Source organism: Acomys russatus, chromosome 5 (assembly GCF_903995435.1).
Source record: "Acomys russatus chromosome 5, mAcoRus1.1, whole genome shotgun sequence".
In the NCBI taxonomy this organism is placed as follows: Eukaryota; Metazoa; Chordata; class Mammalia; order Rodentia; family Muridae; genus Acomys; species Acomys russatus.
The window spans coordinates 42952619-43074514 of record NC_067141.1 but is presented as its reverse complement, the minus strand read 5'-3'; the positions used below and the strand labels follow the sequence as shown (position 1 = coordinate 43074514).

The window sequence follows — 121896 nt, the reverse complement described above, 5'->3', positions numbered from 1 at the left end:
GGGAGGGACAGTCGCAAACTCGCTAGCGACCCAAGCACGGGAAGCGCCGGGGCAGGTTTCAGAACAGTAAGTGCAAGTCACATATTGCTCTAAAGTTAACATTCTCCCAGACGAAAATCACGAGACATATGGAAATCGCCCCTTACGGTCGTCAGTCAATCCTCAGTTCAGCATCTTGGGCCTCCCAGGCCAAGGTGAGCGGCGGGCGGGGTGGGGGCGTGGCCTCGGTTTTGCCGGGCAGAACTGCGCAGGCGCTGCGCGGCCGCGGGGCGGGGTCAGGTGGGGGTCAGTTAGCGCGGGAGCCCAGCGCGGAGGCTCTTGGGCTGCTGCCCGCCCTGAACGGAAGCCGCTGCGGGACTCAGAAGACGCCAGGATGGCGACTCCGAGCGGGAAGGCTGCGATCCCGAGCCCCCAGACTTCCAAGAGGGCTCTCCCGAAAGATGCTTCCTCTGAGGTCCCGAGCAAGAGAAAGAACTCGAACCCGTCTTCGACGCTTCCGCGGCCATCCGGGCTCTTCGTGGAGGGTTCAATCGTGCGCATCGCCATGGAGAACTTCTTGTGAGTGGCTGCAGGCCGCGCCTGGGCGGGAGCAAGAGGCCCGCAGGCCTGTCGCCGTGGGGTATGCCGGGCCGTGGGTCCCTCGTGCCAGGCTTTCCCTGCCTAGGCCGTGGAGACTGGGCCATGTTGGCTGTAGTAGACCGGTCACCTGATTTTTTTTTTTTTTTTTTTTAAATCCACCTTCTAGTGGTTTTGGAAGGCGTCAGATGCGGCCAGTGGGTATATACTAAAAGGCCAAGTCTTCTAGTAGAGCTGGGAGTTGCGATCTACAGAGGACTTGTGCGCTTCACAAAACTCAGCAGACCAACAGTTTCAGCAGAGTGGCAGATTTTGAAAATGTACACGTCTTTGGAGTGGGCAGATGAGATAGCTATGGTTGTTGATTGGAGGTTAGAGTGTACCAGAGAATCGTGCTCGCCGTTTTTGTACCGCCTTGCAGACTCTTGACCCTTTAAATCCTCCCTTCTTCCTTCTCACCACCCCAACAAGTTGAGAAGATTCTAAATGTTCCCCCAAATATTTTCTCCTTAGCGTCTTTCGAGTTATTCTTTCAAGATGCCTTTTTGTTTGTTTGTTTTTCGAGACAGGGTTTCTCAGTGTTACTGCTCTGGCTGTCCTGGAACTCGCTCTGTAGTCCCGGCTGGCCTCGAACTCACAGCGACCCACCTGTCTCTGCCTCCCGAGTGCTGGCATTAAAGGTGTGCGCCACCGCCAGGCTTCGAGATACTTTTATAAGTATAGGTTTGAGGAAGAGTTACAGAACTGTAGTAACAATACCACTTTTTTTTTTATAAAACCACTTATGTATCAGGGATACATCTGTTTTATTGACACATCGTTCTGTTTCATCCTGTCTGTTGATGATATAAGCTCAAAGCTGTTGGGTTTTGCCCAGGTTTATATAGATTCTAATAACTGAATTGCTATTTGAGTTCAGATAAGGAAAGGTAAATGTACTCGAGTGGGTAATCCGCTGTAACTTTTCTACCCCCGGCTTCGTGGGCTTTGCAAGTATTGAAAGGGCTGCTTTCCTCCTCAACTATCAGAGCTTTGTTAAGGCAATATTAACATCCGAAAAGGGAAGATGATTGCCTGAAAGCAATTGGTAATGTTTAGTGAGCCCCTTCACTTAAGATGGAAGGACGTCAGTCGGGAGAGGTCGGAAGCCATTGGCTCGCCTTGCCTGTTCCTATGCTGAGAAACTCCAGCTTTATCCTATAGGCGGTAGGAACCCGGGAGGATGATTCCGAAAGGATACCAGGCAGAAACGGAGAAGACTTAAAACAAGAAAGCAAGAATGCAGAGTGAGCATAGTAGGAGCAGAGAGGGTATTTGACAGGACCTGCCTGCAGCTTGTGAGGCATGAGGATAGAGGAGCTGCTGGCTCCTCCCGAGTCTCTCTTTCAACTACCTGGTCAGGTGTTGCTCAGGAGAGAGTAGCGTGGAGAGAATAAATAATGAGTGCAGTTGAGCGGCTGTGTCTTGAACTTTTCCTGGGGGATGTTTACAGGAACTGTTCTATAGGTGAAGTTTAGAAAGGCCTGGAGCGCAGAGGAAAATGTGAATAAGTTACAGGCTTGGGAGTCATATGTATAGGTGGCTGTTGATGCTGCAAAAAGTTGTTGAACTTATGCAAAAGGGAATATAAATTGGAGGAATAGAAAGTCTATTTATTGTAGGAGTAAGAGAAGATGAAGATGAGCTCAGATCCAACTGTACAGGAAGGTAAGATGAGAATCATGGGAGACTTGTTGGAGAAGCATAGTTAAAAATAATACTTTGAACTCGTAATGAGACTGAAGCCTCCTACATTTAGCAATTGGGAAAATGTCCCTTTGATAAAGCAGTACAAAAGAAGACTTAGTAGACTGAGGAAGAAAAGCTTAGACAAAAACATCAAAAAGAAAAAGTAGTTGGGAAATGCAGAGTTGGGTTTGGTTTTGTTATTTTGATAATAAGACTTTAGATTAGGGTAGTATATTCATATTTTCTAGAGGAACAAAATTTATAGAATGCATCTATATCCATGTATTTATTAGAGTAGCTTACAGGCTCTGGTCCAGCTAGTCCAACTACAGCTCTAAGAATATAATAGTAATTCAGTCCATGAGGCTGGATGTCTCAGCTGGCTTCAGAAGCCAAAAAAAGTAGTCTGTAATGCCAATGAAGCAATGGGCTTGCCAGTGAGAGTGAGAGCAAGCAGGCTAAGAGAATGAGCTTCTTTCTGTGTCCTTTATATAGGCTACCAGCAGAAAGTATGGTCCAGATTAAAGGTGGATCTTCACACCTCAAAGATCTGGCTTAAAAGTGGGTCATTTGGGGACTGAAGAGATGGCTCAGAGGTTAAGAGTATTCATTGCCTGCTCTTCCAGAAGGCCTGAGTTAAATTCCCAGCAACCACATGATGGCTCACAACTATCTATAATAAGATCTGGTGCCCTCTTCTGGCATGTAGGCATGTATGTAGGGAAAACACTATACATAATAAGTAAGTCTTAATTTTTTTTAAAAAGTGGGACTTTCCACTTCAAATAATTTAATTAAGAAAAGGGGTCCCTCACAAGTGTGCCCAGCTACTTGTGTTTTAATTATTTCCAGATGTAGTCAAGTTGACAGCCATGACAGAGAGTGAGGCTGAGAGAAGAAGCAAATAGGGTAGCTAGGCTTAGAAAACCCAAATGGCCTATAACTAGTACAGGAGTTTGCTATGGGTGAAGTAGAGCAAATGGAGTTGAGAGTGGAAGGAAAGCGTTCTAGGATAAAAGCAGCACAGATTATTCAAGAAACAGAAAGAAATAGATATAGAATTTAGAATTCTGAGCAGATAGAAAAGGGAGATAGGAAAAAGTTTTAATTAGGGCTAAGTTACAAAAGATCCTTTTCCTCCTCTTCTTAGGTTTGTGTTTGTGTGTTTGTGTATGTGCCATAGTGTGCAAGTGCCTTTGGAGGCCAGAAGAAGGCATCACACTTGTTGCAGCTCCAATCACAGGTGGTTGTGAGCTGTTCTGTCTTGGTGTTAGGAACCAACCTTGGGCCTCTGGAAGAGGATGAGACTCTCCTAACAGTGGAACCATCTGTCCAGCCCCGTTTTTGTTTTCTTGGTTTTTTGTTGTTGTTGTTGTTGTTTTGTTTTGTGAACAAGTGATAACTAGGTTTTCATGTGTATCCTGTAGTTCTTTGTCACATATATATTTTTGTTACCACTTGGAATTTTTGAAGTTTCAAGTGTTAAAGTTGATATGCTTTGCTAAATTATTTATATATTTAGCATGTTAGTAGCATCCTGTCAGTTATTTTTGGGGACTTGGTTAGGTGTACCTTATGCTAAAGACCTAGAGAAGGGGTATTTATTATTTATGTGTTCCAATTACGGATTTTGAAAGGCAAAGCTAAAGAAATGTCTGAGTTTGTTTCATCTCTTGGCAAAGCTGCCTCAACAAATAATGAGGATTCAACATGGATTTAAAAAAAATGGTAAAAATGAATCTTAGAAAATATGTAGGAGAAAATAAATTAGGAATTCGCAGAAGCAGCAGATTTAGAAGCAGATATATAAGACTTAATAGGTACTAAATATAAATAAAATGTTAAATTCATTTAACTATAGACTGGTTGTGCAGGGAGTTAGTGTGTACTGGACGTCATGGTGTGTGTGGATCACAGATCTCTCTGGTTATGCATCCTTGCCTTCTCCCTGAGGAGCAGGGATTACTGGAACATAGCATGTCATGGATTCTTGGATTCTTCTTGCAGCATATTAAAGGAAATAAAGGCCCTTTCATTTTTAAATTGATGATAAAATAGCTATTGATTTGATAATTATTTCCTCATTTGAATAAGAATAATTGTTAGATTGCTTTAACTATTAAAATATGAGAAGTAGCTACTGCTCTAACTTTTAAAAAATGTAATTATAAGACATTAGGAAAAAAATCCATCACTTCTTGTATAGTTTTGAAATTATTTTACAGTAATTAAGGTAAAAATAAGTGTGGAAGCTTTGATAACAGTCTCCCAAAAAAGGGTAAATAGGTTATTTGTTGATAGTATCTCACTGTGTACCCTGCCTGGCCCACAGATTTGTTTTAACGAGGTTTTTAAAACGCTGCCTCCTGCATGCTAACATTAAAGACTTGTGATACCATGCTCAGCCCTGTGTTCTTATTTTACATATGCATTATTATTTTTTCCCTTGATAAGAGTTTTTCCTCTGTAAGTTGATTATTTAAAACTTAGAGGGCTAAGGATAAAGCTGGGAGATAAAGTACTTACCCAGCACATAAAAGGGCCTGGGCTGACTTCTCAGTACCCCAAGCCCCCAGGTATATGGTGGACAGTGACAACGCAAAGCAACAAAAAGATGCAATTATGAAGAAAAGGTTTTTCCCTTATTCCTATGTATTGATCTTACCTCTTTATAATTCAGAACATACGATATCTGTGAAGTGTCTCCTGGGCCCCATCTGAATATGATTATTGGAGCTAACGGAACAGGGAAGTCAAGCATAGTGTGTGCCATTTGCCTTGGACTAGCAGGCAAGCCTGCTTTCATGGGACGTGCAGATAAGGTGAGTTAACATAATTACTTTTTGTTGTTGGCTTGTTTGGTTTGGATTGGTTTTTTTCAATACAAGGTTTTTCTGTGTAGTTTCCCTGGCTGTCCTTGAACTCCCATATAGACCAGGCTGGCCTCAAACTCAAAGATCTGCCTACCTCTGCCTCCCAAGTGTTGGGATTAAAGGCATGCACCACTGTGCCTGACTTACATTAATTACATAATTTTTTAAAAAAAATTCAGAACCATTTGTTTTTAGAAACAAGTCAATTTCTACATTTTAGGTTCTTAAGTTTACCAAATGTACCTGCTTGCTTGCTTGCTTGCTTGTTTTCTATCTATCTTTTTGGTTTTTAGAGACAAGGTTTGTGTAGCCCAGGATGTCCTGGACACGCTTACTAGACCAGGCTGGCCTCAAACTCACAGAGATCTGCCTATCTCTGCCTCCTGAGTGCTGGGATTAAAGGTATGTGCCAACACTGCCTAGCCAAATGCATTTTTTTTCAAACCTAGAACCCCTGCAGGAGAAAGTTCTGATTGTGTTTTAATATCTCTCTAAAAGTTGTATGTAGAACTGTATATTAGACAAAGAAATGATAACAACAGTTAGAAACAAAGATCGTTCACCAAAAAAGAATTTCCAAATAAGCCTAATAGCTTATTAGGGAAATTTATCAGGATTGTTGGATATCAGTTTGATAAAACTTTAATTTCTGTACATTAACAGTGAACAAGCTGAGCATGGCAGTACATGCCTTTAATCCCAGCACTGGGGAGGCAGAGGCAGATGGATTGGGAGTCTAGGACAGCCAAGGCTACACAGAGAAACCCTGTCTTGAGAAAACAAACAAACAACAACAACAAAAACAGTGAACAAAATGATGCAGTTAAAAGTACCCCCCCCCCTTTTTTTTTTTTAACGAGCTGTCTGTGTGGCTGTATAGTCTGGAAAAGGCTGTCTTGTCTCCTGGAACTGGAGTTAACAGTTGGGAGCCATCCATCCATTGTGGATGCTGGGAACCAAACTCTGATCTTCTACAGTAGTACCAAGTGCTCTTAGCTACTGAGTCATCGCTCCAGCCCCAGATATGTTGGTTTTTTGTAGTTTTTCTTTTGTTTTGTTTTTTGGTTTGGATTGGTTTGCCTTTTTGACACAGGGTTTTTCTGTCTAGCTTTGGCTGTCCTGGGCTTGCTTCGTACAACAGGCTGGCCTTGAACTCACTAAGATCTGCCTGCCTCTGCCTCCTGAGTGCTGGGATTATAGGCGTGCACACCTCACCAGGTCAGATATTGTTAATAATAGCAATGCAAGTATAAGTTACCTAGGAGTAAATTAACAAGGATATAACAATTATATACAAAAATTATAAAATTGTGTTTTAAGATTTATTGATTTTATATATGAGTGCTCTATCTGCATGTACACTTGCATGCCAGAAGAGGGCATCAGATCCCAGGTGGTTGTGAGCCGCCATGTGGTTGCTGGGAATTGAACTTAGGACCTCTGGAAGAACATACAATGATCTTAAATGCTGAGCCATCTCTCCAGCCCCCAAATTGTATTTTAAAAGAAAATTTTGTGGGCAAGTGAGATAGTTCAGTTGGGAAAAGCATTTGCTAACAAGTTTACACACATGAGACATGATATGTGTTCTCCCTGGAAATAAATATAATAAATAAAACAGTATTTTGTTAAAGCTTAAAATGCACTACTGAGAACGTTGCAGAATTAATCAAGTGATATACCAAATTTTGAGCTGGACTTAATATGTAATGTAGTGCTACAAAGTTTAACCAAATACCCCTAAAACTATAGATAAGCTGATTCAAAATGCATTTTTTTTAAAAAAACAAGCTATACCAGAGATGTTTGTGGGCTAGGAGAGATACTTTGCTCTGTTAATAAATTATCCCTGTGACCTTGAGCAATGGTGTGGACATCAAACTTTGATTTCAAGAATAAAAGAATTGAAGTAATTAATTTGCAAAGACCAGCCCAGGTTTTTATGAGTAGTAATATATACTTCCACAGTCTCTCTACACTGATCTCTTGGGTTGTATTCTCAGTTCTGTACAATTAGAATGGGTTTTGCTGTAGTAGTTTTTACCAGCCTTGTTGGTTTATTTATTTATTTTTTAAACACATCTCTTGGACTGCTAGAGATCTTAAGAGTATGCCTGGAGGGCAGTGCTTCCTAGAGATTGTTGGCCTTCTGTATCTACAGATTTAATATTTCAGTGAGATCTAAGTTCTCAGCAAGAATAATGTATTTTACATCTGACAAAGGTCTAATATCCAAAATATATAAAGAACTCAAGAAATTAAACACCACCAAACCGAATAACCCAATTGAGAAATGGGGCTTGGAACTAAACAGAGAATTCTCAACAGAGGAGTATCAAATGGCTGAGAAACACTTAAAGAAATGCTCAACCTCCTTAGTCATCAGGGAAATGCAAATCAAAACAACTCTGAGATTCCATCTTACACCCATCAGAATGGCTAAGATCAAAAATTCAAGCGACACCACATGCTGGCGAGGATGTGGGGAGAGAGGAACACTCCTTCATTGCTGGTGGGAATGCAAACTAGTACAGCCACTTTGGAAATCTATCTGGTGCTATCTCAGAAAAATGGGAATAGGGCTTCCTCAAGACCCAGCTATTCCACTCCTTGGAATATACCCAGAAGATGCTCCAGCACACAACAAGAAAATTTGCTCAACCATGTTCATAGCAGCCTTATTCATAATAGCCAGAACATGGAAACAGCCTAAGTGTCCCTCAGTAGAAGAGTGGATAAAGAAACTGTGGTACATATACACTATGGAATACTACTCAGCTATTAAAAACAAGGAATTCCCGAAATTTGTGGATAAATGGATTGAGCTAGAAATGATCATAATGAGTGAGTTAACCCAGAAGCAGAAAGACTCAAATGGTATATACTCACTTATATCTGCATACTAGCCCAAGGGGCATGTCCCACGAAAGCCTTCACTTACCAGGAAACTGGGACAGAGGGGAAGGCATCCTATTGGGACTCTAAATGAAAGACGCATGGGAGAACAGCAAAATAAAAGGATACAGAGGGTCCTAGAAATCTACAAGTAGAACAATATGATAGGCAGATTTGGGCCCAGGGGTCCCGCTCAAACTAAGGCACCAGCCAAGGACAATACAGGAGGTAAACTTTAAACCCCTTCCCAGATCTAGCCAATGGTCAGAATATTCTCCACAGTTGAGTGGAGAGTGTGATACGACTTTCTCACGTACTCTGGTGCCTCACATTTGACCATGTCCCCTGGAGGGGGAGACCTGGTGGCACTCAGAGGAAGGACAGCAAGTAGCCAAGAAGAGACTTGATACCCTATGAGAATATATAGGGGGACGTAATCCCCCTCAGGAACAGTCATAGGGGAGAGGAATAATGGGAAAATGGGGGGGGGGGGAGGAATGGGAGGATACAAGGGATGGGATAAACATTGAGATGTAACAAGAATAAATTAATAAAAAAAAAAAAGAATAATGTATTTTAGTATATTATTAAACAACCATATATGTTTAAAAAATATGATATAATAAGTAACAAGAAATGGAGAGTTAGGAATACTTGCTCTCCCAGAGGACCTGTGTTCTGTTTCCAGTACCAATAGTACTGACAACAGTACAGAGCAGTTAAGAGTAATATGTAATATACTTCTATTTAAATGTTAGCATAAAAGTTTACTGTAAGCATAATCTAAATAATCTGTATGGATAAAAGATAAGAACTGCTTTCTTTTTCTTCCCCCTCATTGGTATAAAATATTTTAATTGTTGTAAGACAGTACACAATTTGCTCCTTCAGAGATGTTTTCTGTCTATGAGTAAACAATATTAAGTGACCTTGCCAGCCAAGGCTGAATAACTTACGTGTGGCAGGGTTTTGATTTGAATCTATAGTAGAGATTAAAAGTAGTAGTACTCTTGGGTTATAAGAACAGACCCACCTCCATCTTTCTGATCCATAATTTCATCATCTATAAAATCAGGATAGGGTATAAGGGTTGCCAGTGGAATTTGGAGACTTGTCAGTTGTTTATCTTAGCAGCATATAATAAATGGTTAGTTGTTTGTTTATAATCATTATCACAAATCCTTAACGTAATTAAAAAGATTATTGCAATGTCTTGTTTTTTATTTTGTTTTGTGTTTTTAAAGAATGTATTGTGTATTTGTGTGTGTTCATGCACCTATGGTGCCAGATTTCCTTGGAGCTGGATTTACAGGCGATTGTGAACCACCCATCATAGATCTGTACTAGGAACAGCACAGGGCCTTTGGAAGCAGTGCAAGTGCTCTTTAACCCTGCAGCTCTTGTTCTTTATTTCTGTATTATGTAGTGTTTTGCTGGTCACTACTTTCTGATTCAGTTTTTTTTTTTATTATTCTATTTACCTTTCCATCTATATTTTATAGTGCTTTAAAATATAAACTTTATGATTCTGTATCTACTTTATTTTGTGTTGTTGCCAATTTTCCTTGTTTTTAAAATTTTTTTTATTCTTTGATAAAGGCATACAACATATTTGATCATATTCATTTCCCCTCCCCAACTTGTTATGTATATTAAGACAGGTTCTCATATAGCACTTCTAGTACTAATATGTAATTGAGGGTAACCTTGAACTTCTATTATTCTTGGCTTGTTCTACCAAGTGATAAGGGGTAGACCCATAGCATTTCTATTATTTTAGTTTTTATTACTTATGGAGCTTAAAGTCCAGATAACAGTTTGCTTTTAGTCCGTCAGTCTGTTTTGTGTTTAAGCTCATAGTCATCAGAACTAGTTTAGATGTCTATTTTACTAAATTATAACTTTACTAATCACTTTTAAAAGATACTTGATGGCAAGTCTGCTTTAAAAACAGACTCGACACTATTAGAGTGGCTGTCAATGTTTCATTTGTGCGCTTCTGTGGGGGTCTGCAGCAGTAGTAGATTTGGTATAGTGCCTTGTGGTTGTAGTGTAGGACATGTTCTCTGTGGGTTTTTTCCTCTTCTGAAAGAACAGAGTACATAGGCTCTGGCCCAATTACCCAGATTCAAATCCCTTTTCTTCCACTTACATCTTATTAGCAGCTTTGTAAGAGTCTTACCTGCCTGGCACTGAAATGATCCATAATTTAACTACTGTGATATCTGTAATGCAAGAAGAGTGGAAGGACCTAGCCTATGCCTTTTATAAAGTGGAGAGAGTGGACATTGATGTGGTGACTGAAAAAAATCTTGATTTGGAAACAGTGATGGCTCTTAGATCTGATTGTTAACCTGTAAATACTGCTGACGCAGCTCACGTCTTCTTTTTACACTGTAGGTTGGGTTTTTCGTGAAGAGAGGATGTTCCAAAGGTTTGGTTGAAATTGAACTGTAAGTGTTAAAGCTTCTAAAACACCCCTTTTTGGTTTAATTTTTCAGCTTGTATTTATGTTTTCTTGATGATTTTGGAAAGGAATATTAATGTGATGTGGCAAATATGCATTTTAATGTGTCTTTTAAAATTAAGAATTTTTAATTTTGGAAAGTTCTCAAGAAATTGTAGTTTAATGTGGGTAATAAAAAAAAGTATATGACTGAGGAATGTACACTAAGAAGTTGTAGTCAGGTCTGAAGGACACTTCATAATTCCAGTATTTAGGAGGTAGAGACATGAAAGTAAGGAGCTAAGGGGGCTGGAGAGGTGGCTCAGAGGTTAAGGGCACTGACTGCTCCTCCAGAGGTCCTGAGTTCAATTCCCAGCACCCACATGGTGGCTCACAGCCATCTATAATGTGATCTGGTGTCCTCTTCTGGCCTGCAGGTGTAACATGCAGACAGAGCACTGTGTTCATAATAATAAATAAATGTTAAAAAAAAAAAAAAAGAAAGAAAGAAAGAAAGTAAGGAGCTGAATGCTGTTCATGAGACTCAGGAATTCAGACATTCTTCATTAGAGAACAAGTTTAAGGCCTCCCTGGACTACTTGAGATTCTATCTCAGACACACACACACACACACACACACACACACACACACACACACACACACACACACACACACACACACACACACACACACACACACACACACACACACACACACACACACACACACCAGAAAAAGGGAGAGAGAAATTGTAGTCTTTCACAAATTGAAGTATCTATTTTCTTTTGCCTGTTTTGAAATCTTTGAGCTGGAGTATAGCATAGTGTAGAGAGTTTACCTGTATACTTGAAGCCTTGGCTTTGATCCCCTTGTGGAGAAGATGGGTGAACAGATGGGTAGTATGAAGCAAGTACTTCTGAAAGCAAACAATGAGTAAATAACCTTCTTTCATATTCTGTATTAGTGGTCCTTTATGGTTGTATGTTGTAGTTTCAGAATGGAGTACATGGTAAGCAATCCATGATTTACCATTTTGCGTGAGAGTTTTGATTGGGGACATTTGTAGTATGTGGAAGTCAGTTTCTAAGTAAAGGACGTTTCAGCTATTATATTAGCCTTTTATGTACTAATCAATTTTGAATTACAGTTAAAGTATGTGATTGAAGAATAGTGTAATAATTAAAGGATAAATAAACTGTGTGTTTGAGGATTAATATCGGCATCTGTTTTAATTTTAACAATTTAGGCAATTTTGAATGTTAACCTAACATAGTAGATGACGTGGCTAATTGTGGGATAATAAACAAAAAGTCAAGGTTTCCAACTTGGGAAGGATCCAAAAATACCATAAAGAATAAAAATTATAGTGCTATTTCTTAGACTTTGGAATAGGAAAAGTGATAGAAATGTTATTCTTAAATCAGTGTGTGTTTTGAATATAAAAGCTTTTCAATTACTCTTTAATTAGGTTCAGGACTTCTGGAAATCTTATAATCACCCGTGAGATTGATGTGATAAAAAATCAGTCCTTTTGGTTCATCAATAAAAAACCTGTCACCCAGAAAATAGTGGAAGAACAAGTTGCAGCCTTGAACATCCAAGTGGGCAATCTGTGCCAGTTCCTACCTCAGGTCTGAGAAAATACAAGGGAACATGGGGAAATTTTGTGTGTTATGTTTCGGGTGTATGCCATAGATAATATAAACACTACTCAAGAGATATCGTAATAGGTTTGTATCAAAACAGCTCTCTTAGTATTTGTAGCTTTTTGTAAAAGGAAGCATCCTGCTGCGTACGTATAAGTATGCAATTCTTTCTCTTTACATTGAGCACAGCCCTTTTACTGTTTTTATGGGCATCATGACATGGCTCTATGATAGTAGTACTCAGTAGGCCAGCCTGGCCTACATAGGGAGTTCCAGGCCTACTGGGCCTTAGTCATCCATATCTTGTATTAATAATTCAATTTAACAAGTTTAAATTACAAAATGTTTTTTAAAACTTCATTCTTTTCTTTTGTATCTGGTGCACATTAGTATTTGAGTGCACATGTATGCACATATTTTTAGAGGCCAGAAGTTATTATTATATGTCTTTCTCCCTTGCTGTCAACTTTATTTACAGAGGCATTGTCTGAACCAGGAGTTCGGCAGTTTGGCTAGAAGATTCTCCATCTCTGCCATAACAGTGGAACTATAGGCAGATGGCCTAGCTTTTATGTGGGTACTAGAGATCCAAACTCCTGTCCTCACCCTTGACAGCATTTTATCCACTGAGCCATCTCCCCAGTCCATAGGAAAGGTACTTTAAGTGCAGAGCAGTTTCAGGCTTCATTTGCAAACTTTGGCATTTTTCTTCTTTGGTTTTTCAAGACAGGGTTTTAGTGTGTAGCCTTGGCTGTCCTGGACTTTGCAGATGAGGCTGGCTGGCCTCGAACTCATAGTGATCTGCCTGCCTCTGCAGACGGCAGGTGTACACCACTACACCTGGCTACTTTGACATTTTTAAAGAAACAACTTCTTTAAAATATGTTTATTAATTCTTTGAGAACATCATACAATGTGTTTTGATCATATTTACTCCCTATTTCATCCCCTTAACTCCTGAAGATCCACCCACTTCTACCTCTCCTTCTGCTCCCAATTTTGTGTCTTTTCTTGCTTTTCCTTTTTTTTTTTTTTTTTTTTTCTCTTGTAACAACCTATGGACTCCTATTTGTGCTGTCCATATAGTCCTGGGTTGGGCCATCCACTAATTTATGTACCAGGAGCCACACCCTTAAAACTAATTTTCCTCCTCCTGGAAGCCAGCAACTTAACTGCTGGTAGCTCCTCAATTAGGTAAGGGTCAGGGCTCCAGAACCACTTCAGTTAGAATGTTAAACTGGCTTGATTGATCTTGTTCAGGCAGCAATAGCTATGCTGGTAATCCTGAGAAGCCGTAGTTAATGAACAACTTTTTGTAGTTGTTGTTTTTCAAGACATGGTTTCTTTGTAGCCCTGCTTATCCTGGAACTCACTCTGTAGACCAAGCTGGCCTCGAACTCAGAAATCCACCTACCTCTGCTTCCCGAGTGCTGGGTTTAAAGGCATGTGCCACCATGCCTGGCTTAATTAATGAAGAACTTTTAGTTAATCAATGCATTTGTATGATATATTGGTTAGAATAAACTTCTTTCACATGTAGGTGCACTTTCCAAAGTCTAGTAATGTTTTTTATTTGTTCACTAATAATAAAATATTAGAGATGGCTGAGTTGTCAAGAGCACATGCTGGTCTTCCAGAGGACCCAAATTTGATTCCCAGCACCTATGTATAGCAGTTTACTGTTGGTGTTAATTTAAAAGTATGGCCTAATGTTTATTGTTAGGCTATAATTACTACAGTGGTATTTTCTAGCTCATTATCAATCAATAAAAAACACAGACACTGTTATATTTAAAATAGACTTGGTTCACCTGGGGCAGGGCCTATATTAATCCCTTAAACTTCTCCCATATCTCTGCCCCATCCCATGCCATCTGTTTCTAACAATGGCTGTTGAGCTACCTCCCATCCATAATCCCAAACACTTGCTAATGTTCTTTGTCTGGGCCAATTCCTCCATCCATGCCGGCCATGTTACTCCAACAAACCATGGCAACCTCTGTCCTTCTCTTCCTCTCTTCACTCCTTCCCAAGATCTTCCTTCCCAAGATCCTCTCTGTCTTCCAGAGCTTGCCAGTCTTAGCCACGCCTATCCCATTTGCCTGCCCAGCTGTATTGGCTTTTTATTGTTCAAAGAGGAATAAATTTTTAGGCAAGGTTACACAGCAAGATTTGGGGTACATTAAAAGACAGCAAGCAGTAATTAGCATCAAAATACATCTGAGCAACCTCCAACAGTTTATAACTACCTAAACTCCGGCTCTGGTAGGTCTGATGCCTTTTTTCCTGACTCCTTAGGCATTGCACTCACATGCACAAACTCATACATAGATACACACATACTTAGGTGATTAAAAAAATATTTTTAAAGAATTGTTTTAAATGTCTGAATAATCTACATCTAAAGTTAAAGTCTTTTAAGTGTATGTAATGCTGCTTAGTGATTACATTATAGCTTATTTTCCTTACAAACATAATTTGATTTATATTGCAAAACAGTTTTTTAAGTGAGACATTTTAATGATATTTATGAGTGATAGTTACTAATACTTAATTTTGGTGCTGCAGGACAAAGTTGGAGAATTTGCTAAACTCAGCAAAATTGAGCTCCTAGAAGCTACTGAGAAGTCAATTGGTCCTCCAGAGATGCACAGATACCACTGTGAACTCAAAAACTTCAGAGAGAAAGAGAAGCAGCTAGAGGTATTTAGAAATAGACAACTCATTTCTGTTGTCATTTACTGATTCTGTGTCTCAAAATGTGTAAGAAAAGCCAGGAGGTGGCAGCATGTGCCGTTAGTCCCAGCACTTGGGAGGCAGAGGGAGGTGGGTCTCTGAGTTTGAGGCCAGCCTGGTTCACAGAGCAAGTTCCAGCTCTGCCAGGGATACGCAGAGAAACAAAGAAAGAAGGAAACGGGGGAAATGTGCAAAAGTGGGTAGTATTTCTGTATGTTGAATAAATTCATTGTGATTGATTTTTCACCCAAGCTTATATTTCCACATCACTGGTGACAGAAAATGAAATTTGTTTTGTATATATGAAGTTTAAAGTTTTTTGACTATTTCAGTAAACACATGTACCAGTTGAGCTTTTAGGGAACTCTCTCATAGGAAGTTACATTTTCTTTCATTTGGTACCCATCAAGTACTTGCGTTGTGCCAGGCACAGTGTATGTTTTGAGATTTATAGAAGATAAGGATGTGGAATTTGAAAACACTTCTGTTGGTGGTATTTGATGTATTGTTACTTAAGTGAAATGATGATAGCCTTTCTAAGCAAACTATAGAAATAGCTGAAGTGTTCATTTTTACCTTTAATAAATAGATACATAGAAATGTTGTATAAGCTACCCAGCTAGGTATGCTTTTATAATTAAAAAGACAAAGCAGATATCTTCTCTTTAAGTATAATGTTACAGTAAATTGTATTGGTTTGGCCTAAGAAGCCAGTAACTGACACAGGGAGACTGAAACGTACTTTAAAGCTGCCAGCACTATGGACCAGGCAGAATCTAAACTGATTCTAATCTACTCGTAAATTAAAACAAACTCCTCTAAACCTCATAACATACATGTATTCCAAGCACTTGCCAATCTGATCCTCAGGCCACCTCTCTCCCCTTTCCTCATTAACTGTCAACAGGCTTCCCCTCCCCCCCCCCAGCTGTAAATCCTTGGCTCCTCTCCCTCTCCAGGAAGTCCCACCTTCCACTTCCTGTCCTTCTGCCCAGCTAATTGGCTAAACAACGCTTTATTGACAATTGTTATATCCACTCAAGACATTCCTCCACAATTCTCCTTTTTAGTCTAACAATAAAAACAAACCTTTTACCTATATATTTATGTTATTACACCAATACTCCATATATACACACACAAGAACCACAAAACAATCGCTGTATTCATGCTATACTCATAATGCTCCGCTGTCTTCAACCCCATCAGAGACGTGAGAAGGAATACAATTAATTAGCTGAGTGAACAGGAAGTGCAGGTTAGCAGCTTCCAAAATGAAAAAAATGACAGAGATACCTTGCTGCCTGAACAGTCACCCAAAACTTTATAACACGTTGGAGCATCATCTTCAGCCTTCTGGTCCAGTATTTGTGAAGCAGGGATATTGAGGACTTGCTTACCCTGTATTGGCAGAATTTGGCTGTCAGCTCCACCTGCATCCAAGCTTGCCTATTTCAGGCAGAATTCTGTCTGTGGCAGAAAGCAAGGACATTTTTGTTCAGGGGCTAGTTTGCCACATCTGAAGCCATCTCTATAAGGAAGTTCCTCAATGCTCATTATCTTCTTTGAGGCAGGCTGGATGTTGCCAGGAGTCAACCTGTCTCGTTTTCAAAGAATCTTCAAAACAATAAAAAATTCTTTAAATGCCATATTCTGTAGGTCTCTGAGGTTTTTGAAGACCTTATCAAAATATTTTACCTTATCGATCTATTGAACCTAGGATATATATTTTTGTGATAAAATTGAATAGTACAGTGAGTTTTAAAAAACTTACTTTACATCAATATATAATATTCTATACCAATGAACTAAAAAGAGCCTTGTGAGTGACAATTAAAGCCTTAAGTTGAAGAGTAGATTCCATAATCTACTTTTGGTCCAATCATCCCTATATATTTCTATACTCTCAGAGAAAAATTCCCGAGTCCAACCTCGTTCTCTCTCTGAATAAAACCAATAATAACATAACCAATTCCCAATAAAAATAAACATCCATAGCCCAAAACCTTACCCAACCCCCCTTTAAGGGAAATGGGAAGGCGTTCTTTTTTAAAGGCTTCTTCAGGCTGATTTGGGAGGAATAATACCTATGTAGGGGCCCAAATAAAACTGGGAAGATGGCTAAACAAGCTAGAGATAGCATTTGTGGTCCAGTCTCTAAATGTTAAGAAATTCAGGCTTAAAAGTCCTATGTAGAACAGTCTGAAATGTTGGACCAATTGGAATCAGGAGCTTTCTTCAAAGCTATCCTGGGAGATGTTCTGTTCAGATGACAAACAGCAACCAAAGCATTTGTGGATGGAACTTGAGGAATGCAGGATGTCAGCATATCAGCATGCTGGAGGATGAATCCTGTCACATCAGTGTCTGGTAGTTTTGTTCTGAAAATATATAATTTCTCACAAGCATTATACAGTTCTAAAACTATAAATGCATAAGGTGTGCAGGATGCACAGAACAATTGAGGGTACTTCTGTAGTTTGAATTCATGTACGTATAGACTGACTTAAGTTAGCAGTCTCCCTTTCATCTAGGTCTGTTTTATTTTGACCTCTTTCAAAGAGGAAGTATAATATTACCATTATCAAAGAACATAACAATCATTATTTAATTGAAATCAAAACAACATTATATAGTTCTAAATGTCCTTCTCTAGGCTCTGTGGCACCTGATGTATAGGCCAGGTGGCTACCTGTCTCCCGAGGAAATATATCCTGTTTTAGAGACAAGCCAATTGCCCTGAGCAAAAGAAGAGGCATTAAGCTTTATATAAACTTATGCATACCCTAGGCATCCTGTACTTCGGTTTTCACACTTATATAAACTCCCATTTTAGAGTTTATGCATACCCTGGACATCTTGTACCTGGGTTTTTACATTTGTTGCAGGTGTTTTTGTCTCACCCCTTCTCTCCATAGGGGGTGGATACTTCCACCTCTTAAACTAAATGTCCTCCTCCAGGCTCTATGGTGCCTGATCTATAGGCTAGCCACTACCTGTCTCCCAAGAAAATGTATCCCAGTTTAGAGACAAGCTGGTTGCCCTGAGCAGAAGAAAATTTATTAAGGTGACTCTTTTAAGTATATGAATTTTAGCCTTTGAGTTTTGGGGACCTAACTAGGCTGACCTGTACTTTGTCACCTGTAAGTCCTTGGTGTCTTTTTGCACCCGCCACCTGTCCCCCGTGAAAGTAGCTCATGTTTAGAGGGATAAGACGGCTGTCAGAGCAGTGACACCTCAACTCAGCATACAAAGGCTTTCCGATATGGGAGGCATGCAGTTTTCCCGCCCAACCTTGGTCCTTAGATAGACCAACAGAATATTTCTCCGAGGCCAATTACGCTTTGGCACCAGTTCTCCCAAAGGAGATTACCTGGCCTTTTTAGAGCAATGACATTTTCCTTACATAAACCTAAGATTGATATATATCCATCCTTTATATTAGTAAGGACATATAATCTATGTTAAGACAAAAGAACATACTTAGTAAATTTAAGGAAAAATTTGTCAGTTTAAATCCTAGGCTGTATCTACAAATAACTTAATTTATCAGTAGGGGGTCATCCCCTCAACTTGCTGTGGAGCCCAGGCTGGGGTAGAACTCACAGAGATTCATCTGTCTTTTTCTCCATTATGTTAAGATTCAGGATGTGTGCCACCACTGCACTGCACAAATAAAATACTTCATCTCAATTCTAGTCAAAATCTACAAAAATCTCAAGTAATATTCACAGGTAACAAAAAAATTCTAGTTGTAAGTCTTGTGTCAGTTGTACCAATTTAGGCTTCAGTAAGCAAAGCCCTGTCCACCATTCTTTTGAATTTAGTTATTGCTAATTTGCATAGGTGGACCCTTTGCAGAGAGAGCTGACAAACACCATGCAGCTAATAAGTTCTGAATTTCGGCCACTATCAACTCTATGGAAAAAATTTGGTACCTTCTTCCCTTCTAGTTGTTGGTAACTTAGCCTGGCATCTGTCAGCCTTCTGCCTTTCTCCTGAACAACAAAAGCTGAAAAAAGGCCAAAAAGGATCCAGGAGTCTTTTGCCATAGTGAGTTGGAGAGGAACCATAGCAGTCTATTCCCCCACCAAACTATAACAAAGTATCCTTTTTCAAGGGTGTGGATACACTAAATAGGTTGGGTGCCAATTTGTTACAGTAAATTTTATCCTACTTCCACCTGAAATACATTACACAATTACCTCCCACCTGCTGAAGGGAACATGTGTTTCTTACTAGGCTCTTCAGTGTATCTGTGTTTGTTGATAAGCAGTAGACTGAATTTTAGCTTTCTGTCACCTCAGATTCCTTAAGTCCTGAACACTCATGACACACTAGCCCTGATACTCCTTTGCATTTATTTGCCACTTTTTACAGCTTTTATTAAGCTTCCACTGGACAGATAGGGCAGAAATCTGAAATATATAACACTCCAAATCATGAGTCATCTAGATATCTACAAAGCTTCAGTTTGGAAGCATTTAGGAGCTTCAGATTACAGGTGTTTAGCAGGTAGTAACATGCACATATTCCAGAATCTGATAACACTTTTAGCATTATGCATTTCAAATAAAGGATTCTCAACGCGTATTAGATAATTGCCTTTTATCTTTAGGCACAGCTCCAGGCTCAGAGGTGTTGACAGCCTTCCTCACAGTTATATGACTATGTATTTTAAAACCTTGGGCCAGGACTTCTCTATATGAGTGTTACTCTCCCCTGAATGAGGGTTGTGGTTGTAGGTGGACAGGGTCTTCTGTAGCCCAGGCTGGCCTTTAACTCTTACATGTAGCCGAGGATGACCTTGAATATCTAATGCTCTTGCCTCTCAGCACTGAAGTTACAGGTGTGTATCACTAGTCTGATTTTAAGCAGTGCTGAGGATCAGATCCAGAACTCCATGCCTGCTAGCCGAGCACCCTCCCTAGCCTCACTTTTACATAGTTTTGAAGAACTCTTACAGGGTTCTTGTGAAATTTTGTTTATATTGTGTTTCATTGTTAAAAGATTTAACTTAACCATGTTCTTTTTTTTTCCTTCACTTAAACTAATTGTCAACAATTACTTATTTTAGACCTCTTGCAAAGAGAAAACTGAATACCTAGAGAAAATGGTTCAGAGAAATGAAAGGTACAAACAAGATGTGGAAAGATTCTATGAGCGAAAGCGACATTTAGATTTAATCGAGATGTTGGAGGCAAAGAGACCATGGGTGGTAAGTGTTAATTAGCTAAGGTAAAAATAGGTGACTCTTTAGCTGTCTTGGGTTGCCTTCCGTTGCTGTGGAAAACACTGTGATCAAAAGGAACTTGGGCAGAGGGTTTATTTCAGCTTATAATCAGGGTCCATTTTGAAGGACTGTCAGAGCAAGAACTTGAGGCAGAAACCTGCAGATAGGAGCTGAAGCAGAGGCCATGGAGGAGTGCTGCTCACTGCCGTGTTTCCTATGCCTTCTTCAGCTGGCTTTCTTATATCCCCAGAGCTACCTGTCCCAGGGGTGCGGTCAACCACAGTGGGCTCTCCCTGCCACAGCAATCATAATATTAAACATTGTACACCAGTCTGAGGGAGGCATTTTCTCAATTGAGGTTCCCTCTTCTCCGCTGATGGCCACCTTTTATGAAGTGGATCAAAACAAAACTAATGAATGCAGTGACTGAGTACTTACAACAAAGTATGTCTTTGTAAGTGACACTCATTTTGTATTCTAGTTAGATAATTACTTTTAAAAGTTTTACATTACATGCTATGCGTAAGTACTGTTCTTATTCTTTTTTTTTTTTTTTTTTTTTTAAGATTTATTTATTATTTATACAGTATTTTGCCCACATGTGTGCCTGCCCACCACAAGAAGGTACCAGATCTCATTACAGGTGGTTGTGAGCCACCATGTGGTTGCTGGGAATTGAACTCGGGACCTTCGGAAGAACAGATGGTGCTCTTAACCTCTGAGCCATCTCTCCAGCCCCTTGTTCTTATTCTTTATTTGATATATATACTAATTACCGCATAGCAAATAGTTGATTGAGTCACAGACATTAATTCTTCAGTTTTAGTCCTTAACATTCCTTTGCTTTTTTCCCTTAATGTTAATGATCTAAGGTGTTTGTTCATATTAAAAATTAAAATTTCAGGGCTAGAGCTATCATTCAGTGACACTAAAAACATTTGTGTGTGTGCCTAAGAATTTAGTTGAGGTACGTCACATGCAGCTGAAGTATCTTAACTGTCTTCTTATACTTTGTAATTTTCCTGACTCTGCTTTATTTTTTCTGTTTAAAATATGATATATATATTTATTACCTATGACCAGTTTGAAATAAATAGAGGATTTCTTGATACTTAATGGGTAGAAACATTAATTTTTATGGCACTCTTACTTCCTCCAACCAGGTTTTGCAGATTCATTTTTCTTAACTTTTTTTTTAAGAGATTGATTATAATCTAATTATGTTTTGGGGTTTTTTTGTTGTTGTTTGGTTTTGGTTTGTTGTTGTTGCTGTTGTTGTTGGTTTGAGGCAAGGTTTTGCTGGGTAGCCTTGGCTATCCTGGACTTTCTAGCCCAGGCTGGCCTCAAACTCATAGAGATCTGCCTGCCTCAGCCTCCTGAGTGCTGGGGTTATAGGTGTGCACTTAAGCTTGTTGGGGGGGCGTTTCTTTTCACCATGTGGGTCCCAGGAATTTAACTCTTGTCAAGTGATCTGGCTTCATAGCAGGTGCCTTTGCCTGCTACGCCATCTCAATGACCCAGACATTGTTTTTATCAAGCTAGTAGCTACATGTTTCATTCTTTTTTTTTTTTTTTACCCTTTTTTTTTTTTTTAACTTTTCAAAATTGAAATTCTTTTGTCTGTTTACTTAACTCCATAATCTTGTCTTTATTGATAAATTAAAAGAAAATCTCAGCCGGGCGGTGGTAGCACACATATTGAGTCCCAGCACACAAGTAGGCAGAAGCAAGCAGATCTCTGAGTTCAAGACCAGCCTGGACTACAGAGTGAGTTCCAGGATAGTCAGGGCTACACAGAGAAGCCCTGTCTCAGCAGGGAGCGGGGACGGATAAAAAGAAAGAAATCTCTGCTTACACTTTGGCTTTAGGATGTGTTCATTTAAATACTTAGTATTAAGTTCTATTTCTTGGATTATTTGCAAGGAATATGAGAATGTACGTCAGGAATATGAAGGTGTGAAACTAATTCGTGACCGTGTGAAAGAAGAGGTCAGAAAACTTAAAGAAGGGCAAATTCCTATGACCCGTCGAATTGAGGAAATTGAAAGGCAGCGTCGTACTTTGGAAGTTCGAATCAAAGAAAAGGTACTTTTGTTGTTCAGTTTTGGAATGCCCAAGTTTTATATAAAACAGAAAAAATACTTCTTGTGTCTTTGAAAGTATTTTCTAGGGTTCATTTTCAGCTTTTCTTCTTCAAGCTCTCTAGGATTTAATTTAGGATTTTCAAGAGCTTGTTATGATTGAAGAGAAATGTTACCTTAAAGAAATTCCAAGATGATTGTTGCTGATACTGGCTCAGGTCTAGCTATATTGTCTTAGTACTTAAGACTTGGAGGCAAGAACTTCGTTGTGACTGAGAGGCCAGCTTGGCTACAGAATGAGAAAGCGTCTTAGCTACAAACTAAGACATCCCCTTTCTTAGAAGCATTGAGAGTTGTGTGTGTGTGTGTGTATGTGTGTGTGTACCTGTAAATGTATTGTGTATCTTTTATAACTTTAAATTGCTTATGGTGGTGAATTTTAAGTATTTTAGGGTTTCTGTTGCTGTGATAAAACACCACAACCAAAAGCAACTGGAGGCCGAAAGGGTTCCACATCCCAGATTACATCCATCACTGAGGAAGTCTGGGCAGGAACCTAGTACAATAAACTGAAGCAAAAGTCATGGAGAAGTGCTGTTTCCTGGCTTGTTCTGCCTGCTTTCTTATACAACTCAGGACCCCTGCCTAGAGGTGGCACAGTGCCTGGCCTCAGTGGGCTAGGCCTACCCATGACAGTTATTAATCAAAAACATACCCTACAGACTGTGTACAGACAATATGGGTGGAGCCACTTTCTCAACTGAGGTTCCTCTTCCCCTGTGACTCTAGCTTGGGTCAAGTTGGGGCGGGGCGGGGGGAGGGGGAACCTAGCCAGCACAAGAGGCTATTTTGAAAATGTTTAAATGTCTGCCTGTAAAATATGGTAGTTTTCTCCTGGCTATGGGGCACTATATCCTCACAGAGGATACCTAAAACTGAAGATAATAACAAGCTCTATGTAGTTTGAATATCTTTTTGCAAAATGTTTAGGACGAAATTATTTAATCCTTCAGTGTTTCAGGAATTTACAGTGTTTCATAGACTTTGCCAACTAATTATTCATAGTGTGAAAATCCAAAATGTGAACCTTTTTGACCAAAGAGTTTTGAATTTTGAAACAGTCTGGATTCCATTTTTTCAGATTTGGGATGGTTAATCTGTATTTGTTGCCCTCATCTGTGTATATACACATGTATTATATGGTGACATTTTCTTCTAAGGAAAGCACATTATATTTTTTTATTTGACATGCCTGAATTATCAGTAGGATCGCTTTTATTTTCTGTGCATTGGCGTTTTACCTGCGTGCATGTCTGCGTAAGTGTTTTGGATCCCTTGGAACTGGAATTACAGACATGGGTGAGCTTCCATGTGGGTGCTAGAAATGGAACCCAGGTCTTCTGAAAGAGCAGCCAGTGCTCTTGCCCACCAGGCCATCTCTCCAGCCCTGCAGAATGACCGCATTTTTACTTTGGGACCATTACAACGTGAATAAGGCTTATCTGAATAAACACATTGCAGTCCCTCAGCAGGCAGCCTGAGAACTGAGAACGGCTGAAGGAGAAGCTTATTTATGGACATGCTGCTCACAGTGTGATTGATGTTAGGAACAGGACAGCAAGGCAGCTTAAGACTTTACAATGGCACACAGTTTAAAAATGATACACACACACAAAACTACAAATAGTTTATTCCTGGAATTTCCTGTTTAATATTTTTGGGCTTGACTTGACAGTCCACAACCACTGATGGGGATTACTATGATACAGCATAAGCAGATCCAGAATTTTGAGTGTCACTTTGGAGATCCAAATAAATTCAGTGAAGTCAGAGTCCTGACATCTACTCAGCTACTTCTGATGTACATTAGATAACTCAAGTTATTAGTCATTTAAAAATTTCAAGCAAGATTATAGATTCAGCTTTTTGACAGGTCTTACCACTTTATGATTAAGGACCGTTAAGTCTCCAAGCTTCCTATAGTAGTTGGAAATCATGCTAATGGTAGTTGGTTATAATTAAGTTGTGGATTTAGAGTTGCTTTGTGGTACCTGAAATTACTGCAGAATTACTTTAAAATTTTTATGTTTTTATGGAGTGGAAAACAATGTCTACAATAAATTAAGGAATCATATAAAACACTTGTTTTCTTCTCTGTTTCCAAAAAAAAAAGTCAGCTATTAAGGCAGTCTCAAAAAAAAAAAAATTCTATGAGCCCATGTTTATATAGAAATATTTTTGAATTCCTTTCCTGAAGAGATGCCTATGGCTTCTGAAGTGGCACATTCTATTAGTATATGCATGTATATTTTAAAATTATTACTCTCTAAATGAAACAGCAATAAATAGATAATTGCATTCATCATATTCTCTTCTCTTTCAGCAGAAGCCTAACATTCTGATTTTATCTCTCTCACATCCCAGAGAACCCCTGTAATGTTATAGATAGAGGCCATTGGCTCTGAGTTAATACCCATCTGCGTTGTAAATGCTCATGCTGTTGTTTAGTAGTTGCCTGGTCTGCTCTGTCTCATCAAATTGTTTTCATAGTCAGACAAAATATCAAGAAAACATACGTAGGAACAAATGTGTGCACATATAATACTATACCTATTTTTCAGTATTGATAAGAATAACCTTTCTAGATTGCCTATACTATTAGTAATTTTGGTGATAATTAGGAATTTGATTTGAATTAAAATGTAGGAAAGTATTCTTGGGGCTTGATTCACATAATATTTGGATGGAAAGAACCATATAATTTGCTTAATTGAGTTTTTAATTAACTTTTCCTTTTTGATTCAATCTTGCAGGCGAATGATATTAAGGAAGCATCTCAGAAATGCAAACAAAGGCAAGACTGTATTGAACGGAAGGACAGACATGTAAGACTCCCTGGCAAAGGTTGATTACCTTAATTATTCGGGTGGGTTGGCACATGCTGTCTTTCAGAATTAGAAATAACATTATTCCAAGCCTCCCAGCCCTTTGGAAAATAATACAGAGTTGGCCTGCCACCCTGTATGATTGATGTTTCTCTCTTGCGGCTTTCACTGACTTCTATATTTAGTGGTATATGGATATACATTATATGTATGTATGTATGTAGATGTATGCACACACACGTCTATCCATCTAGGAAAGGTTCTCTGATCTTACCTGTTTGGTGCTATAATTATTCCAAATGCTGTTCTGTCCCTGGATCAATATCTGTATGTAGATTTGGGAAATTTCCTGTTACAGTTTTGTTGAAATTGTTTTCTATGCTTTTGGGATGAAATTATTCTTCTTACAATCATGATTTATTTTGGTCCTCATACCTCATAGCTCTTTTGGTTTTTTGTTTTTAAGATTTATTTATTTATTATGTATACAGTGTTCTACCTGCATTGTTCACCTGCACTCCAGAAGAGGGCACCAGATCTCATTACAGATGGTTGTGAGCCACCATGTGGTTGCTGGGAATTGAACTCAGGACCTCTGGAAGAACAGTCGGTGCTCTTAACCTCTGAGACATCTCTACAGCCTCACCCCATAGCTCTCAAATGTCGTTTGTACCTTCTGTTTTTATCTCTTGATTGCCTGAATGTTCAGTTTTTTTCTACCATTAAGGGGTTTTGTGGAGCTTTTTATTCGACTTAATGAAGTTCCTATTTTTATTATTTCACATTTATTTAGTGTGAGTGCACATGTGTGTGCACGCGCGCTGTGTGCCATGTTAGGTGGGTGTGTAGAGGTCAGAGAACTTGTGGGAGTCAGTTCTGTCCTTCTGCCATGTGGAACTTAGAGACTGAATTCGATTCTTTATGATTGCTGGCATGCACTTTTACTCACTGAGCTCTCTTTCCTATGAAGAGTCTCTTTCTTGAACTTACCATGTACGTAGTCTAGGATAATTGTGAACTCTGGCTTCTCCTGTCTCTGGTGCTGGGATTAAAGACATGAACCACTACAGGACTTGATGTATGCTAGGCAGTCACTCTGCCAACTTAGAGCCACATTCCCCAACCTCCTGTGTGTGTTCCGTGTTCACGTTTATCTGGTTCTATGTGAGGCTCACCTTGAGTCCATCCTGCTTAGAATTCCTGAGTTTCTTAGTTCTGTTTAATGGTTTTCTTTAATGTTGGAAAGTTTGGGGCGATTTGTTTCTTCAGTATTTTTTCTCGCCTTCTGAAATAGAATATTACATGGTTGATATACCATTGGTCTCTACAGTTACGGTTTTTCTTTCTTTTGTTTGTTCTCAAACTGCATAGTCTCAGTTGATTTTGTTTTGTTTAGTTATTTTTTGTTAAGCGTTTTAAAATCTACTTTTGAGTCTCTTTAAGAAACAAAAATCTCATTTTGATTAGAGCATTCCAGAATTTCTAGTTGGCTGGTTTTTGTACTGTTTGTTTTTAGTGTCTCCATCTATTGATAGTGTCTCTTCAATGAAACTGTTAATGTTTTGTTTAAATACGATTTTCTTATGTTTGTAAAATATAAATAGACTTTTTAAAGTTTTTAGCGTTCTCTAAGTCCATTTTTGGTCTAATATGGATATTTTCTGTTGATTCTTTTTTGTTTTGTTTTTTTCCCCTGTATGGCTGCCAAACTTTCTTGAGTTTCTTAGAATGTATTAACCATTTTTGGGTTTTGGTCAAAAGTGTAGTTTAAATAACAAAATGTGGCAAATTAAAAGTCAGTTTCACCAGGTGGTGGTGGCTCATAATCCCAGCACTTGGGAGGCAGAGTCAGGCAGATCTCTGAGTTCGATGCTAGCCTGGTCGGCAAAGCCAGTCCGGCACAGTCTAGGCTACACGGAGAAACCCTGTCTCAGAAAGCCAATCAATCAATCAATTAATTAATTAATTAAAAGTCAGTTTCTTCTTTTCGTGGAAGCTTGATGTTCTTCCTCACTGATGAGCAGTGTCCACTTGGTTGTGATTCTAAGCTTGAACCTAAGGCCTCTCCCTCCCTCCAGGCAAGTGCGCTACCATTGAGCTATGTCTCCAGCCTCATTAGTGGCATTGGTCATTGTCTAGTGACTTTCTTTAGTCTTTAAATATTGAGTGGCTTTTAAGTCACTCTCAGGTTAGTTTCCTCACACCTGGACAGACTTATTTAAGTGCCTGGAATCGTTATGTGAGCCAGGCTCTGAGGAGTGGATATGTTGGGCTGTGCCCTCAGCACTGAGTCCAGTCATGTTGTTTGTTGATTTCTAAATAAGTGTTGCCTAGATTTTAATAAGCTTTCAGTCATTGCCACTGCAAATATACATATCTGTTCCAGCCTTCACTTCCTGTTTATATAGAGCTCAAGGTATAAAACAGGAGAGAGCTCAGGTAGCCCAGGATATGCACTGTTTATCTAAATGTTAGGACTCCAGGAGTCTCCAGAGACCTGAATGAACAGCTCAGCCCTAGGTTCTCTTTTTAAGAATTTTGCTTTGCTTGTTGTTTGCTACAGAATGTTATTCTTATCTCTCACAAATGTTAATCATCTCTCTCCTCAAGCCGAATCCTGCTGCTTGTTTTTGTCAGTTGTGTTTAGGAACAAAGTTGATTTGCACTGGGTAAACTGTGAGATTGGATTAGGACAAGCCTTTTGAATACTGTTTCTAGGTAATGACAGTTCTTCAAAAATTGTTGGCTACCAGCTTTCATTCCTTGTGGGTAATTATCAAGAATATCTCTCAGAGGTTAAGGGCACTGTCTGCTGTTCTGAAGGTCCTGAGTTCAATTCCCAGCAACCACATGGTGGCTCACAACCATCTGGTGCTCTCTTCTGTTGTGCAGGCAGAGCACTGTGTGTGTGTGTGTGTGTGTGTGTGTGTGTGTGTGTGTGTGTGTGTATAAAATAAATTAATTAATTAATTTAAAAAATAGAATATGGCAGAAGTGGGGAAACAGGTAGATTTGGGAATTGGACATGTTTAAAACTACCAAGATTCAGCCTGGATTTGGTTTGGCTAGTAGACATTTCCCAGTGTCCTGCAAAAATGAGATTAAAAACATTAATTTTGATATTTTTTGTCATTGTTCATTGGTTTTATAGAGAAGGTTGTAGAGTTCCTTATTTCCCTATCCTCTAGTCCATCTTTTCTATATCTAAACTAAAGTGTTGCTGGGCTGGTGTGGTGGCGCACGCCCTTAATCCCAGCACTCGGGAGGCAGAGGCAGGCAGATGTCTGTGAGTTCGAGGCCAGCCTGGTCTACAAATTGAGCCCAGGATAGCCAAGGATACACAGAGAAACCCTATCTCAAACAAACAAAAACCAAAAAAAAAAAAAAAGAAGAAGAAGAAGAAAAAGAAAAGTGTATCTGGGGTTTTAATAAGAATTGTGTTACACTTTGGGGGAGAATTGAAATTTTCACTGTTTTGAGTCTTCCACTCTAGCAACACGCTATGCATGCACTTAGATTTTTTTTTTCCTTCTCCTGTCAGCATTGCCTGTTTTGGGCACACATTTCATATGTTTTTGCTTTTGTTTGTTTGTTTTGGGGGGACGGTTAAACCTTAATCTATTCTTCTTTAAAATACTAAGTACCATGTAAATAGAGATAGCCTTGGTTTGTTTTTGTTTTCTTTTGTGATTTATTTGTGTTAAGTTTCCTCTTCTAGCCTTACTCCACTGGTTAGTATTTCTAGCACTGTTGAGTAAATGTGATGAACAGAGACTGTTTCATTCATGTTCTTAGAAATCATTGGGTTTCCACAATTAAATATTTATGTTGTAGGCTTTTTATAAATAGAATGAACTTTATCAGAATCAGAAAGTTTCCTACAGAATGCTTTCTGAAAATTTTTTATTTTGAACAAAGCTAAATTTTTGTCAAATACCCTTCTATCTCTATTGATATCTTTGTATTATTTTCTTCTTTAAACTATTGGTATTTTTATTTGTTAGATTTATATTAGTTGTTAGTTAGCAAATCAACCTTAATTCCCTAACATGAACCTCACTTGATTGTGGTATATAAATGTGCATTTTTCTTTCTCACATGTGAGTAAATTCTTCTTGCTAACATTTTGTTAATGGATTTTTCACTCTGTTCATGAGATAGTGTTTTTCTGTAGTTTTCTTTTTTCACTGTGTCTGTTTGGAGGTTTGGATAATAACTAGCTTTTTAATGTGAATTGGGAAATGACTTTGAAAGGGATTGTGTACAGGACTAGTGTTAATTCTTATTTATACATTTCTTATAATTCTGAAGTGAAATTATTTGGTCCTAGTTTTTTTTTTTTTTTTTAATATTACTGTATTTATTTATATGGGAGCTGGGTGAACACTCATGTATGAGACAAAGGACAGTTTGTGGAGGTTGGTCCTTTCCTCCCACTATATGGATTCCAGAGATCAAGTGAACTGAGGTTATCAGGCTTGGTGGTGGGTATCATTACCAGCTGAACTGTCCTGCACGATCCCTGGAAATTTATTTTAGAAGTACTTAAAATAGCAAATTCAATTTCCTGAACATGGCTTTTAGGTTGTTCAAATAGTCTCTATTTCATGTTCTTATAAGTTCTTATAAGTTTTGGTGTTTTGTGTCTAGATAGCAAATTAGTTTGCTTTGTGAGTATAATCGTGGTGCCCTTGAGTACATATCCAGAAGCTGTAGTGAGATCCATGCGTTATTTCATGGGCAAGTTGTGTTTGTTCTAGTTTTTCCTCCTCATTCTCTCTTTACTAAGTGTCTTGCCAAAAGTTTGTTAATTTCACTGATTTCCTCCCTCCTCTCTTAGTTATCTTGCTTTTCTTTGCTTTCCTGTTTTATTTTTCCTTTCTTATTTTTCTTCGCTGTTTGATGTGGTTTTATTTTGCTCTTTTTCAAAGGTCCTTAAGGCATTCGGGAGCACTCCTGGTGCTGTGCGTTCTTCTTTCCTCACTGTTTGAGCTCTGCCCTACACATTTTTATATGTTATAATTTCATCTTCATTCAGTTTAGTGTATAAGTTCAGTTTATTGTGTTTTCCAATTTTCTTGGGATTATAATTTATTTAACCTGTTTGCCATTTAATAAGCTTTTAAAATAGTTTCTAGTTTAGGACCAGGAAAGAAGGAAGTAATTACCAAAGAATAGGTTTGCAGAAATACAGTTTCAGAAGCTGCATGGTTTTTAGTGGTTTACATTGTCTACAATATAAGGAAAATATCTTTGAAGTTAACTAAAGAAACACAGAGACCAAAAAGATTGACTTTCTGTGTTTAGGTTGAAGTCACATGACCTCAGGCATAATGATGGATTAAAGAAGACAGTGAATCAGGTGCCAGAGCCATCAGTCTGTAAGTAGTGAGGGAGAACTTTGAGGGAAGTAGTTAATTCACAATAGGATGATGGGTAGCAAAGTCTGATCCCATAATAGTGTAAAAAAAAAAAAAAAAAAAACAACTAAAGATAAGTGCAATTAAAGAGGGAAGGAAGGTAATTGCCAGGAGGGGATCTAAACGTAAAGTACAGAGTTATTGCCAGTCATTATGGAGAGGGCTCAGTAGAGAAATATCTTCCAGAAACACCCAAGATTCAGCTAGAATAAGAAAGTACATTCATTCAGAGAGATTGAGCAACACAATAGTAGGATCCAATAAAACCTGGAGCTGTGAGGTTTAAACTTACTGTGTGCTCAAGCTCAACATCCGTACCAGTCATGGTGGGACTGGTGTGATTATTGATGTTTCTTGATAGTCTGCTGGATGAGGGTAGCAAATGTGTTACAGTTGAGAAAACGTGGCCTAAAAATGAGTCATTGAGATGCATTTCTATTTTTTAAGGTTAAAGGCTATCTTTTGGCAAACTTTTTTGTCCAATCCAGTATTTTTTTCTTTTCTTTTTCTCTTTTTTAATAGTGTGGTTCTGTGAGTACAAAATGTGTGTGTGTTCAATTTCTTTCTCTTTGGTGCACTGGGATTGTTCATGTGCTCGGTGTTACCTTTTTCTTGTGCTCTGACATGCTCACTTGTTCACCTGAATCATCTGGATTTTGTGGGTTTAAGGGATGAATCTGTGACTTCTTGTCTATTTCTTTCATTTCCAATGTGTGTGCACTTATATGTAAAAATCTGTTATTTTATTTCTCTGTATTTGATGTAGAAGACAGAATTTGGCTTACGTTTACTTTCTTGATAACACCAAAAAACTTTTGAATTTTCAGAAATAAATTTCTAACAAGAAGGAATAAACTGCTACTTCCATATGACAAAACATGATACTGGTGTTAAGTTTTTGTTTTGTAAGAGTGTGCAGGGAGGGTAGTGAAACTACATTAGTGAAGCTTAAGTGCGCCATTTTATACAGATAGTATCTATAAACAAGATACAAGCAGGCACTGAAGAAATACAAGGTTAAAGACATTCCATTATAAATTATTTTTATTTGGTTTCATATTCTTTTTGATTAATTTACTATAACTTATAGTGGAAAAGAGGAAAGAAATGTGACTTAGAAATAAAATTATGAAATGTACTCCCTTTATTTCAGTACAACATTTTATTTATAAAAACAAATTAAATGTAGAAGTATTTATTTGTATATATTATTTATTTATTTATTTTAGATTTTAAAAAGTATATATGGGTATTTTGCCTTCATGTATGTCTGATGTTCCTAATGTTCTCAGACATTAGACGAAGATGCTAGATCCTCTGAAACTGGATATATAGGTGGTTGTGAGCTGCCATGTGGGTACTAGGAATCAAACCCAGGTCCTTTGAAAGAGCTCTTAACCAGTGAGCCATCTCTCCAGTCCCCCATTTGTGTTTATCTTAAAGAAAATGGTGGCTTGGTAAACTATAATTTTGATTAAATTCTGTTGACAACAGGTGGCCAGCCAACATATCTGATCTTTTTCCAAAGATGTATTTATTTTATGTATGTGAGTGATCTATCTGCATGTATGCCTGCATACCAGGTATGCACCAGGTCCTAGTATAGATGGTTATGAGCCACCATGTGGTTGGTGGGAATTGAACTTAGGACCTCTGAGGAGCAGAAAATGCTTTTAACCTCTTAGCCCTTTCCCCCCAGTACATCTGATTTTTAAAAATAATTTATTCTGATTATAAGTAAAAAGGTTTAAATATAAAGATTGATGATTAAAATTTCAGCGTTAACATGAGGTGTGGTACAAAATAATTTCGTTGAAAGAAAATTGTTTTTGTTTAAAAGTAAGAACTTAGAATTATTATCATTTCTTTTTAAATTTTGGTCCTATGTGTGGTATATACTTTCTGTGAGTAGTTAGGCGTCTGACTTTACATGTTTTTTTTTTTTCCAAAGTATTTTAATAAGTAACTATGTTAAATTGCTGTTAAGTACTTTTGATATACTTAGGAACAAATAAAATTACTGGTAGTTTGATGGGTGGTAAATAATCTGCTGATAAACTATTTAAAGAAAGTAGTGCTCATCGGGTGTGTGTGTGCATACCTGCATAAGGTTCTGGTGACCTAGCCCCAAGTTCTCTGTGTCCTATGACAACTCAGCTCTTCCAGTGAGCACCACACCCTCGTCCTAGGTAACTTAAAACTATGTTTCTGCAAAAACCAAATAGACTAGAAGAAACAACCTCGGGTACTGACCTACTTTTGCTTTGTTAGATTAAGGAACTCCAGCAGGCCCTGACAGTCAAACAGAATGAAGAGCATGACCGGCAGAAGAGGATAAGTAACACCCGCAAGATGATAGAAGATTTGCAGAATGAGCTCAGGACTGCAGAAAACTGCGAGAACGTTCAGCCGCAGATTGATGCCATCACAAATGATCTGAGGCGAGTTCAAGAGGAAAAGGCGTTATGTGAAGGCGAGATCATTGACAAACAGAGAGAAAAGGAGATGCTGGAGAAGCAGAAGCGGAGTAAGTTTCCTTGGGGCAAAGAATGGTTTATAAAATGGAGACTTGCTTATTTCCCTTAACTCTAACCTCTTCATACTGACTCATCTTTGATCCATTTGGATCTGTTTACCTGAGTGCTGGGTCATGCAGTTGAAAGGAGCGCAGGAAGAGTGGCACTCTCTTTCCTTCCGCCAGACCCGCTCTTAACTCTTAGCAGTTTACTGTGGCACTCTACTTCTATTCATCACATATTTCAGTTATTTCACTATTGCTTAATTAATTTTTTATTCTTTTTAAAATTTTATTTATTAATTCATATTACATCTCAGTTGTTATCCCATCCCTTGTATCCTCCCATTCTTCCCTCCCTCCCCTTTTCCTCTTATTCCCCTCCCCTATGACTGTTCCTGAGGGGGATTACCTCTCCCTGTATATGCTCATAGGGTACCAAGTCTCTTCTTGGTAGCCTGCTATCTTTCCTCTGAGTGCCACCAGGTCTCCCCCTCCAGGAGACATGGTCAAATATGGGGCATCAGAGTTCGTGTGAAAGTCAGACCCCACTCTCCACTCAACTGTGGAGAATGTCCTGTCCATCAGCTAGATCTAGGTAGGGGTTCAAAGTTTACTTCACGTATTGTCCTTGGCAGGTGCCATAGTTTGAGTAGAACCCTGAGGGTGGATTGGGACCTGTGACCCACCCACGCAAGCCCACAGAAAGCCTAGGCACCAGTCGGGCACACAGTCTACAGTGGATACATTCCCAGCCACTGCCCACACCCCGAGAAGGAAACAACTGCAGCCTTACTTGGTGGGTGAACTCAGTTTTGGGACTGAATCTGCATCGGGGCAGGGGGGGGGGGGTGCCTGAAACCTCCTGGACTAGGGAAAGCTACAAGGGTGGATTGGCCCTCTGAACAGCCTCCCTGACCCATGCAAGCCCACAGAAAGCCTGGGCGCCAGTTGGGCATACAGTCTGCTTAATTAATTTTGCACACCTTAGTTTTCTGTTTTCTCTATGTAGATTTTAGCTTAAAATGTGTCCCCCTGCCCTTTTTCCCCCTCCTGGGATAAGATTTTTCTGTGTAGTCCTGGTTGTCTTGGAACTCATTCTGTAGACCAGGATGACCTTGAACTTACTGAGATCCACCTGACTCTGCCTCCTGAGTGCTGGGATTAAAGGTGTGTGCCACTAGCTTCCTTTTTATTTTAATTTCCAAAATGATTACATGAGTAATACTGGCATTTGTTATTAAGTAGTTGTCAGTGCTGACTGTCCATGTGTGTGCTTAGGTCCTAATGCAGTGCTCCATTCTTGCTTTTCACACTCAAGCCTTGTTACCCATCTCTGCTTTCTGTTTGCAAAGCTAAAGTTTTGTTAAGTACAATAATTGTACTTTTCTTAGCAATTAGAGTTCTAAACTTATTTATATCTGAGTACAGTATAATTGAGTTGCCTTTTATTGATAATATTTTTAAAGGTTTAATTTGCCTTTTTTAGAAAATACCATTAGTTGTAGCATATCTTTAAGTTAAAGACAAGTTATGACTGTGTAGATGGACATACGTTTGTCACTAGGCACATATGGAAGTCAGAAGACAATCTCTTTTTTTTTTTTTTTTTTTTTCCGTTTCTTTTCTTTTGGATTTTGATTTTTGGTTTTTGGTTTTTGGAGACAGGGTTTCTCTATGTTATCTTGGCTGTCCTGGACTCACTTTGTTGGCCAGGTTGGCCTCGAAGTCACAGTGACCCGCCTGCTTTGGTGGGGTCTGTGGGGCAACTTGAGGTCATCAGGCTTGCGTAACAAGCACTTCCGTCCACTGAGCCATTTCACCAGTCCAGCATTTTCTTAAATTTGGAAAGAAAAAAACCCAACTAGTCTTTGTTTTTGTTTTTGTTTTAATTCTGCATCTTGCTGTTGTGCCTCCATCTAACCAAACTGTTTGTTTTCAAGGCCTTCTCCATGGTCCTCATCTGGGATTTGTCTTAGACCTTTTCTGCACTGAGTAAATCTATTCTTGAATTCTATTATCTCTTCCCCACCCCCTCCTCTTTATTTCTTTTATGTTTGTAGAAACTTTCTAAGAAGAGATACTGAAAATTAATTGTTTTACTTGAGAACATCTAAATTTAGTATCCTCCTTTCTTGATTTTGTAATATATTCAGTTCTACATTAAAGGTAATTACTTTCAAAAGAAAAAAAAAAATTTCTTGTGGCCCACTCTTCTGTTAGAAAAACTGTTATTTATGTCTTTTTTATATTTCCAGATGACCTCTTTTCATAGCTTCAGGGTCACTTTTTATCATAAATGTTAAGTAATTTTGAAAGATTTGTTCTGGGTGGTATTTATGAATAATCTCTAGATAAAAATATTTTGTATTGTTTATATGTTGACATACTAATTTTTCAGAGAAATAACACCTTTCCTTAAAATTTTAGGTGTGGGTGATCATATCATACGTTTTGACAATCTTATGAATCAGAAGGAAGATAAGCTGAGACAGCGGTATCGGGACACGTACGACGCAGTGGTGTGGCTGAGAAATAACAGAGACAGGTTCAAGCAGAGAGTCTGTGAGCCCATAATGCTCACGGTAAGATTTTACTCTTACTGTAACTTAATATTAGTACAATTAATATTTGTAATATATTATTTTCTTCACTGTTAGGTGTGCCTGTAAGGTCAGTTCTCAAGAAGCCAAGGCAGGAGGATTGAGAATTTGATTGTTAGCCTTAGGTGTAAGTTAAGTTCAATGCTAGCCTGGGTTACATAGTAAAACCTTGTCTTCTAAAAGCAAATAAAAAATAGCAAAGAGAATATTTTTCCAAAATTAAGAAGAAAATTTATGTTTTGATCTGATACAGACTGGAAAAAAAATCATTGCTATAAGTTATAATGCAAGTATAGTTTTTGGTTTTTGGTTTGTTTTTGAGATAAGTGTTTCTCTGTGGAGCCTTGGTTGTTGACAACTCACTTTGTAGACCAGGCTGGCCTTAACTCACAGTGATCTGCCTCTGCCTCCCAGAGTGGTAGGATTAGGGGTGTATGCCACCACACCTGGCTTATTTACACATTAAAAAACAAAACAAAACAAAAAACACCTCAGTGATAGTTCAAAACGTAATCAAATGTGCCGTCTGGCTGTCTGACTATAGCGCGTCACCAGGCCACATCACTAGCTGGGGCATATTTACATGTTTAACTACATGTTAGTATTTGAGACCAGAAGATGCACTCTACTTTCATGGAGTGGCTTTTTGCTTTTCTAGCTTCTCTTTCCATGTATAACTACATTTAACCTTTCAAGTCTACTTGAAAGGAAGCTACTTTAGCAAGTTAAGAGTGTATACATTGGAAATGTCATATACCTTGTCAGTATCCCATTTCCATGATTTGTTTCTAACAACTCCAGTCTAGAAATTGAGAAATGTGTAAAATATTTATAGATATTCTTATAGTATTTTTATGTTTATAATAACAATTATACCTTATATTAACATAGTTAACGTACATAGAGAAGAAAATTTATACAGACACTGGTAGGTGAGATAAATCACCTTTATACTCACAGAATACAGTTCAACTATTAAATGCTGTTGTGGGGTCTGCGGTGATAGTTCATTTGGTAAAGTGCTTCCGGACAACTGAATATGATCCCCCAGAAACCCATGTGAAAAACTAACTGTGGTGGCGTGCTTATAATCCTAGCACTAGGGAAGTAGAGGCGGATGGATCTCAGATTCTCTTCCAGCCAAGCTAGTCTACCAGACAATAGGCAATCTTGCCTCAAAAAACAATGATAATTGTCCTCTGACCTCCACTTAATATACATATACATGAATCTGTACACAAACAAATAATGTTATAGTTTAGAGCTAATAATAGATGAATGACCCCCTTATCCGACAAGTAAGGAGCAGGTAAAGGAGGAAGGGGGGCGGTGGATGGGGAAGGGAGGAGAGGAAAGAGGGCCTACAGTCGGGATGTAAAGTGAATAAACTAATTAATTTAGATAAATGAGTTTATGACATGTTAATGAATTTTAAAACAGATTCAATAGGCTCTGTAGAAATTTTTCATTTAAAAATTTGTGAAACAGGAGACTACATTAACTAGATGAAGTGAAGAGTGCTATGTCTCTTATGCCTGCCAGTCTGTATCTTACTACTTTCTGAAGGCGTACCTATAAAAGTCTTTAAAAACTGTAGGCAAGGAGTATGTCAACTGAATACCAGAAAGAAAGGAACAGGATACTAAGAAACAGGAAACTGAAGAACTAGTGTGTCTTATAAATTTTACTTGAGCATATATATTAAACCTGGAAAAAAGATAAATCACTTACAGCTAGAGTGGCACAAATTAGCTAGTGAACAAAGTGATTACTTGTGAGATTTCAAAGTATTCAATGGCCGTGTGATGAACTGTTTACACAAGATGAGGGGGTTGGGTTCTCAAATGGAAAGATACTTCTAATAAATACGCTCGGGAAACCTGAGAACCACGTCATGTACTGGCTCGTCCATAGCAGTTATTTTTGTTCATTCTAGAAGTTGAAGTGAACATTTGCTCTTCTTTACCACAGAGTAATTGAATATGAAAAAGAATGTGAAATGACAGACACTAGATGTTTATAGAGTGTGTGCTTGAAGGATCACGTTTTACAGAGCTTGCTGTCTGTCTGCACTCCCATTTTTCCACACTTGATGTAGAAAATAGAGAATAATAGTATTGGACACTGTTTTTATAGCAAACCTACTTTTTAAAAACCATACTTTTTTTTTTTAACCAGTATTGGAAATTGAATCTAGGACCTGTTTGTTACATAGTAAACAAGGGCTCTCCCACTGAGCTATATCCCCAGACCAGAGCCCTAGTTAAAAATAGCGTGCCTCATGGTGCAGCGTTCTGTGTAATACCTTGTCTTTCATCTAGCTCTCCTGTGAGGTCTAGACCGCACTTCCTAGTGTGTCTTTGCTAATGAGAACTATATGGTGCTTTGCTTTTCATTTTGCTTCTGTAATAAAGACTTGGTATTCTTGAGACAGTTCTTCCATATCTGTCTTAATATTTCCTATAGAATTGTCCACTTGTACAGTAATGTCTAATTAGTAAGTATTTATTAAACATGTTAGTAAAAGTTGTATGTGGTGGTACATGCTTGTAATAACAGGACCTATGAGGTTGATGTGGAGGATCACAAGTTTGAGGCCAGTAACACAAGCCACACAATGAATTGTTCATAGAATTTCATAGTAGAAAAAAACCAAAAACTTCAAGTGAGTAAGTTTATGTTGTAGTGATGCAAACCTTTGACTTTGAGGGTCTGATACCTGATTGTGATAACAAGTTTTTTCCATGTGTCTAGTGAAGATTTTGTTATGTTTTTTGTTTGTTTGTTTGTTTGTTTGTTTGTTTTGTTTTACCAGGTATTGCCAAGTAGAATAGGACATTTCTGTCAAGATTTAGAAGAAAGATACTCAGTCTGGGGAAAGATGAGAACTATCTGTATTTGTAGGTTGCAGTCTCCAACTTTGAATGAGTTAACCAGAAGGAACCCAGAGCCCTTTTTAAGATAACTTAAAACTGAACATTGTGTGGTGGTTCTGAGTAACATGTTTTAAAATTACTTAGCAGTAAATTTATTAAATAATCAAAGATATATGTGCATGTATTTAATAATCACTGGGTTTCAATAAAACAAATTTTTTCTCTTTTTAGATTAATATGAAAGATAATAAAAATGCAAAATATGTTGAAAATCATATTTCTTCAAATGACCTAAGAGCCTTTGTGTTTGAAAGTCAAGAAGATATGGAGATTTTCCTCAGAGAGGCAAGTATTAACCAATAATACATTCTTTTTTTTTTTTTCTACTTATTTTTTTTTTTTATTAATTTATTCTTGTTACATCTCAATGGTTATCCCATCCCTTGTATCCTCCCATTCTTCCCTCCCTCCCATTTTCCCATTATTCCCCTCCCCTATGACTGACTATTCCTGAGGGGGATTACCTCCCCCTGTATATGCTCATAGGGTATCAAGTCTCTTCTTGGTAACCTGCTGTCCTTCCTCTGAGTGCCACCAGGTCTCCCCCTCCAGGGTACATGGTCAAATGTGAGGCACCAGAGTACGTGAGAAAGTCATATCCCACTCTCCACTCAACTGTGGAGAATGTTCTGACCATTGGCTAGATCTGGGTAGCAGTTTAAAGTTTACCGCCTGTATTGTCCTTGGCTGGTGCCTTAGTTTGAGCGGGACCCCTGGGCCCAAATCTGCCTATCATAATGTTCTACTTGTAGGTTTCTAGGATCCTCTGGATCCTTCTACTTTGCTATTCTCCCATGCTTCTCTCATCTAGAGTCCCAATAGGATGTCCACCCCTCTGTCCCAGTTTCCTGGTAAGTGAAGGCTTTCGTGTGACATGCCCCTTGGGCTAGTATGCAGATATAAGTGAGTATATACCATTTGAGTCTTTCTGCTTCTGGGTTAACTCACTCATTATGATCATTTCTAGCTCAATCCATTTACCCACAAAATTTGGGAATTCTTTGTTTTTAATAGCTGAGTAGTATTCCATAGTGTATATGTACCACAGTTTCTTTATCCATTCTTCTACTGATGAACACTTAGGCTGTTTCCATGTTCTGGCTATTATGAATAAGGCTGCTATGAACATGGTTGAGCAAATTTTCTTGTTGTGTGCTGGAGCATCTTCTGGGTATATTCCAAGGAGTATAATAGCTAGGTCTTAAGGAAGCCCTATTCCCAGTTTTCTGAGATAGCACCAGATAGATTTCCAGAGTGGCTGTACTAGTTTGCATTCCCACCAGCAATGAAGGAGTGTTCCTCTCTCCACATCCTCCCAATAATACATTCTAATTGACAAGGCACGTTCTAATTTTCTCCTTTATGGATTTATAATCTCCTTATGTATTTTCTGAAATAATATCACCTTATCATCAATGCACTTACTCGTTTTGTTGTTGTTGTTGTTGTTGTTGTATGGGTTTTGTTTTTCGTAAAATGACCTGAAAGAAGTTTTAGAGCGTTACTCTGTCAATCACAAATGAAACTCCTCCATTCTACTGTCTCAGCATTGGTTTGTCTTTTGGGTGTGTGTGTGTGTGTGTGTGTGTGTGTGTGTGTGTGTGTGTGTGTGTGTGTGTGTGTGTTTTGAGTTGGGGTTTTTTGATTGTTTTTGGTTTAGTTTGGGGTTTTATTCTTTTTGGAGTGGGGATGGCTTTTTGGTTTGATTTGGGGTTTTTTGAGACCAAGTTTCTTACTCACCTGGAGCTCACCAGTTAGAGTAGGCAGGCAGGCCAGCAAAGTGCAAAGGATCTGCCTGTCTTCACTTCCCCTGCACTGGGTTACAAGTGTGCAGCCCTGTCCTCCACTCTGTATTTGGGCTCTGGGGATCAAACTTAGGTTCTTGTGCGTACAAGGCACACACTTTACTCCTCACCCTCTCCTGCCCAGTGCATGTTTTATATATCTTTTTAAAATGTTTGCTGTATGGTCTGTCTTAGGATTTCTGTTGCTATGAAGAGACACCATGGCCAAGGCAACTCTTATGAAGGAAAACATTTAATTGGGGCTGGCTTCCAGTTCAGAGGTTTAGTCCATTGTCATCATGGCGGGAAGCATGGCAGCGTGCAGGCAGACCAGTTGGCTGGGAAGGTAGCTGAGAATTTCTAAATCTGCATTGGCGGGCAGCAGGTAGAGAGAGTGACATAGGGCCTGGCTTGAGCATTTGAAACCCCACAGCCCACCCTTAGTAACACACTTCCTTTAGCAAGTCCATACCTACTCCAACAAGGACATACCTTTGCATTCAGATATATGAGCCTATAGGGGCCAATCTTATTCAAACCACCGCATGGTCTTTAGAAAGATGGATTTCTAAAATTCACTTTGAATCGTTTACATATAAGATTGAGTGAGAGAATGTTGTATTTAATTTATTTTTTAAATAGCACTTGCTGTGAACTTCCAGAGGCCTTGAACTCCAAAGATCTTCTTGCCTCTTGCCCTTGCCTTGGAACTACCGTCATGTATCACTGAACCCTTCCAACTTTTGTAGTGTATTTCAAAGTTAAGCTCATGATTTTTTTCCAGATTTTTGTTTTTAAAAATTGTACAGCCAGGTGTGGTGGTGCACACCTTTAATCCCAGCACTCGGGAGGCAGAGGCAGGTGGATCTCTGTGAGTTCGAGGCCAGCCTGGTCTACAGAGTCCAGGATGTCCAGGACTACAAGAGAAACCTAGACTCAAAACAAACAAACAAAACCAAAAATTACCCATTGTATTTTAATCATATTTTTACCCTTCCCAATTTCTTCCAAATTCTCCCCACCTAACTTCATGTTCTCTCTCTGTCAAAAAAAGGGATGGGGGCACACACAGGAGTAAAGTAAAAACCAACACAACAAAATAGTACTAGAAACAAAACACAGAGCACATAATACTTAAACACACAAAATCATGGAGTCCATTTTAGGTTGGCAACTATTAAGCGTGGGGCCTATTCAGGAGTGTGGTTGATATACCATACCCAGGGACACATCATTGGAGAAATCTGGTTTAACACTTCCTACCAGGTATTGATTGAAGTAGCTTTTTGGTTAGGGGTGGAACTTTTTGTCCATTTCCCCTGTTCTATGCTGGCATTTTGTCTGGTTTTGAGTCTGTGTAGGGCTTCTGTGTGCTGACACAGTCTCTGAGTTCATATGTGTATCAGTCAAGTTGTATCTGGAAGACACTGTTTCCTTGGAGTCATTCATCACCTCTGGTTCTTAAATTTTTTCCTCTTCCTTTCTGCGTAGATCCCTGAGGCAGGGAGGGTTATTGATAAAAAGACTTTGGACTGAGTACTTCAACACCTGTAACTCTCTTCACATTGTCCAGTTGTGAATCAGTCTCTCTCTCTCTCTCTCTCTCTCTCTCTCTCTCTCTCTCTCTCTCTCTATCTCTCTGTGTGTGTGTGTCTGTGTGTCTGTGTGTGTGTTTCAGAGACAGAGTTTCTCTGTGTAACCCTGGCTGTCCTGAACTCACTTTGTAGACCAATCAGGCTGGCCTTGAACTCAAAGCGATCCAAGTGCTGGCATTAAAGGTATGCGGTCTCTTTGTTAATTACCAACTCCTGAAAGAGCAGTATCTCTGATAAAGGTTGAAAGAACTCTGCTCTATTGGTACAGCATTATGTCTTTAGGAGTCATTTTAGTGCTTTATCTCTTTAGCACGCACAGTGGTTCTCAACCTTCCTAATACTATGACCTTTTAATACGGTTCCTTCCATAAAATGATTTCATTACTACTTCATAACTAATTTTGCTACTATTATGAATTGTAATACAAATATCTATGCAAGCTATATGATGTGTGACTCCCAAAGGGCTTGTGAGAATCACTGCTTAAGTTTAGCAGAATAATATTAGGTTTTCTCCTAGGCTGTAGTCTATCTACTCTCAAGTTGTTGACCACTTTGGCAGTGTCATCTATGGATTCCATCTCATAGAGTGGGCCTTTTAAACAAAGTTAATTACTTCCATAACATGTGTGCCACTGATGCACCAGTATAGCTTGCAAGCATGTCTCTGTTATAGGTCATAGAACTAATTTGTAGCTGGATGAAATTGATGGCTTTTCTCCTCCAGTAGCATGCAAAGTACCTTTTATAACTGCAAATGCTAGTCAAGAAGGGTGAAGCTTCTGACTGGGCGTCAGCTCTAGTCTCCATGTTTTATTACGTAAGCAATGAGGCCTTGCCAAGATTATGGAAAGTAGCCGAAAGACTAGGCAATAGCCTGTGATGTTTGGAGAGCAGGAGGAGCTTTGGATAATGACTTAAGATGCAATCTATTCCTGCCACTGGGGGGTTTAACTTTTTGGGGTAAGATATCTAGATGGAGCATTGTGTCCTCCATTATATGGTTTCTTTCATATATGTATACATATTAGGAAGCTTCTACAGTAATAGGTCTGCATATGGTTTTTCAAATGGTGTTTAGAGTTAGTTGTCCCTCCCCATAGTCTCTCCTTTACTCTGCCTTCCCATCCCACTTCCTATTTAATCTTCCCATTCTTCTTTCCCCTTTATGTCTTTATAACACCATATTTTATTTGAAGAATTTCTACTTCCCTCATGGTTCCTTACTAGCACCTAATCCATGTAGTTATTAAGATTGAAACACACATCTAAAGCGTGAAAGCTAACACTCTGTATAAGAGAAAGATTGCAATACTTATTTTGGGGGATCTGGGTTACCTCACTCAAGATAATTGTTTCAAGCTCCATCCATTTACCTGCAAGTTTTATAATTTTTTTATCAGCTGGATAATATTCCATTGTGTATATGTATATCACAATTTCATTGTCTACTCATCACTTGGTGTACATGTTGACTGTTTGTAATTTCTGGCTTTTGAGGATCTAGAGTACCAGTGAACGTGGATGAGTAAGTGTCCCCCTGGTGATAGAGAGCCCCTTGGGTAGCCCGAGAGTAGGTTAGCTGGGTCTTGCCGCACATCAGTTTTCAGTTAACCTTCACACCGATTTTCATAATGGCTGTGTCAGGTTGTGCTCCCACTAGCAATGAGCCCTGTGTTCCTCTTGCCCACATTTTTGGTGGCATGTGCTGTTGTGTTAGTTGCAGTTAACTAAGGATCAGAACCAGTGGAATGAACATACATACATGTATACAAACATACGTACATACATACACATGAAAGGGGTTTATTAGAGTGTCTTGCAGTCCAAGTAGTCCAGTAGTACCTGTCTTCTGACAGAAAATCTAAGAATCCAATAGTTGTTCAGTCTACCTGACTAGGTGTCTCAGCAGTCCCAGTCTGGTGCTGCAGTCTCAGGAGATCCTACACAGCTGCAAGTTTTCTTTCCCAAAGAAGTAGGTTCTGACACCAGCAAAGGAAGGGTCAAGATAGATGTGCTTGCCAGTGAGAGTAAAGGCAAGCAGACAGGAAGCACCAGCTTCCTTCTTCCATGGTCTTTTATGTGGGCTGCCACCAGAAGAAGGTGTGGCCCAGATTTAAGGTGGATCTTCTGACTTCAAGTGATCCAACCAAGAAAAGTTTCTCACAGGTATGCTAGGTGCTTGAGGTTTAGTTGCTTTGAAATGTAGTCAAGTTGACAACCAAGATTAGTCACCACAGCTGCCGTTTGTTTTACTGATCTTGGACATTCTGACTGGGGTAAAATGAAATCTCAGAGCAATTTTAATTGACCTTTCCCAGATGCCTAAGAGTGTTGAACATTTCTTTAAATGTTTCTAGTCCACTTGTTTCATCTTTTGGGAACTCTGCTTAGTGCATGCTCCATTTTTTGTTTTTAATTGAGTTGTTTTGTTAATGTTCCACAGTCACCAGACTGTTTCAACCCGCCAGCTCCCAGTAAGGACACCGAGAGAGATGATTATTTGTTATAGTTCAGGCCTTAGCTTAGGCTGTTTCCCAACTAAATCATATAACTTAGTTAACCTGTTCATCCTAGTCCAGTCTGCCACTTGGCTTGTTACCTTTCCTCAGTACTGGCACTTGCTTCTTCCTCTGTTTCCGGCCAGCGAATCTCTCTCTCCTAACTCCTTCCCAGAGTTCCTGTCTTTCCAGATGCCCCACCTATCCTCTCTTACTCTGCTGTAGACCATTTAGTTCTTTTTTTTTTTTTTCTTAAGATTTATTTATTTACTATGTATACAATGTTCTGCCTGCATTTGTGCCTGCCTGCCAGGAGAGGGCACCAAACTCCCTTATAGATAGTTGTGAGCCACCATGTAGTTGCTGGGAATTGAACTCAGGACCTTTGAAAAAGCAACAGTGCTCGTAACCTCTGAGCCATTTCTCCGGCCCCGACCATTTAGTCCTTTAAACCAATCAGAAAGTAATGTAGAAGATGTTTACAAAACACTGAGACTGGTGATGCTTCATAAAAATAACAATGCTAAAGTCCAAAGTCCAGCCTGGTCTCAACTCTGCTATCCAGAAATTAGCATTTGAATAATTCAAAAATAATCTTTACACAGTGCAGAGATTATCCCAACATTCCACTTGTTGTTGACGTGTTGTTATTTCTTATATTTTCTAGACATCCTCTTCCATGAGAAATTTTCTTATCTTGAATAATGTATTTTTTTCCCTAGAGTTTCTATTAAAATCTGTTTGTTTACTATATCTACAAGGGTCGGCCATGTGTTAATTCCGTGTGGTAATCATATTCTTTTTTTTTTTTTTTTTTGGTTTTTCGAGACAGGGTTTCTCTGTGTAGCCTTGGCCATCATGGACTCGCTTTGTAGACCAGGCTGGCCTCAAACTCACAGCGATCCGCCTGCCTCTGCCTCTCGAGTGCTGGGATTAAAGGCGTGCGCCACCACGCCCGGCTGGTAATCATATTCTTAAACAAGTTTAACTGCTTTAAAATTTGGGTATGCTAAACCTGACATTTACCATTTGTGTTCTGATGAGATAAGTTTCTCTTGACTGCTTTTTCTCTTAGCTGTGATGGCATTTAATTCTTATACATAAGAATTTTCATTATTCACTAGAATTGTAGATCATACCCTAGGACAAGTTCTTTTTTGAAGAGACTGGATAGCAGCAAACTTAGCTAGACTCAAACTTCAAACTGTGTGTGTGTGTGTGTGTGTGTGTGAGAGAGAGACAGAGACATGTGGAAGCCAGAGGTCAACATCTGGTGTCTTTCTCTGTCCACATTAATTTTGTAACAGAGTCTTTTACTTAACGTTGAGCTTACTGATTGGCTGGCTGCCTGGCTAACAAGCTCTTCTTGTCTCTGTACCTACCCATTGCTTTGGTTATAGATATGTGCTGCCCTACCCAGCTTTTATGTGGATGTTAGGGTTATGAACACATGACAGGCATTTTATGAACTGAGCCGTCTCTGTAGCCCCTCCCGTTCAGTGTGTCCCCTCAGCCCCACCCCTCCAGCCCCCAAGGCTTCTGTTGCTTTCACGTAGTCACTAGAATTTTTCCGTAAGTTTATAGTTGAAGGACCAGCCAAAGATTGAAACGGGTCTGAGAATCTGATGCTTCTCACTTGGCAGCATCCTAAGAATTTACCCTTTCATTTATGTAGCCATCCTCTGATTTCTTCAAGCTATAGACTACATCTTTCTATCTAAATTTTCATTCCTATACTGCTCCTGCTCAATTAGGGAGTTTTCAAGTCACATCAACTCAGGTCTCACTTAATTCCATCCTTCCAATTTGCTTTCCAGTATTTTTAAAATGATTGTTTGAAATTTTGCCTAGAGTTTATAATCATTATTTGCAGATAGGTGAGCCCATGCAAGACAATCTTCTATTAATGAAAGTATAAATCTGCCATCTATATATTTTGAAGCCAATACCAGATACCTTGTTTCATCTGAAAATTCAGTACATATTTCTGAAAGAAATAGACCCTTGGATGGGCATAGGGAAGGGCACACACCTGTAATCCCAGCCCTTGAAAGGCTGTTTAGTTCATACAGATGAGCTAACAATGTTTACTAATAGCCTATCTGGCAGTATTATTTAACCCATTATCAAACAATAAAGACACCTGAGATAGGGCTCATTTTACTTGGGCAGAACAGATATCAACCTCCTATGCTATCCTTTATCTCCCAATCCCACATTCTATGCCAATTGCTCTGATCATCCCTCTCTGGGCTACTTCACATCCATACTTTCACATGCTGTTTCTCATCTTGGCTGCTTTCCTCCATTGATGCCAGTGGAGCCATGTGCTTCTGTCCATGCTAACCCATGGCGGCTTTGCTTCCACTCTTCCTCTACCTGTCTCTCCCCTGATCCTTTTCTCCTCCAAGCCTGATAACTTTTGCCACCCCTATCTCACTTCTGCCCTGCCCAGATGTGTAGTAATTTATTCAGCTAATCAGGGATAAATTGGAAGCAAGGATTACAAAACATCATTTTGGCGTACTTGAGTGTCTGTTCATAAAAGACAACAAGCAGACCTCTGGGATCAGAGTAATTAACAATCAAAAAGTATCAGATCATGCCATTATAAGAGGCTGAGGCAAAAGATGTGAGTTTGAGGCTAACCTCAGGTACATAGTTCTTGTTCACAGAGTAAATAAGACCTTGCATTGAGAAGGAAACACACACACACACACACACACACACACACACACACACACACACACACAAAAGCAGAGAAGCTTTGATAAAGTAGAGAAGTAGCTTTTATAAAGAAGCTTCTATAAAGTAGAGAAGCTCATATTCAATTTATAGGGCGTGCATGTGTGTGTGTATGTTAGATTTGAGGCTGGGTTTCCCTGTGTAGCCTTGGCTGTCCTGGATTTAATTTGTACCCACTGAGAGCTCCTGCCTCTGCTTCCCTGAGTGCTGGGATTAAAGGTTTGAACCATCATGCCTGGCTTTAGGGTGGGTAAATGTTAAAGAAAAAGCTAATCCTTTGCTTAGCTTTCTGATCACCCTTAATTTCCACCTGGCTGCCTTGCCTTGCCAGGTCACAGGGGAAGAGCACAGGGATGTGCTCAGTCCTGAAGCAACTTCATATGCCGGCGTGGCTTGGTAGTGGGAAGGGCTCACCTTTTCTGAGAAGTAGGGGTGGGGGATGGGGCGGGGGAAAGAGAAGGAGGGTAGGTGAGCCAGGAGAAGATGCGGGAAGGGGCTACTATTAGGATGTAAAGTAAATAAATAATTATTTAATTAATTTAAGAAATTCTGATTACCCTAGCAATGCCAGTGGGAATATGGTGACTTAAAAAATTATTCCAGTTAAACAGATGGTAATTAAGACTGTCTTTTTCCTCTGTTCAGGTTCGTGACAATAAGAAACTAAGAGTAAATGCTGTTATTGCTCCCAAGATTTCATATGCAGACAAAGCACCTTCAAGATCTCTGAATGAGTTAAAGTAAGTTGAAAGTATTATTAAACTAATTTAAACACTGAATAATCTTAAATGACTTCTAAGTCTCCTTCACATAATATGTTTGTTATAAGCTGTATTGTCTGTCTTTGTTATAAGCTGTATTGTCTGTCTTAGGAGCTCTGCTGAAGTCTAAACTGGGAAAAGTTGAAGCTTAGGAATGTGCCCGGTAGCATAGTTCATGTTTCATGGAAGGGATCTTTCAAATCAGTGAGCAGTGTTGGGTTAGTTGAAGAAAGATGTCTTTCACTAAAGGTAAAAGGAATAGTTAGCTATTTTGGAAATAAGTAATGAATCATTTTCTAAAGCAAAAATAATTTCTGTGTAGGGCTAAATGTAAAGAACTGCAGGTTTATATATACAATCATGTAAATATCTGGTCTCTGGATATAACTAGACAGTCTTAATATTTAAAAAATAGTTCATTAAAAAATAGTTTGTAAGTGTGAAAAGGCTTAAGCTTAATAGCAAGTAAGAAAATAGCACCAGTGATTTTAAAATGTAAAAATCCTTTTCTTCTACTATTGCTAAAATGTGTGTCTTAGTTACTTTTCCTTCTTTTTTGGGGGGCGGGGGGGAGGATGGGGGGTAATTGTTGTTTTGAGTCAGTGTCTCACAGTGTAGCTCTGTTGGTCTTGAAACTCACCATGTAGAACATGCTGTCCTTGGACTTACAGAATCCACCTGCCTTTGCCTCCTCAGTGCTGAGATTGAAGGTGTGTGCCACCACCCCCAGCTCTATTGCTGTGAAGAGACACCGTGACAAAGGCAGCTTGTAAAAGTAAAAGTTTAACTTGGGCTTGCTTACAGTTTCAGAGGATTAATAGAATCCATGACCATCATAGTGGGGTATATGGCACCTAGCAGGGAGACACATCACTGGGACAGTTACTGAGAGCTTACATCTGACCCACTGGCACAGGGCACAGAGAGAAATGGCCTGGTGTCGGCTTTTGAAACCTTCCAACAAAGGCCTTCCTCCTAATCTTTCCCAAACAGTTCCACCAAGTGGGGACCAAGTAATCAAACATGAGCCTATGGGGCCATTCTCATTCAAACTACCACACTCTGTTGTTTTTGGGGTTTTGTTTGTTTGTTTGTTTGTTTGTTTGTTTTGATGTGGTGATGGTGTGGAGGAAAGGACAAAGTCTCATACTGGGCTGGAATTTACCAAGTAGGGTAGACTGTGTTGCTTGATGCCCCAGTGATCCACTGTCTTCATCTTTCCATTGGGTTAACAGCCAGGGCCACTTTGCCTAGAGTTTTTGTATGGGTTGTGGGGTTTGAACTCCAGTCCAGTGCACCCACATTTTTTTGTTGCTGTACTTACAAGACGAGCATTTCATCTGCTGAACCATCTCTTCAGCCCAGTAATCAGGTTTGTTGTTTGTTTATTTTTCGAGACAGGGTTTCTTTGTGTAGCCTTGGCTGTCCTGGACTCTCTTTGTAGACCAGGCTGGCCTTGAACTCACAGAGGTGCCCCTGCCTGTGCTTCCCTGAGCGCTGAGATTATAGGCATGCTAGTAACCATGTTTTTAAAGTAATATTTTAAAAAGAAAAACCAAATCAGTACTTTGCTTTTCAGACAGTATGGATTTTTTTCATACTTGCGAGAGTTATTTGATGCACCTGATCCTGTGATGAGTTACCTTTGCTGCCAGTATCATATTCATGAGGTTCCTGTGGGAACTGAGAGGACCCGAGAAAGAATTGAACGGGTAAGAAAGTAAACATGTAGAAACAGTCTTTGTTTTTTAACAGTTGTAATATGACCTATAACAGAAGTGATACTGTTACCTAGAACAAATTAATAAAAGCTTTTCTTTTTCTTTTTGGTTTTTTGAGACAGGGTTTCTGTGTGAAGCCTTGGCTGTCTTGGACTCTCTTTGTAGACCAGGCTGGCCTTTAACTCACAGAGATCTGCCTGCCTCTGCCTTCCAGGCTGCTGGGATTACAGGTGTGCGTCACCACACCCTGCTAAGTGCTTTTTTTTTTTTTTTTTTTAGAGGAATTGAATAAAGTTAAAACCTGAAATTCTCAGATGCTCTTAGCTGATTCTGTCTTGCTTCATATGTATGTGGTGATTTGAACTTTAAAAAGCTTGCATCCTAGATTATATTTCAAGTGGACTTTAGAACGCTGGGCAGGGTGTAGATGTGCTCTGGTGAGCTCCACCTTCAGAAAGGGCTCATTCAAGACCACCTCAACACGCAGATGGCTGCTTTTCATGACAACTTACTATCTTAGCAAGTACATCCTTACATTGTTTTTTACAAGTAGTGACAGAACAAATCTCACTTAGAACTGATGTGTCTGTGTGTGTGTGTGTGTTGGGGGGTGTTGTTTTATGAGGCAGTATGTCATGTTCCCAGATTCTCCTTGAACTTCCTGTGTAGCCAAGCCTGGTCTTGAGTTTCTTTTTACTCAGCCTCCCAAATGTGGGGGGTTACATTTGTGCACCACCACCTCTAGCTTGGGCTGTTTGTTTGTTTGTTTGTCATACTACTAAGTTTACATTTTGATGGCATGTGTGTGAACTGAGAATTAATATAAACCTAACATAGTTCATGCTAATGACCTCATTTCCTAATGCCGAGGGTGTTGGTGTTCTAAGGTCATCATTTGCAACTCTATACTTCACTAATAGACAAGATAAGATTGCTAACCAAGTTATTTTGTAAAAATTAGTTACTTATAGCAAGTTGCTTCTGCCTTTGGTTAAAAATCATGTCATGCTGGGCAGTAGTGGCACACACCTGTAATCCCAGCCCTCTAGAGGCAGAGGCAGATGGACCTCTAAGTTCTAGGCCAACCTGATCTACACAGCAAGTTCCAGGACAGCCAGTGATGCACTGAAAAATTCTGTCTAAGAAGAAAGAAAGGGGCCGGGGGAAATTGAGTATTTTTCTTGTCTTATTTCAGTGATGAAAAGAAGCAAAGACCATTTGTATAGACCAAACCTGTCCCTGTCATAAGTTCAGAGGTGAGAGGAAGGAGAGTTGGAATTCCTTACTAATGCCGCAATGTAAGCTTTGGAAAGGACTTATTGCTTCACGTATTGGCAGAGTAGCAGTTGATCTCCCTATAAAGTCCCTTTCACTGAACAGTATATAGGTTGAATTGTTCATATGTGCTTTTGCGTTCAACCTCACTTTTGTTTGTAGTGGAGAAATAGTCAATTCATATAACTTACATTAAGGCTAAATCAACTCTTCCTTCTCCTGTATTTTTTCAAGTATTTTTCATTTGTGTATTTCTTTGGTGCTATAAGTGACTTTTCTTTTAAATGCCTTAAACATTGTTTGGCAGAGCTAGGGGTTGAGCCCAGCACCCTGCACTGGGAGGCACACACTGCAGGTTAGCTGCATTCTCAACTCAAGTGAAATGTTTCTATTCTTAAATTCAGTAAGTGATCCTAAAATATCCAGTTGTCCGTGACCAATTCAGTAATACACTTGGTGAAAATACTTTGTTATGAAACTTTTCAGAGATGTCTATAAGCCTTGCTAGGAAGCATTTCTAGTACTTAATAAAGCCTTGACATATGTAAACTGTCTTCCAGAACGTACAGTGTTCTGTAAAGGAATTGAATACATTTATAATCCAGCTATCCTGTCTCTTTCATGTGTATGGATAGATAATGGTGACCATTGTTACGCTTTTTCCTGCGAATAAAAACACACTCTTTGCTGTGTTTTATGATTGGATCTTAACATTTCAGGTCTTTTTTTTTTTTTTTTAGGCAGTATTTCTCTGTATATTCCTGGCTATTCTAGAACTCACTTTGTAGAACAGGCTGTCCTTGAACTCACAGAGTTCATTCCTGGCAACATTTCAGGTCTTTAACAGAGATTACATACTGTTCATTGGATTGTTCTCTTTTGGTTTTGGGTTTTGGGTTTTTGTTTGTTTAGTTTTGTTTTTTGGAAGTGGGGCTAGTTTTTAGACATCTTAACTCAGGCTGTCCTCAAACATACAATATAGCCATGAATGATCTTGAACTCCTGGCCCTCCCTCTCAGTTGCTGAAATTACAAGAGTGTGGCACTATACCAGCTTCCTCCCATTAGTTTTTGAGTCTCTCTGTTGGTTTAGTTGTCTGTTCGCTTCCTTAGCTTGAAATGTCCTTCTTAGGAATGCCTTTCCTCAATACTTTGTGTCACTTCAAATCCCAATTAAAATTTGTTTTCATGAAAATTCTTTTTTTTTCCAAATTACTCAAGATTTAGGATGACAGTGTATACCCTCTTTATTCATTATGCTTAAAGGGTCTTATTTCTTCACTTAGACTAGGGCTTTCTGTGGTGAAACAAGCCTCAATATAGTATTGATTATGAATCTTCAGAGACTGGGGGGGAAGGCATCCCTATACTTACTGATAGTAGACAATCAACTCTAATGATTATTATGGTGCTTAGAATGTTTTGATTTATAAAACTCTTGTATAAGTGAAGAAAAATGATTAAAGAACAAAGGTCAAAATAAAAACTCTGAATTCCATGGGAAATATTTTCATCTAGTATTCTAAACATGGAGAAATTAAGTATGAGATTGTGTACCTTTGAAAAATGTTATGGAGATGAGGAAAGAGTAAACTGTTTAGCTAAGATAGCAAACTGGTGTTGAAGAACATGGCTGTTCTGGCAAGAGATCACAGCCAAAGTCCTTCTGGGTCTATGTGATCCATCTGGCAAGAGATCACATCCAAAGATCTTCTAGGTCTTTGTGATCCAGCTGAAATGCAAATACGCCTTTAATCCAGGAGACAAAGGCAAACAGATCAGAGTTCAAGGCCAGCCTAGAACAGAGCAAATATCACTTTAAGAAAAGCTTAGTTCCATGTGTGGTGGTGCATGCCTTTAATTGCAGATGAAGGTAAAGTTAGTTTGTAGAAGGAAGCACCCATGTTTGAAAGTGATGTTTAATTGAGTGACAGAAAAGGTGCTGAATCAGAGATTTGACAGTAGGATACACCCAACTCTCATGAGAACAGAGAGGAAAGGGAAGCTACTTCGACAGTTTTACAGAGAGAGAAAGAAGGCAGAGTTTTACCAGGACAGTAATAGAAAGATGGGTTGCACAGAGAGAACTCAGGTAAAGATGAAACGAACCAGAAAATGAGAAGAAGCCAGAAGATTAGAGGAAATTGCTGAGTTTGTTTGAGGACAAGTTTGAGCGATTCTGGTCTGAGAGAAGCTAAATTAAATGTCAGCTGGGAGAAGAGTTTGAGCCAGAACAGCTGAGTTGAACCAGCCAGCTCAGAGTTCAGAAGGAACAAGTAAGGGTGAGCTCATCAAGCATAAGTCTCAGAGGCTGAAAACAGTCTAGGCTTAGATTAGATTGTACGAACACTAGAAGCTCCCAGGACTAGGCCTAAGCCAGTAGAAGAGGTAGTAAGCTCCCAGACAACAATTGAGTCAGGGGAATAAAAATTACTTTTACATACTGGGCACTTGGATCATAGTATCTCTAAGGAAGATATGATTAGAGTATCTCATTCTCTCCCTCCCTCCTTCCCTTCCTCTGTCCATTCACTGTTTCTCATAGGTACATGTATTTGGGTTTACCACTTGGGATTAGATAACCTATTAGGAAGCTCTTCCCTGGTGAAAACTGATCCCCTCTCACTCAGTAGCCACTGATTGCGGGCAGCTCTTTATTTATGGGTGGGACCTCTTTTATATTGTTTCTAAAACATTTACCTGAAATACATTAACCACATTTTAGAGATGTCAGATAGGTTGTATTAAGTTGGGTATATTGATCTTCTAGAATTCTTCTGGTTTATGTTTTTTTTTTTTTTTTTTTTTTTTTTTAAATAATTTACGTGCATTGGTGTTTTGCCTGCATGTATGTCTGTGTGTGGGTGTCAGGTATTGGCGTTACAGACAGTTCTGAGTTGCCATGTGGGTGCTGGGAATTGGTTTATGTTCCTAATTCTTTAGTCCTTTAAAGTATATATCAGGGTTTTTATTAGATGCTCACGAATTCCTGCTTTACATTGCAGGTAATACAAGAAACGCGATTAAAACAAATTTATACAGCAGAAGAAAAGTATGTGTTAAAAACTTCTTTCTATTCAAATAAAGTTATTTCTAGTAACACATCCTTGAAAGTAGCCCAGTTCCTCACTGTCACTGTGGATCTAGAACAAAGGAGACACTTGGAAGAACAGCTAAAGGTTGGTTCACTTGGTACAGTTATTAAAATGTTAACTGGGTTTTTAGTACTATAGAACTTTAAACATTTTTTGTTAACAATATTGAATATCCCATAGGAAATTAATAGAAAATTAGAAGCAGTGGAATCAGGATTGGTGGCCTTACGTGATACGAACAGGCATCTTGAGCTCAAAGACAATGAGCTGAGACTGAAGAAGAAGGAGCTTCTTGAAAGAAAAACCAGGAAAAGACAGCTGGAGCAGAAAATCAGCTCCAAGCTGGCAAGGTACCTTGGAGCTTTGGGTGGGGAGCTCAAAACACACACACACACACACACACACACACACACACACACACACACACACACACACACACACACACACACCCATGAGTGCTGGCTGTTCAACAGCTGTTTATAGTACTTTCTAAAGTTTTAATATCAATGCTCAAATTGCAGTTGTGGTACATGGGGCAAAGGGCGGATTAATGTATTCTCTTCCTAGTCCTTTGACCCACTTAATGCCTGTGAGTATAAGTGTTTAGAATACGGTTAGAAATTGTATTGGTATAGGAAAATGGCAGTTGTAGGTTCTTTCCTAGCTAGGGTCTGTGACCTCTCCAGCTATGGGTGGTTGGCTGGGTTTACAATACCAGGCATGAAATATCTCCTTAAGCTATTTAAGGGAGGCTTAAGTCCAGGTAGACAGCTATTGGTTGCCCCTCCCCTCCCACACCCCACCCCCCCAGTATAAAAGTGCACTGTTGAGGATTTATTTTGCTGAGCTGGTAACATAAGAGCACAGACTGGGGACATTTCACAAGGTCCCACCCATAAACAAAGAGCACGCAGTCACTGGCTACTGAGTGAGAGGGAATCAGTTTTCACCAGGGAAGAGCTTCCTAATAGGTTATCTAATCCCAAGTGGTAAGCCCAAATACATGTACCTATGAGAAACGGTGAATGGACAGAGGAAGGGAAGGAGGGAGGGAGAGAATGAATATAAATTTGGAAAGGGTGGGCCATAGAGTGATTGGAGGTTGGGGTGAGGGAGGAGTGTGAAAATGATGGAAATACAATAGTCATACTAATTTCTCAAAAAATGAATGAAGATGAAAAGAAATGGGAATGTCGAAAAAGTTTTTTACAGAAGAAAACAGTAAAGTGAATTAGGAAAAAATTGGTTTTTAGTCGTTTTTAAAGCAAATAGCTTCTTTCTTAGGTTTTCTTTGTCAGTTTTTAACCTTGCTTATCACTTTCAAACCTTTACTTTAATCTTATCTTCAATTGATGACAACCGCTTTAACTTTACTGTGTTACTATTATGACTCCTTTGTTGGACCTTGTTTTAAACTTTCTTATTAATGGTTTTTGAAAAAAAAAAAAAGTGAATTATTGCCCATTACCAGCCCACTATTTTAGTTCTGCCTGAATTTACGTTGTACTTCTGTGGTGATGACCTGCAATGATTTTTGGGCACTTATTTGGTTCATCCAGAATACTATTTCAGAAGTTTGGGATGAGTGGTTGGTTGGTTTTCGCCAGCCGGCACCTTGTGCTTCCTAAAGCTGGCTTTTGTAATTAATCAGAATCTTGTCTTTCTCTCCGGCAACTCTTCCTTGTACAGCACCTGCTGTGGCTGTGCTTCTTACTTATTATTACTTCTGTCTTCTGTGTATCTCCTTGGAGTCACCATGCTGTAGTGGGAAGACCATGGATATGGTTTTAAACTTATCTTACCACTTAATGTCTATAATCATAGGTGATTGCTTAACTTTTCAAACTTTTCTTTCTCAATCTTTTATAGTTATTTTAATGACAATTTTAGGACACTTGTATGGCAGTTGTCAGGGTAGGGTAGCTCAGGATAGCGCAGGCTAGCCTCATATTTGCTATGTAGCTCCTTAAACTTATGATTTCCCTGCCTCTGTCTTCTAAGTGCTGGGATTATGCACCACCAGTCCTGCTCAGTGCCGCTGGGGGGATTGAGGCAAAGTCTTTGTGCTCATTAGGCGGACACTCCACCAATTGAGCTATGCTCCCAACCCTTGTGTTGATTTTTCTTTTTCTTCTGGTTTTTACCTATGGGTCAGTTCTACCTGCTTAAGGATTATGTTTTATGAACAATGTCAGTATCAATTTATATTAGTAAATTCTGGGCCAAGTGTTATGCTGTATTGTGTTCTTCTCCCAAGTTCAGTGAGAGGAAGTTTTCTTATCTGCAATGTACTGATGAAGAAGCTAAAGCTCCAAGGAGTGATTTGTCCAGTACTGCTTCTTGATGGATAACGAAAGGGAAACTCAGGCTCTCTTCCTGATTCCATATTCTGCATCAGCACCATTACTGACACTAGACTATGCTGGTCACATAGCTCCACAATATATTTTGATGCCGACTGAGTATATTAAGAAATTCTTAAATCTAGGATCTAGCTTCTGGTTACCATTACTGTAACCCAGAAAACTGCAGGGGACCTTAGGCTTTGAGCTCAGTCCTGTGTTTTGCTCTGATCTCTCCATTCTTATATGTGTCTGTAACATAGTATAAGGCTGATGGAACAGGATACTTGCAATCTGGAAGAGGAAGAACGAAAAGCAAGTACCAAGATCAAAGAAATAAATGTTCAAAAAGCAAAACTTGTTACTGAATTAACAGGCCTTGTAAAGGTAAGATATTTTCTTAATTGTTGATACTTTAAAAAGAAAATACTTGCTAGATACTAAAATTTAGTAATTTTTGGAGGACTGTATGGGATATAATAACTTTTAAATGCTTTTTGTTTTGGTAATATACAAAAGATTTTTGGGAGTAGTTTCAGCTTGTTTTGGTTTTGATGCTTACAAAGAATTTCAAAAGTTAACTCGTTAGAGTGGATTATTTTCTTCCAGATGACTTAAATATTTAGGAAGTTACTTTTTTAAAAAAGCAGTTGTATATTAACTATTTGATGGAGATGTCAGTCACAGTAGGACAATGTTATTTTTCATGATTCATAATTTTGTTTTTGGAAAAAAAGAGCTGTGGCAATTTTCATAGTTGTAAAACTTAAAAGCCAAATTTTATGTGTTGTGTGCTCCTAGATTTGCACTTCTTTGCATATACAAAAAGTTGATTTGATTCTTCAAAATACTACCGTGATCTCAGAGAAGAACAAGTTAGAAGCAGATTACATGGCATCATCTTCACAGTTACGTGCTACAGAAGTAAGATACTTTTCTTTCTCTTCAGTTTCTATTTTAGGGTCTAGCCTCAAACCAGTTTGCAAGTATATATCACATACTATCATTTGCAATGTACAGTTGGTACATATAATTTAAAATGTAGAGGCCAGCAAGGTAGCTTATTGAGGAAAAGCACTTGCCATATAATGGCAGTGACCAAAGTTTAGTCTCTGGAACCCAGAAAAGGGTAGAAGGAGAAAGCTGTGCTCTCAGACACAATAATAATCATTATTAATAAGATAAATTCTAATGCATTTTGTTAATGAGGAGGCAATACTTGAGATATATAAGAGTGGATGATAGATAAATTCGGCAGTTTAGCCTCACCTTTAATATTTCACAGTGATGATAAAATTGTGCAGGGGATAGAAGTAGGAAATAATACACAAACTTACTTCTGAAGATGTAGCATCAAGGTAATGGTGACAGTTGTTTTTTATTTTTATTTTTGTTGTTTCTTAGTTTTTTACTCTCCAAATTACTTTCTCAAAAATAGAAGAACATTTAGTATTCTAAACTTCCATGGCTGGGCTGTGTAGTAACAGAACTAACTTTGAGAAATCTCTATCAATATTGTACAGTCCTGTTTTGATGTCAAGCACAGTTAGTAGCAAATTGAACAATTTATAAGGAATACCCCTTAGACTGCTGTTTGTTACTACACTGGCTTGAAGTTAAGGATCCTGGGCCACCTGTACTTCTGACCATCTTCTACACACCCTAGTTTTCCATGGCCCCTTCCTTCATGGTTAGTAATTCACTAGAACGGCTCAGAACTCTAAACAGCATGGAGTTTTTTTCATAAAGACGCACAGAACGACATCTAAGAAGGTCCTAATCAGAGTCTTCATGCCCTTTTTATGAGGAATTGTAAGTCAGGAAGCTCTGCCAAGCTGCAGGGCTTCTGTTGAGTTTCTGTCATGGGAGCATGCTTGTGTCATTAGCCATGTGTTTGTGCTGATGTCATATGATTTATAACTTTCGAACCGGAAAATTGGTCTTTCTGGCATTGCCCACTGACATCATCCTAACTTCACCCCCTTAAAATACGCTGAGGTATAATTCAAGGAATTCTTGAGTTAAAAAAAATGGTCTCTTGGCACTCATTTTCAAAGATTAATCATATTCTTCATTTCTACCTGAGAACACCAGAGTTGGGGGTGGAAGGTACAACATAAGTCAGTTGGAACTTCAAAACTAGCCTGGTGCTATCAAGAATCCAAAACAAACAGCCAGCAGGCTCTCTTCTTTAAAAACATGAGGCCCATTAGCCATGGAAAGTTCAGCAACCCAAATGAAAAGAGCTGAATCTGCGCTGTGGAACCTAGTGTTAGAAACTAGGCAACAGTATAATAATGCTGGCATATCTAGACTTAATCTTAACCTTATACAGAAGTGGGGCTACACGCCTTTAATCCCTGAACTCAGGGAGGCAGAGGCAGACAGATCTCTGTGAGTTCCATGACAGATAGGCCTATAAAGTGAGTCCAGGACAGCCAAGGTTACAGAGAAACCTTGTTTCAAAAAACCCAAAACAAAAAAGTAAAAACTACATTATATATGTACTGTGTGGTTAAACGTCTACTATAGAGTTAAATTCTCTGAAAAGGAAAGAAAGATACAAATAAAATGGCATATACTAGTTGATTGTGGTCTAGATATTATCAATGTTGTTATATCCATTGATGCTTCAGACAGAAAAATAAGGAGTATTTCACTATTATTCATTCTGAGGAGCCAATAAATATCATTTCTTTCAAGAAGCTGTAAGGAGGTATGACTATCATGTAAAGTATTTGTACAAAGAAGAGGTCTTAAAAGCAGGAGTAATAGAATTCCAAGAGTGGTTTTTTGTTTTGTTTTTAACAAATACATGAGTTAGAATTCCTGTTGCAAAGTTCAAGAGGAAATAAGGCTAGACAGATGCATGGCTACAATCCTAGCACTGCGGAGGCTGAGGTACGAGGATCGTTTGAGAATAAGAGTTTGAGACCAGTATAGGCAACATGGACTCTTATCTCAAATGAATAGCCAAATACCAATCAGATTATTAAATTTAAATATCTATAATTTCTCACCAGGTGTAGTGGCGCACATCTTTAATCCCAGCACTTGGGAGGCAGAGGCAAGAGGGTCTGTGTGAGTTCAAGGCCAGCCTGGTGCATAAAGTGAGTCCAGGACAGCCAGGGAGAGCTACACCGAGAAACCCTGTCTCAAAACATCAACAACAAAATGTCTATAATTTCTTTACTAAATTTTTGAAGTAAATTCTAGAGTGATAAAACTATAACATTGGGCTTTCAGTGTTTATACAGCTCTGTAGATTTACTAACAGTCATTTACTAGTACACTTAAATTATACATTAGTTATGTAAATTCAGGAAGTCTGTTAAGTGAGTGAGAAAGTCTTATCTCTTTATTCGGAAGTTACTGGCATCTTATGTTACTAAGTGAAAAATTGAAGGGGGAATGCACAATGTTTCCGCTTTGCAGAAAATGGTTAGGAGTGTGGTGAAGCCCCATGGAGACAGGCCAGCACTGTTTCTATTTATTCATGAGGTAGGGGATTATATCATTTTGGTTGTTAGGGGCTTTTTTTTTTTTTTTTTCCTATTTTAGAATAACCTGCAAACAAAATTAATTTTTCTTTATGACAAACAAAAGCAAGATGAAATAAACATACCTACCTTTATTTTGAGTTAGCAGTATAGCTTTACAGAGAGAAATTATTCCAAAAAAAATTGATTCTAAACACAAAAAGAATTTCAAAGAGAATCCTAACCTGGTTGCAGTAATTAGTTCTGGCTTAAAAGAAAACAGCTTCAGTATAAAATATGGATGCTAATTAATAAAATTTTTGAAGCTTTTGAATTGGAAATAACCAGAATAAATTCACAATATGTTATGTATAAATGGGACTGGAAGGGGTGGGTGGACAAATGCAACATGTTGGTGCATGGCTTTAATGCCCACACTCGGGAGACCGGGTCAAGAGGGCAGGTTTGAGGATACCTGAAGTGCCATAGACAGTGGACTGCTGTTTCAGAAACAAAGAAACAAAATCACCCACCCCAAAAACAAACCAAACATTTCTTCATTCCATCTACATAATTCTAAGTGCTGTTTTATAATAAAATGGCTCATGGGAGAAAACAGTTAATTCAAAATCTAGAAAAAGAAATGTATATGTAAATAATTTGATGATTTTGTCGTGCATGAAAGCAAAACACACAATCCCAGATGACTCTGAACCTAAAAGAAGCCTCTTAAGTGGCCATAAATTATGGGACAGTGAGTTGAACATATCAGAATGTCTAAATTGGTAAATTTAAAATGATTCTCTTAAAAAAAAATCATATTAGGCTAAAGAATATTTAAATAGTAGGAGTTGAGGGTAGAGGGAGAGAATGTCTTGCTGTTTTGTTTTGTTTTTTTCTTGATTGGCCTGAAACTCACTATGTAGACCAGGCTGGCCTCGAACTCAGTACTTAACTGGCTCTGTCTCCCAAGCAGTATGATTAAAAGGATGCACCACCACGACCACTATTATTTGTATATGTGTGTGCGTGTCTGACCACAACAGGGTGTTGGCTCCCGGGAGTTGAGTTACAGATTTTGTGGTCTTCTGCAAGAGCAGTAAGTGCTCTTAGCCACTGCGTCATCTCCAGCCCATTGTTGGACCTTTCATATGTGAACTGCTTATTACCCAGGATATAGAAACAAGTGAGATCTTGATAGAAGTATTCTAGATGATAAATGAAGAAGAAATTATAGTATTAGAGTTGTGTGTCCACTTGGAATGACTCTAGGAAATAATCAAATTTCTATCTGTGTAAGCCTGTATATCTAGAACAGGGTATTGTGATCTAAGAACGATTGGCATTTTGGATTGGGTAATTCTTTAAGAGACTTACTATTCCTATGCATTAACAGCACCACTGACAACACTACCTTTAAAATAGTAACACACACACACCCCAGTAGTGGCAATCAAAATTTCTAAAGAAATTGGCACATACACCTAGGGAGCAATACTATTCCTAAGACAGAAACTCAGCTTACCTTTTTTATTTATTTATTTATTTATTTATTTATTTATTTATTTATTTATTTAGACAGCATCTCATTATACTGACCAGGCAGACCTCAGACTTAGAGAGGTTACTTGCCTCTGCCTCCTGTGTGTTGGGGTCAGCTATGGCAAGAAATAGGTTTGGATTAAGCCGGGCATGGTGGCACACACCTATAATCCCATCAGGCAGAGGCAGGTGAATCGCTGTGAGTTCAAGGGCAGCTTGGTCTACAAAGTGAGTCCAAGACAACCAACGCTAACACAGAGAAACCCTGTCTGGAAAATAACCAAAAAGAAAAAGAAAAAAGAAGTGGGCTTGTGGATGGCTCAGTAGGTAAAGTGTGCGATGTACAAGCATGAAAACCTGGTTCAGATCCCAAGCACCCGTGTGAAATGCTAAGCATGGCAGCACGGCTGGAACCCCCGCTGAGGGAGCGGAGACAGGTGGGTCACTAAATAAACACTTACATTTTTAAAGCATCCCTTACCTGAGAATGTTTGTGTTCAGAACATTTCCTGGTTCTGAGTCAGATTTTGGAGATTGCTGTTTTGGTTGGGATCCAAGGCAAAACATATTAGCATTATGCTTCATTACACATCAAGCACATGACTCAAGGATAAGGTGATGCCTCTGTCTGCTGTAACTCTGTTTTGACTTTGACTTACCATGGATGAAGTGAGGGATTTTTCCACTCACGGTACGATGACAGTGTTTTTGATTAAGAACTCAAATTTTCCAATAGGGATGCTCCAGCAATACTACCATGTTTCATTATTTAAGGATAGATAGGTCAATAAGTAAGTTTGTGTATTAAAAAGTTAGTTTAGGCCTATGATTTTTCAAATCTCAAATTTGATATGAAAATTTCAAGTTAGCATTTAAGAAAAATACAAAACAATTTTCATATTTTCAATTATGTGTTCTGTCTCATATCTAAGACATAATTAGTATTCAATTAGATTGGATCTAGGAATATGGCATACTCATAATCCTTCACTGAAAAATATTATATACATTAATTTATAGCCAGTGTTTTACTAGTGGCATGATACTTAGAAATTAACTTTAATTCTGTTTAAATAGAAAATTTTTATTTTGTTCGAATCTTATTTAATGAACTGTTAAATAGAACAAAAACATCAGTGAATAATTCTTTTTTTCCACAAGAGGGCCTTCCAGGAAAAGTTTTTCCTTGTTTAGTATTAGTCAAGGTATTTCTGTACAACTTTCATGATAAAGCAACTTTCCAAAGAAAGAATTTCAGAGAAAAGATAATAACCATTTCTTAAGATACATACTTAAATATTTTTCTGAACCATTGCTTAAAGATGTTTTATAACTTCTGGCATTCTTTTGTGTCAAACATACATTATTTTCTATCCTCAGCTAACTATTTAAGGCTAGAGTTGAAGCAAGAGTCCAAATAAAGCCTTTGATTGACTTGACTTTATGGTTCTATCTTATATAAATAATCAGCAAAGATGAGCAGGCGTTGTGGATTAGCGTGATCAAGGGATGAGCAGGCACTGTGGATTAGCGTGATCGAGGGATGAGCAGGCACTGTGGATTAGAGTGATCGAGGGATGAGCAGGCACTGTGGATTAGCGTGATCGAGGGATGAGCAGGCGTTGTGGGTTAGCGTGACCGAGGGCTTCTTCTTGACTGGGAGCTTATATTGTCTTTGGCCACATCCTCACTCCCCAGATCTTTTGTTATTTTTGAGTAAACTGTTTTGAGAATTTTATATATTAATGCACTGTATTTGCATCATTTCTACTCCATCTTCAACTCTTTTAGTGCCCCCCCAATTCCCTCTCAACTTTATCACCTCTTTTTTTTATATGTTACATATGTAAACATACATGCCGGGTATACATACAACCTACTGAGCCCATCTAGTTAGTGCTGTTCACGTGTACATACATTTAGGACTAACCACTTGAAATTGGACAGTTTATAAAAGCCCTCACCTTTCAGGAGCCACTCATTGCCTGTATTTCTTTCTCTAGGTATGGTGCCTTGTACATTTTCCCTATCTCTTTGACGTGTCCACTGTGTGGTCATTATGCTGCTTTTGTATGAGCAACTTTTTTGAGATTTTATGACTATAGTATCCTTCTTACATCTTAGAATCTCACAGTATACATCCCAGTCCTCTGGTTCTAAAACCATTTCCAATCTGCCTTCCATGATGTTTCCTGAGCCTTAGGTATAGGGGGGTATTATAGACGTACTGGTTTGTCTGTGGGCTCCTGAACCACTGTCTGATTCCTAAGGCTTTACCTGGTCAGTAATTCATCTGGCCATGCTTGAGTGACCTGTAGGAAGGGCTGTGGATGCTTCTAGAGCAGTAATTTACCTTGATTTGTTAAAGTGTTTATTTCAACTAGACCTCTTCTTCTTCTTCTTCTTCTTCTTCTTCTTCTCCTCCTCCTCCTCCTTCTCCTTCTTCTTTTCTTTCTTTCTTTCTTTCTTTCTTTCTTTCTTCTTCTTTCTTTCTTCCTCCTCCTCCTTCGTTTTTTCAAGACAGGGTTTCTCTGTATAATAGAGCCCTGGCTGTCCTAGACTCGCTTAGTAGACCAGGCTGGCCTCACACTCAGGAGATCTGCCTGCCTCTGCCTTAAGTGCTGGGATTAAAGGTGTATACCACCATTCTCAGCCATTTCAACTAATTTTAGATTTTATTATAAAATTTACAAAACATAGATGCTGAGATTTTTAATTAGCTTTAGCAAGAAACTTAAAATCTACAATTGGAGTTACTTTAATCAGATTTTGAGGGGATTGTTTTTGTTTGTTTGTTTGTTTTTTGAGACAGAGTTTCTGTGTGTAGTCTTAACTGTCCTAGACTCACTTTGTAGACCAGGCTGGCCCCAAACTCACAGCGATCTGCCTGTCTCTGCCTCCCGAATGCTGGGATTAAAGGCGTGCACCACCACACCCGGCTCGGATAAATTTTTTGTGTAGAGTCTTTCCTCAGAAGATGAAAAATGACTGAAATCATTTCAGTTCAGCTTGACTTTCATGTTTATAATCTCTTTATTAAATGCATTCTTAGTTAGCAGCTCCCTTGTATCCAGAATGTATTGTAAAATACATTGGCATATATATATATATATATATATATTTTTTTTTTTTGTAGATATGCATAACTATGTGCTTCCTCAGGAAAAGTATAAATTCAAAAGAGTGATGATGAAAGCATGTTATAAAAATGAAGAGAAAAGTCAAGAGGTGATGTCACAAACAAATATGTATAGAGAGGCTTTTCTCAGATAAAAATTTTGTTAAGAATATGCCACCAAGCAGAAGGAAACTATTAAGTGCAGTTCTTGCCCTTTGCAGTCTAGAGCTTGAGATAATCAGGTCAGTGGTACGTCTTTCCTGTAGTATCCTAATGCTCCATTTTAGCAAAGTCCAGAGGAACAGGAAACAGGAATTGAGGCCATGAGGGATGTTTAGTTCTACCGAGCTGTCTCTTTTACACTGCTTAAGTACAATCACTCTGAGATACTAAAGGAGGGCCACTGGGAAGCTTTAACATTGCTTTCATTTCTCTCAGACTAAAGGAATTTACTCATGGAAACCATAGTGCATAGTAATTAGATAAAAGTTTGCTTTTATTTCGGTTCAATACAATATATATAACCTTTCACTTTTTATACTATTATCTCTCTTTTGTTTGTTGTCAAACTTATAAACATAAACATAAATGGCCCAAAGACCTTGTTAATGATCCAAGTCCCTTAGCGATATTAATAAAATAGAGGTGAGGAATTGACTAGGGCATCAACCCCCTACTTATATCTAAGCTTTTGTTTGGGGGGTTTTGTTTGTTTGTGTAGGGAGACTAGTTTCAAGTTTCATACAAAGTGAGATAAATGTGTATACATGCAGGCAAAGCACTGTATACATAATAACTAAATCTTTTTTTTTTTTTTTAATTGACTGACCTGTAGAATAATGGTTATGATAACACTTGGTCTAGAAGTGGCATTCAGAAGATGAGGTGCCTTCCTCATCACACTTCAAACTTGAATGCCTGGCCCTTGTCTACCTTGGTAAGGCCAAATTTTTATATCCTCATAGATCCATCTCCAGCCATATTCGGTTACTTAGATTCTAAGTGCATTTTCGAGGCTTCTGTGCCTGCATACTCATAATCATTTATCCTTGAAATTTCCCATGTACCTAACTAGCTATTAGTAATTTTTCCCTATTAAAACTGCAGGTACCACAACCTTTGCTACCTCTCTCACCTTTCTACATTCTGTTTCCTATTTACATACTCTGTCCACACTGCTGCCACTGAAAAGTATTTATTATAACAAAAGGAACATGATGTGCTGTATATGCACAGGGCGAGTACGGTACCTTATGATTTTAGCACTTGTGAGCTAGAAGCAGAAAGATGAGGAATCCAGCACTAGCTTTGGCTACATAGTAAGTTGGAGGTGAGCCTGGACTGTAACAAACCCTTTCTCTGAGGTAAGGGATTCTTTTCTCCCCCCCCCTTTTGATTTTTCTTATGTATGTATGTATGTATGTATGTATGTATGTATGTATGTATGTATGTATACAGTGTTCTGCCTGCATGTACACCTGCAGGCCAGAAGAGGGCATCAGATCACATTATAGATAGTTGTGAGACACCATGTGGTTGCTGGGAATTGAGCTGAGGACCTTTGGAGGAGCAGTCAGTAAGTACCCTTAACCTCTGAGCCATCTCTCCAGCTCCCCACCCCACCCCCACCCCCGCCTTGATTTTTAAACTTGTTTATTTATTTTGTTTGTTTGTTTGTTTGTTTTTTGAGATTATAATTACTACATTGTTCCCCTCTATATTCTCCCTCTAAACTATCCCATATGCCCCTCCTCACTCTCCTTCAAATTCAAGGCCTCTTTTTTTTTTTATCAGTTGTTACTGTGTGTATATTTTGTATTTCCAAATATAGCCTATTGAGTCCATATATTTCTTGTATGTATGCTTTTGGGGCTGGCCATTTGGCATTGGAGAACCAATTTGTGTGCCCTTCCCTGGAGAGGACTACCTTTTCACCAAGCTTTACTCCCTTGCCTGTGCTTTTGTGCAGGGCTGAGGCCTCATGGACTTTAACTCATGTTTTTGAACAGTCATGTTGGTGAGACTTTATAGGTGGAGCTTCTGATGTTGCTAGGAGACACAATCTCACAGCAGAGTGTGTAGGGTTCTTTCCGGCAGACATGGATGTGAATTGTTGATAGTCTCTAACCAAGTGTGTGACCTTGAATGCTTTTTTAAATTAGTCTTTTAAAAATAATTTTTTCTGACCAAGTGATTGTGGTCCACATCTGTAATCCAAGCACTCGGGAGGCAGAGACAGATAGATCTCTTGCATTCGAGGTCTGCTTGCACTACAGAGCTAGTTCCAAGACAGTCAAAGCTACAACTAGAGACTCTGTTTTTTAAAAACCTTAATTAATTAGATTACATGATCATTTTAAACATGTATTTAGAGTCTGGGGTGTGTGCATGTGGAGTCCAGAGGATCCCCTAGCCTAGAGTTATAGGCAGTTGAGAACCATCTCCTCTCCAGCCCTCTTTCAGCATATTACTGTATAGTGTTGTGGGAAATAAAAAGTACAAGCTTTAGGAATGGGGCTATGTAATTGTAGTCCCCTTACTTGGGAAACAGGAGGTTCAGGAGTTCGAGGCCAGTCGTGGCAACAAAGCAAGTTTGAAACCAGCCTTGACTAAATGAGACCCTGCTTCAACAGTCTTACCTCCCGAAAACGGGGAGGGAGGAGTGTAGGGAAGGAAAGTTAGGTGAGAAGCACTGCCCGAGGACCTGATGCACACAAGCACTCAGCAGACGGTGCCTGTTTCTGTTGTGATTACAGTTCTGTGGGGCTTCCATAGTCACCTCTCAGTACTCACTACACATTGTATGTTGGCATCTCATAGATCTTGCTAATTATCTGCTGAGGAAATGAGTAAGTCCATGAGTAAATGTAAAATGATAAAACTTATTTGAAAAGTTACCAAAATAATTTTAAGGCCAGGTGCGATGGTGCATGCCTGTAATCCCAGCACTCTGGAAGGCAGAGCAGGTGGATCTCTGTGAGTTTGAGGCCAACTTGGTCTACGAATTGAGTCCTGGACAGCCAAGGCTGCACAGAGAAACCCTGTCTTGAAGAAGAAGAAAATTAAAAATTTAGATGCTATGTTTTTTATGTGAAGCCCATGTATGATGATGTTTTATTAAAATAAGTCATGTTTCAGATCATGTGGTTATAATCAGAATTCAGCAATTTATTGGCTATTTGATTTAAATAACAAGCCTCTTATTTAATTAATAGTAACATTTTGAAATATTTATGTTTTTAACAGCAACAATTCATTGAATTGGATGAAAATAGACTGAGATTGTTACAGAAGTGCAAGGAACTTATGAAGAGAGCTAGGCAAGTATGTAACCTGAGTGCAGACCAAGCCGTTCCCCAGGAATTTCAGACAGTAAGTATAGAAATATATAACGCTGTATTTGACATAACACAGTATTTTTAAATTTAAGATACCCTACTCTAGGCATAGTAACAGGACATGAAAGCACAAACTTTTATCTAAAAATTCTTCTTTCTCCATTCTTACACTGATCATTGGATACATGAAGTGATTTGGTCACCAGTCTTTACTTAGTATTAAAATTCTTAAAATATGAAAAATCTTAAAATTACACATGACATGTACTTTACAATTAAGTCTTTCCCTCTTTGAGAGATATAGTTGGGAGTATGAGATACTCATGGAAGCTAATGAGGAACTTGTACAAAGGCAGCAGGGCATGGTGGCACACACCTGTAATCCCAGCACTCAGGGAGGCAGAGGCAGGTGCATCTCTGGTCTACAAAGCGTGTCCAGGACAGCCACGGCTACACAGAGAAACCCTGTCTCAAAAAGAAAAAAGAAAAACAAAGGCAAGTGTTTTCCCAGAAGTTCTGGTATTTAATTAGGGTTTATCAGATACTGGGTCTTCAGAGCTGATACCTTCTTTCCGTTTCATGCTCATAAGTCAAAGTCCAACTAAGCAGTGTTGCCTTTCAGTTCACACTCCTCCATTCATTCTGTCCCCCTGAGTTCCTGTGCTTTATCTGACATTGCAGCCTTTTCTGCATGCTATCCTAAGTAATATCAACATATTTATAAATGTATTTTTAAATAGTAGTATTTGAGTACTTTTTAACATCTTAAATATAATCTTAACTTTGATAGATGATGAAATGTCCACTATGTGTAGAAAAAGACTGGTATAGATTGTAGTTGTTAGATCCTAGCAGGTTTTATTTTATGGTGTTAGACACAGAAAACCAAAGAGCATGGATTTGATTGAGTACAGAAGGCAACAGAAATTTGTAAAACTAATTGAGAAGTTGTGTTTTAAAGATAATTGTAGAACGTATCTAAAATATGTTTTGTTTTAATGAAATATTGCTGTGATATCTATACTATAGGTTACAGGTTTTTTGTGTGCTGGGCATGGTGGCAGTTGCCGGTAATAACAACACTTGGAGGTGGAGGCAGGATGATCCCAAGTTCAAGATCAGCCTGGGCTACATATGGAACTAAACTCTGTTTCAACCCTGCCTCCCTAGAAGTTATACTCTTTTGAAAGAGTGAAATCAGAAAATACTATATTTATTAAACTATACTGGTTGGTTGCTATGACTAGATATTAGTAGGACAGATATGTTTCTTTCCTCACTGACACTTGAACTCAGGTCTGGAGGATGGAACAGACAGCATTAAAACAAACAGGTAATAAGGTCAGGCAGCAGGAGAGACTAAGAAGAAATAAAGGTGAAGGATAAGTAAGTAGCAAGGATGGGCAGCTGCTTAGGGATGGTCCCTTTGAGGTATTACTACTTTAGATAAGTCCTAGCCAAAGAGAAGAAATTAGTCCAGTAGGGTGTAGAACAAAGTACCCCAAGCAGAGAAAATTGCTCATAAAAAAGTTGTTGGGGTGCAAATATATTTGGCATGCATTAGACTAGAAGGGATCTTGGTGGGACTAAAAATTACATTCCAGCCTGGTGGTGTTGGCACATGCCTTTAGTCCTAGAACTCAGGATGCAAAGGCAGACAGATTTCCATGTTGGAGGCCAGGCTGGTCTTCATAGTTTGTTCTAGGACAGTCAGCGCTAATCAGAGAAACATTTGTTTCAAAAACAAAACAAAATTATATTCCAAGCCGAGAAGACATGGGCCAGATTACTATGACCTTATTGAGTATACATGGAGTTTGGACTTTTTCCCCCTTTAGTGTTAGAAAGTAGGCAAGTACTCCACCACTAATCTGTATCCCCGACCCTGAGCTCTGTTCTCTTTAAGATAGAATCCACTGGAGGATTTTAAGCACAAGAATGGTGTTATTAAATTCGGTTTACAGACGACTAGTCCCAGCTGCTCTAAGAAGAATAGATCTATAAGAAAAGAAGCAAGTAAACCACTTTAAGGGTTATTATTTTGGCTACAGAAGAGATTAATGTAGTTGCACAAAGGGATGGGGAGGAGGGAATTTTACTTCATTGAGGGATTTGAGGGAAGTAAGAGAGAACTCCTAAATTTTTGCCTGAACAAACTGTGACGCTATTTACTGATGAGAAATTGATTTGCTTACAGTGGTGGGGAAGGTGGATGAGGTGGAAACTATTTTTCACTATCATAAACTTAGTGTTCCTGTTAGTGTCTGCTGAAGATACCAAGTAAGTGTTGGAACATAAACTCACACCTCCAGAGACAAGTCCAAGATAGAGCACATATTCATCACAAATATCCTGGAGGCCTTTGCAGGTTGGACTATGCTCTGAAGGGTTAAAAAAACATACAAATCAAAGTTACCCGATTTTATTTATTTTTAGATATAGCTAGATATATCATCAGAACCTTTTTTGGGCTTCAGACTGATTGCATACCTTTTACTGTAAGGGCTCTTCAGGTTGTGCTAGGCAAAACAGTGTACTGCATGCCTTTCCTTGTAGGAAAGTGTCTATCCTAATGAGTCTCTGTGGCATAGATTCAGAAGGTAGTCTTGATAAAATCTGTCTCAGTGATTGAATTCTAGGGATGCTTTTGTAGGTCTTCATAAGTACAGTATAAAGTTCTAACTTCTTGCTCTCTTTCAATGCCCCACATATTCTGGACCCATTCTACCAATTCAGCAAGTACCCACCATTCCAAATGGATACAACTCCTCACCCCCCATGGTATGCAGTACTCATTCTTTTCTCCAAATTGTTATCTCCTTGCGTTGCTTTTTCCCTAGCCATTGCTTCAAGACCCAAAGATAAATTATAGGTCTTTGAACTCTTTTAATCTCATGTAGCATGAACTGACACTTCATTATTTTAAATTCCAAAGCCTATGTGATATGTACTGCTTATTTTAGACTCAACATCAATACATTGCCTTAAGGTACTATCCAACATGTGTACATTTTGTTTTCTTTTAAAGTGTAAGCTTTTTAAAGGCAAAATGCCCTGTTTAAGATTCCTTTGTATTGCCGTGTGCTAGCATGCTATTAATCAGATAGTAGATATGTAGCAAATTACTTTCTTTTAACTGTTCTAATAAAACTTTTCACTATTCCATTTTTAATGATGGATTTCTTTTTTCCTTTGTAGGCTTTTCAGGATCTTCCAAACACATTGGATGAAATTGATGCATTGCTAACTGAAGAAAGATCAAGAGCTTCTTGCTTTACAGGACTGAATCCTACAGTATGCCTTTTTCTTTGTTTCCATCCTACAGCTCTCACACTGCTACCTCCCCCAGTGCACACATGCACACGTACATGCATGTGCACACATGCACTCGCACACATACACAGACACACTCACAGAGTTCTCTCCAGTACTTGCCTCCCACACTGTACTGGAGCTCTGGGTAATAATAAGCTAGACAGCAGGAACAATGCCTTAAATGCCAGATCCTGAATCTATTAGAATTTTAAATAGAATCTTCCTAAGGAACACAGTGTTCTGTGCCTTCTCTTTTTAAAAAGAATAGTTAACTTAAAATACAGCAGTGTGTATTTTTTTAAGGATTAAAAAGTAGCACTTTCAATATGTAATAGCATAAATTAACCACATACAAATACTGCAGTGCAATTGGCATTTTTAGCTAGTAGTTTAATTGATGCAAAATTTTATATAATTTCATAACCTGATAAGCTTTTCTTAAAGAAAAAATTTTTTTTCTACCAGGTAGTTGAGGAGTACACAAAAAGAGAAGCAGAGATACAGCAGTTAACTGAAGAACTAAGAGGGAAGAAAGCTGAACTAGATGAATACAGGGAAAACATTTCACAGGTAATTTTTATTCTTTTTTTTTTATATGTTTGCCATTAATGGGATAAGCATATAAATTATACAAAATGAAATTTGTGCTCCTGACCAGATTAACTCTGTTATAAAATTTTTTCTGTGTAAAATTTTATATTAAAATGGGTAGTAATGCTTTCAGTTTGTGGTTTTGTTTTGTCTCTTACTTGTAGGTGAAAGAAAGGTGGCTGAACCCATTAAAGGAGCTAGTAGAAAAAATCAATGAGAAATTCAGCCACTTTTTTAGTTCCATGCAGTGTGCTGGTGAAGTTGATCTTCATACAGAAAATGAGGTAATTGCATTTGGGGTGTATTTTATGACCCATAGGTTTAATTACATGCAAAGGGTACAAGTAAATTGGAATTATACATGAGAATTTTGCTTACAGAAAAACTGTGAAGAGGAAAGAGGAGACCTATGGGTTTCTAGCATTGGGTTTGCTTGCTTTTGGGATCGGAATGGTGTTTTGTTAAGTAACTAATGCCTTTCTATTTCCAGTGAGTCTGAGGAGTTGGTTATTAGCTGTGTTGAGTTCAATGCTTCATAAATCTGCCACTTCTCACCTTAAGATCCATAAACAAATTAGCAGCAAATACAACTGAAATATAGTTTATATCAATGAGGTTGAGTTTGGATGGGAATGTGTATGGGTGTGGGTGTAGGTAGTATTTTCTAATTTTTGGAATCAGGGTCTCATAAAGCCTAGGCTGGACTAGAACTTGTGATACAATCAAAGATGACATTGAACTCTCTTGACCCTCTTGTCTCCACTTCCCAACTAAGACTATAGGCTACCACAGCCATGCTCAGTTTCCTTAGTTTCTTTTTTATCACAAATTTAGAAGAAAAAAAAAATAGGAAATATGCTAATTCCTTGATCTACAACTTTATTCACTGCTATTTTGGATAAAACAAAATTTTCATTAAGAAAATTGTGTAAAGAAGGCCTGGAAGTGAAGTGAAAAGACTATGTTATGCTTAGCTGCATGCGCCCCTGGGTTTAATTCCTAGCACTCTTGGTTTTTCAAGACAGGGTTTCTCTGTGTACCTTTGGCTGTCCTGGACTTGCTTTGTAGACTACGCCGGCCTCGAACTCACAGAGATCTACCTGCCTCTGCCTCCCGAGTGCTGGGATTGAATGGATGCGCCACCGCACCCAGCTAATTCCCAACACTCTAAACAGGTGAGAGAAGGAAGAAGAAATGACTAATGACTGGATTTCTGTGAACATCATTGGGAAAATGGAATAAATGTGATAGGAATATAAGTGACAAAAAGGCTGGCCATCTTTTGATCTTAGCTAAAAATTTTTACTGATGCATTGAGGTCATTTTTGTATTCTCATTTGTATGTGTCAAAAATTTTTCCAAGGTGAAATTTCTTTTAAATAAAAGATACCAATAAAAATATTTTCATTCAGCAGAGGCAGGCGGATCTTCATCAGTTCGAGGCCAGCCTGGTCTACAAAGCAAGTCCGGGGCAGCCAAGGCTACACAGAGAAACCCTGTCTCAAAAAAACCAAAAAGAAAGAAAAAAAAATAATAGTTTATATCTTTGAACTTTAGCACACAGTCCTTGCCTTACTGTAACTAAGAAATGGACGTACAGTGCTTAACTTCCTTTGTGCCAGGCACTTCCAAGTTTGTCTTGTTTAATCTCTTAATAACTATCCTCTGAAGCAGGAACTTAAATCTATCCTACTTAAGAAACAAACTGGAACTTATGTTAATTTTTCTAAAGGTCACATTGCTATCAAGTGGCAAAGAAACTCCTTATCTTAAAACAAAACAAAACACTCCTTATCTAATCTCAGACAGACCTGCTCAAAGTAACAACAGGATCTTTAGCAGTAATTTGATTGTGTGAGGTATAAATACAATCAAGAAAGTAAGGCGAGGCCTGGGTCCCGGAAATCCCATCCGTCATAGCTCTTGCATGGTGCTTCCTTTATCTTGTACTGTTGACAACAGTCTCTGTTTTCAGTGCACTGCTATAGAAAAACTCCTCTTGCATTTCAGTGTGTTCTTGTGGACCTCCCCTCTTCTCAGCCTTTCCCTTTGTCCCCTTTCTGCATGGCCTCCTTAGTAGTGGGTCCAGAACTGACTTCTTTAACCAGAACCTTCGGTGAGATGGAAGAAGCTAGAATGAGGCAGAAAAAAAGGATGATCAGCGACAATGAAGAAATGCAGTTTAAAAGTAACCCTTGGGGATTAAAACTATTACAAATGGTTACAGTCCTGTCACTTGTTTACTTTGGGGGTTTGAAGGGGAAGGTGAACAGATTAATTAAAAGTGTTATTTGTAATATTTTTTTAAGGCCTATTTGAATCCTTTTGTATTTATGCTTGAAGTGATTTATGGTTTGTAAAAGGAAGCTCTTGCTTTCTCATGTGTCAGGAACTGGGACATAGTGCTCTCCTTTTAGCAGCAGAGCCAAAGTAGAGTCCAAACTGGCAACGAGAATCTTGGCAGGACAAGCCTTGAGAAAGTGTCTTCTGCTGTTTGAACAGAATATTGTTGAACGGAGTGCAGCCAAAACTGTAACCAAAGGTGGCAGCATGCTTCTAGGAAAGTCTAAAAAGTATTGCCAGCAGCAGTAGTAGCTATGGGATAAGAATCTAAAGGAAAGGGTGGAGAGATTCAGCCAGCTACTGTGAGAGCTGACACAAAGTTCTTCTCCCAGAATATGGAGGCACCGTAGCAGGTATAAAGGACAGGGGTTATTTCTTACTTAGAGGTGGTGACATTGTTAGAAAGAATGTAGACTGGAATCCCTGCTGGTGGCATCCCGTGACCCTGCCCATTCCACTGACATTCTGAACTATTTCATCCATAAATAGCTGTCACACCTTTTTTTGAAGAAGAGAATCATAAAAATACATGTTTAATAGATTGCCTGAGATCAAAAACTAAGAAATTAAGAAGAAACAAATTCACCTTCTAAATATACCTTATAAAACACTTTAAGAGTCCAACTCTCCACTGGCAAAATATTTGCAACATATATGTCCTATAGAGACCAACGTTTTGGTTCTATCTTGTTTCTCAAAACTATATATATAAACGAATCAAGTTTTATTGAAAAGATATATAAATGAGCTTTCACTGGATAGGAAGTACAAATTTATTTTATTTTATTTTTTTGGAGATTAGGAAATTCTGTATGTTTGAGTAACATCGTAGGCATCCAGAAGATCATTCTTTCAAAGATTTTCATCAGTTTATGGGTTTCCCAGTCTTTTCCCCAGATGAGTAGGAAACCATCACCCCCAACCAGGCCCATTTCCACAAGTGAATGCCACATAGCAATAGATTACCAATCAGTCCACATGCTCTAAATTGGTAGGGAATCATAGAAAGATATGGAAATTAAAATATTCATTGATTATTTTATACTATATTATTATGATGTTAAAGTGACATTTTAAATATATTGGATTAAATTTAAAAAATACCATTGAAATTAATTTTACCTATTGTCTTTCTAAGTTTTAAAAATATGACTGAATTGACTGTTTCTTGCACTATGTCTCTCTTGCTTAGACACTTATCCTAGACCATTTAACTAGTGTTAAATGCTTTACTTTGAAAGTAAATCTGAATCTGAATGATCTGGAGTAGCTAAGAGAAGTAAATAATCCTTAAAGAGTAGTCTCAGATTTGGCAAAAGTTATAGAACACCAAATAGAGTCCTTGTTTTATTAATGTTTAGGTAGTAATTGCTTTAGTTGTTTTCTTTTATGATTAATATATTTTCAAATATTAAATGAAATTATCAGAGACAACGCTCATTTTCAGCATTTTATGTTTTACAGGAAGATTATGATAAATATGGAATCCGAATTAGAGTAAAATTTCGCAGTAGTACTCAGCTGCATGAATTAACCCCTCATCATCAAAGTGGAGGTGAAAGAAGTGTTTCTACCATGTTGTATTTGATGGCGCTTCAGGAGCTTAATAGATGTCCATTCAGAGTAGTTGACGAGATTAATCAGGTACAGTGATTATTTTGCGTGGGAGCGGGGCGGGACATACTGCATCTAATGAAAACAAATGTAACGATTTTTCTTATTACGCTTTTAGGGTATGGACCCAATCAATGAGCGAAGAGTGTTTGAAATGGTTGTGAATACTGCCTGTAAAGAGAACACGTCCCAGTACTTCTTCATCACGCCAAAGGTGAGTAGTGGATATCACAGAGGTTATGCACTTAAATGGCTCCCAGGTTCTTAATTATGGAGCAGATATGGGCTGAGATGTAATTATAAGCACGAATGCTCCCAAAAAAAGAAACTAAAGACATTATAGTAATGATTTACGTTCATGGAAGGGACAAGTTCCAGTGATATACTAGATCAGAAACGTCATCTAAGGAACCGGGGGAGGAGGCAAAGACCTCCTCCTGGGTTTTGATACTTATTCCAGTTCTAGAAAAGTTCCTCTTTTTTGCTAAGAGACAGCTGGGAATGCAAACCCCAGACTCTAGCCCTCTCTGTCATGTCACAAACTGCTCCTGACTTTATTTCCTACTGCCACTACCCTGACCCTAAGTACCCAGTGTCTTACGCTGACAGATAAACTTTTATAACATTATCTTCATAGAGGGTTTTCTATAATCTAGAACTGTGTTACAATGGGAAATACTCATTTTGTTAAACCTAGTACTATAGGTAAGTTATCAAGTGAATATACTCAGATATGTTTTTAATAATCAGACTTTTTTTTCCTTCTTCAACTTAATATTCATTGGAGAACCCACCTAAATGTACTTTTTTAAAAAACACTTAATCATTTTCTTTTATAGTCTGATTTGTAGCCTACCCAGATCTGCCCCTGTTCTATTTCCTACCAAACACCTTGGCTTAGAAACCATACCACGGGCTGGAGAGATGGCTCAGCCGTTAAAGGCTAGGCTAACAACCAAAAATATCAAAAACCATACCTCCCACACACACTTCAAACTTGCAGTCTGTCACAGTGCTTAGCCAAAGCAGCCTGAGCAGTGTTTTTGGTAGAAGTGAGAGTGCACACTCTTCTCCACGGTGTGCCTGTGAAGTGTATAGTCCTGGTGACTGGGAATACAGAGGATTCCCGGGCAGCTGGATTATTTCAGATTAGTTATTAGGCCAGGCTTCACATAGGCTTATTAGAGGAGCTGTCACAGACTGTCAGGTTGATGTACCTGAACACATATAAGGCTGGAAAGCTGTCTTTCACAATATATGCTTTAATTACGTAGCAATCTGTTTTGATCGTTACAGCTTCTGCAAAATCTTCCTTATTCTGAAAAGATGACAGTATTGTTTGTCTACAATGGCCCTCATATGCTGGAACCAAACCGATGGAACCTAAAGGCTTTTCAAAGGCGGCGGCGAAGGATTACCTTCACTCAACCTTCTCAGTGAAAGAAAAGGGAGGGGACTTCAGAGGTTTTTCATTTAATTGTTTATACCTGTGGCTCAAGTGAATAAAAGTTAGCAGATTTACTGAAAGAAAAAGATTGGTTATTTTTGGAAACCTGCTTTGAAAAACAAATAGGTTAATGAAGTGGAGACCACAGTGACTCTGGAACATTTTCTAGTGAAAATTAAGTCTTCAATTTGGGTTCAACTTGACTCATCAGTCCTCTGTGAGCACTAGATTGTTGTGTGAAGAGATGCATGCTGCTCCCACAGGTATGGTGGCACACATCTAGTCCAGCACTTAGGAAGCAGGGTCGGGAAGATCATGAGTTTGAGGCAAATCTGGACTGCAAAGCAAGATCCAAACCATGTAGGCTACAGAGTGGGATCGTGTGCCGTAACAAAAAAGGTTTTATTTCTTGGTGCAAATCAGAGGTACAGTAGAATGGGGATTTCATTCACAAAGCGTTTATTAATTATGGCAGCCCTGAGTGTTGATTGCAGGAAAACTTTCTGACTTTTAGAGCTTAAACGCAACTCAGAATTAGAAATCCCACTTTTCTTCCAGCATTATATTTAGTTTTTAAAAATTAATATGGGAATGTCTGCTTAATAGATAAGTGGTTTTTCCAGGACAGCCAGGGCTACACAGGGAAACCCTGTCTCAAAAAACCAAAATAAAGAAATAAGATAGACTAGTGGTTTCCGGCAGATCTGCTCATTTCTTTGTGTTAAAAAAAAGTTACCTTATTTTCATAGAAAACATGTTTATGAGCATTTAAAGTTTTAGGCACCATGATGCTATAATTCTATTGGTATTTCAAAGAATTGGGAAAACGTACACATGGGATTTCAAAATGCAGTAGGACTTTGAGAGGTCACAAAGTAAAGATGATACAAAATGCAGCCCAAACATTGGCACAGTAAAATCAGATGACAATAGTTCAAAGAATACCATTGTAAAGTTTAAAACTTCGTGGTGGAGTTTCTTCTTGTTTTTGTTTTTTTTGTTGTTTTTTGGTTTTTTTTTTAACTTAAATTCAAATGTTTTTTTACATCTTAAATTTCTAAAAGCATTTTTATAATTACTTTTAGTAAGATTTTTCTTAAGGTTTCATACGAGTTTTTACAATTTGTATTTGAAATTTCTCAGTGCTATATAAAGAGTGATGGCAAAGTGTTGGTTTGTTTACAATCATATTGTTTTTAGAATTTTTAAGTCCTTCCTTACAGTATTGATTAAACCCCATATTTTAGAAACATCTCATCTAAATTCTTCTCTTCCCGCTTGAAAGTATTAAATGAGAGCCATTTCTTTTTCTCTGAGTGTGCTAAATAGCAGTGCCAAATTCTCTTCTTCAAACCAAACCGTGCAAGAAAATAGAAATGTCTTTGAATAGTGAACTGGACAATATCTTTGCTGGTACTGACAAAAAAGTTTTTTTGACTTGCTAGCCTGAATAAACAAAAGTTGGGGTTTTGTATATTATTGTAATAGCCACTGAGATTTACATTCTCATTAGGTTTAGGAATAATGGAACATGAGTTTACGTCATCTCACTTAGACATTTTCTCTTTTAAAGGTTATATTTCTTTTTAAAACATTTAAAAAATCCCTCCCCTCTTAAACTAAGTCTCATACATGTTGTACAAAGTTTTTTGTTTTTTGTTTTTTTTTTTTTTTTTGACAGGGTTTCTCTGTGTAGCCTTGGCTGTTCTGGGCTTGTTTGGTAGACTAGGCTGACCTTGAAATCACAGAGATTCACCTGCCTCTGCTTCCCCGAGTGCTAGAATTACAGGCGTGCGCCACCACGCCCGGCCTTAAAGATATTTTTAATAACATTTTTACCAGCATGGACAAGTAAAAAAAAATTTTAAACTTGAAAGCATATTAGTGAAGGATATTACTAAACATTTCTGTTGTTGCTTGGTTTTCTGATATAATATCTTCACTAATGTGTGCTTGATGTAGTTTGGTTTTATCATATCAGTGTAAAACAAAAACAGAACATACTTAAATCTCACATCAGCAATTCCATTTCAGTTTACATATGCAAAAAATGATTCCATGTAATGCTTTAAGCTTTCAGTGAGCAAATTTAATGTTGTTTCATATTGAACTTTGGGCTGGGAAGAATAAATTATGTATCATTTATCATATTAAATATGCTCAAGCATAATGTCGTATTTTCTGCAACTGTTGATTTTTTAAATTACATTCAAATTGTAAAAATTCCGAGTAAGCTTGATTTGATAAATAAAATATTTAAACTTGAAGGTTACAAATATTTCTAATGACTAAATCTTTATATTGATTTGCCAGAGGACCGTCTTTGTTAGAAGGTCTCTCATTTTCAAAAGGGGACAGGTTGTTTTGGTTTTTATGTGAATAGTTGTTTTGCCTACATGTAAGTCTGTATACCACATGAGTGCCTGTGCTTGCCAATCTCAGAAGAGAGCATCAAATCCCTTGGGAGTAGAGTTAAGGACAGTTGTGAGCTGTTTGCTATATAGGTGTTGGGAATAGAAACTTGGTCCTCTGGAAGAGCAGCCAGTAGTCTTAACCACTGAGCCATCTCTCCAGCCCCAAAGAGAGCTTTTCTTACTGCTTTCTAATAGCTTTGGAGATACGGCTGTAGCATATAGGGGCATTGTCTCATCCTGGCATGTGCAAATGTAATTGATTAAGACTATGTTGTAAATGCTACTTTGTAATGAGTAAGTATTTTTCCCACTGGTATAGGTTATTTAAGCTGAGGGGGGTTTAGGGATTTTGTTTGTTTGGTTGGTTTTTGGTTTTTCAAGACAGGGTTTCTCTGTGTCACCCTGGCAGTCCTATACTTGCTTTGTAGACCAGGCTGGCCTCAAACTCACAGAGATTTGCCTGCCTTTGCCTCCCAAATGGTGGAATTAAAGGCATGCACCAGCTGTTTGTTTTTGTTTTTTTTTAATACTTTAAAATTTCTTAAAAGTCATTTTTGTTTTCAGTATTACAAAAAAAAAAATTTTATGTCTGTTTGAGTGTCTGCTATTTATGATGCAGTATTTAACAATCTATTTGTGTTCCAAAAGATAAAAATTAAATCTTTTGTTCATTTGTAGTGGAATTAGAATCTAATAGCACTAAATGTAGGAAAAGCTTGAAAGCATCCAAAGAAGCCATGCTAGAAGACACGTATAACTTTTTTTGTTGAACTGTAACTTTTCTAAAAGCATGCACAATTTCCAATGTTCTTGCTATTTTCTTACACTAGCTTATTATTCAAAGCAGTCTTTTAAAATGTAACTCAATTCAGACATACTTTACCACTTGCCTACAGATAAATTATTCAGCTGTTTCCACACTAGCAAGATGAGGACATACCTAATTCACCATTTTTAAGTGAGAGTCAGGCCTGGGAGGGAACCTAGCATCATAGTTGGTACTTTATTAATCTTTACTTCTTCCCTTAGTTTAAGCCTTCAGAGCTATGGATACTGTGTCTGAATTCAAAGCAAAATTAGCATAGAGGCTTTTCAATATTATTAATAGTGGTAGTTGTTTACAAGATGTAGATAGTGATGGACTGTGTACTATACACACAAATATTTCATATACCATATTACTTTCACGAACTTGGAGTGTGATGCCTTCGTGCTTCCTGCTTTGCTGACTGCAGCATGCTTCCTGCTCCTAGGCTGCTTTTCTGTATGTCTCTCCTTGGCAGATAGCCCATGCCTTTGATACCACTAATATCTTGGGGTCTCCAAAGCTTCACTTTGACAGCTTCACAAAACAGTCTGTCGGGGCCTATATACAAAAAGCCCACCAACACACATACACCTGGCCTTAGCCATTCTGCTTAACCTCAGAGGAAGATTCAACAATCCTTTATGTATCTTTCATGGTTCTAAAGCCACGTGGACAACACTGCCACATTCAGCTACCTACGTTGCATGGAACCTGGTCCCTTTGACTCACACTTGTAGTTTTCCTTTGTTCTTGATTTTTAGGAGCAGAAAATTTCTTAGATCTATTCAGTTTTAAAGCTTCGCTGGCTGGAGTCTTGTCTCCATTTATTCCAGTGCAGATCAGGCCTTTCCTTATCTCTTACAGCACAAGCTTTGGTGCCAACATTACATTTCCTGGTGTTCTTTTTCTCTTCAATTTTTTATTTTATTTTATTTTTGCTACATGTGCTCTTTTCTTTTTTTCTTTTTTGTTTTTTCCAGACAGGATTTCTCTGTGTAGCCATGGCTGTCCTGGACTCACTTTGTAGACCAGACTAGCCTCGAACTCACAGAGATCCACCTGCCTCTGCTTCCCAAGTGCTGGGATTAAAGCCGTGCAGCGCCACCGCCCAGCACATGTCCACTTTCCTTGTAGACTTGCAGTACAGTAGTGATTACTAATAACCGTGCCACAGCGTCATTATCAGTCCATCTTGAAATCGCATCAGGCAAATTACTAGGACCAGGGCAGAAGACAGCCATATTCATTGCCAGAAGATCACAAAAATGATTTCTAGCCCAGTCGCTAATAGTTTTCTCCTCTGAAGCCTCTTGTGCTGAGTTCACCACCCCTGACAGCACTACTGTCTTCCAAGTTCCTATTAGGATGGCCTCTTGAGCTTTACTTACAGTATTCGACTGCCTTCATAGTCCAAAGTCTTCTGCATTTCTCAAAAAAAAACAAAAAAACAAAAGAAAACACGAGGCCAGTTTTGCCACAACAAGCCCACACTCCGTGGTAGTGTGTTGTCTTAGTTACTTTCTGTTGCTGTAACAGAACACCATGACCAAGACACCTGACAAAATGCTGATTGGGCTATGGTTACAGGTTGTTAGAGTCTAATGGCAGGCAAAGGTATGGTGGTAGAAACAGCTGAAAATTCACGCCTGGAGCCACAAACAGGAGGCAGAAAGCACACTGGGAGTGGCTCAGGTCTTTTGAAACCTTAAAGCCCAGCCCAGCCCTAGTGACATATCTCCAATAACACTATACCTCCTAAACCACCCCAGACAGTCCCCTGCCTGGGATCCAGGTGATCAGTCATATGAGTCTTTGGGGGGCATTTTCATTCAAAGCACCAAAGATTCGTAAATGCCTCTTGTGTGCAGATGTCAATTTTTTTCTCTAGATTTTATGTATTTTCTACTAATTCTCATTTTTGTTAATGTGGGTGTTGCTGTGTATGTGTGCCAGTGGATATACGTGCAGAAGGCAGCAGGCACCCTCAGCTGCTGTTGTCACATGCCCTCCACCCTGTTTTTTGAGAGAGGGTCTCAGATCTGGCGTCTCTTACTCAGGGGAGAATAGATACGTGGCTTACAGCCAGTGTCCTCTGCCACCATCCCTGAGGAGTGGACGTCACCATTTGACTTCCTTACCATTTTCCCGGATAAAAGAAGACTTGGGAGACATCCCTTTTCGCCCTTAGACATTATTTCTCTGTCTTTAAGGTTACTTATCTCCCTATTAAGTCCCTATATAAAGTAGCCCTAGAGCTCTCTACTGTCCTTTTGCCCTATTTTATGTTTCTTCAAAGCATTCGTTACCAGTTTTTTTGTTTTTGTTTTGTTTTGGTTTTGGCTTGGTTTTTTTAATGCCTTAGTTGGTTAGTCGGCTTGGTGGTTCAGTTTTGTTGTCTTTTCTAGAAGAGTTTGAAAGTGAAAAGTGACTTGGAAGTGTTGGTTGCTACCTCCCTGGAAAGGGGGTGGGGGGGACCCTATGTAGTAAGCACATATTACTGAAACATAAAGGGATGTTCTTTCTAGCTGGGTGTGCCATTGCACACCTCTCATCATCCCTTCCAAGACTGAGCATTGCCATAAAGCTAAAGCCATCTTGAGCTGCATAGTAAGTTCTTGGCCAGCCACAGTTATATAGCAAGACCACATCTCAAAAGAAAAATGCTCTCGATATTGTTGATTTCATGTGAGCCACTTAATTCTTTCATGTGAGCAGTGCTTTGTACTCCAATTTGAGGAATAAAAAATTTTGTATGCCTATGGTTCCATTCTTAAACCATCTAGCAGGTGCTGTAAAGCTTCTTATGTGATCTGTCTTAAATTGAACACTGTTGGAACACAGAGGGCTGGAATTTAGATATTTACAATGAGCTTTTGGAAAAGAAATAGAACATGAAGGAAGGTAGCCACAGTGTGTGACAGGAAGTTGATACATGTTGATATAGTTAACAATGGACATCAGACTAACAAAAGACATCTTGATTTGGAATATAGTGCAGTTGCAGTTCTGGTTCATCTTTCTTCGTCATGACTTAATTCAGTTCTGCATGAACCAAGTATTATAATTCAGAGATAAGATTCAGTTTGTCTTTCTGTCTCTCTATGTGAACTAAACCTTGGGCCTAGCATGGTTCTGTTACTGAGCATCCCAGCCCCATTTTTCCCTCCTCCTCCTCCTCCTCCTCCTCCTGTTCCTCCTCCTCCTCCTTTCTTCTTCTTTACAGGATTACACAGGGTTGCTCAGACTGGCCTTGCAATTCTTTTTTATTTTTTAAGAGTTGTTTGTTTAATGTATGAGTGCTCTGCATGTACACCTACATGCCAGAAGAGGCCATCAGATCATATTATAGATGGTTGGGAGCCACCATGTAGTTGTTGGGAATTGAACACAGGACCTTTGGAAGAGCAGCCAGTGTTCTTTACCACTGAGCCATCTCTCCAGCCCCGCTCTTGCAGTTCTTAAGCCTTGTTCATGAAGAATGGGAATAGACATTCAGTCTAATACGTATTTTGACTGTCTTGATTCTCAGTTGAAAATCCATTTCTCAAATTTCATGAAGTTTAGTATGAGCCATTAGTTTAATTTAAAAAAAAAAAACAGTGCTTTAATATTTGTGCTAACAGTGATGTAAATCATTGGAGTGTAGCACTCTGGAGGTGTTACTGAAGTCTGAGCTTTGAGTTTAGAACACTTAGGTGTGAACCATCAATAGAGCCAGCTGACTATTCTTGTAATTTACTCCAGCATGTAATTTCTGCCTATTCTAGAATACTAAAGCGAACAGCAGATATAACAGTGGCTAAAGACACTAGCAAAAATCATTTAGGAAGGCAAGGTAGATTATTGAGGCTCATTAGTATATGATCCAAGGCTAGGGAGATGGCTCTGGGGTTAAGAGCATTTACTGTTCTTGCAGACCTGGGTTCAGTTCTCAGGACATACATGGAGCCTCACCCAGCCTTCTGGAATTCAGTACTAGGGTTCCATTGCTTCCAGCCTCTACGCTCCTGTGTGCATGTGGTGCACATATATCCATCCTCTCAGGCATATACATTATATATATACATATATATATTGTTTTGTTTTTGTTTTTCGAGATAGGGTTTCTCTGTGTAGCTTGACTGTCCTGGACTTGCTTTGTAGACCCAGCTGGCCTCAAACTCTCAGCAATCTGCCTGCCTCTGCCTCCCATGTGCTGGGATTAAAGGCCACTGCCCAGCTATAAATATTTTCTTAAGTACAGCATAAGGTTCAGAATTTCATTTTGGTTTGGTTTGGTTGGTTGTGTGGGTGTGGAGCCCAAGCTAATCTCAGATTTTAGTATGTAGTCAAGGTAGCCTTGAAGTCCTAATTTTCCTTTCCCAAGTACAGTGAGATTGCATTCAAGAAGATTCATTTGAGTGGAGATTCTGTGAATAGTGGGCAGAGTAGAGCAGAAAGACAATGAAAACAAGAAAATAAGTAATAATACCAAGATACTTGCTGTATCAAGAATAATAGTGAGTGCACACCTTTAATCCCAACACTTGGGAAGCAGAGGCAGGCAGATCTCTGAATTCAAGGCCAGCCTGGGCTACAAAGTGAGTCCAGGACTGTTACACAGAGGAAACTCTGTCTTGAAAACCAAAAAGGAAAGGGAAGGAATGGAAAGGGAAAAACAACCAAAAAACAACCCCCCCCCCAAAAAAAAAGAATAGAGGTGGTGCGAAAGTATAAAAGAGATCTATGTAAAATAATCAATTTTGCTTTATCATTTGCTTAATGGTTGGTCTTGTAGCATCATATTTTCATAGAGGCTTTGAAGTAGGTATTTTTCCCAGTACAGAAGAAGGCTTAAAAAGATTGTATTGACTTGTGTAAAGTTAACACTTTGGTTATGGTCTTGAGAGTGAGACAAGCAGTGTCCTGGAAAGAGAACAGGGAATGACAGCTAAGAAAGGTGGCAAACTCATAGTGGAAGATGTAGGTGTTGCTGGGGACTGTAATACTGACACCTGCCTCTTGTGGGCAGTGTGTGTTTGAGTATCTGTCAACTTGGCAAGCCCTCTTACAGGAATTCATACTTTACTTAGACATATCAAAATGCCAAGTTTCATATTATTTCAAACAGCTATAGATTGAGGACTAATTAAATGTGATGTTTACATCCACTTAGGAGAATATAGTTTCTTTTAAAAAAAAAAAAAAAGTACTCTTTATAGCCTGATGTGATCAGATGTACACATGGTTAATAAAAAGCAAACTGCAGTGTGTGTGTGTGTGTGTGTGTGTGTGTGTGTGTGTGTGTGTTTGATTTTATTTGTAGAAACTTAACAGTGGTTGTGTCTGAGAGAAGTTAATCAGGTAAATGAAGAACAAGGAGGAAAATTCAGGCATTTTTTTTAAATTGCATGTGAATGTATTATCTGCATGTGTATATGTGCACCGTGTATGTTCCTGGTGCCTGTAGAGGTCAGAAGATGGTATTTGATCCCCTGGAACTGGAATTACAGGCAATTGTGCACTGCCATATGGGTGCTGGGAGGCAATGCCAAGTCCTCTACAAGAGCAGTACACTGCTCTTGGCCTACTGAGTCATTTCTCCAACTTTTTTTTTTTTTTTTTTAGAGAATAGCATAATTTTTGTTTAACTACTTACATGACCATGAGCTAGGACCTTTGCTTATGTGAGCATACCCCTGCCACTAAGCTCCATACCTCAGAGGCTCATGCAGGAAAGGTGTGGCTCCCCAACGTGCAACCCTGCTGGAACAGGATGGAACTCCTAGGGGGTGGGGCTAATGGGCGAAAGTTAGGTTACCGAGGGCATACCATTTATGAGTGTATTAAGACTAGATTTATAAACATCCTTGATGCTTATCAACATCCTTAAAGTAAACACTCTTCTCTGCTATGGAATAGCATCTTGAATAAGCTGAAAAGCAATAAATTAGCCAGTCACAAACTTAAACCTGTAAAACTATGACCGAAGATAAAGTTTCTTTTTTTTTTTTTTAAAGATTTATTTATTATAATGTATACAATATGCATCAGATCACATTATAGATGGTTGTGAGCCACCATGTGGTTGCTGGGAATTGAACTCAGGACCTCTGGAAGCACAGTCAGTGCTCTTAACCACTGAGCCATCTCTCCAGCCCAAACTTTCTTATAAATTGACTTATCTTGGATATTTGCTACTATGGTAGAGAGTCAGTGAACCCTCCAACCCAATTTTTTTTCATGTGACATTGCAGGTAGAACATACAGAGTGTGTATACCTACAAAGCCAACCCTAGTGAGGATGAAGTGAAAAGATGACAAGTTTGAAGCAAGGCCAGCCTGAACTACACAGCAATACCTTGTCTCAAAAAAAGTGGAGGGGAACAAACCTCCTTCTTTTTTTTTTTCTTTTCTTTTCTTTCTTTTTTTCGTTTGTTTTTTTTGTTTTGTTTTGTTTTGTTTTGTTTTTTGTTGTTTTTTGTTTTTTTGCTGTTGTTGTTGTTGTTTGTTTTGGTTTTTTTGAGACAGGGTTTCTCTGTGTAGCCTTGGCTGTCCTGGACTCACTTTGTAGACAAGGCTGGCCTTGAACTCGCAGAGATCTGCCTGCCTCTGCCTCCTGAGTACTGGGATTAAAGGCATGTGCCACCACCACCCGGCTCAAACATCCTTATTATAAAACCAACACTTTATGAAACAATTTTTGTAAAACTTTGTAATTCTGCCTGGTCTTTTAAGAAGGTTTTTTGCTATAAAGAATTTTAAATTTATTATAAAATTAATAATCCATTATAAGATATATATCTTACAGTGACTTGTTCATAAAGAATAAAGAGGAAGTACTGATATGTGTACATATTATTCAATAAATATACCATAATTTCCTGTTTGGTTATGGTAATCATCTCAATTATAGATAAATCCTTCCTGGATAATATATTCACTCTGAGGGGAAGGGGGACCAATCCTTACTAATTTAAATGCCACAGCACTGACTTTGTGCTAGAACAAAAGCCATAATCACTTTTGTCCACAGCCTTGCCTTCCACATCCTTCTAGGAAGAGAAAGATTAGATAGGTCATCCCTGTTTACATGAAAACTATCTGTCTCTTGTTGACATGATTGAAGACCAGCCTGAAAGGTCATGACATAGCTACCTCAATTGGAAGCAAAACTGAGCACCAATTGAAAGGACCTATTGGGATAGTGATATAAAAAGTCTCAAAAGCAGTGGAGGCCATCCCTGGAGGACTATTGGCTACAGAGCTTGTGAAGGAGGATGGGAAGTGATTTGTGGGACCTAGAGCAAGATCTCTGCTTATAAGGCTGTCTAGATTGACGCAAAGCATTCATATCTGCAATATTAAATAGGAAGGAGGGAGAGGAAATATTTGAAAAAAAAATTGAATGTGCTGAATATATACAGAATTTTTTCCTACCATTTCCTAAGTAATACAGTATTACAACTGTAAACGTTGCATTTGCATTGCATTAGCTATTGTAGGTAAGGTAAGAATGGTTTAAAGTGTATGAGGAGAAGTGCAGTGGTTACAGGTAAACATCACACTCTCTTCCCAGTTAATTTGAAACTTACTTTATTGCCACAACTTCCTGTTTGAGTCCGTTTAGTTTGGTGTCCCACCTTTGCCTCTCTCAGCTTATAGATGTCTTTTCTAGGTGGAGACAGCAGACAGTTGGTTTGTGCTTTTTAATCCAGTCTGTTGGTCTGTGCCTTTTAAGTGGTAAGTTACAGCCATCTGTGTACAAGGTTAAAATTGAGAAAAGTTTGCTGTTGGTGGTTTTGTTGCTTGCTTTACTGGCTGACTGGCTGGCTGGCTGGTAGTTTTTTTCTCCCTCTCCTGGTAGTGTTGGGTATTTGCTGGTTTGCTGTGTTGGACATGATTGATCCCTTTCTTAGTCTCTGTTAACATCTGCTTCTATTCTGTTCTACATTCTTGTGTCTGAAAGTGTCCTCTTATGTGTATCCTATGCCTCTAAGAGTTGCTGTGGGGGCTAGCGAGATGGCCCAGTGATAAAGAACACTTACTGCTCTTGCAGAGGGCTCCACATAGTGCGGTTCCCAGAAGCCACATAGCACTTCACACCACCTGTAATTTCAGTTCCAGGGATCCAAAGCCGCCTTCTCACCTCCGGTATTCATGCACATGGTTTAGGTATAGAGACTCAGGCACATGCACATACACTGACAATAAAACTAGTTTTTAAAAATTCTGGGGCTGGAGAGATGGCTCAATGGTTAAGAGCACTGTCTGCTCTTCCAAAGGTCCTGAGTTCAATTCCCAGCACCCACATGGCAGCTCACAACTGTCTTAATTCCAGTTCCAGGAAACCTGACACACTCACACCAATGTGCATAAAATAAAAATAAATTTTTAAAAAATTCTGCAGTGCTGGCTTAGTTGTTATGAATTGCTTTAATTTGTGTTTGTATTGAGATATTTTTATGTTTCCTATTTGAACATAACTTTACTGAGTATGGCAATCTTGGTTGACACTTTCAAAGTGTGACTTGTACCATTCCTTGCTATTCTGGCTTTTAGGGTTGTGGACAACAGATCTATTGTTATTCTACTGCCCCTGTCCCTATGTGTTAGTTGGTATTTCCCTTACAGTACTTACTAGTGTTTCTTTGCTTTGTGTACTTGGTTTTTTTGTTTGGTTGGTTGGTTGGTTGGTTTTGGTTTTGGTTTTTTGGAGGGTTTTTTTTTTTTTCTTTTTTTAAACAATTTTTTTCTTTTTGGTTTTTCAAGACAGAGTTTCTCTGTGTAGCCTTGGCTGTCCTGGACTCACTTTGGAGACCAGGCTGGTCTCGAACTCACAGCGATCCACCTGCCTCTGCCTCCCGAGTGCTGGGTTTAAAGCCCTGCGCCACCACGCCCATGCTTTGTATTCTTAACATCTTGACTATACATTACAGAGAGCTTCTTCTCTGGTCATGTCTCTTTGGGAATCTAATGTTTGAATGTCTGTTCTTTTTTTCTGTAGGTTAGAAAAATCTTGACTATGATTTTACTGAAAAACATGTCTGAGCCATTGGCTTTTCTCTCTACACCATAAATCTTAGGTTTGGTCTCTTTGGTGTATCCTAGACTTTTGGGGAATTTAGTCATGCTCATTGATATATATATTTCCTTGCAGAATTATTCCTTCATAGTTTTAAGTTGTTCCTCCAAAGTGCTGATTCTTTCATTCACTTTGAAAACTTTTGTTTGTGAGTTGATCTCTTAAGTTCCTTTTCCATGTCTTGAATTAAATTCCTACTTGATCCTTGAACCTTTTTAAAAATAAGAGCCGGCAATCTTTTTCCATCAGTTCAGCTAGTTCATCTTTGCATTGTTGAGAGGCCCTCAGTGTGTGAGCTGTCTCCTGCTTCCATTGTTGAGGCCATCAGTTTTGTGGTTGTCAGGTGATGACTCCTGTTTCTTGTGGTGTCTTCTTGTTGCATTTTGTTCATCTGTTGGGGTGTATTCTAGTTTACTTTCAATTGCTGTGAAAAATACCACCACCAAAAACAACTTGGAGGGCTGGAGAGATGGCTCGGAGGCTAAGAGCACTGACTGCTTGCTCTTTCAGAGGTCCTGAATTGAATTCCCAGCAACCACATGGTGGCTCATAACCATCTATACTGGGCTTGATGCAGCTTCTGGCCTGCAGGTGTACATATACATAAAGTACAACAAAAACTTGTTGAGGTTGCCTTTTCCCACATAACCCTAGCTTATGTAAAGTTAACAAAAAAAAATCTAACCAGCCAGGCGTGTATGTGTTCTCTGGTTTCTAAGTTGTATTTTGCTGGAAAAAGCTCTTACATCTGTCACTTTCTCCTCTCTATTTTTTTTATACCCTAACCCATATGCTCCTCATCCTCTTATTTGACCCACTTTTACCCCATTACTTAAAATATGTAGGGTCCTACCACTCCTGTTTCAAAATCTTATAGGAGACAAGAGCGGAGCAGTCTCTCCTTGCAGCTGACACTCAGACTTTAACAACCATGATGGTTGCTACTGCAGTCAACCTTGCTACTGAACATAAATTCAAGTGAAGACAGCCCACCAGGATTATTCACATAAAACAAACAAAACAGAGCCAGGCATGGTGGTGCATACCTATAATCCCACCATTTGGGGGGCAGAGGCAGATGGATCTCTATGAGTTCGAGGACAGCCTGGTATACAAAGCGAGTCCAGGACAGCCAAGGTTACACAGAGAAACCCTATCTTGGAAAACCAAAAGCAAACCAACAAAACAGTCTCTTGTGGAGACAAAGCACCAACCAAGGACCATGCATGGACTGGACCTAGGCCTCCTACACCGGTGTAACTGACAGGCAGCTCAGCCTTCATATGAGTCCTCTAGTAAGGGAAGAGGGGAGGGTGAAACTGGCAGGAGAGGAGGGAGGGGGTTACAGTCAGGATGTAAAGTAAGTAAAAGATTTTTAAAATTAAACAAGATATGTGTGAGTTTAAAGATAAAACTCCAAATGAGCAATGAACTGAGATTGATGTTCAACAGATTAATAAGATATGTTCTCAGTCAGTATTTCTGGTTATAGGAGCGCCGACTCCCCAGGTTTACTTGACCTCTGGCACTCTGGACATTGCAACAAGTTCCGTCACAAACTCCTAAGTTGACTTTTGCCCGTTCCTGCTGTGGCTGTGCAGAATTCCCCATCCCGCTTCCAAACCCTCTACATTCTGTATATCTTGGAGCCTGTGGTTTCCACCAGATGTCATGCCTCAGTCTGCTCACATACTTTTCTATGCGCAAATTTAGGGTACCTTCCCCATTCTCAGGCCGTGATAGTGGGTTACGAAACCTCTTCACTGAGTGCAGGCCTCTGCACTGTGGCGATCTCTTGCAGTCTGCTTGTTCTTGAGGTAGTTAGGCCTCAGGAGATTCTGTCTCCTTATTTTTGAGAGGAAGTGGGTGCACTGTTAAGGAGTAGCAAGGTAAGGTGTAGAGTTGCAGTGATGCTTCTCTTCTAGGCTAATGGTTGGGGTACCCAGCTTGAACCTCCTCATCCTCATCCTTCTCCTCCGCCTCCACCACCACCACCACCACACCTAGTTTATTTATTCAGTGTGAGGAGTTAACCCAGTGCTTCATGTATGCTAGGCAAGCATTCTACTACATTCTCAGTATCTAAGCTCTCTTTTTAAAAAAAAAATTTTTTTTAATGGCCTTGAACTCACTTGATATCCCAGACAGGCCTTGAGCTTGTTTTTTTCTGCTTCAGCCTCCTTACTTGTAATTCCAGGTCTGTGCCACCTGGGTGGGCTCTATATTTTAAACAACACACATGATCATTTCACATAATTCATAACATTGCCTTAGTATAACACATTAATCTTTATGACCTTTGTCACTAAGATGTGGATAATTACATGTGCCTTGAAGGACTGACTCTTCAGGACTAAACAAAATTGCACAACTAAACTACAATGGGCTCACTGGGTTTGTTTGCTTGCTTGCTTGCTTGCTAATATTTCCTTTACTTCTAACTCAAAACAGTACAGTGGCTTTCACTGGTCAAGATCACTGGTCTATAAGCAAGTTAGTGTCTGAACACAAATCTAACAACTGGGACCAGCTAAGTGTTTTTTCAGGCTCCAGTGCAATGTAAAAACACAGAGTGCAGGACCAGAGAGATGGCTCAAAAGTTACCAGCACTGGCTACTCATCTGGAGGTCTGGTGCCCTCTTCTGGTGAGCAGGCACACATGCAAGCAGAACAGTCTATGTGTAACAAATCTTTGTTTGTTTTTCGAGACAGGGTTTCTCTGTGTTAGCCTTGGCTGTCCTGGACTCGCTTTGTAGACCAGACTGGCCTTGAACTCACAGCGATCCGCCTGCCTCTGCCTCCCGAGTGCTGGGATTAAAGGCATGCACCACCAGGCCCAGCACAAATAAATAAATCTTTAAAAAAAACAAAACACACAAAGCATCTGTTCAAAATTACTAATTTCAGGGTCAGTGGAATGACTCAGCCAGTGGTGACTGAGGGTGAGTCCTCAGGACACAGGTGACATCATCTTACACCATCTCTTGCTCACACACACACATAAGTGTAATTTTTAAAGCATTAATAATTTCAGGATAGTAACATCAGAACAACAAACCTAGCGTGGACCTGTTGCTCCTGGGTGCCGTGTGATGCCATGCTTGCATGCCCATGAGAACAGTGATCATCACTGCTTTGGAAATGAGAGAAATTTGGTGTAACCCAAAGGCAAAACGTCTGTCTGTCTGTCTGTCTGTTTTGAGATAGGGTTTCTCTGTGTATCCCTGCCTGTCCTGACACTCAATCTGTAGGCCATTCTGGCCTTGAACTCAAAGAGAGCCACCTGCCCGTACTGCCAAAGCATTGAGACTAAAAGTGTGCACCACCACTGCCCAGCCAGAATGTCTTTTTTGATGCCAGTTTCAAGAATTGGCATGATTATTTCATTATAGAATAAAAGGGGGGAAAGCCTCTTGAAAATATCTTTATGATTCTGAGTGGCTCACTTGTCGCCCTTACAGAAGGAGCTGGACAGTTTCAGTGCTGACAGCTTTTCCCTGCTAGGAAGGGAAAGGCTTGTCTAATAAGTCATGGCCTTGTGTAAGCCAGGAGAGCTTGGTGCATTGATTGATCACCATTGTGACTTCTACAGAGGATTTAGTTCCGCTTTTGTCCTCTTTTATAATATCTAACAAGTTTATTTTCTGTAAGACGGACTTGAGTTTATACACCTAAGGCTCAAGTCTTTGGAACTCAGAGTGCCTCCATGGAAGGGCCCTTCTCTACCCTCCTGCCCCCAGCCGTGCATATAGTCTCCAAATGGGCAAAATCTCATAAAGAGCCAATTCAACCGTGTAGTACCATACTTCTCAGAATCTGGTGTAAGAGATGGTGTAGGGAGTCCATAGATGCTGATGTGTCACAAAGGGCAGGTGAGCCACTCAAAGAATGAAGGCCTGCCCTCTCTCATGGCACTGAGATTGTGATACTCAATTCACATTTTTATTCAGTGCTAGTTTTTCACATTCTGGCCCCAGCTCCCAGTGGGTGGCTTTTCAGAAACAAGAAGTTGAAGATCTAAAGGAAGAACACTATAGCAAATTTGAGACACATGGAACAGCATTATTATTTTTCACTGGACTTTGTATTGGCTGCTAGAAGCATAATGTGTGTATAGCCAATGAATGACACATGAAAATGACAAGTAGTGAAAAATTGTGAAAGAGTCACTGAGTTAGTCTTAGGAGGTGCTATTTGTATAGATGTACCCTTTCTCTTTATTGTGCATCTTTCCCCTTAAAAGGTACCATAGCCAGAAAGCCTGCCTCACCATAGCCAGAAAGCCTGCCTCTTAGAGCGCTGCCCGTGTGCACCGAGGGCTCCAGTTTCCACAGCTATCATGTTGTGAAGTTATTTTGTCTCATCTCTTCTTCACAGGTTTCAGTTACAAGAGCAATCTTCGTATTTACATACGCGTTTCTCAACTTTTCCACAAAGTGCATAATTTTCTAATACAGTATACAGAGGGCCATAATTTTTTTATCCTCTGGTTTTGTTGATTTTTATCTTTACATTGGGCCATGGGTTCTAGTCTCCTGTGTCCTGCCTGTTGGCTTTTATGTTTCTGTGGTTCTAAGATTCATCATTTTCCTCTCTTTTCGCATGTTGTAGCCATCAGTGAGTAATAAAGAAAAGTAAATTTAGGGTAGCATAGTCTGAGACTCTGAGGCCACGAAGACCTTTATTTCATGCTCTTCCACCCAGTCCTAGCCTGGAATGGTCATCTGAATGTGAGTATATTAATGACATGTGCCTTGTCGAGTTGTTGGAAGGATTAGGTGAGTAATGTACATTCCACAAAGAGAGCAGCTCCCTTCCAACCCTTCTTACCAAGTAGTCTCAGAATCTTCTCATGTCCATCTGTTAACCCCAGCATTAGGTAAAGTGCCAGGTCTCATCCTCAGCAAGGCATTTATGTGTGTGCACATGTGTGTAATTGGATCATCGCTACCTTGTTATTCTTGACATTAGTGTGGTTTTACAGCAGTAAAGAAGGTGTATAGGAGCATTCTCCAGAGCGCTGAGTGTGGCAGGAACATTTGAACCCAGCTGCTGTGTGCTTGGAGCCTGAGCCTGCAGGACTGACTGCCTCCTTGGCTTTCTGTATGACCTCCACATCTTCTCTTGGATGCATCGCATCCTCTCCTATTTTTTTTTTTTTTTTTATGAGATATATTGATCTTATCACTCCAAATGCTTTTCTAAGCAAAATATGTATGAATAAGAGTTGGATATTGATATTAAAAGCCTGTTAGGAACAAACCATTTCCCGTGGTTCTCAATTTTTTTTTTTTAATATTACTTTTGAGCCTATAGCCACATTGTAGCACTCTCGTGACTTTGCCTGTAAATACACCGAATTCTTGACATCTTTGAAGTTTCTGGTATTTTACTTAATTGCATTTTTTTCATTATTTTTTGGCCATATTCTCTGCCATTATCCTCTCTTTCCATTTCATACTCCTTGTCACCCCCTCACCTCCTCAGCTCTTCTACTTTCATGTTTGTTTGGTTTTTTGTTTTCCTTCTTGTTACCATTGATTGACGTTGCTTACAGGAACAATGGTAAAAATCATTTATATAGTCATGGGCACATTACCAGCTGAGAAGATGGCTCTCCACCCCCCCCAGCAACCACAGCTGCCCTTAGATCCTCAGGGAGTGGTGGAGCCTTGTGAGTCCCTCCACCCTCCAGAGATGTTGGTGCAGATGATCAAGGCTTTGCTGATGACTCCAAAGTGCAGTGGCCAGATCATGCCTAGAAGATGGTGCTTCACAGTGCCACAGCGCCTCCACTTGGCCCTTACCTTCTTGAGCTCCTCCTTTATAATGTTCCCTGAGCAGTGGAGAGGTTATTATTCTTAGCCCTTTGACTAGTTGTGACTCTCTGTGAGATTTCTTGTCATTTAAAGTCCATCCTTTCCTTTTGTGCCTTTCCCACACCTGTAAATGCCCTTGTGTGCGACTTGTCATCCAGCAGTACATGGGCTAGAAGCTTGATGCCCAGGATCATGGTATTAAGAGGCGGTAGGGGCAGTCGTTGCAGGTATGACTGTCAGAAGCTATGAACACCCATCTCTTGGGAGTTCTAGTTCTTCTTGACCTAGGTTAATGCTTATGAGAGCTGGTTGTTGTAAGCAGCCTGACCTCTTGGGAGTCTGCTGTATCCTCCTGGGAATCTCTACTGCTCTGTTCCCTCTTCCACCAGAAGCCAGTTTAGACTGGCACTATCTGTGTAGACATCAAAAATTGAGCTTAACCACGTACATCCCACTCTCCCGTTTCCTCCCCTCCCTCTCCTTTTTCCTTTCTTTTAAATAAACGTTTTGAAACAAGCATTACACCATAGGTAAGACTTGCCACTAGGCTTGCCTCAGTTTTGTGGCAATCATCCTGCCCCAACCTCCCAGTTGTTCTACTGATAGGCGTGAGCTACCACACCAGCATTCTTTGTCAAGTCCTCAGCTTCAGGTGTTTTATGACAGCACTGTAAGATGGACTAAGACATTGCCTGTTTCTGTAAGGTGTCTCTTCTCTTTGGAGCCATAATCTGCTCTTACTCAGTCTGAAAAGAGAAGGCAGCAGCATTCAGGTTTTTCCTCCATTCTCTGCCTTATATTGAAATGAACTAATGGGAAATGGTTCTGCATTGATGAAGCTGTGGTGGGGTGGGAGTTTCTTTTCCTGTTGCAAACACTGGCAAAAGCAGCTTAAGAGAGAAAGAGTCAGTAATAAAGAAGCGAGAGCAGCAGGAACTTGAAGCCGCTGGTCATGTGACCACAGGCAAGAAGCAGCAATGAATGCATGCATGTTCAGTTAGCTTTCTCCATGTTATACAATCAAGAATTCCCCTGTCCGGGGAGTAGTCCTGTCCACAATTAGATGGGTCTCGCACAGAGTCGGTGCAATCCAGAAAGCCCTCTTTAGGCTGCCCAGAGGCCTGTCTCCCCATGACTCCAGACCCCATCACACTGACAGTGAGCACCACCACACCAGACGATAGCCTGGTCATAGACCAGCAGCCACAGCCACGCTGCGTTTCTGAAGAGGGGAGAGTGGATCCTGGTGGTTTTTATCTTCACTCTCCTCTATTTTCTTGTACTCCAGCAGAAGATTGAAACCTTGCAATCTTCTTACCACCTAAAGCAAGCCTTACCCCATACCTCCTCTTACCCATAGTAAAATCCCCATGTTGTTCCCTCAGGCCATTTGGGTAAACTTTGGGGGCTAGGTTTACTTCAGGTCTTTCTATCTTCTGGGCTTGTGTGTATGTAATTGGACTTGCCTCACTGTATAATGACACCTCAAATTTTTTCAAAAGCCTGGTACATTGCTTAATCTTTGTTTTTATTATTGTTGTTGTTTTAGTGTAGGTACAAACACTTCACACTACCCCATCTTTTGTACTTCTTTAATAGTATTAATAATTTATATTTTTAAAACTATATTTGTGTGTGTGCGTGTGGGTTTGTGCACATACATGCAGGAGACTATAGAGGCCAGAGGCATTTAAATCTCATGAAGCTGAAGTTGAGGCAGTTGGAAACCAAATTTGGGTCCTCTGAAGAGCATTAATTACTCCTGGCTGCTGAGCCTTCTCTCCAGCCCTTTAATATTTTAATAGTCTCCTTTTTTATGATTTATGCTTTTCTGGTTCTGCTTGCCTCTTGCTCCAGTTTGTCTAATACACTTTTTATTCATTTCAACAAGCTTGATGGAACACCACAGAGAAGCAGACAGATTAAGTGATAAATGAGTAATTCTGGTCATAGGTTTGCAGCTTTGGTTCTTTCGCCTTAACAAACGATATTAATCTATTTAAAGGGGCAATTATAATTACTGCATGTAACTTTACATTTTAACAGTAATGTGTTTGCTTTATGCCAGGCATGGTGAGACATCCACCCTTGCAATCTCATCCCTCAGGAGGATTACCATGAGTTTAAGGCCAGCCTGGTTACTTAGTAGCGGACCAGTTGGGGCTAAATAACAAGAACCATCGTAAAAACAAGGCTTGGGATATCACTCAGTTGGTAGAGTGCTTGCCTAGCGTGATCCGAGTCCTGCTTCCATCCCTAGCACTTCATAAAACTAGGTGCAGTGGCACACGTCTGTCATTCCAGTGCTCCAGAAGTAGAGATGGCCAGATGAGGAAGTTCAAGGTCATCCTCAAGCACAAATTCTAAGCCAGACTATTCCTGCAGCACTTTCATCACAAGCTTGGTGCTATTCATTTGTAATCTATTACTTGGGAGGTTGAGGCAGGATTGCTGTAAAAGCCACTTTGGGCTTCGTAGCAAAACCCCATCTCAGCCAAAAAGAAAATAGTAAGTGTTATCAATTGAAAAAGTGGGTAAAGTAGCCCAACACTACACGAAAGCTAAATGGGAAGTTTCCCCCTACACACACTTCCCAGAGAAAAGCACACCAACACTTTATTAGGTACCCTTCCAGAAGTTTGCAAAGCAAACATGAATAGAGTAATTTAAGGCCCACAGACAGGGCCTTCTAGATGATTCAGCAGACAGAGGCACTTGCTACCAACACTTATATTACCTGAATCGAGTCCAAAGAACCCACATCGTAGAAGAAAGACCAACACCCAAAATTGTCCTCTGGCCCTCACATGTATGTTGTGGCACATTCTCCAACCTCATGTGTGTGTGTGTGTGTGTGTGTGTGTGTGTGTGTGTGTTATGTTTGTATGTTTATATGTTTAAACAAATAGACTATTTTAGTGTCTGTGGTCTATATTTATAATCTGTACTTGGGAAATAGAAGCAGAGGATCAAGAGGTAAGATGCTGGTCATGGTGGCACATACCTTTAATCCCAGCATTTGAGAGGCAGAGATGGGCAGATCTCTGTGAGTTCAAGGCTACCCTGATCTACATAGTGAGTTCAGGGATACATCAGCACCCAGTCTCAAAAAGAAAAGACTTTGAAATATATATTCTACTGGATAGCAAGCTCAAGGTCAGTCTTCGATACATAAGACCCTCGTCTCAAAAAAGCAAAAACTGTATACACTGTCATATGTGTGTGTGTATGAATGTACGTGTGTATGTATATGTTAGGATAATGGCATCTATATACTATATAAAACAAAATGTATATACTGTCATATTATTATATATAGACTTATGTGGGCTACATATAATAACAAAACCTATGTGTGTCATACATGGACACACTATATGTAATAGTATATAACATGCTTTCTTAAAAACTTCACAAATAGAAATAAACTAATGTAGTCAAGAGATTCAGAGACGTCATCTGCCCTGACTTGTGTTTCCCTGGTTTTATCATATTTCCCAGCTCCCTGAGTACAGCCTCCCTGATGGACAGTTAGGTGGTGCCTTCTGCACAGACAGTGTGTGAGAAGTCATACTAACGATGCCTCACATTGCAGTGCTCACACAAGAGCTCTCATCCTTTTCAGGGATGTGACATAAAAATGGATCATCTTACTGGAAGTTTGAGATATTTCTTGAATAAAGCATGTCAAACTTATTTGAATGTAAAAAAAAAAAAATAATAACCTAAGAGCAAACATACAGTTCTCTCTATAAAAAACAAACAGCAGGGGTTAAGCTGGCTACTTTTATGCTTCTTAATCGAGGTATGGTGGCGCATGCCTCTTGTCCAGCACTAGGGAGAAAGAGGCAGAAGGAACCCAAGGTCATTGTTATTATCAACTACGTAGTAAGTTAAAGACCAACCTGGGCTACATGATACCTGTCTCAAAAACAACAAAGTTTTTCTACTTTGTAAATTTCTCTGGAATGGACAGATATCAATATGTGAATTAATTGCAGAAAAATAATGATTTTTTAAAAAGCAATTTGCTCTTAGGCGATGTTCTTAAAGACATAAAATTTTCAAATGATGAAACTATTGCTTAAGCAGCAGAGTAAGTCTAAATAATTCATAACTCAGATATACCCTGAGGGACTTAAAGCCTGGTGGAGGTTGGAATCTGTGGCTCATTCAGATTACTACCTGTCTTCACCCCACATTCTTTTCTGGAAAAATGGCTAAAAACTGTTGGTCAATAAAACATCATGATCTGTTTAGTCTATAAATAAATTAACTAAACACCACATCCTAAAATCATGAAAGATTTGAAAAAATCATTTCAAACCTTTGTTATTTTTACACTTTCTCACCAACTTACAGAAGCTTACCAGATTGGTGACAGAATCCCTGGTGGAGAAGTGAGAAAGACCTAACTCTAATGGAAGCAGAAACGGAAGTGAGGAGCTTGAGAGAGCTCTGTTGATAAGAGCTGCCACTCAAGCACTAAAGCCTGAGTCCGACCCCCAGAACCCACAGAAGAACCCAGGCCTGATGGCACATACCTCTGACCTCATTTCTGGGGAAGTAAACACAGATGAATCTCAGGGCTCACGGTCCAGCCAGGTTATATCAATCCAGGAGCCCCAAACTCCAGTAAGGAACCCTGCAATCATAAAACCAAAGTGGATGGCTTTCAGGGTTGGTCCCCCACATGCATGTTCGAGTGTTGCCTACATGCATGTATATGATCTACCATAAGGGTTAGAGAAATGGCTTGCAGTTAGGAGCACTGCCTCTTCTTCCAGTGGACCAGGGTTTGATTCCAGTCACCCACATGGCAACTCACAACTGTCTGTGGCTGTAGTTCCAGGGGATCCAGCGACATCATCCAGACATATTCGGAGACAAAACACCAATGCACAAAAATAAAAATAAATAAATCATTTTAAAAAGTAAATAATAAAATGGATTGCTTTAGTCATTCCACAGTGTTATATACAGATTTTAAAGCATCTTGTGTGCTATTTTTAAATATTTGTTTAGGGTGGGAGGGGATGCATTTAGTGTAGCAGTGAGAGGACAGCACACAGGAGTTGGTTCTTTCCTTCCACCATGTGAGTCCTGGGGATTGAACTCAGGTCGTCAGGTGTAATACCAAGTGTTTTTACCCTATGAGCCACCTCAACCTTATATATTCTGTAACTATATGTCTACATATAAATATATGCATAATAAATAGCATACATATTAAATCATGCTGTCTGGTGTGGTAGCATGTGCCTGTAAGTAAGCACAGCACCTAGTGGGCTAGGGTAGAGAGATGAGGCGTCTGAGGCCAGCCAAGACTACACAGAGCACAGGGTCTCAACCTGTGGGCCACGTAGGGCCATCATGCATATCAGTTACATTACAATTCATACCGGTAGCAAGATTACAGTTAAGTAGCAACAAAAATAATTTAATGGTTGGAGTCACCACAACATGAAAAACTATTTCTATTAAAGAGTACAGCACTGGGAAGGTTGAGAACCAGTGACAGGTTTTTGATTTTTTTGTTTGTTTTTGTTTTGTTTTGTTGTTGTTGTTTTGGTTTGGTTTTGGTTTTTCAAGACAGCATCTCTCTGTGTAGCCTTAGCTGTCCTGGACTCGCTTTGTAGACCAGGCTGGCCTCGAACTCACAGCGATCCGCCTGCCTCTGCCTCCCGAGTGCTGGGATTAAAGGCGTGCGCCACCTCGCCTGGCTATACTTCATTTCTATCATGTAACATTTCCTCATGGAAAGCTCCGCCATTGATTCAGTCACCACTGCTTCCTTTCTACCCTCAGTCCCTTTATAGAAAAGAACTACAGGAGCTGGAGAGATGGCTCAGAGGTCAAGAGCATTGACTGCTCTTCCAGAGATCCTAAGTTCAATTCCCAGCAACCACATGGTGGCTCACTAGCATCTATAACGTAATCTGATGCCCTCTTCTGATTCAGGCAGAGCACTGTATACAAAATAAATAAATCTTAAAAAGAAAGGAACTGTAGATCTTTTTTGTTTGTTAATTTCAGGTTGTTTTGTTTTTTGTTTTTGTTTTGTTTTCTGCAATACGGTTTCTCTCTGCAGTCTTGGCTATCCTAGACTCACTCTGTAGACCAGGCTGTCCTTGAACTCACAGCAATCCGTCTGCCTCTGCCTCCTGAGTGCTGGGATTAAAGGTGTGCACCACCACGCCTGGCTTCAGGTTATTTCTTAATAAACAGTATTCAAACAATATTTTGTAGCTCACACAGTACTTGTGGAATGTGTTTACTTTTCAGTGGGTTTTTTTTTGAAACTTTGTATTGTAGGTATGTGTGTATGTGTTTGTGTGGTGTGATGTGTATGCCCTTGTGTGCATGCCACTGTGTGTGTGGAGGTCAAAAGACAGTTACAGGAGATGATTCTTTTCTTTCTACCACGTGGATCCCAGGGACCAAAACAAAGTAAGCCCTGGCAGCAAGCAGCTTTGCCCACCATGCTTGCTCTTGTTCTTATGAGGCTGGTTTTTGTTTTTAGACTCAGGATCTCACTACTTAGTTCTGGCTAGCCTAAAACTTGGTAGACTGGCCTCAAGCAGAAATCTGCCTGCCTCTGCCTCCATGGAGTAGGATTAAAGGTGAGCACCACACACCCGGTAGTGGGCTCCTGTACATTTGTTCTCCTCAGGATTTCAGGCTGTCCTGCTGTGGAGTCAGGGAGGAGGTTGCTGAGATCCAGGAAAATGGAAATTTAAATTGCAGAAAGTCTTGGGGGAGTACTCTTAAAACATCAGGCATTTCTACTGTGGAACACTTACAAAGAAAGTGTTTGAGGGTAGTGGAGTTCCCTCCGAAGACTCTGAAGACAGACAAGTGCCAATGGTAAGTTTCCATAACAAAATTGACCATAGCTGAAATAATATGTGTATTTTGTATATATACATATTTGGGGAGTATGGGGAGGTTTCACATATATCAATTGATTGGTATTGGTGGTGATAACAGAAAACAATTTTTTTAGGATGCTCAACTTGATCACATAGAAACACAGAGACACAAAGGTTGTCTGCTTAGACTTTCAACTAATTCTCTGTTATGTCTGTAGGAAAGGAAGCCTGCTGACCATTGCCAGGAGAGCTCTGAAACAGAGGCATGTGCATCAGTGCCGAGCTCAGGTCAGTCTGAGAAATTAGTCAGCTCGCATGTACTGTTCTCAGCTTCCATGAAAACGGGGAGGGTAGCTGGAGGCTTCGGCAGTGGAAACATGGCATAATGAGCACTAACTGCATCCAGTGCCGTGAGAACTGCTGGAGAAAACTGGAAACAACTTAGCATCCCTCTCTGGAGAGACCCCTGTCTGTTTTAGAACTGTTCTAGTTTGTTAAATGTGCGTTTAATCATGCAAAACATGAGAGAGTATGCCTGGCCTAAGCAAAAGCATAAGACCTATGGACACACTGAAGAAAGAATCCAGCAGAAATGAGGCTCCAAAAGCAGAGAAACCGAGAAGGGTTGGAAAGGGCTGAACTGGCCTGGGGTGTGGTTTAGAGCCAGGGTGCTTTCCCTATATGTGTGAAGGCCATGAGTTTGATCCCCAGTCTGTAAAATGAGGAAAGCCTAATTAGCTCTCTTAGTGTCTCATTGCTTCAGTGATACATCTTTGTCTTAGCAAATACAGCCTAAAGCAAAGTGTATTCAGAAAGAAGGGCTTGTGTAGCTAGAGAGATGCTTTGTGGTGCAGCTCAAGATGCATACTGCTCTTGAAAAAGGACCCAGGTTCAATTTCCAGCACCCACATCAACATCGAGCAGCTCACAAACTCCAGGGGATTAAGGCCCAATGTCCTCTTTTGGTTTCCAAGGACACCTGCACTCTCCTGTGAGCACACACATAAATATATGTATAGAGAGAGAGGGAGTGAGGAAGGAGGAAGAAAAAAAGAGAAAAAGAAGGAAATGGGGCTGGAATCTTTGCTGCTTTGGGAAAACAGAAAAGCTGTAAGCCTGGATGATTCACTGCTAGTGAGCATGCAGCTGGAGGAACCCAAGGCATTCCCTAGAATTAACAGAACGCAAGCTTGCTTGCTCTTACGTTAGGGAAATGGGGTTATTAAGAGGTAGCCTCGGAAGAAAACCTGCATGATGTCTTCAGAGTAACATGTGTTTTCTGCCTGAGAACGTCACTTAGAATAAGCAGGTGCATTTGATGTGGCCTTGACTCATCAATCAGACATTTAGGGAAGGACCGATTGTGCTTGTGCTTCTATGGCTGTGGCCTTTTATAGCCTGTTCTCGTGTGTTAACTGCATTTAATGAGGGTGAAGACATAGCTCTGAGATTACCTGCCTTGCCCACATGATGCCCTGGGTTCAATCCCCAGCACTGCAAAAGCTGGGCACACGTGTGGGATCCCAGCACTCTGGAGGTGGAGACAGGACATCCAGAGCTACATAGAATGCTCAAAGCCAACCTAGGATACAAGGATCCCTGACTTAAAATGGATATCCCACCTACCTACAGAAATGAGGTGAAAATGGTCACACATCTATCTCAAAGGAGCATAGATCTCTTCCTTAAACTTAGTATTTTCTAGGATGTTTATATATCAAGTAACAAGGGATCAGTGTCCAACAGAAGCATTCCCAGGTACTGCTGAAAAATATGGGCTTGAATTTGCAATAAAAATGACTTTGAATTATTTTTAGTTTTTTCAACATTTTTTCTTTTTTAAATTTTTATTTCTATTTAAAATATATTTGTCTAAAGGTATTAGATCTCCTGAACCAGGAGTGATAGACAGTTGTGAGCTGTCATGTGGGTGCTGGAAATTGAACCCAGGTTCTCTGAAAGAGCAGCCAGTGCTCTTAACTGCTAAGCCATCTCTCCAGCCTCTTTTTTCAACTTTTTATTGATTCTTTGTTTCACATCATGCATCCCAGTCCCACTCATCTCCCAATCCCCTCATATCTGCCCTCTGCCCTTGCAACTACCCCTGCCAAAAGCACAGAAAATATTTCCTCATGGGCAGTATAGTGTGTACAGTGTACAGTCTACCTCTCTGTCCACACATCTTCACTTGCAAATGTTCATTGCAATGAGTCATTGGTCTGGTTTGAAGCCTCTGGCTTCTTTCACACTGTCAGTATTGGATCCTCATTGGGACCATTCCCAGTTATCCTGTTGGTGCCCTATGTCATGGAGATCCTGCAACTTTGGATCAGCAGAACCTGCCCTTTCACGTGCATCAGCAGCTCACAGATTATGTAGATTTGGGGGTGTACCAACTTAAAGCCCAGGATCTGGGCCTGGGTGGCAGCTGGGCTGACCAGCCCCTCCTGGTCCCATCTCCCTCCCTCCCTTTCCCCCCAAATGCCCCACCCCTAGGAGAGCCCTCCTCCCCTACCATCTGACTCCAGCCTATCAAGTCTCATCTGGACTGCCTGTATCCTCTTCCTCTGTGGCAGGCAAGGCCACCCCACCAGGGGGAAGTGATCAATGAGTGAGCTACAGAGTCCATGTTAGAGACAGCTCCTGCTCCCCATATTAGGCCATAGAGACTGAGCTGCCTATCAACTACATCTGAACAAGGGGTCCAGGTCCTCTCCATGCATGGTCCTTGGTTGGTGCATCAGTTTCTGCAGGCCCCCCAGGCCCAGATTTGTTGGCTCTGTTGGTCTCCTTATGGAGCTCCTGTCCCCTCAAGGTCCTTCTATCCCCAATAAGACTCCCTGTGCTCTGCCCAAAGTTTGCCTGAATCTTCACATCTATTTCAATCCTCTGCTGGGTGGAGTTTTTCCGAGGACATCTATGGTAGGCTCCGTCCTGTTCCTTCTCTTCAACTGCTCCTGGTGTCTCTTCTATTTGCTCTCTACCTCTTCCCTAGGACCTTCTTATTAGCTTCTTTAGGTCTGTGTATTATACTGTGGGTTTCCTGTATTATGTGGCTAATATCCACTTATAAGCGAGTAGATACCGTGCATGTGTTCCCGGGTCTGGGTTACCTCACCCAGGATGATCGTTTCTAATTCTATCCATTTGCTTGGGAATTTCATGATGTCGTCGTTTTAAATAGCTGAGTAGTATTCTATTGTGTAAATCTACCAGTTTCTTTATCCATTCTTTAGTTGAGGGACATCTGGGTTGTTTTCAGATTCTGCCTATTATGAATAAAGCTGCTATGAACATAGTTGAACAAATGTCCTTTTTGTATGGTGGAGCATCTTTTGGGTTTGTGCCCAGGAGTGGTATAGATGGGTCTTGTACCACTATTCCCAATTTTCTACAAAAGTGCCAGATTGATTTCCAAAGTGGTTGTACAAGTTTGCACTCCCACTAGCAATGGAGGAGTGTTCCCCTTTCTCCACATCTTCACCAACATGTGCTGTCACTTGAGTTTTTGATCATAGCCATTCTGACAGGTGTAAGATAGAATCTCAAAGTTATTTTGAGCATTTCTTTAAGTGTTTCTCAGCCATTTGATATTCCTCTATTGAAAATTCTGTTTAGCTTTGTACCCCATTTTTTATTGGAGTTTTGGTTTTTTCATTGGCACAAGAGACAACTTCCTGAACAGAACACCAACAGGTCAGGCTCTAAGATTAACAATTAATGGGGCCTCTTGAAACCAAAAGGCTTCTGTAAGGCAAAGGACATTGTCCACAGAACAAAATGACAGCCTGAAGACTGGGAAAACCCTACCTCCGACAGAAGGCTAATACTCAAAATATATAAAGAATTCAAGAAATTAAATGCTGCCTCTCTCTTATCCCCACCTCCAGGGCAAGCTCTCCCACCAACAGCAGGAGGCAGGATTAGCCTTCCTGCTCTGATAGCCTTGGGGCATCTCACCCATGCCTCCAGAGGCAATTCTACTGTGCTGCTCAGTCAATGTACCTGGTCCACTCCCCACCCCACCCCCAGCCCCCAGCAGCCAGCAAGGGTCTGGCCTAGCTCTCCTGCTCTTACACCATTGGGGCTGGCTCACCAGTCTGTCTGTCCATCCATCCATATCCTCAACCCAACCCCACCCCCACCAACCAGGGCTAGCTCTACAGTGTTACTCAGGCAAATTGCGGGCCTACTCTCCCAAGTGCTACAGCCAGTGACAGGCAGGACCAGTTCTGCACAGCCAGCCTTTGGACATCCACGTGGTTCCCAGCAGTTGCTCAGACCACGGATTTTCACGTGATCTCCAGTGGTAGTATAAGCCACAGACTTCAACACTGACCTCTGCCTCTGCATAGCCACAGACCTAGCCATGGCCCTCAGCAGCAGCGTGGGCTGGGATTTCACCATGGCCTCAGGCTGCAGGGCTGGCTACTCATAACGGGCTATTTCTCTCCACCCTCACATCTCCAGTTCCATCTCTCTTCGTAATGCTCAAACTATTCCCTTTTTCTTTCTTTTTCATCTGTCCACCTCATACTTGCACACTGTAGTGGTTCCCACTGCAGGCGGGTCACACAGCTGCCTGGCCTCTGGGTGACCTCCTCTTCCAGCACCTTGCATCTGTCCCGACAGCAAGCAGGCTTCTTGGTGTCTGCAGCCAGCCCATGTGGCATAACAGTGGGCGGAGTTCTGGATGTCTCCGACCTCCTGTACTACACTAGGTGGTGGCAGGCTGGCCTCTGTGTGTCTATGGCCTGCCATGCCATGTGGGAGAGGGCAGGTCTCTTGAGTCTGAAATATCTTAAATGGAGATGTGCAGCCTAAAATGTTTAACCCAAAATGTTAAACCTGACCAGTAACCTGGTAGCTTCTATCAGATAAACAGAGAAACTAGAAAGAAAACTGCAATCTTAGCAGTGTCACACTTGTGAACATAAACCTGCTGTGGAGTCAGTGGGGTTAGGTCACAGAAATAGAAAGTACAATAAGTAGGCCTTCAAAAAATGTTCAATTTGTTTATATATTTTTTAAATGCTGTTCAGGCTGGGTATGGTAGCATGTGCTTTTTTTTTTTTTTTTAAAGATTTATTTATTATGTATACAATGTTCTGCTTGCATGTGTGCCTGCCCACCAGGAGAGGGCACCAGATCTCATTATAGATGGTTGTGAGCCATGATGTGGTTGCTGGGAATTAAACTCAGGATCTCTGGGAGAACAGACAGTGCTCTTAACCTCTAAGCCCTCTTTCCAGTCCCACCAAGGCAACTTTTAGGAGAAAGCATTCAACTGAGGGATTGCTTACAGTTTCAAAGTGTTAGTCCACAGCCATCATGGTAGAGAGCATGGCAGCCGGCAGGCAGGCATGGCACTGAAGCAGCAGCTGAGAACTCGAGTCTGAACCACAAGTTGCAGGCAGAGACAGAGTGCAAGCCTGGGGCTGGCATGGGCATTTGAAACCTCAACACCTATTCTCAGTGACACACCTCTTAATCCTTCCCAAATAGTTCCACTTGTTGGGGAATAAACATTCAAACATGTGAAAATTTTAATTCAATTCACCACAAATTCAAAATAATATAAGAAAAAAATCCAGAGGCTTAGAATGTAGCTGTTGGTAGAGTGTTCGCTTAGCATGCAGAAAATCCTGGGTTTGATCCTCAAAATCTTATAAACTGTGTTGTATAAGCCTGTAATCCCAGCACTGGGGTGGTAGAGACAGAAGGATGATAAATTTAAAGTCATCCTAGGCTATCTATTTCCCCCAGTTTGGGGCCAGCCTGGCTACCTAAGACCTTGACTAATGAAAAAAAAAAAAAAGAAAGAAAGAAAAACACCACACTGGGCCTAGTGGTACAGGCCTGTAACCAAAACGTTGAGGCAGGGGAATTTTAAGTTCAAGTCTAGCCTGGTCTACAGAGTGAGTAGAAGGCCAGCCTGAGCAACTCAGTAAGATCGTGTGTCAAAAGAAGAGGTCTCAGGACAGAGCTCAGTGACCGTGCACATGTCCAATATGCATGAGGTTCTAGGTTCCATCTCCAAAAGAAGATATGTCCGAGATCTGTGGCTGAAAGTCACTGTGGACTCTCTAGTCCCTGCCATAACCATTCATTTGCACTATACATAAATGCACGGCTATAGAAATGCACATGAATAGCTGCATTGCAATAACATTTTATTATGAACACTTCCCTTTGAATTGTATCTATTCTTCATGTGCTCTCTTTTATGCTTTCAACCATTTAAAGAGATAAGGACTATTCTCAGCTTCCTGGCTACACAGAAAACAACCAAGGGCCATGATTTTGCAAACGCCAAACCTTCTCTTCCAGGTCATTCTCATAAACAAAGCTAGTGTGAGAACTGTGGACTCACAAGGATTTTAATTCTTACTTAATCAAGGGCCACAGCACTCTGAGAGAACAGAGGTGCAGAAGTTGAAACCATAGCACTTTCTCAGTGCAATCCTAGACGCTTGCTTACAGAGCCTACTTTCCACAGTGAAGTCAAAGGATACTCCACTTGAATGTGTCTTGTCTTAAGAGGACACAGTGCCTAAGAGAAATTCATGAGACCCAGCCAAGAATGGGAGATGGGTTAATTTTCTTAGCAAACTTTTTTAACTGTGGCATTTTAACCTAGGAAGAACAGAATTTCTGGTGGCAGGCGGGAGCAGAAAAGACTGGACTTAGTTCCGGCTCTAGAGAGGAAACACAAGAAGCAAGTCACTGCCAAGGTCAACAGAGGCTACCTGAACTGGCAAACTGATGAGAGAGCTTAAGAATTCACAGCTCGGCTGTGGCCGTCCCCCTAGCGGCCAGACACCACCCTATGTCAACCCAAGTGGACTTCCAGGTGGGACTCCATAGATGAGCTACCTCTCTGGTGGGTGGGGAGGGCAGTCCAAAAGTAAACAACAACCCTCACTTAGGTAAGGGTACACAGCAGGTGCTCATCCAGAGGGAGGGGCTTGGGCCGCTGCCTGAGATGGCATTAAAGTGACCTGTGGGCATGTCTTTGCTTCCTCTTTTATAAACCGAATCTACATTCACTCTAGAAATTTGAGCATAGGCCTGGTGACATGACTCAGCAGTAGAGAGAGCTCTTAGCTACCATGCCGGAGGCCCTGGGATTTTTCCTAGCACTGGAGGAAAATAATGTTGGGTATGGTGCTGTATGCCTGTAATCCTAAGCACTTGTGTAGTGGAAGCCAGAGGTTCTGAAGTTCAAGGTCATCCTCAGCTACACACCAAGTTGTAAGCCAGCCAGGACTACACAGCAAGACCTCGTCTTTAAAGAATTGAATCCATACTCCTGCCCTGTCAACCCTTTTAGGCCTCATTTTTCTAAACACATCTCTCACACATTTTAAATTGGGCCCACCATGTACAGATATTACAGTAAATATTATCGTGAACAGCGTACCGGTTAATCTTTACTGTCAGCTTGAGTCAGACTCACTTCAACACTGGGCATGTCTATGAGAGCATTTCTAGAGAAGTTCTGATTACAGCGTGAACGTTTACCTTGAAAACGGGTAGCACCGTGCGGTGGGCTGGGTGCCCAGACTGAACAAACAGGAGACAGGAAGAGAGAAGGGAAAGCATTCATGGCGGCTTCTTGTGGACTGTGACCAGTCTCCCCACAGCCCTACTTCCACAGCTAGCGCTGTGTTCCCCACGACACCCCTCCTGCCACGGTGAACCAAAAGTGAACCTTTACCATCTATGCTAATAGCCTAAGAGATTATGTTTCGTGACTGTGCGTTGCATAGCCTTGAAAGTACAGAGAAGTGTTGAGTGCCTATACAGCTTCATTTTATGCCCTTGTCAGACTTTCCTCAGTATGCATCCATCTGCTCATGCGCACTTGTGAACTATGCACTGAGCATATTAATCCTAATGTCGTAACGGGGCCTATGATTTTATGAGCTAACTAAAAATAGTTCATTTAAAAATGTTTCTGCTTACTAGTAAAATTGAGATGCAGGCCGTTGAGTAGACACATGGTTTGTTGGGTAGAGGCAGTGCCATGTCTGGTGGCACCTGCCCTCCCCCACCCCAAAACACACTAACAATGCTTTTAAAGAGCACATGCCTTTTGAAAACAAATAATTTTTTTAATTTTTAAAAGATTTTACCTCCATGTTTCATCCATCAGAATTTTCTTCCTAGAAAAATCAATGGGTCTTTAGTAAAGTTTCCAAACTTATCAGCATATTATATCTATAGCTATGTATTCTTCATTCACATTAGGTATTTTGTTGCTGTTTCCTGTTTGGCTTACCACGGTGTAGCCTTGAAGGTCCCTTCAAAGCTCTATTTCTTGGATGTGTATTTGACTCCCATTTCCCCTGTATCTTTCTTAGTTAATTTTACACCTCCTTGAATTCACTGTTTGTATTTTTTCCACATTCATGAACTATAACAAAGCATATGAGTGTATGAGTAAATGTCTTAGTTACTTTTCTGTTGCTGTGACAAAACACCATGACCAAGGCAATTTGAAAGAGAAAATGTTTAGTTTGGAGCCCACATCTTCTGAGGGTTAGAGTCCATGGCCAATCATGGCAGGGAGCTTTGGCAGCAGGCAGGCAGCGTGATGCTGCAGCAGCTGCTGAGAGAGTACCATCTTGATCCACAGGCAGAAAGAGAACTGTTTGAAATGGTGTAGGCTTAAAACCTCAAAGCCACACAATGACACATCATCTCCAGCAAGGCCATACCTCTTAATCCTTCTCAAACTGGTCCACCAACTGGAGATCAAGTCTTCAAATATATGAGCCTATTGGTGCATTCTCATTCAAACCACCGCAAGGAGACCTCAAACTTTTCTCTATGTAGTGTACATTTTGAATATTTTTTCTATTTTTATTTATTTTTATTTTCTATTTTTGTTTTTCTTGACAGGGTTTCTCTTTGTAGCCTTGCCTGTCCTGGACTCACTTTGTAGACCAGGCTGGCCTCGAACTCACAGTGATCCGAGTGATGGGATTAAAGGTGTGCACCACCACGCCTGGTATGCTTTCTATTTTTACAGCTGTAAACTCTATACTCTGATTTTTCTTTGACCTATTTTTCTCTGTGTAGCCCTGACTGTCTTGGAAGTCACTCTGTAGACCAGGCTGGCCTCAAACTCAGAGATCTACCTGCCTCTGCCTTCCAAGTCCAGGAATATAAGACGTGTGCCACCACTGCCTGCTAACCCTGGAATGAGATCTTTCACCACTCAGGAAGCTGTACTGACTAGATTGCTATGAGTTTTAAGCTACTGTGATTCCCAGGCCAGCATGAGCTACTTTGTGAAACACACATTATTCATATTACTTTTTTTTTGTTGTTGGGGGAGTAAATTTTCATCAATTCTTCCTGCTTTGTTTAGTATTTTACCTTATATTTTGATAGAAGTTATTAGATAGTATGTCTGTATGTAGTAGATGCTGATATAAAATTATCTCCTCTGGTTATCTCTATCTTAAATTCTATTAGTTTTATGTTTTGAGCTATATTAATGACAGAACTATTTTCTTTGGCCTTTGTTCTTTGTTTTAACACTTTAGTCTTTGCATTTCATTTTAAGTGAGCTTCTAAGAAAACAAACACAGAAGCACCCCCCCCACACACACACAAGCATGCACATAAGCACGAATATACAGACAGCCATACACAAGCATGCACACATAAGCACATACATATTCATGAGTATGCAGACACCCATAAACAAGCATGCACATACACAAAGAATATATACACACATGCAACACACATTCACACACATGCAGCTTGGTTTTACTCAAATTGAGAACTTACCTTCTAATAAGATTTAAATAACATGTGTGGTCTATTTTCTGTCTTTGTCTCTCTCTATGCCACCCTTTGTCCTTCTGCTGTGTAGTGATCAAAGTCCTTTCTTTTGTTTTTACTTTTCTGAAAAATATTCAAGAATTGATTCCATTTCTTTGTGGGTTTTCCATCCTACGTGTTCCTTCCTTTGCCCAACCAGATTCAGATTCCTGGCATTTGAATGAAATGGTTCTGCCGGGTCACTAGTGAGCTCAGGTCCCTCAGCATAGGGGAGGCTTTTTAGCACTAGTGTTAGTTCAATACCTGAACACTATGACACAAAGGATTCTCCCCTGCACCCTAACTCTGTCATCCTGAAGTTTTCTTGCTCTTGTTTGCTTTGTTCCCTGAGTTTTACATAGCTCACAATGACCATGATGGCCTGAATTTACAGAGATCCTTGCTAGGATTATATGTGTGCATCAACACACCTTGCCCGTCAGTCTTTTTGTTTTGTTTTTTCCACTTCTCTCATCGTCCTCTTCTAGGCTCTAACAACTGTTTTGTTTCATACCCTAAGATACTCTGGTTCTCTGGCTTTTGTTACTGTCACCTATGTTATGACTACCAACTCTCTATGACGTGACTACCAACTCTCTATGATGTGACTATCAACTCTCTATGACATCACTACCAACTCTATGATGTAACTCCAACTCTCCAGTCCAGATTCTTGTTTGACTTCTAAGTATCTCTGATTGTACTGTAGGCATTCCCATATGAGACCACAACATGTCTGAGGAGGTGGCCTTCTTCCTGCCACCACCCACTTCGTCTCTTCCCTGCATCTCTAGTGACTGTATAAATGTCTACCTGTTGCTTGGGCGACAACCCTGAGGCCATTATCTGAGCTTTCCTTGCCCTCTCACATCCTGATGTATCTGGACATACTTCTTGGAACTAGCCACGTCTCTCTACCTCCACTGCTAACTACTTTGTGCTGTGACCAAGCTGACAAGGATGGCAGCCTCCTTGCTGGTCACTCCTGGGCCTCTACCATCTACTATCCATACAGCACCCAGGAAGAGCTTGTTGAAATCCATATCAGACTTTAACACTCTGCCTTTGACTCTTCCTGAGGGTGCCCTCTTTCTCATCTTCTGGTTACAGGCAAGCCACCCAGCCCTCCTCCAGGTCTTCCCAAATGCTGATCACATCCCAGGTTACCACAAACTCCTGCTACATCTATGCTGACTCTGAAATGCTTAGTGACCTTGGAGAGATTATCTTTGAACCTTCTCTGTAAAGGAGCCTTTCCCCGCCTCATGCCACTGCCACTCATAGCACTGTCATCATCATCATCATCATCATCATCATCATCATCATCATCAAACTTATCTGAGGTCATGGGATAATTTGTTTCCTTGTTCATTAAGCGTTTTCCTCCACTCTCACGTAAACTTGACTGTACAGACCTGGTCTATTGTTTCACTGTTTGTCCACATTGACAGCGATTCAAAGTGCTGAATAAAATGAATTACTGCTGTCTCTGACACAGGCACAGAAAGAAAGAGGGGTTGACTCAGTGGTTCTCTACAACAACAGTTGAGTGTCCCCAACCTTTAAATCTAAGATGCTCCATGATTCCTCAAGTAGAAAATTCCACATCTGAACTCATTATGGTTCATGGTCAAAGCACACACACATACACATATCTTCAGGGCATTTGTTGTATCTGAAAAAAACATGAATTATGAGTTGAGTGTGGTGGCTTAGCCTAATTCCCCCAGCATTAGAGGAGCTAAGGCAAGAGGACCGCGAGCCATCCTTTCCTGGTCAGCCTCACATACATAGTGAAACTTTGTTGAGAAAATAGTAATTGGTGAGGGGTGGGGGGTAGAGGGGGTAGTGGGTGGGGGCTGGGGTAGGGGGCAGTAAAGGGATAGAGAGGCTTCTTACAGGGGGAGAAATAAGAGAAAAAGAAAGCAAGCCATGAAGGCAGGCTGTAATCCTAGCAAGAAGCTGAGGGAGGAGAGCCAAGTTCAAGGCTAGCCTGGGCAACTTAATGACTCTTTGTCTTAAAACAGCAAATAAAAAGTAAAATAAGGGTTAAAAACACTAGTCTAGCATGTATAAGGTCCCGAGACCAATCTCTACCAGGGAAAAATAGAAAGAAATATGCACGAATTATATTGTGATGGGGTTATCTCCATAATTCATACATGCAGATAATACTCATGTATATGCAAATAATTCAGAATCCAAAATAAACCTCTTAAGTCCAAAAGCCTCCCAGTCCCAAGCATTTTAGATAAATGCCAAAATGTTTGGTCCTCAGTTTCCCTCATCTAAAACAGAGATAGCAACAAAACCACACAGAGCTGCTCCAAGGCCTAAAGGAGAAACCTAAGCACTTAGTACCATGGTTAGCACACAGTAGGAGCTTAATAAACAGCAACTAGTTTAACTACACAAATCTTACAGGCACACTCACAGGTGCACACACGCGCATGCACACACACACACACACACACGGTTTGGCACTCTTCTCTCCTTGCTGTGACCTCTCTTTCCCATGTCTGGCTTTGGAAACCTGTGTTGGAACTCTTAACTGATCACAGCAGGAACAAACCTTTACCATTTTCTGATCCGTGCATTCCCAGCACGTTTGTGAGTTACATCAAACATTCCCCTCTAACATAACACACTGGTTTCAAGGGGCTTCCATTCCTTGTGCTCCATGGAGATCTCTGAATAGTAAATAAACACAAATTTGCCCAAACACGGCCTGTGCTGAAAGGCACAGGGCTTAATCACCTCTGCACTAATGATTTTCTGCAAATCCAGGTTAACAAAGCGACTTCCAATCAGAGTAAATTGTTCCCCTAGAGAAGAACGTGATGACTGGAACAATTTAATCTTCATCATTTATTATTTTTATTTGGACAACATATATACATATGTACAAAATACCTACGGTCAGAATCCTCTTTTATAATTTCATTTGATTTACAAAAAACGAGACAGCAAAATAACTTAGGTCACTAATACTGTACAAAAATAAAACCGATTAAACAGTTGTAAAGATCAGTATCTTACAGTGTTACAGACCATTCATCCGCTGTGAAAGAACATCTTATCTACCCAGAGTGATGAGCACTGTGCTAAATCTATCTGCAAACTGACGAACTAATTGGTTTCTGTAATTGTAACTACCAAATATAATTCTCAAAAGAAGCATGATGTGGAGCTTAAAGCTAGGTCATTCCACAATGGTGAAGGGCTTTCTTCTTCTCTAACCAAGGAGAGGAGACATCTTAACTCTAAGACTGGTATAGTTTCCACGAATGACAACTACTTACAGGATTAGATAAAACGGCTTCTCTTTCTTTTTAAACACCTGCGATAGTCTTCCAAAAAAATTCAGTTTGGTTAAAAAAGTAAACAAAAATTACTATCCTGCATTTGGATTTTTTATAAGTTAAATCCATGGTCTTTTTAATATAAAAAGTAATTGTTTCATAGTTTTAGTGTTCAATGAACTCTAGTAGTCCTATTTGAACCATATCTCCATGTAGTAAATCTAATTAGAATGCTGGTTCCTGTTTTGTGACGTCGTAAAACAGGACTTATCACAAAGAATAAAAAGCCTTGAGTTTATACGTTACTATAACATATAAGAGAATATTATCAAATGTGTGTCTGTCAACAACTTGAAAAGGCAAGTAGCAACTCTTCCGGGAAGTAAATTGTGCATTTTTTTTAAAACAAGTTGCTGCGTTTATATCCATCTAAGTGTTTGACAAAAGCCACATACAGATTTACTCCTGAAACAATAACGATTGTCTTTCACTGACTTGACTTGGTTTTCCTTCATTTCTTTCTGTGAGGGAAAGCTGAGTTTATACAAGTTAGCAAGTTGCTAGGCAACCCCAAACTCCTCACTCACTAAAAGGCAGCTCGCAGAGTACCCTATGCATATAGCCTTCCCATGAGCTCAGGAAGAAATAGGCAAGCCTAACCTATTTCATATGGAAGAACAGATGTCCCTAAAACTTATTTTGGACACAGAAATTAAAATTTGGTTTAAAATAAGCGTTTCAAAATCTGAAACAGAGGTAGAAAGTGTTCTTTATTTTTCCTGACATGTTTTCTCGTGAGAAAACACTTTCCTTTTTAGCTCATGGACTGCTCCCAGTCCCTAATGTTAAAAGCAGTTCTGATAGAACTACTGATACAACTACATTGGTTAAACAGAAAACACTGTGCTAGTGATGGCTGTTGTATTGGAAGTCGGAGTCAGCTGTGCCCCACGCCCACTTGCAGGAGCACCCGCCGCTGAGATGGAAGTGAGCATGTGCTGGGTGAAATGTGGAGCTCATTGCAGGTGGGCACCCCGAGTTTATACACCATGTGCAGCACATGGAGAAACTAGAGTGAACCATAGCTCCCTGTTTTAAATATCAGATAAAATCATCAGAAAGTGGTATTTCTGAAGGAAAAAATGTAAACATTTCCCCATGATCACCGCTGACTCCCCTCAATTGAGGTTTTTGTTCGTTTTTTTTTTTTAACTATGAAAACTGAGTTTGTTTGTTTGTTTGTTTGTTTGTTTTCTGGCCATGTAAAAGCCAAAATTAAGTTTTCAGTAAATGGCATAGGATGGATATAGTGGTTCAGGCCACTGTGTAGACACCTAGATACAAGCTAAGTAGTGGTAGGGCCACTGATGCAGACAGTTGGTGACATGATGTCGGTCACCTGTGTTTCTTTGACCTGTGTTCACCAGAAGGGTCTGTTCTGCAGAGTCGCCTCTGAAATCACTGTGGTGTCTTCCCTAGGTACGTAATACTTAGAGGGGCAAACTTTTTTTTTATTTTTATATTTTTCATATTTCAGCTCCCTTTTCTTTGATATAACTCTTGCACCTCATAGTGGGAGTCTCATAGGAACACAAGAAAAAGACCAAGAACTCCCCCAGACTCCCCCTGTAACCCGCAAGTGGGCATCTCCAGGTCTGGTGATGGCTATACCCCATTATCATCCAACACTAGACAGAGCCAAACGCTCTTGCTCTGTGTGTGGTGCCGTGAGTGGTGCCCTGAGTATAACAAGATGGCGTTATCTGAAAGGATGGGGAAATTCAAACAAATTGGTGAAGCTAAAACTGTTTGCTCACTTTTGGATCTTTAAAACACTACCCTCCTCTTCCTCCCCCTCCTCCTCCTCAGCATGTGTCTTATACATTCTGCCCTCACATCTCTGCCATGGGTTCTCAGGGAAACGTGTATACTGTAAAAATAAGCAGATTATAATGTGGTGCCAAACAGGATGTCGGCTTCTACCCTCAAATCATGTATTTACCATCTTCACCCTCGGTATTAGAAAATAAAAGTGCCGTTTATGTTCAGATAGTACGATTCATACAAAGCAAGGTTTAAAAGGTCCGGGCTTACCACGACCTCTCAAAGGTCTGTCTTGATTTAGTGTAAATTCGGACTCTGCTTATCCATTGACTATAAGTAACTTTTTTGTTGTTGTTGTTTTGTTTTCAAGTCTTTAGATGACAGATCATGCTGGAGTAGGTGTGCTCTTGCTTGCATAAAAGACAGCTGTGCTATGGAGGGGTTTTTTTTTTTTTTTAAATCTCAAAAGTTAACATGATTCAAGAGAGTGGTTCTGCTAAACAAACTGAAGCACACTGGTCATTACATTAAAAGAGAAGAAAACAATTCTGAGAGTCAGCAAGCATCAAGGATCCAGAGTCACTGTGGGAGGCCAGGGGTCAACTCACCCAGTCAGACATATGTACACCACTGCGAATCTTCAAACTCCTACCCCGAGTCTTGGCCTTGCCCCCATCCCCCCCACCCCCCAAAACAAAGGAGAAAATACCAAAAGCATTTGCCTGCCCTCCAACAGTCAGAGACGGCTCCGAGTTGCCTTGCAAGGGACCCAAATGTTGACTTTGATCTTAGGCTACCATGTGCTTTTTGGAAACAGTGCAGGGAGAGTTGAGTATCAGAATATTGACCCAAGAGCAGTGACCTCCTGTGGCCAGCGTGCCTCTGCTGGGGCTTGTTTCCATGTGTCCGTCTGTTTCCTGGGAGCTCTGTCCTTCCAGTGACCATCTCTGCCTGGTTGCCAAGGGGAGCACCTCACAAGGGGCTGGCAAGAGCCTTTTTTGATCGCTTGATCATGCTGGGGTGGAACTCGGTGTGACGCCGGGCATGCTTGGTGAGATGGTCACTCCTCATGAATCTCTTCTCACACAGCGGGCAACGAAACTGCTTTTCGCCGGTGTGGGTCCGGTAGTGGCGGGTCAGCTCATCCGAGCGCGAGAACTTTTTAAGGCAGTCTGGCCACGTGCAGGGAAAGGGCCGTTCACCTAAGAGAAGGGAATCAAGATAGGACACTGTTGAAGAAGTGTGTCAAAAGCACTCTGAAGGCCATCTATGAGTGACAATCTCTATGACACAAAGGATAGACCCTCCATCATGAGTTTTATGGGCTCTGTTGTCTTTCTCAGCTCCCCCAACTCTCAGTTGAAGTCCTAACACACACACACACACACACACACACACACACACACACACACACACACACACACATCTTGGAATGTGGCTGTATAGCTGTTCCCTTATGCATGGGGCCCATATCTGGATTCAACCAATCGTGGATGGAAAAATATTTCAAAAGGAAAAACTGTCATGTACTGACTTTTTTACTGTCATTTTCTTTATGATGGTGTGCACAATATTTACACTGTATTTGATACTGTAATGCAGATACATTCTTTCTATGCAAATACTTGAACTTTTAGAAATTAAGATTATAAGTGTGTGTGTACATGGGCATGTGTTTTGACACTCATATGGAGGTCAGAGGACAAGGTTGTGGAGTCAGGGCTCTGAGAGTGAAGTCAGATCATCAGACTTGCATGGCAATTGCTACCTGCTCAGCCATCGCACCAGACTAAAGGCTCACATTTTTTTGTTTAGGACTTTGCACTTGAGAATCTGGCATAGACAGGGCTTGGGGGATTAAATGAGGCCACTGAGTAGGGGTGGAGCTTCATCCCATGGACTGGGTGTCCTTGTACGAGGGGAACAGAGCAGGGACATGAGAGCACAGTGAGAAAGCGACCATCCTGAGAGACCTCAGTGAGCATCCAGACTCCCAAACCTACTGTCGACTCAGCTAGAGGATGTCTGTGGTTCCTTGTGACAGCTCTGACAAACTAAGCAATGGGGAAATCGCTGAGAATCTTCTAAGCAGTGTACACAATGATTACTCAGAAGTTTTTTTTTTTTTTTCTTCTTCTTCTTCTTCTAATTTTATCCTATACAATTGTTGGTTTCATGAGATCTTCAGACTGTGCCAAAGGCCAAGCCCTTTGCTGCATTTCCTGACATTGTAGAGATGAAAGTAGAGACCTGAGAAGCCACCGTCCCTCCCACAACAGGCATTTCCCTTAGACCTCCCCAGGACTGTAGCCACCTGGCATCTACCAGTAAGTCTGTCGACAAGAAGCCACTACCTGGGAAGGCAGCCTGGCAGTGCTTAAGGATAAGCTGCACAGACGCTCCTGTTGCTGTGAACTGTGCCCTCCTGAAAAGCCATCTTCTAAGATGTCATACCTCAGCACCCAGCTATCCCTACTTACACTAGCCATCTCTTCCTCAGATGACACGACCCCAAAAGCTCCGTCTTCCTCCCAGTAACTCAGGTGCAGGCAGAGAGTAGGGCTACCTCACTGTTCCACTGGCTACTCACAGACTCCCGAGTCCTACATGGTGGCCATCGTGCAGATGGAAGGTTAGGCTACATGCTGTACATACTGGGGAACCTACAACTGAAAAGCAGAGCCAGCTAGGCAGTGGTGGTGCACGCCTTTAGTCCCAGAATTCAGAAGGCAGGGGCAAAAGGATGTCTGTGAGTTCAAGGCCAGCCTGGTCTACAAAAGCGATTCCAGGACAGCCAGGGCTACACAGAGAAACCCTGGGAGTTAGGGGGGAGCAGAGCCATGAGCTCACTGCCTGCCTAATGTCACGCCCTGGGCTCCTGGCTGCTCAGCTGTCTTGCCTCTAGTGGGTCACGAGGACTTGGCACTCTTCCCATATCTGGTTAAGACAAGGCCCAAGGTTGATTTTGCAGGTACCTGCCATTACCCTGCTCTGAGACCACCTGCCTGCCCTTCACGCTATTCCAAACACAGCCCAAACCAGCTGCTTTGTGCACACAGAACACAGGTTCCTGTTTGCACAGAACTCTCCAGACATGCCTCTGGTGAGTGTGAGAAGCCATCTTTTTTTTTTTTTTTCACTGCTGTCCCAGGCTTGCTGGAAGCCAGGAAGACACTGCGGAGGCTGGGAGCTGTCCAGCAGGATGCATCTGAGTCATCAGAAAGTCACTCTCTCCCTTCCTCACCTGCACCAAGGAGATGCCCAGATAATGGAACCAAGCTAGGCAACTGTCCAGCCCTTGCAGGAATCTAGACCTGTGAGCTTATATACTGTGCTCCACACAGCCCAGGTCTACTCATCCTTGTGGGAAACTCAACTGGGCAAGGCAAGGCTTTGTGCAAGCTAAATCCTTATAGCGAGAATGTTGAATCAGGATGAGAGTAGAGAACCAGGAGCTATAGATACTGCACCGAGTTCCCAAGGCAGGCCAAGAAGAAAAGGTGGCCAGAAAGCTTGCAAAGATAGGGGCCTGAAAAGTATGCCTCCTGCTGAACAAAAAGCATCACACCCACTTCAGGAAACCTTTGAGCACCAGTTGAAATCCAGATTGTAACAACTCTCTATGATTGAGCTTATGACATGGAAAATATTCTGTCACTTTGGCATTACTTATTATGTGCAGCATTTGGCGAATGTTCAGTATCGATGGGCGATAGGCTCTAAGACCCCTACCCTCACATGGATACCATAATCTAAAGATTTGCAAGTCTCTTGTATAATATTGTGTATCTTATGTTCCCATGTTTCATAAGCACATCTTATATACTCTAAGTGATCCCTAGGCTACTTATTTAAATAGCTATTATATTTCATTATTTAGGGCCTAACGACAAGGAAAAAAGTCAATATATGTTTAGTAGAAACACATTTCTCCTGAATGTTTTTTATCTACACTTGATTGAATCAACTGATGTGGAACCCACAGACACAGGGCCAGGTGTGTAGGAGTGTGTGTGCGTGCGTGCATGTGGGAGTGTGTCTTTAGACCACTAATACTGACCAAAACCTTCTCAGAAGTTAGGTCACTGGAGCAGACTTCAAAACTATTCTAGAATTAGAACACAGCTGCCCTTTCTAACCCCCCAAAAAGCAAATATAGGGAAATACTTTTCGAAACAGTGGTATATTAACAACAGTGAGAAAATAAAAATCAAGCTGGGCCTGGGACCCCCCAGCACCCAGGAGGCTGATGCAGAATCATGAGTTCATGGCAACATGGGCTACATAGTGTTAATCTTGCCTTTAAAAACTATATATACATATTCTATGTAATGCATATTATAGATAATGGGAAATATGACCGAATCCATAGAATAAGCTGCAAGCAAGAGACAAAGCTCTGGCTTTTACCTTGCAACCTCTACCTAGAGGTCTTTGGTGCTCAGGAAAATGGTGCGAAGGCCTAAAATAAAGTCATCCCAGTGCTAAGTGGCTTTCTTGGCAGTGTGCCTTATGGTGTAGCTTCCTCACTGGCACCTGTAGTTATGTAAGTCAGCTGAGTCAGGAAAGGGAGGAGTTAATCCTGAGATCTGGGTCTGCATCCTGGGGAAAAATGGACCCGAGGGCCACTCTGTTGGCAGAGCTGCCAAGGAGAAAGGGACTTCTCTTATTTAGAAGATGGCCTCACAGAAATGTCGCGGAAGCCGAGTCAGCTGTCGGGCATGGGAACAGTCTTCATGCTTGCATTGACATAGAGAGAACTTCAAGGGGATTT

At 40.0% G+C, this 121896-nt stretch overlaps 2 protein-coding genes and 1 pseudogene across 4 annotated transcripts in view; 2 read left to right on the top strand and 1 right to left on the bottom strand.

Moving 5' to 3' along the window:
* Nucleotides 1-271: 271 nt before the first annotated feature.
* Smc5 (structural maintenance of chromosomes 5) lies at nucleotides 272-77392 on the top strand. Of its 3 annotated transcripts, XM_051146260.1 has the most exons (25): nucleotides 272-558; nucleotides 4985-5126; nucleotides 10473-10525; nucleotides 11988-12150; nucleotides 14734-14868; nucleotides 19979-20119; nucleotides 22058-22219; nucleotides 25029-25100; nucleotides 32792-33047; nucleotides 35466-35620; nucleotides 38746-38859; nucleotides 47845-47939; nucleotides 49540-49672; nucleotides 53961-54134; nucleotides 54231-54400; nucleotides 56656-56779; nucleotides 57194-57316; nucleotides 67778-67903; nucleotides 70606-70650; nucleotides 71068-71163; nucleotides 71650-71754; nucleotides 71940-72059; nucleotides 75583-75762; nucleotides 75851-75946; nucleotides 77029-77392. In XM_051146260.1, the coding sequence occupies exons 1-25, from the start codon at nucleotides 374-376 to the stop codon at nucleotides 77170-77172; spliced, it is 3309 nt and encodes a 1102-aa protein (XP_051002217.1). In that variant the 5' UTR covers nucleotides 272-373; the 3' UTR covers nucleotides 77173-77392. The 3 variants fall into 3 exon arrangements, with proteins under 3 accessions (XP_051002217.1, XP_051002218.1, XP_051002216.1); XM_051146261.1 differs by lacking the exon at nucleotides 70606-70650; XM_051146259.1 differs by lacking the exons at nucleotides 70606-70650; nucleotides 71650-71754; nucleotides 71940-72059; ... (1 more) ...; nucleotides 75851-75946; nucleotides 77029-77392 and having other exon boundaries at nucleotides 71068-71394.
* LOC127190138 (10 kDa heat shock protein, mitochondrial-like) lies at nucleotides 73943-74587 on the top strand (annotated as a pseudogene).
* Nucleotides 77393-117524: 40132 nt separating the features above from the next.
* Klf9 (KLF transcription factor 9) overlaps nucleotides 117525-121896 on the bottom strand; it is a 23467-nt gene continuing 19095 nt past the window's right edge. The window contains exon 2 of the mRNA XM_051146258.1: nucleotides 117525-118324. Coding sequence (XP_051002215.1) covers nucleotides 118095-118324 — 230 coding nt within the window. The 3' untranslated portion in view covers nucleotides 117525-118094. The remainder of the gene's footprint in view (nucleotides 118325-121896) is intronic.

Bases quoted from the DNA above. Each gene is read 5' to 3' on its own strand.
- Smc5 (XM_051146260.1), top strand. From the start codon at position 374: ATGGCGACTCCGAGCGGGAAGGCTGCGATCCCGAGCCCCCAGACTTCC. The intron at 22,220-25,028 runs GTACTTTTGTTG...TCAATCTTGCAG, and splicing joins AAGTTCGAATCAAAGAAAAG to GCGAATGATATTAAGGAAGC. The intron at 35,621-38,745 runs GTAAGATTTTAC...TTCTCTTTTTAG, and splicing joins GTGAGCCCATAATGCTCACG to ATTAATATGAAAGATAATAA.